General features: G+C 48.3%; 8 protein-coding genes, 1 long non-coding RNA gene and 1 pseudogene across 11 annotated transcripts; 2 read left to right on the top strand and 8 right to left on the bottom strand.

Moving 5' to 3' along the window:
• Window positions 1-3,249: 3,249 nt before the first annotated feature.
• On the bottom strand, window positions 3,250-15,977 carry LOC120654452 (choline/ethanolaminephosphotransferase 1-like). The gene is made up of 18 exons (XM_039931988.1): window positions 15,677-15,977; window positions 14,873-14,882; window positions 14,732-14,782; window positions 14,515-14,592; window positions 13,894-13,969; window positions 13,789-13,811; window positions 13,605-13,705; window positions 13,023-13,117; window positions 12,627-12,695; window positions 12,349-12,418; window positions 11,745-11,808; window positions 11,627-11,667; window positions 11,403-11,487; window positions 4,591-4,653; window positions 4,432-4,490; window positions 4,280-4,332; window positions 3,823-3,895; window positions 3,250-3,736 (listed from the first exon to the last, which is right to left on the bottom strand). Exons 1-18 carry the CDS (start codon window positions 15,811-15,813, stop codon window positions 3,715-3,717), a joined length of 1,170 nt encoding a protein of 389 aa, XP_039787922.1. The 5' UTR covers window positions 15,814-15,977; the 3' UTR covers window positions 3,250-3,714.
• Window positions 15,978-18,672: 2,695 nt separating this feature from the next.
• On the top strand, window positions 18,673-20,347 carry LOC120654451 (pentatricopeptide repeat-containing protein At2g17670-like). The gene is made up of 2 exons (XM_039931987.1): window positions 18,673-19,963; window positions 20,040-20,347. The coding sequence occupies exon 1, from the start codon at window positions 18,765-18,767 to the stop codon at window positions 19,908-19,910; it is 1,146 nt and encodes a 381-aa protein (XP_039787921.1). The 5' UTR covers window positions 18,673-18,764; the 3' UTR covers window positions 19,911-19,963; window positions 20,040-20,347.
• A 19,461-nt stretch (window positions 20,348-39,808) lies between these two features.
• Window positions 39,809-42,836, bottom strand: LOC120654449. The gene is made up of 4 exons (XM_039931986.1): window positions 42,779-42,836; window positions 42,529-42,686; window positions 42,219-42,398; window positions 39,809-40,043 (listed from the first exon to the last, which is right to left on the bottom strand). Exons 2-4 carry the CDS (start codon window positions 42,661-42,663, stop codon window positions 40,014-40,016), a joined length of 345 nt encoding a protein of 114 aa, XP_039787920.1. The 5' UTR covers window positions 42,664-42,686; window positions 42,779-42,836; the 3' UTR covers window positions 39,809-40,013.
• Window positions 42,837-42,845: 9 nt separating this feature from the next.
• Window positions 42,846-49,156, bottom strand: LOC120654450. 2 transcript variants are annotated; one of them, XR_005667062.1, is made up of 4 exons: window positions 49,049-49,156; window positions 48,860-48,923; window positions 48,554-48,750; window positions 42,846-43,031 (listed from the first exon to the last, which is right to left on the bottom strand). It is a non-coding gene; the product is annotated as an uncharacterized LOC120654450 (long non-coding RNA). The 2 variants fall into 2 exon arrangements; XR_005667063.1 differs by having other exon boundaries at window positions 42,846-43,027.
• Window positions 49,157-51,617: 2,461 nt separating this feature from the next.
• Window positions 51,618-52,799, bottom strand: LOC120653894. Its single transcript, XM_039931570.1, has 3 exons — window positions 52,626-52,799; window positions 52,115-52,284; window positions 51,618-52,003 (listed from the first exon to the last, which is right to left on the bottom strand). Exons 1-3 carry the CDS (start codon window positions 52,750-52,752, stop codon window positions 51,650-51,652), a joined length of 651 nt encoding a protein of 216 aa, XP_039787504.1. The 5' UTR covers window positions 52,753-52,799; the 3' UTR covers window positions 51,618-51,649.
• A 1,772-nt stretch (window positions 52,800-54,571) lies between these two features.
• Window positions 54,572-63,825, bottom strand: LOC120654448 (metallocarboxypeptidase A-like protein MCYG_01475). 2 transcript variants are annotated; one of them, XM_039931984.1, is made up of 12 exons: window positions 63,529-63,825; window positions 62,765-62,822; window positions 62,549-62,659; window positions 62,143-62,280; window positions 61,310-61,379; window positions 61,169-61,224; window positions 57,626-57,751; window positions 55,933-56,072; window positions 55,553-55,625; window positions 55,394-55,468; window positions 55,016-55,310; window positions 54,572-54,917 (listed from the first exon to the last, which is right to left on the bottom strand). In XM_039931984.1, the coding sequence occupies exons 1-12, from the start codon at window positions 63,651-63,653 to the stop codon at window positions 54,901-54,903; spliced, it is 1,284 nt and encodes a 427-aa protein (XP_039787918.1). In that variant the 5' UTR covers window positions 63,654-63,825; the 3' UTR covers window positions 54,572-54,900. The 2 variants fall into 2 exon arrangements, with proteins under 2 accessions (XP_039787918.1, XP_039787917.1); XM_039931983.1 differs by having other exon boundaries at window positions 54,572-55,310.
• A 15,104-nt stretch (window positions 63,826-78,929) lies between these two features.
• On the bottom strand, window positions 78,930-81,345 carry LOC120654445 (probable acyl-activating enzyme 1, peroxisomal). The gene is made up of 2 exons (XM_039931981.1): window positions 80,775-81,345; window positions 78,930-80,529 (listed from the first exon to the last, which is right to left on the bottom strand). Exons 1-2 carry the CDS (start codon window positions 80,982-80,984, stop codon window positions 79,054-79,056), a joined length of 1,686 nt encoding a protein of 561 aa, XP_039787915.1. The 5' UTR covers window positions 80,985-81,345; the 3' UTR covers window positions 78,930-79,053.
• Window positions 81,346-82,729: 1,384 nt separating this feature from the next.
• On the top strand, window positions 82,730-86,508 carry LOC120654447 (AUGMIN subunit 4-like). Its single transcript, XM_039931982.1, has 13 exons — window positions 82,730-82,944; window positions 83,017-83,064; window positions 83,149-83,238; window positions 83,470-83,820; window positions 84,015-84,114; window positions 84,268-84,313; window positions 84,535-84,628; window positions 84,746-84,817; window positions 84,931-84,989; window positions 85,134-85,202; window positions 85,337-85,388; window positions 85,983-86,060; window positions 86,133-86,508. The coding sequence occupies exons 1-13, from the start codon at window positions 82,807-82,809 to the stop codon at window positions 86,208-86,210; spliced, it is 1,275 nt and encodes a 424-aa protein (XP_039787916.1). The 5' UTR covers window positions 82,730-82,806; the 3' UTR covers window positions 86,211-86,508.
• Window positions 86,509-113,825: 27,317 nt separating this feature from the next.
• On the bottom strand, window positions 113,826-114,476 carry LOC120654282. The gene has a single exon (XM_039931792.1). It carries the CDS (start codon window positions 114,465-114,467, stop codon window positions 113,826-113,828), a length of 642 nt encoding a protein of 213 aa, XP_039787726.1. The 5' UTR covers window positions 114,468-114,476.
• A 26,434-nt stretch (window positions 114,477-140,910) lies between these two features.
• Window positions 140,911-141,155, bottom strand: part of LOC120654281 — a 3,484-nt pseudogene continuing 3,239 nt past the window's right edge.

Below are 141,155 nucleotides of genomic sequence, written 5' to 3'. Positions count from 1 at the left end.
TTGGCAATTGGTAGTGAACAAGAATAGAATCATAAAAAAGACATTCAACTTTAGATCTAAGAGTTATGATCTTCCCACTGAAATACCCAATCAGATAATGCTTAGCCCGGTTCAAATAACAGCACTTGAGTATATTGGCCTTCATGGAGCTGGTCAGATTTTGTTCACTGAAGAGCAGATTCGTATGCTTAAAATGCTTAAATTCATTATCTACCTCAGGAACAGGAATGTGCATAGGTTGGAGAATTTGGAATGGTGGATCAGACAGGCTTATGCTCAAGAAGAATACTAGTAAAAGAATAAATCAGATGATGAAAACCAATCCGCGACTTTATGAGTATAAACCAATCCACGAACTAACGCACTTGAGATTTTAGACTAACCAGAAAATACTCAGTAACCACATTGTTAGAATAATTAGCTAGCTCTTGTATTTTTATATTAGTCTGAGAAGGGTCTAGAAATGTGTAGAAGAGGGCGGTAGCAAAAGCAAACTTGCAGCCTGCCAGCAGCAGCAAGAGTGCAGCCTGCGTCATTAGTAAGATTAGAAAATAAATAGAAGAGTGTAGAAACTGGTAACAGTAGCAGTAGGGAGTAGAAGTGTGTGGAACAAATGAGTGTCCGGAGTCTTCCTCCTTGTGAGACCATCTAGATGATGCATGTATGTCATATGCGTGCGAAATGATCTACCTGCCTGCTGGGTCAAAAAGCAAATTAAAGCAGCCCTACTGGCTTGTTTGCTTGGCCAGCAACCTGTGTTCTTACTGCCATAATAATGAAAATACCCATCCTTCATGGTTTAGTTTACTTCCGTGTTACAACTCATTTGATTTACCAAATAATTATCGATATATAGCAGGTTTGTGGTTTTTCTTAACATAGTAAAATTCAATGTTCGCTACATGATCACAATTGTTACAGCATAGCAATTGTTATTCCTCTTGTTGCTCATATTGAAGAGGTCCTGAAGCTGGCTACATCATCACAATTGTTACCACATAGCAACTGTTATTCCTTTTGTTGCTCGTACTGAAGATGTCCTGAAGCTGGTATACTCCTGCAACTCACCACTTTGAGAAGGAATCCATAAACTGAATATTTGAAATTACGAGGAGCGTTGCAGATGCAACACGCATCTATCCAGCCCGTGCAACATATATATTCGTTCTGTTCGGCTGGCTGTGACTGGTAGCTGGTGCTGATTTATTGTAAGAGAAAAATATTATTAGTCGGTGGCTGATGCTGATTTGGTGTGAGAGAAAAATACTGCTGACTGACTGGCTGACAACCTAGCTGAACAGAGCGATCATTGTTTTTTTATGTACAACCCGTCAACTGACACTACTACAAAAAAGCATTAACAGAGGCCTTTTTGAAAACCCCTCCGAGGCGGTAGAAAAAATAACCACCTTGGTTGATGCCCAGCATTAACAGAGGCGGTCATTTCTTATTAATCCAGACGGTCAAAAAACCATCTCGCAAAATTGATTAATCGAGACGGTTAAGATTAAGATGACCGCCTCGGTTAATAGTCCTATTTTCAGAGATGGTTATTTGTAAGAACCCCACCTCAGTAAAAAGGCCAAGGCCAAAAAGTCCAACTCGGTCTGATATATACAACACTTAGGATTTTCATTCACTCCTCAGCCGCAATTCCCTCCTCAGCCCCCTTCCACTCACGCGACCCGCGTGGAGGCGCACCGACCCCGGCGGTGGCGGCGCGGATCCGGCTGGCGGCGGCTCGAGCGGCGGCGGCCCTGGCAGCGGCCCCAGCAGCGCGGATCCGACCGACAGCGGCGCGAGCGGCATGCGATAGCGGCCCCTTTTTTTGTTTTTCTACTCAATTAACTAAGACGGGCAGGGACCGCCTCAGAAAATACCACATTTACGATAACCTTTCTTTAGAGACGGTTGAGGTTGACCGCTTCTATTAATGGTTTTTGACCGCCTCAGTAAATGTTTATGGTAGTAGTGTAAATCAATGTCTGTGGACGAATTGGCTTGATGCCAGATTAGAATTTCCTTAATTATTTGTTTGAAAAAAAGAATCTCCTTAATTATATTATTTACTCCCGCTATTGATTTATAGGTTGACTTGTCTCGGTTTGATTTCCTTCCAACAGGCCGGTTGATGTTTTAGATTTTGACCGGTAGGTCAAGTCGTCAACTAATTGTAACTGGGAGGATCAGTCTAATTAATTTGAGTAAGAGCAACTCTAGAAATCTAGCCAAATCTTACTCTCTATACTCCTACTTAGCTATCCATTTAGCCAAAGTTCCTTCTCTATATTTTGGTACATGCAACAGTCTAAGCCAAATCAGACTCTCTATATACGTGACATGTGGAACCTCATGACATGTGGATCCTCTCTTTTGGATTTGTTTTTTCACCTAGCCCTATCTTAAACCCCTTCCTTTCCCTCTCTGTGGGTGGGGCTGGGCTAAGTCAACAAAGCCAACTATCGATTGCCGATCGCCGCCGGTGGGTATAGCCGCGGCTGCCGTCACCACCATGAAGAGGAGAGTGCGAACCAGGTGGGGTCCTCAGCGAGCGCGGGGAGCGGCGTTGATAGGGGCGATTGCCGATCGCCGCCGGTGGGTATAGCCGCGGCTGCCGTCACCACCACGAAGAGGAGAGTGCGAACCAGGTGGGGTCCTCAGCGAGCACGGGTGAGTGGCGTTGGTAGGGGCACCAGGCGTGGCATGGGGAATGGCGGCGCTGACCATGGCCGCTGGCGAGGAGCTGCAGCGACGGCACGGGAGAAGGCAGGACTAGTGATATGGCGAGGCAGATTCCCTCGTGTAAAATGCGAGCGGCAAGGTCCGAATGGCGAGCAGAGGATGATGGCAAGGCTCTTGGATGGAGGTTTTATCCGATTGCTGCTATTTTTATCTAACCCAGCCCGAATGCAGTCTGTTAGAGATGCTCTTAGTACTTTAGCAGGCTAAATTACTTAATAGTGTCGCCTTCTTCCAATTTGGTCCAACCTCCCCACCTCCCGTACGCCATCCCATGCTGTATCGCCACCAAGCTAACCATACCACATCAACTATTATATAAGTAAATTGCACTCCAAATCCCCAAACATATTCTGCAGTTCCACCTAAATCCACAAACTCCCAAATCATCCATTTGGATCTCTAAATTCTATTAATGGTCCATCCGAGCTTCCAAACACGCCACGCGAGCTTTGAACACCACATTCCAACACCAATGTGGCATTCCATGTGATGCCACACAGGCAAATGTTTACAAAAATTCCCTTACAAATTCCTAAATCTTGTTAAGTGGTTCATTTGCTCCTCTTTCTCCAATCTCACTAACATTCAACCCCACGTGTCATCATTATAAATATTGGAATACCCCGCATCAATGTTCGTAGATGCGCATTAATTCCTTTAACAACACTGCCCGAATCTTACAATTGACATTTATCAGGGACAGCATCTACCAATAAATCCCTCAAAATTCTAGCAGAGCATTACGTGGGCACATGCTCAAAGTAATATACAACATAATATTAATAAATGTTTCAAAAATGCACGGTTTTCTCGTTTGTCTGTCTGCAGGTTCGTCATGCTCATGTGAATTTCAGGGATCACCATCCCCGTAATGGCAGATGTAATGGAGATAAATATGATATTTTCTTGTCTGGCAGGCACCACTTGTGATATATTACAGTTCAGGGCAAGACTGATGCTCATGGATGTGAATTATGCCTTTTTCCTAGTGATCCTGTCACAAGACAAAATTTGTTTCAACTGACTGACTGATGAAAACAGGTGGAAAAGAAGATGGTGGTAATGAACTGATGCACAAACCTGAAGCAGTGGATCCCAAGAGCGTTGGTGATCTCATGAATAACAGATGTAGCAAAATGCATGTACAGCGCCACTGCCAAGATTGAACAAAATAGTGAGATTTGACTTCCCAGGCTCGTACAGAATAAGAGAGCTACAAACCTACAGGCAATTTCTAACGATATCCTGTAAGTAGGCAATTTAAATTAATTTAATAGCCTTGGGCTACTGATCTAAAATTTGCAAGCCACCAACCAGCAAAACACCCTTCAATTATGATGGAATTAACAGGCTAAATTATGATGAAATAGTACTTTTGGAGCAAAAACAAAGAGAAAAATTATCAATAGCGCACAACTTTGCCTTGTTTCCGAAATGGAAAAATGGGGCAGGGCGTGTTGCTCGTGTCTTTTTAAAAAACTTTATCACACAACTGTAGCTTGTTACTGAAAAGATAGTTGTGAGAATAATGCAGTACCTGTAAATAAGCAGTACATTAAGAGTACTAGCTGCTCATCAACAAGAGGGTTTCTGAAACAATCAAAGACCAAAAAATCAGTTGAGACAGGAAATTATTAGACAAGAAATTATTACAAACATGATAATAGAAAAACGTAGCTAGACACAAACCCATCATCAAGCCGGGCAGTCAGAGCATTTGCGATTGCAAATGGAAAATATGCAAGGGACTGTAAAAGAATAGCACAATGTTTTAGCACGCTAGCATAGGGCACATATGAGGATGGTGTAAAAGAGAACAAAGAATTATTGGGCTTTCCAAGCAAGTACCATGCACATCCCTGTTTTCAGACCTTTTGGTTCATCACATAAGTGAGCCAGAATCATTCTTCCCTGCGGAACAACAAACAGATATCAGGTAATGCCCATCTATTTACACTGTACTACTGTATTTGAAACAGGGTGGTATACAGCAAAAGAAACAAGAAGACACAATGCTTTTAAGATTTAAACATGAAAATGCCATTTATAAATGAGCAGGTATACAGGGGATGGAACCGCTCGTCTCCCCTCCCCCTCCCCTCCCAGGCGCTCCTTCCCCCACCAGCCTCACGCCGGGATCCACTCCGGACCCGGCGGCCACCCCTTCAGCCGCCACGGCAAAGCCCTCCCCTGCGCCTGAAGCCACCCACTTCAACGTCCGCTCGTCTCCGCTGGCGGGTCGGTCCAAGACGCTTCGCTGGTGTGACGACAGTCCGGACTCTCCGTCTTCCGGCGAGTCGGCAACTGCTGCGCCAGCGAGGCGTTCTTATCGTGACGTTGTCGAGTCTGTTACCCCGGCGGCCTCTCCCGAGTCATCGCCGCCAGTGGCCGTCAAGCCGCCGCCGCGTATTCTCCTTCGGTCGACGGTTCACGTTCCGCCGACCAGGATTGCCAAGGACGCGGACGGTTGGGAGACGGTGGAATCGCGCTCGCAGCGCCGGGAGCGCTCGCGACGCCCTCGCCGTCCCGTCCCGGTCGATCTCCGTGGTCGGTGTTTCAACTGCTTCTCCGACACACACCGGGCCGCGCAGTGCAGGTCTCGCCCGCGGTGCTTCAGGTGTCGCTCCCTTGGTCATCGTTCGGCTAGTTGCCCTACTCGGGTGTCCGGCGCTCCTGTTGGTGGAAGAAGACCGGCGGCACCCATCAATCGGGGCTCTGTTTGGAAACGCATCACACCGGTGATGATGCAGGAACCCTCCCTTGCCGTGGCGGCGGCTGGTTCGCAAGCACCGGCTGGTGTGGCCTCCGACGTGCCCCGTGCGGTGGAGTCTGGCGTGCTGCCGCCGGACTCTGCTCGCGGCGGTCGCCGTCGTCGCAGGCCACGCCACAGACGACGTCGTGGCCCTCTGGGCAACGGTGGGGATGTCTCTCCGGCGCCTACGGCGACGGATGACGGCGTTCCTCCGGCCCAAGGGCCCCCGTGCATCATCGACTGGTCCGATCAACTAGCTCGTGCCGAGGCCAATCTCAGAAGGTCAGTTTTGGTTATGGTGATTGGAAACATTGAGGGGATTTCTATCAACGATCTCAGGGCGATGGTGGCGAACGCTTTTGTTCTGAACCCCGACTCCTTGGAGTTTCGCCGTTCCAGCCATGATCACACCTTCATCATGAGGGTTGAAGATGACGCCATTATCTCAAGGCTTTGCAATGCGGGGCCAACTCCAGGTCCGGGAGGTCTGCAGTTGCATTGCCGACGCTGGACTCGCCATGCGTTCGCGGAAGGCGCTGCTCTTCCGGTGCTGGCCAACGTCGAGCTCCGTGGGATCCCAGAACATGCTTGGGAGATGGCAACAGCCGAGAGCTTGCTGAGCCCGTACGGATGGCCTCATCTCCTGCTGCCAGAAACAAGGAACAGAGAAGACTATTCAACGTTCCGTCTAACTGCATGGTGCTTCAACCCCAGTGAGATACCCAGAGCGCGTGATCTCCATATCGTCGAGCCTTCAGTTGGGGAGATCTTGGTCCCGCCAGGAAAACCTTCTCTGAAGTATGCCGTCACTATCCGTGTCTCTGAGTTGCCGCTCGCAAGTGCTGACAGTACGGTGGGGGCTCCCTCCGCAACGGATGAAGACGACGGCAACAGCGGCCCACAACGGCAGCGGAGAAGGGCAGGTTCATCGGGCTTCCAGGGTGGGGCGGCGGCCGGTGCTGCGACGGGGAGGCCGTCGGTCAGGGACAGGCTGGGACTGGACGCCTCCGGGGCAAGCCACGTGGCGCGCTCTATCGAGGCGGCTGGATCCTCTTCCCAGGCGACGCTTCTCGGTTCTCCACCCACTGTTACTGCGGCCGCCGAAGTTACTGCACCGGCACCCGAGGAGCCAGTGCCAAGTCTCGAGACAGGCGAGGTGGGTATTGATGAGGACTTTGAATTAACGCAGGATGTGGGCCTCGTGGGGGTTTCTCGGGCCACTGTACTGGGCCGGGCTGATTTCCAGCCTGTACCACTTGGAACTAGTAGCTGCTGCTCTCATGAACTTCAAGACCAGGAGCACGACGCTCTTCCCTCCATGGAAACCCCGACCTTGGTTCGTTTTGCGGTGCCTAGCTCGGTACCGGTGGACCAGCGGATTGTCCCGGGACTTCCAGGTCGTGCTCAGCCGATTTCCACGGATCTCGTGGCGACAACTCCTGGGGATGCTCCGTCACCTATCACCTGGCGGCCGGCGGAGGATGTCCTCCCTACTGATCTACCGGTGATGATGAGCCCGGTGTTGGCGCCAGCTACCAAGGAGCAGAACAAAGTATATGCCAGACGGCCTAAAGCAGTGGTGCAGCAGACACCACATGTTCCCCCACCAGGTACTCCACCCAGCACTGCTGCAGCTAGGTCCTTCATTGAGCAGATATCGAAGCCGGTGGACACTGCCCTTTCTATCCCAACAGTGAAACAGCAACGTCAACGCAAAGTCTATGGTGGGACAGAACCTCCAAGGAGGAGCAGACGTGTAGCAAAACTCCCACCTGAAATTCTGCAGAATCCGTCCGCTAACTCAGTCTGCCGTGAATTGGGCTTCACAGATGCAAACTCTAAAGTGACTCCGGCCATGGTGGAGAAGTACAATGTTTTCTTCAAGACGCCGCTCAAGCGGAACGAAGTGAAGGTGATGGCAGCCATGTTGCACAAAGAATTACCTGATGAGCTCCCAGTGCAGGCTGCTGGAGCTATTATGGTGGCATAAATCCCCCGGGGTCTTTGCTATCCCTGCAGTTTTTCTCCTTTCTTTGGTCTTGTTTTTTTTCTCCAAGTTTTCCAATGGATAGTATCAGTTTTCTCATTTGGAACGCACGGGGACTTAATGACCGTGGACGTCGTGATTCTTTAAGGAAAATTGTGGATGCTTGTAAGCCGTCTTTGGTCTGTATTCAAGAGACTAAACTGGCTGTTATCTCTACACGGGATATTATATCTTTGTTGGGTCGAGAGTTTCAGGAGTTTGTCTACCTAGCAGCTCAAGGCACTCGTGGTGGTATTCTGGTTGCTTGGCGGCAGGGAATTATTACCTCGGATCAGCACAGGGTTCATCGCCACTCAGTTTCTATCAGGCTCAAAATCGAGGCTGAGCCGGATTGGTGGTTTACTGGAGTCTACGGGCCACACCAAGATGCAGACAAGGCGGATTTTCTCACTGAACTCAGTGAGGTCAGAAGTCTTTGCATTGGGCCTTGGTTGATTGGGGGGGATTTCAACATGATCTACTCAGCGGAAGACAAGAACAACGAAAATTTAAATCGTGCTATGATGGGTCGGTTCCGACGGTGGGTAAATGATTTTGAATTAAAAGAGATACCGCTGATTGGTAGAAGATATACGTGGTCAAATGAGAGGGAGGCACCCACCTTGGTTAAGCTTGATCGAGTCCTATGTACCTCAGATTGGGAAGACACTTTCCCTGACTGCATTCTTCAAAGTCAGGCGTCCCAAATTTCAGATCATTGTCCGCTGCTCCTAAGCCTTAGAGAGGGGAACCGGGGCAAGCGGAGGTTTCATTTTGAGAGCTTCTGGACAAAACTCCCTGGCTTCCATGAGGTCGTTGCTCAATCATGGGATCAACCGGTCTCTGCTTCCTGTCCCATGGAACAAATAGACAAGAAATTAAAAAGGCTCACGAAGGCCTTACAATCTTGGAGTCACAAACAAGTGGGGCATATTAAAACACAGTTGGGACTATCTCGGGAAATTTTGCATCGACTTGAAATTGCACAAGACAGTCGTGTTCTAACTCCAGAGGAGGAATGGTTAAGAGGAGAAGCAAAGAGATATTGTTTGATTTTATCTTCACTAGAAAGAACTGTGGCTCGCCTAAGATCTCGAATTGGGTTTTTAAAGGATGGGGACGCCAACACTGCCTTATTTCACAGCCAGGCCAGGTTTAGGAAAAGAAAAAATTTCATCCCTAAACTGGTACAGAATGGCGAGGTGGTCACCAACCAGGAGGACAAGCAGGCTGTGTTCTTTGAACATTTTGAGGGATTGATTGGCACTCCACTTCAGCGGGCTTCAACTTTAGATCTTAACTTCTTCCATCGGGCGGGAATTGATCTCTCAGTTTTAGATGAACCTATCACAGAGGATGAGGTGTGGGAAACCATTAAAGATCTTCCGGCAGATAGAGCTCCTGGGCCAGATGGGTATACTGGGCGTTTTTACAAAGCTTGTTGGCAGTTGATCAAGTCGGATATGATGGCTGCAATTCTCACATTGCAACAGGGGGATTCCAGGAAATTATGGCTGTTGAACTCGGCCTATCTCACGTTAATTCCAAAGAAGGAGGAAGCTCTGACGCCGTCAGATTTCAGACCAATCAGCTTAGTTCATAGCTTCGCTAAATTGGTGACCAAGGTGCTGGCAAATCGGTTGGCGCCAATGCTTAAGGAACTGGTGGCTACTAATCAGAGTGCGTTTGTGAAAGGAAGATGTATTCATGACAACTATATGCTCGTACAACAGACCATCAAGATGTTACACAGAAAAAAGGTACCAAGCATCTTTCTGAAACTAGATATCTCAAAGGCTTTCGATTCAGTCTCTTGGTCGTTCTTGATGGAAGTTTTGCAACACTTGGGATTCGGTAATCCTTGGTGTAACTTAATCTCTCGTTTGCTCACAACGGCCTCCACGAGAATTCTGGTTAATGGTGAACCTGGTGAACAAATTAGACATCAGCGTGGTCTTCGGCAAGGTGACCCACTGTCGCCCATGCTATTCATCTTGGTCATGGACGTTCTAAACAGACTATTCACCAAGGCCGGGGAGTTGGGGATGCTACAACCCTTGTCGAGAGGTTTCACTGGACAACGGATTTCCTTATATGCAGACGACGTTGCTCTATTCATTCGCCCACTTGAAGATGAGATGAATCTGACCGCACAAATCTTAGAAGTGTTTGGTGAAGTGTCTGGCCTCCGTACAAATTTTCAAAAGAGCTGTGTTATCCCAATAAGGTGTGAGGAAACTGAAACCATGGCCATTGCCTCGTCTTTGACTTGTTCGGTGTCGAAATTTCCATGCACTTATTTGGGACTTCCAATCTCAGACAAGAAACTGAGGAAAGCAGACCTCCTGTCTTGGGTGGAAAGAATAGGAGACAAATTGCCTGGTTGGAAGGCTAATATGATGAATATGTCGGGTCGTGCAACTTGGGTGCGCTTCGTTCTCTCAGCTCTTCCGATACATGTATTGATTGCGCTTAATGTTCCCAAATGGTTCATTAAGGCAATTAATAAGATTCGAAGAGCTTTCTTGTGGAAAGGAAGAAAAGAGGCACAAGGGGGCTGCTGCTTGGTGGCTTGGGAGAAGGTGCAAAGACCTCTAGAACTTGGTGGTTTGGGAATTCCTAACTTGGAAATCATGGGCTGGGCTTTACAAGTGCGGTGGCTGTGGCTGCGGAAAACAGATTCTAGCAAGCCATGGCTGTCCCTTGATATCCCCATCCACGCCAATGTGTTGGCACTTTTCCAGGTTGGAATGCAGACATCTATTGGGAATGGAACTTCAACTAAATTTTGGAAGGATAAATGGATTAATGGCAGCTCAGTCAGAGACATTGCACCATTAGTGGTGGCTGCAGTCCCGACACGTATCAGAAACATGAGTCTGGTTGCAGAGGCCATGGTTGATAACAGATGGGCGCAAGACATACAAGGAGGTTTATCTATGATTGGGATATATGAGCTGTTCCAACTATCCAACATTCTTTCTGAGTTTGTTCTCACTCAGGAAGAAGATGTTCACACTTGGCGGTTTGAGGCCTCGGGACAATACACAGCTAAATCAGCTTATTTGGCCTTCTTCAATGGTGCAATTAACTTTGAGCCCTGGCGAAGAATTTGGAAATCCTGGGCACCAGCTAAGTGCAAAATTTTTCTATGGTTGGCAGTAAGGAACAGGTGTTGGACAGCAGATCGTTTGGAAAGAAGGAATCTTCCACATACCGATCGTTGTTTGCTGTGTGATCAAGAACCTGAAAATATACAACACATACTCACCACATGTGTCTTTGCAAGAGAGTTTTGGTTTCGAATTCTAGCAAAGTTTGACTGGCAGGTCTGCACTCCATTAAGGGATGAACTCTCCTTCTCAGAATGGTGGAGGACGAGTGTCAAAAAGATTCAGAAAGATAAACGGAAAGGTTTTAATACTTTGGTTATTTTGGGTGCTTGGCTTCTTTGGAAACACCGAAACGCTTGTGTGTTTGAAGGAGACCGCCCAAATTTGGACAGGTTACTGCAGGCGTTCAAGGATGAACACCACTTGTGGTGTCTGGCAGGGGCTCGAAGCCTCAGCTCCTTGAGTGCTGGTCAAGTGTTCGGACTAGGCTAGTTCCTAGTCCTTGTTAGTGGTCTCGGGTCAAGCTTTTGTTTTTTGTTTTTTTCTTAGGCTACAACATCATAGTGTATCACAGCCCCTCACAGCTCGGCTCGGAGTGAGGTGTGCTAGTTTGTAAGGGGCCGGTTTATTCTCTCTATTAATACAAAGATACGCAGCTCTCCTGCGTATTCGAGAAAAAAAGAAAAAAAAATGAGCAGGTACACAAATAAGCACAGAAATGGACAGATAAACAAGGCATTCGTCATAAAAATCAGCAGAAAAGCCTTACCACAAGAAAGCCAAAGGCAAAACCAGTTCCAATAATTAGTAGATGTGGCTGATTTCTCATTATATCTGAAGGAGACAGGTAGGACCTGCATAAGATGCAATCGTTAAGTAATATGCTAGAAGCTTCACCTAGATCGCCAGCTTAGCTTGCTAAGCTCAAATTTCCTGGTCAAGTGTTGCATAACTTCATATATATAAAGCAAGGAAAGGTTTCAACAGCTTTACCAAACAAGAACTCCAGCCAAGAGCAAACCAAAAGGAAAGAGCTGGCACAAATGAAGAATATCAGATGAAGAAAGGAGAATCATAACAGTAGACTAAAACGGGTAAATTTAGAGATTACCATAGCTAGTGCCAGCACCATGCTTCCTTTTCTTGCTTCAACGACTTTGTATACATTGTGAATGCTGTACAGTTACAATATCAACTTAGTCGACTATAATTGCATTTCCAATTTTCAATCAATTCAAAATTATAAATATAATAAGCTAAAACATTAAGTTTATGAGGTATTCATTCAACTCAGATATATTGTGCAGAAACATGAATCAGCTAAAAGAGCATCAATTGCTCCACTTGCAACATTAACTAGATCTAGCACTATACTGTTCCATGTATCAGCCTATCAGGTGGTCGAATTTGAAACTATAACTTCACTATCACTCTCTAGTAGTTTTGCTTCATGGACAAATATCAATTAAAGATGTTTTCCTTTTGTTTATTGAAAAGATGAACTAATTTTCTTACACATGAAGCAATATTATCTACAATTCAAACATGCTTATTATTTCTTTGGGCTTCAGATTGAAAAATAATAGGGCATTGAATGTAATTTTAAAGGCTTTAAAGAGAAGATTACAGGGTCATATAATATACAAAAAAAAGGATACAGAACATCAGACGCCACAAATACCAATAGAAAATAATACATGTAACACGGAACTTACTTAGATCCAATTGTTGGGATTACAGCAAAAGCAATCATAAGGCACAGCACGATGTCATACACAGGGATTTCTGGGGAAAGAAGAAATAAGAAATGAACTTCAGTATAGGGAATGCCATTTTGTTTTTCGACTTCACAATGATGTATTCATTAAGTATTAACAGGAATAAAAATCAGAAATCGGTGATATAGATAGCACTAAAATCGAAGAAATTTGATGTTCATATGAATATATAAAAATAAATATAAAAGAAAACGTAAGCGTGGTAGCATATGTACCAGGAATAAGAGGCACCCAACCCAGTAGGGGCATTGATTTCTGGAAATCCTGTGCCCACCACTCAGCTCCTACAAAAGGAAAGATGAGCTATCAGTACCACCAACCTCTGTTTTCAAGGCGTCGCCTAGGCGACAAGGCGGTGGCGGCTCGCCTTGCTTAAGGTCTCGCCTTAGCCCGCCTTAGCCCGCCTAGGCGTCGCCTAGGCGATAAGGCGGTGGTGAATCGCCTCGCCTCGCCTCGCCTTACCGCTTTAAAAACATAGCCACCAACCATATGACTTTTAAGTAAAGGCCTCATACATATGCACAATGAATTAGCAGAGGAACAAAAAAAAATTGAAAGTTCCACAGAGACCTGGTAAGCCTGAAAATTGATGGTTTAAATAAGTTTAATACCTGTGAAAAAGGTGAAAAAATGGCATAAGTAGATCAGCATAAGGCCTTCAGTTGGTCCATTGACTATAGGAAGAATGAGTGTATTTGTAAAAAAGCTGCACAAAACAATGAAGTGTGCATTACAGGATAAAACAAGAACCAATGCAACAAAAATTAGAAAAGAAGGCATCATGATAAACAACAAAAAGTATGCACTTATGAAACTTGTAAAGTGCAGTGCTTTGCACCTACAGAAACCAAATTGAGCAAATCTCAGTAGGGTAGTGGGTAGGTGCAATATATCCCTGTTTTTAATTACACGAGTGTCTTCACTTTCCGAAAGCATTGAAGCACTTCCCACATTACAACATATATTATGCACAAGACCAAATCATCCATAATGGACTACTAGAAGAAATGTAAGACATCAAATTTTAAGGTCCATACAGGTGAAAGAAAATGTGCTCGGCTTTTGAAAATTAGAAAGCCTCCAGAAGGCTTGCAGTCATGTGGGAGACATTAATCTATGAAATGCCAATTTGGCAAGAATGTAGATTGTAGGATGTAGAACTATAACCACTGGGAAAGAACACAAGAACTCACTGCTCCCAGGTTGCGAAGTAAAATGGGACAGCTGAAATGACCCAAAACCAGAAGGTAGCCTTTCCACACATTGCCGTGCTTCCAAAAGCCAAAGACTCAAACTAATGGGTAAAATAAAATGATCAGTTCACAAAAATTGCAGAATCATTGGACTTGAAAGGAAAAGGTTGGCAGGTGGCCTTACAGCACAGGCAAGCGCATCACATCCTGCACCGTATACAAACTTATCAGCACCATATGGGCTTTCCTAAAACTGAATCCATCAACTTAAGTTTCAAGTGGAGATTACCATGGTCAAAAAGCTCGCCTAGAGGACTTGATGAGTTGGTACGCCTTGCTTGTTTTCCATCCACAGCATCAAAAGTCTGCATCAGTATCATTCCACGCAAACTAAAATAATCAAAAGTTTGACATGATATATTCATAAAAATGCTGAAGCTTTAAATCCCAGGAAAACAGTAAGACCCCATTTGATTTCAGAAAGATACCCAAAATGGTTACAAAAGCTAGATACCATGTGTCAATGGATGCCTTGAATTTTTTTTTTTAAATGCTATAAGTATGATTGAAAATTAGAGTGCTAGCTGAATGACAGACTTATGTTACGCTGCAAATGGGTTATATGGTACTCCACCCTATAGGTTGTCCTAAATATTTTAAACTCCGACCATGAATAACAACAAACTTAATGATTGACAACATAAAAATGATGTTAACAGATTCATCGTAAAATCAACTATAACAACATATAATTTTTTCTATTTAAAATAAATTATTTCTAGAGATATTGTTGGTCAAAAATAGCAATGTTTGACTTAGGACAAACCTAACATAGCGATATTCTAGGACAGAGGGAGTACACAGTAGTGAAGAAATGCATATTTGGGTGAGCATATAAAGTTCGACGAACCTGATAAAGGAATAGAAGCAATCCATGAGCAAGGTGAACCCATCTGGGCGGTGCTGTATCTAGATGAGGTGAATATAACTGCAGGTAAAATGGAAACGGTAATAAGGCTTAAAATGTTACTGTATTATTAGTACTGTAAAAATCAAGAAGGAAGAAATTGCCAGAACAGTACAATATCATATGTATTGACAAACTTTTACTGCCATAGGACACTTACAAAGCCAAGGAATGCCGATGTCAATAGGAACATGAAACCTGTCAGTGTAATCTGGAAAGAAAAAAGACAAGCAAATGTTCTCTCAGGACTTCAACAAAAGCAGCATAGCTTATAGTAACAGCACGTGAATTGAATTCTCACCATGTTTGGTCTGCAAATCATCCCAACATGGATACCCCAAAAGAATAATAACAAAGAAGGTTAGCACTCAATGCACATAACTAAGAAAAAGATGGATGTAATAAGCTGAAGTGCGCGAGCATTAGCATGTAGAGTGATAGACTTTGCAGCCAAATAACAGAAAACAGGATAAAATAAAACACATGATTTGCATTGAGCTCACAGGATAAAATAAAATCAAAGAATCAAAAGACTTTAATTGCTTGCTCCCATACAAATATACTAAAAATGGCCGGTTTAAAGGCACGGATCATAATCTTCATATGCCACATTGAAGGCATATTTCATAAACTAATCAGGAGCCAGGCTACGGAATATATTGAAAACAGTCTTTTTCAGATTTGCAAGAAGGAACCACTAAGGAAAAGTTGCTGCTTTCTCGCTTTATGCAGCTCTTGCATCGCAAGATGCTCATCAAAGCTAAAGATGATTCCTTGTGCTATGCCAACGCTTGGGACTCGGGCACTCCGCATTACGGGACATTAGCATCAGCTAAGCTGAAATTACCCAGATCACAAAAATGCCATGACATGCCACATATGCCGTAACTGAAGATGTCTGTTCAAGCAATCCAGATCGCGCTAGTAACCACTGGGAAACAGAACGGAAAGATGGTCTCTTGGTCCGATGGCAAATTTAGCTTATATTCTAGCAGAGGCAGTCCCTCGCATCGCGCATTGAGCCAGGAGAGAGCTCGTCGTCGACGGAGGCAGAAACGAAGAGAGGAGATGAGAGGAGGGAAGGCGGGTGGCAGTCGGCGCTTACGGGAACCATAGCGGGAAGACGTTGACGAATCGGGACCAGAAGGGCTGGAGGATGTACTTGGCGACGAGCGAGTGGTCGACGCCGCTGTACTTGTAGCGGCGCAGCGTCGCCACGCCGTGGTGGCCAATGTAACCCATCTCCCTGGGCCCCCTCCCCCCTAGGGAGCGCGCAGCAATTCCCAAATCGGAACCCGCAGCCGGAAGGAAGGAGGGAATGAGCGGAGGGAACCGAGCGTGGGATGAGGAATCTATGCCGCGGGCCGCGACGCAATGGGGGGGGGGGGGGGGGGGGGAGGGAGGGAATTTTAATGAGAGGGGCCAGGGCAGGGGATCTAAGCGGGGGTGTGGAGGTGGTGGTGGCCGCCGGCGCCGGGACGGCCAGGGAGGGAAAGGGGAGGAGAAAACGAAGGGTGGGAAGGGAGGGAGTGGGAGGGAGCCGCGCGGTTTTGCGATCCAGCCCCTCAGGTTCCAATGTATTCGTGTCCCAGGCGCCAATCACGTGTGGCCGTGTGGCTTCGATTCCATTCCATTTTATTCCATATTTTTAAAAATTAAAATAATATGAGAAAAGTAGGCAAGTTCTGCATCGTTAACAAAGGTTTTTAAAGGAAATTAGTACAATAATTTCTCACTATAGTAGGTAGGAAACAAGAAGACATGATATACGAAGGCTCTGATTAGTTCTAAAAAATTTGTACAGTATCCGTTAAATCGAATATTCGGACACATGTATGTATGAAATATTAAATATAGTTAAAAAATAACTAATTACACAGTCTAACTGATTAGCACGAACTGAATCTTTTAAATCTAATTAGTCTATAATTAAATAATATTTGTCAAGTAACAACGAAATGTGCTCCAGTACCAAAATCCAAATTTTTTCACCAACTAAACACACTCTAAGAAATAGGGAAAGAGTAGTGTATTAATTAGGCATGTGCCGTGTGATTACGAGGCAGAGTAGAGGAACCATCGTCGTGGACCCCGAGAAGTGAATCGTAGAAAGCGGAGGGGGACGGAAGCGAGGTCACCGGCGCAGGCAGCGCTCAGCTGACTGCGGCCGTGGCCGTGCGCGTCAAGTGGGCCGCCACCGTCAGTGAGCCGGCGGCGATCCCTGCCGTCGCGGGAACGGCGGGCGGCGACGACTTGTCCACGGACGGACAGGGCCAGGCGGCCAGCCAATGGCCCTTGACAGGTCGCAGGAGGACCATCGAGATGACAGCTGAGCTGGGCTGTTTCGTTTTCTATTGGCTCCCACTTGCCTCCTGGCCTGCCCGCCCCCCTCTGGTCGGATTTTCTACCCCACGAGACGAGACGACAGCGAGCGGTCCACAAGTCAGTCAGTCAGGCCATGCCTCCAGCTCCAGCCTTTCATCGATCAGAAAAAAAAAGCTTCAGCCTTTGACCGTCAACGCGTGTTATGCTGGCTTGTTTCTGGCTCTCCTGTTTGGATCAAGTAGATTTTGGTTGTGTTTTGGCAAAAAATTTTGCTCTAGACGGCACATCGGGTGTTTGATCGGATGTCGGAAGAGATTTCCGGATATTAATTAAAAAAACTAATTTCATAACTCGTCCGGAAATCGCAAGACGAATCTTTTGAGACTAATTAATCAGCCATTAGTAAAAACTAGTCTGTCAACCCGTACTCCCGCACGGGCTAATTGAAATTAATATAAAATAAGATCAATAATTATAATTATCCATCTCACGTCCTTTTCATCTATTAAATATTATAACACATACTATAAAATATATATTTTCATTATTTAGTTACAATAGATTTCATTTTGTGCACCTCTATATGTATTCAGTATATGTTTAGTTGAACTATTTGTTTGTAAATTGGTATTCTTATCTCTTCTATCATATATGAATATATGGTGACATATATCGTTGGTAGTATTTTTATATAAATAATAATATAAATACTATATTAATAATGATAGAAATAGTAATTTTAGAATTTCATATTGGTGCACTTTAATATATTATTGTAATTATATAATTTAGATTCAGATTTATGAGTAATTTAACTTGTAATAATAACGACATAATTGGATAATTTATATGCAAATTTAGGGGGTATTTATATTATTTTTATAATGGCATAGATAGGTAATTTACACAAAGATTAGGGGGTTATTTTGGTTTTTTTATAATAGCAGAGGGGGTAATTTAGATATATGTGGGTTACTTTAGTCTATTTTCATAATGGCAGAGGTGGGTAATCTATTAGGAAAAATAACAGATCCGATAGTTATTATAATTAGAGTTGTTGGATTGATGACTGAATGTTTCTAATTTTTTATGAGAATTTATAGGATTTCTCTATTTTTTCAGAGTGTCCACTTATGATCCTAGGTGGTTTCACGTGAAAGCTCTAAAGGATCCTCCAATTAGTAATAGTAAGATGGATTATTGTAGCACTTATGGCTAATCATGTAATAATTAGGCTCAAGAGATTCATCAACATAGATTGCTAAACTTTAGCCAGAGTTATTTGAATCCCTTGCTAAATTCTCATAAGTGACCATCAAAATCATTAATTGCAAGGGTAATATTGACTTTTATCAGTTTTACCAAGTTTTAGCACCTCTTGGCTTGCTAAAGACTAAAGCACTTTTTGAGTTCTAACTAAAGTTTAGCAAAATTTTAGAATCTATTTGGATCCAAATTTGCTAAACTTTAACAAGAAACTGGGGCAGCAGGGATGTTGAGTTGAGTGGTTGGCCAAGCAGTGGGGTTAGTGGTTTGCGCGGAATTTTATCCTGAACAAGTTGTGAAGCACCTCGGTTTCACAGGATCACGGCTTCAGCCAAGAAGTTTCTTCCGGCACGTTGTGGGCCAACAGCCCAAGTGAAGTACCGGCCCAGAATTCTTGTACGGATGACAAGCCTAACAAGCCAGCGATCCCACCCACTTCCCCACTAAAGCCCACAACTCTTTCCGCCTGGGCTCAAACCGGCCTTCCGCATCATCGCTACACGCCCAGCCCACAGCACAAGTCCAGTCTCCGAATCCCTCCCTCCCTCGCCGCCGCCGCCGTGTTCCCCGGGAAGAGAGGAAGGGGAAGGCGAAGCCGGAGGATGGGGAAGGTGCCGCACGCCATGCGCGCCGCCGCCACCAAGCTCCCCGTCGCCCTCGTCCCCAAACCCAAACCCCACGCCGCTTCCCCCTCCGCGCAGCCGCCCGCGCGCCGCGGCACCAACCCCGCTAAACCCCACCGAGGCCCCAAATCCCCGGGAGCACTCTCCCCCGCCTCCACCGACGCCGCGCTCCCGGCCGCGCAGGGGGAGGGCGAGGAGCGGAAGCCCATCAGGACCCCCGCCGACCTCGCCGCCGCCATCCGCGCCGCGGCGGACGCCGACATCGACGCGGCGGTGTCCCTGGCCCTCGGGGCGCCCCCCGCCGTCCCGCTCCCGACCCACTCCCTCGCGCTCCTCCTCCGCCGCCTCGCCGCCCGCCGCTCCGTCGCCGCCGCGCGGGACCTGCTGAGCAAGCTCCACCCGGCCCCGCCCGACCCCGCGTCCTCGACGGCCCCGCGCGGGGCGCTGCTCGCGCTCGCCGACGCCGTCTGCCGCCGCGGCGACCCGCGCGAGATCTCGCGGCTCCTCCCGGTCCTCGCCGGCCACGGCGTCCGCGCCGACGCGCACGTCTACAACGCCCTCATGAAGGCGCACGTCGCGGCCTCCGACCCCGCCGGCGCCCTCGCGGTGCTCCGGCGGATGGAGGGCGACGGCGTCCAGCCAGACCTCGTCACCTACAACACGCTCGTCTACGCGCTCGCGCGCGCGGGGATGGTCGCCAAGGCCAGGACCTTCCTCGACACCATGGCCGCGCAGGGGCACTTCCCGGACGTCATCACCTACACCTCGCTCATGAACGGGATGTGCGTCCAGGGCGATGCGCTCGGGGCGCTTAAATTGCTCGAGGAGATGGAGGCCAAGGGGTGCGAGCCCAATGAGCGCACCTACAACACGCTGCTCATGGGTCTCTGCAAGAACAAGAAGCTGGACAAGGCCGTCGAGGTGTACAAGTCCATGGTAGCGTCTGGGATGAAGATGGAGGCGCCGGCGTATGCCACCTTTGTCAGGGCGTTGTGTCGATCTGGCAGCGTTGCAGACGCTTACGAGGTGTTTGATTATGCCATTGAGGCCAAGAGCATCACAGAGGTGACGGCGTATACTGAGCTTGAGAACTCACTCAAGTGGCTGCGCAAGATGAAGTCATGATGTCTCGGTCACTCAGCTTGCAAGTAGAGTATACGCCAGTTTTTTTGCTGCTGGTACTTTCTTCACCCTTCATTCATTTAGTGAAACATTGTCAGACCCAGTTTGTTGTGATACCGTGAATATCTGCAGATGCATTTGAATTCAGGCTATAAGACTCTGGGAACTCAAAAGTGGCTTCAAATTGCTCAGAAATTCTCAGCTTCATGTTGTTTCTGACACATATGAAATGTAAGAATAGGATGTCCAGAAAAAAATTGCAGCTTGAGCATTTACAGGTAGAAATGGCACAAGCTATTTTACGGCTATGTACCAAGCTTTCCTTGCAATGGTCATGTAGTGCCTTGACCTTGATGTAAACAAACATTTGTTATGTTTATCCTCTGGGAAATGTTTGACGTATGCAGATAAGTTATGTTCTTCCTATGGGAATTGAATCATAGTAGGCTGTACCTAGAATGAAATGGAGCATAGTTTTTGTCATCTACTGATGGAAAAAATTGCTAGAAGGATGTTAGCTGCTGTATGGTGTCCCGATATCATATCTAATGGTATGCCCTTCGGTACAACCATGCAAAGATTACAAGGTTAAGTTGACATTGATGTCTTGATTTTCCGGCACCATCCAGCAACTGTACCCAGAATCAGAGGCGAGTGCCAGTTTCAGTTACCATTCCCTGCCAATAATCTTTTAGTTACTGGAAGTGATCTTCGCCAAGATCTTATTAGGCCCCATCATGTTTTGAATCATTTCTGTGATGACCTTAGCGATTCCCATCCCAGCAACATTTAACCCCATTGGCTAAGGAATACCATGTCTTAAACCCATTGGCAAGGAATACCATGTCTTGAAGGGTTCATAGGGAGATGATGACTAACTTCCTATGAAGTATGAACTGACACGGTATATGCTGTTGAACTGTCACGGTATATATGCAACTCCGAATGCTAGGGTTTTCGCTTTAGTGCTTGACTGCTTCGATTCAGTTAGGTCAGCTTGCTACCCGCCACTTGCACAGATAATGAAGCAGGGGATAAAAGAGCATAGCCTGATGATGATACCCACGACTGTAGCAGATTCGAGCCTTCCTATGATACTGAACTATGAGCACACGCTCTGAATAAGGCCTGAGCTCCCTTAGTTTTTCAATGGTAAGCCCTTTGTTATCTGAGTGAGTCTAAGATCTTTTATGTAGTATATATCTGATATCTCCTATGTAAAAACTCGACTGCTTCCTTTCTTGTTATATGAATGAGCAGCGCTCCCCATATTTCCAAAAAAAAAAAATACCGGCCTTCTGTTGACGGTGCACACGCTCATCTTTGAGAAGCTTTTGGGATCCCCTGTTGGTTCGTCGAGAGATAGAAAAAAAAAGAGGACTACCTGCATGCACTTGCCTTCTTTTTTCCATCTGATATAAAAGCCCTTAGGCAAGCTCTATTGATAAAAAATAGTTACATCATTGGATAATAACTGGACAATGAAACTAGGGGATCATCGTTGACTTTGCATCATCCCCTTCTTGGTCAGAAATGCACTATATGCTAGATAACAACATTAAACGTACATGTGTTTTGTCGTCAAACACCAAAACCCACTTAGGGGCCTAGATATCTTTCACCATGCAAATGTGAACAACAGAACAACTTAACATATATATGATCACTTTCATGGTCATGGATTTCTATACCAAAAAATGCTTTATTCCATATTCTAGAGTAAAAGTGTATAACAAAACTATTGATGAGGATTTCTCTAAATGGGCCATATTCATAGTGATATTTTTCTTTTTAAGTTTATACTATGTTGCAGAATTAACAGGTTTGTTGTTGTTGTTTGTCCCAATGTTTAAAGTTCCTCCTTTTCTTTTACATGAGGGTGTCGCACGTGCACCTTACTAGTTATCTAAAAAGAAAGAGAGGCTAGTAGTGACTGTTAAATAGAAAACTGGTGCCATCCTTCTTTTCCCTCTTAGCAGCAGATGGTGAAAGGCAATGTGGCAGTTCTTCTGGTAAGAGAAGCTTAGTGATGCTGGTGACTTGCCAGGGGATCTGCTGAATCGGTTTCAAGATAGACTTGTGCATGAGCCAACTGATGGAGTTTATTGCCGTGACCCCTGCTGTTGTTCCATCTAATGGAGTTCCAATTCATTATGTGCTTATATTGCAAATGGTTCCACCTGTTTTTTTAGAGGACCTAAGGCAGGCAATGACCGGCCTAAACATATATTACTCATGCAAGAGTTTGCATGCAGGGGATTTGTGAAAGAAAGGGAAGATGAAGAGACGGATGATAGGATCAACCTATTACATGCTCAAATCTATCACACCAGATGCGAAGTGCAGCTTCAGCTTTGCAAGGGGTGTTCGTAGCTTGAAACAGCCAGACTTAGATCATTGATCAAGCCACATAGAACGCCTCGTACTGGTGGGTCCGAAGAATGTATGTAATAATAGTAGATTGGACCTCCTGGGTGATATTTCGAAACACCTGATGGGCCCAAAGATCGGCCACCTGAAGACTCGAAAAGGAGTGCAGCGGCCACAACGCTGACCAGACTTGAGCAGCTGCCGGACAGGAGAAGAAAATATGTTGCTGATCCTCCTGTTGGCCGTAGGGAAGAAGCACAACTGTCAAAGTTGGTGATGTGCCGATGGAAAAGAAGAACATGTGCCGGTACCCTGTGTCGGCACACCAGCCAAAGGAATTGTTTGGCCAAAGGTTTAGCAAAGTTGTTCCAAATAAGGGGAGCAAAGCAGTCAAGTGGTAGCTGGGCCGACCGAGCACGGTAAAGGCCTGTAGTGCTGAAGGAGGTGAGACGCCCAACACTCTGGAGGGCTTGACACAAGTAGTCCAACTACCCTTGAGCGACTACAGAGAGCATGCGTGTGAGGTGCGGATTCCAATCCCTAGCATTGCAAGCCGTAGAGACAGAGATATTTATCCGAGTCGCAAGGGAGAACAGTGCCGGCATGAGCTCAGCCACGGAAGCATCACCAATCCAGGGGTCTTGCCAAAAGGAAATAAACTGCCCATTTCCCACTAGAACAGATGTGTGTTGCCTGAAAGAAGGCAGCAGTGACAATAGCGCCCTCCAAGTTGGGGTATCTAGGTAGTGTTGATCTCCCAGGTCGAGGCTTGAATGCCATCCATAAGTGCACTGGAACCACGTCTACCACGACATAGATGGCGTGGGCAGTGTAGTTTGAAGAGTAGTTTAGAAAGAAGACAATCATTTTGTTGAAACAAATCTCTAACACCAAGGCCACCTTGTTCTTTAGAGAGGCAAACTACTTCCCAGGCAACTTTACACTAACCACCTTTGCAGTTCCCTCCCCCAGTCCAAAGGAAGGCTCGGCATTTACTATCCAAATTTGTAGCATCCCAGGAGGGATCAGCATTCCACCTATTTTTTATTGCTCTAAATCTTTATGCATCTGCATGTTATATAAAAATTAAATATTGTTCAATCCACCCCAAACTTTTTTAACATGTTGTAGACCATGCCTAGGTTTTAAAGGTTTGGTAAATATGGGTGATGATACATATCTCTAATGCCGCATGCATACTGCCCTTATGTTTTTGCAATTGTTATGTTAAACTTCATTCTTTGTGCAGCAGTTATGTATCACCGCAAAGGGCGGGAAGACCGCAGCAGGCATGTGTCACCGCAAGGGTACAAATGCTGCAATGCACAAGGGGAACATATGATGATGTAATAGTTCTTGAATGTCTAATAGAAATGAGGGATAAACAAGCCCAGAATATCGAAGAGGCTTGGAAGGCAAACAGAGACCTCTAAGCATGATGTACCAGAATTAACAATGTTTCCTTTTGAGCATCGCGGAAAAAAGCTTCCAATGAGTCAACACCATTTACTGCCTCATCATCAAAAGATAAATTCCCTAACTACTCTATTTTAGACCTGGATTTTCCATTGACTAAGTTGAAAGATAATTTAAAATCTATAATTGAACATCATCGAATTTTTACATGGGCAAAATCCAAGGTGGAGTGCAAATGGTATGAGGATGATCTCCAACGATATTGGGTTTCCCCATCCCTTGGCACTTACTAGTATTATGTCCGCTACAACAAGAGGATGATGTGACTAGTAGGAGACGGAGCACAGAGCTGGTTCACTGATATAGTGACAGAAAATGATGTGAGTGAGTTCCAGTACTCTCCTAGTGCTGATGCTAAACTGGACACAACCAAAGCAAAAAAAGATAGAAAACTCACATTTCATTTATACTGACCCAAATATGAAGAGATATGATTTCAAAGGACTAACAACTACTCCGATCCCCTTGAAGCAATCATAGATCCACTATGCTTAAAAAGGATTTTGATACCATCTACAAAGAAGATGAATGGTGAGAAGACAAAGGCTTTTAGCATTGTAATAGATTTGTTTATAATCACTTTGTGGGACAGGTAAGCCTATTCGTCTGGATCCGTAATTGCACATCATCAGTTTTTCACTTGAACAAACTCCGAGGTGTCTTAGAAATGATATGGGAATGATCTCCAACAATCTTGGGTTTCCCCACCCCTTGGCACTTATTTATATTATGTCCGCTACAACAAGAGGATCATGTGACTAGTAGGAGATGGAGCACAAAGTTGGTTCACCGGTATTGTGACAGAAAGTGTGGTGGGTGAGTTCCAGTTCTCTCCTGGATCTGATTCTAAGTTGGACACAAGCAAAGGAAAAGAGGAAAAACCACATTTCATTCATACTAATCAAAGTATGAGAAGATATGAGTTCAAAGGACTAGTGAACTACTCTGATCCCCTTGAAGCAATTATAGATCCACCACACTTAAGAAGGCCTTCGATTGCATCTACAAGAAGATGAACGGTGAGAGGACAAAGGTTTTGGATGCAGTGGATCTGTCCATAATCATCTCATAAGTTTTTTTGTAGTCATTTTATGAGATAGTATGCAGAATGATCTGATTAAAGACAGGCTTCAAGAGTTTGAGGAAAGGCTAACAGATGAGCCCATTCGCCTAGATCCAGAACATATGATAATGATGAAAAATTGGTCAAACATGACGAAAAGAGCACTGGAATAGATAGAGGAGTTGAAAGAATTTACACGAACAACAAGGATGCCCACCTTAAGTGATGCTTGGTAAGTGCTAAGAGTTATGAGAGTATTATGCAGGGCGAAAGGTCTGTTTCACACAAAGGATCTTCTAGTCCACCTAGGAAATGGTGATAGGCATTTAGATGCAATGATAATAAAATCTCCATGGGCAACAAAAAAAATACCCATATGATAGGAGAAGAAAAATGGAGAAAGCAACCACTTATGATTGCAAATTTGCGGAAGGTATGGATGTTGCTGCTGATTGTAAAGCTGAAGAACAAACCAAAAATTAGGGTGACTCTTATGATACTAAAATTACAAACCAAAAATTCAGCCTCCCAAACTATCTATCTACTGATATAAGTTTTTTTTTGTTACTTGTTGGAAATTAGGGTGGCTCTAATGCCCAGTAAACTGAGAACCTACACCTATGACGCACCAACTTAGTCTATTGTCAGTCAGCCTCTTTAATTTCTAGTTACTTAGTGTATTGGGTTCTTTTGGTGTTTTTTCACTTCCGGGTGACAAAGACTACCAACAGATGAAGGTGGCTTCCTACGATAAGCCCAGACCTTTTGTGATCCCGGATGACAGAACCAACCTTTGATGGATCGCAATGATAAGCCCAGACCTTTTGTGATCCCGGATGACATAACCAACCTTTGATGGATCGCAACTTATATACTAAGTAACTATATGGCTTAACGGGGAGACTAACATTTACAAGAACAAGACTTTATTACAACACAACAATACTACACAAGAGTATAAACACTCTTTTCTTTAGTGGCTAGCTTAGCACTCACTCCTCTCTCTTGCTCTTTCCTATCTAACACTACCTCCTTTCATCTACCATGCTCATGGATGAATGTCATGGCAGGGGAGGGGAGGGGGTCTCTGTTTATACGCCAAGGAGGACCATGATATTAAGACAAGTGTCTTTTTTCTAGAGAATTTCTAAATATTCCTTTATAGTGCTTCATGGACAATATATCCTTCTTGCATGGTGGAGAATATTCTAGAAGATTGTCTTGTTCTTTTCAACATTACTCATACAACTTAGATACATGTATGTCTTTCTAGTTTATTGCTACAAATATCAAACTAATAGTGTTCCCAATCACTTAGCTCAAAGATTTTTTTTTCAATTTTGCAAGTGTTATACTTAATTTTCTCCTAGTACCTTCACATAAGTTTACATGTTCTGGTAGCTCATCCGATCCTATTGCCATCATAGAGGTAATAGACCATGATCTTCTCAGCCCCGGCCCATTAATATTTTTTATTGTTGGGGAACATAAATGTCTTCTTTTTGTAACACCTGGGCATTGTCATTATTGCATCCTAGCAAATTCTTGTAAGGGCATTAACAATCTAGAGTGCATTGTTTAGGAGGCAGTAATTATTGATTATTGTCAAACCTCAGTTCTAGAATTTATATACTATAAAAGTTGAAACAATTGAAACCTTTTTTCACCAAGATTAGGCCCACAGTACCCCTCACAGAGATCCCATTTGCCAGGCCAAAATGTTTGACGAAAGGGGGTGGAGACCCATTTTTTTATAGAAGAAAAATGTTTCTACCGAAATATTAATACTTTTTACACCAGTAATTTACTATACCCACCTCTTGTTCCCACGTATTACTTTCGGCACACACTTTACTTTCTTTTGTATATACATTCACCCATAATTAGCGTCATTGTTTGGTTTTGAAGGATAATAATTATTTATGGAAGGAAAAAAACATGTATTATTTTTGAAAGGAAAATAAATGACATTGTTGCAAGGAAAATTAAATATGTGCTTATGGCACGTACATCTCAAGTTATCCACTAGTACCTCAAACAACTTCCCATCAGTGTTAGCCTAAACGTTAAACGGTGAATGGTCGGTCAACCATCGTTTAGCAAAAAGTCGGTATATATGGCCGTTTAAACGGTCGAAACTGTTTTGCACGGCTTTACACGGCTAATCGGCCTACACGGCAGCCCATCGAGTAGCGTTTACACGCCGTGTAAATGTTGTAAACGGCCGTGTAGGCGAATAGTGCTTCCAATAGATTTTAGGATTGTACTTTTGGGCTCTCCACTGCCTCTCAACGGCTGTAAATTGTAAATTTCCTTCTCTACCAGCGTAAATAATTCAATGTCAAATCTTGCTGTTTGGCCGAATAATCCTCTGAGTACAAGAGCCTACTGTCTCTCATTGACTTGGAAGTTTGGAGTACTGGGTTCCTGCTTACCTTAAACCAGCGCAGTTTTCGTTGGTGATGCCGGCACCTGTGCCGGGACGAGCTGGGCGGTCCAGAAGAAGGTCCACGCGTGCGCTCCGATGATCCATGGCCGCCGTGCACGACAGGAACACGAGCTGCTTGTGCCGAGCGAGGCAAGGGCTCCAGGAATAATTCGCGCTCGGAAGCGCCGTGGGCGCGCGCAATGTGGCAGGTGCAGTGGAGGTCGGCATGGCGCGGTCCGCGGTTCTCCTCGACGATCCCCGCGGCGATGTTCATCCGCGGGCATGACGTCGTGCTCTGCACCGGCGGCCTTTGTTCCCCATCGCATCTATCGCATCACGAGGAAGAAGAGCGGAGATCGATGCCTCGCTGCCTCCGGCGAGTCCCGCGGTTGCGTTCGTCCGCGCGGTTCCGGCGCCGTCCCACCCGTCTGTACAGGCGAGCAGAGCTACAGAGGTAGCACGCGGGCGATGGCAGGAGCTGACGCCGGCACACGTCTTGCGGGCCTCCGTCATCTCCTCGGCACCCTTCCGCGCGCGCAACACCCTGCACCGGACGCCCGCGACCGTCGCTCCGGCGGCCTAGTCCAAGAGCTCCGTCGCCGTCGCAGAGCTGGAGCGCCCCGCGCCACGCACGCGCATGGACCCGTCCCGTTAATAGGGCAGGGGCTCCGATCCCCGGCGACGCCACTGGCACGCCCTACCACCCTGAAGAGTGCGGAACGGGAACCGGACCGAGGGATGCCGGTGGTTGGTATATGATTTCCCGTTCGCCACCGCTTAGCCTTTTCTGGTCGTTGGATGTACCTCCTGCGGCCAGGATCTACCTGACTAGTGATCCTGGCGCGCGGGGCCGCCGTTCGCCTGGCCAACGCACTGCGCGGAGCTTCGTCCAGGGCGGCTCTGGCTGCGTGCGCCCGCCGCCCAGCAAGGCCGCAGTTGGTCGCCATGATCTTGCGGACGTTGCCGGCGTGGTTCGTCACCGTGAGCACGCGCACAACATTGTCAGGGCGAGCAGAGCGCGAGCTGCTCCCTAGCTCTGCCGGCGCCGGAGGTGGCCGGTGAGCCGCGCGCTCGCGAGGGAACACAGCGCGAACCATCATGCCGCGCCGCGCCACGCGCTCGCTGGCGCTGCATGGCCGGCACTTGCCGCACTAAGCGCGACGACCAACGGCGCCGCTGAGCACGCGGGCGAAGATTGAGACCGCTGTTCGGAACGCAACTGCACAGACAACCTACCGACGTCCCTGTCATGCCTAGAGCGAGGGACCATGCATGCATGGATAACAGAGACGTCATGTCTTGGTCATGAACTGAACTGAAGGACGGCGAGGTTGCTTCACGAGGAGAAAGCAGCTGCTGGTACTTGTTTCAGTTGGGGTGCTGGAAAATGATGAGCATTGAGCAGCCATGGCCCCTTGCCAGCCCCTTCAATTGTCCTTGCGTAGCTAAGGTAGAAGAAAGCTGATCCAAGACTAGTCCTGATCGACCGACGTCATCTGCCATCTGCCATGCATCGTGCATATGTCAAATGAAGAACAAAACTAAACAGAAGGGGAAGAAAAACCATGCTTTTGACAGTGACAGCATACAGAAAGTAGTAACACCGGCAGGCAGGATTCACAAAACAGTCAGATGTCATTGTTCAGGCCGGGAAAATGATGAGCCGAGGAGGCGTAAACTGAGCAGAAAGGATTGTTAGATCGAGATGGAGATCAATGTTGGCGTGATGGGGCAACAGCAACTCAACTGCCGCCCTTTTCTCCCCTCCATCCGTGTCGAAAAGAATTTGGAGGTACACCAAAGACCGATGTGATGTGGTGCCTCCTCTAATATAGGATTAGGCGCCGACAGATACTAACCATTCACATCGTTTTTAATTTCTTGCAAACATACAAGTCTTCTTAACCCCTCAACAGCCAAAGCAGATCTCTGCTTGTTTAGTATGTTTACATACACATGCAAAAATTCGTAAACATTCATATTGCTGACGTATAAATTTTGAACTCATCAGAGCAGAACAATGGCGGTCTCTGCTCCTAACTGAAAAGTTGATGCATGGTGGTCATGCATGTCATCAGCTTGTATGTGCCACTGCACTACCTGTACAAATTTGTACAGAAGAATTTCTCAAGTAGCCGGCCGCGGCGTCCGTGGCGCCCCGGCCGCCCAAGCCCAGGCGGTCGTTGAGGCCGCCGAAGCGGGAGCCCTCCGGGACGACGTAGCCGTCGGCGGGGACGCCGGGGAGGAGGTCGTCGAGGCGGAGCGGCGCGGTCCAGAACCAGAAGCCGTCGACGCGGGTGCGGAGGACGGAGGCGTAGGTGAAGTTGCCACGGGACTCGCGGTCGCGGATGAGGTCCAGGCAACCCTCCACCAGCTGGAAGTGCTGCAGCAGGCCCTGCACGCACGCAGCCAAGAATGACGTCGTCAGGAGACTGCATGCAGACTTCTTTCTTTCTTGTACAAAGATGAGCAGCAGTAGTAACAATTCAGATACATGAAAAGTTGATGTTGCATTGGTGGAACAATTATCTTAGAAATTGAAAACATGCATGCACTGACCAACGAATGAAATACGTACTAGTTGAGTTTGGTATGCTGAAATTTGGTTCTGAATGGATGATGCTTTAATATATTTGTTTCTCCCTCCTTTTTGTTGAGCTTTCCATTCAGCATATATAAAGACAGACGACGTTGAATAAAGTGGTAGGTGGGCACAAAGAGAGGCCTAAATCTAGCAAATGCTTTTGGAGAGACAAGTTAAAGCACCCATGCATTGTGCGTATATAGTACTATAGGTCGTATCGACTAAGTTCCTTGCATAGTTGCATTCGAGAAAAAAAAAAGAGGAATTGGGCAGCCAAGTGTGGGCTCTGCAAAAGCAATCTCGAAATGCTATTACTCCTGAACTATTTTCAGCTTTCACGTGCGCGTGCTTTAATTTGTTCCAACGAGCTCTACTCCGATCAGAAAAGGCAATCTCACAAAATCCTACTGACTGGGATGACCAACTCATTTCTAGTACGAATGAAAATCGTACAGTTGCGTACTAGAGTAATAACGCAAGTAGAGTGCCATGGAAGCCTGGACACGACGGCAATTTTATTTCGACCCTGTCCATGGATCACTTTGTCAGACACGTCGTCTTCTTCAGCTCCGGCCGACGGACGTACCTGCCGCTCCCTTTCAGCTGAGGTCGAACCTCGCCAACCCACAGCCCACAGGTAGAACGCATTGATCAGGGGAAGAGCCCTGCCTCTGCCTCTACCTTTGCCTTTTGCTTGCATTGACTTGATTATTTAGCTGATGCTCATCAACCCCTAATATATGCTCCATCAGGGGAACAAACGTGGTAGGTTCATCCACCAATCAGCAGCTTAGCCTTCTCATGCCAAACACGCGACCCCTTTTAACCAGCTCTTTGCATTCACTAGGTTTTTTTTCTGCCTTTTTTCTTTCCATTGCTAACGACGATCGACCATGTCTAGCTAGCTACTCCTTAAACGAACAAAGCACGCACACAAGCATGCGTCGATCGTGATGCGTCTACCCATATTTTTTTTTCTGAGGTGGTGGATAAGGCTCCACCGACATGACCGCAAATCAAAGGATTGGCTATGATTTGGTTCCAGCATGCACGACGACACCGGCCGTACGTCTCCAAAATATGCAGCCACTTCGATCGACTTCAGTTTTTTTTGTCAGAGTAGTGCAGTATGGCAGAAAGAGATCTACAACCAATGTGTAACTTCTCTCTCTGTTTTTATATATATGCATTGATGAGGAAATCATCTTTCTTTTAAAAAATACGTTTGGAATTCGATCGGGTGGTGCTGACACATGCATCAGTTGTAACCAATTTTTCTTTTTTATTGGCTCAATTCATGAATGTAGTATATATGTACCCTGATGATGACAAAGCACAGGACAGAGACAAGAAAAACTACGGGTGAGGACAGGGCCCACGTAATAAGTGGGCCAGCGGTTAGGCTAATCTGATTCGTGCCAGCGGTTAGTTTATCTTCTACAAGTAAGGGGGGAGAGAGAGATGATTCATCATCTACTACTACTGTAGCAGTAGTAGGATTATTCCACAATGCAAGCTAGCCACCAACCAAATCCTCCTCCTCCAAACATGGATTTGGATTGATTAAACCCATTCAATTCAATTCAATTCAACCTATATCTCCATCAGATTAATTGAGTTGGTATGAATTATTATCATCAAAAAGGTCCATGCATGCATCAATGCCAAAATCAAAGGGATTCTGAATCTAGTTGTCGTCATCACTTATAATAAAGAACTAATAAAGGAGAAATTAAAATAAAGCATGCATGCGGCAACGCCTGAGCACCAGCAAGATGACAGGAGGAGGAAAAGCATAACGATCTCGGCTTGGCCAAGCAAACGATTGCTTAATCTGATCGATCATGGCGATGCGCAGCAGGCACGGCATGGCATGGAAAGCAAGCAAGGCGAGGGACCGGACAACGAACCAACCTGGATGCCGTTGGGCGAGTTGAGCGCGGTGAGCACCTGCGCGCGCTCCGGCGTCTCCTCGACGGGCTCCGGCCGGAAGACGCGCACGGCGGCGGCCCGAGGAGGGAGAGCTTGTAGGCGTCGGCGTCCAGCGGGCAGTGCAGGAACACGTCCACCGATTGGCCGCTGTTGTTGAGGTAGCCGCCGCCCCCCAGCACGTGGCGCGCGATGGAGGGGCCCGTGAGCTCGAACCGCCGCGCGCCGCCGACGAGGCAGACGGCGACGCGGGGCGGGAGGCGGAGCGTGGAGGGGAAGGAGAGCGCGGCGGCGAGGAACCTTCCAAGTACTGTAGCTTGCAGCATAAAAAAACGATTAATCAAATTGGTTGCATGGAACCTTCCAACCCCAGCACTTTTGTCGTAGACTAACGAACAGAGCAGCGGGGCCAGTCAGCTTGCTTGCTTGCATTCCGCGGCAACTACTAGCAGCCGCCGCTGGTTTCAGACACACCATACACGCATTCTCTGATGAACAGGCCGGTCAGCAGCCATAAACTCGTACATGTATGCTCTGAATGATACTGTGACATCTCTGACCAACACTAGTTAAAAGGAGGGATCTTCGGTGAGTTGATTCCAGCACAGTGCTACTCGATCCCCATCATGGTTTCTTTTTTCTTGCTTTTAGTTGCATGTTTGTTGCCTACGACTACAGGCCGAGGTGTGCTAGGGCAGCAGCATCGATCGTTCACCTGCACTCAGTCGCGCAGCCGCAAGTAGTTTTCAGCATTCAGACAGCGCAGCATGCTCTGAATTAGTAGCCATACATCAGTCAATTTGATGCTAGCTTTGCCGGCCAGTTGACACCATTGAGCTGTTACAGTGTTATTTTAAGCGCCAACAAACAGTTGGACGTACGGGTCTCTGGGTGGGAATAACAGTATTATTCTAAGCGCCGGCAAACAGTTGCCTGGCCGCACAAGTTCACATGCGAGACCTTGATGGCCCTTTTCTTGTTTTTCTTTCTTTCCTCCATGGTATGGCTCCATCATTCTCGAAGCTGATCGTCTGCATCTTCTTTACAAGAGCAACATTCTCGAAGCTGGTTTGGTTACCCTTCCTTTGGTCTGAGAAAGCAAGGAGTACATGTTGAGGTGCTGGAATGGGTTGGTGAGACTATACATTTAGAAGAATTGCAGGAAAGTTGAGTTCAGATTAGAGGACTACCACCTAAGTGGTGCAGTTGGAATGCCTTTGCTCAAATCACTTCTGGTATTGGTCTACTTCTCGAAGTTGACTGGCCTTCTGTCTTTAAGAGCTTCTATGAAGTAGTCAGAGTTAAAGTAGCATGCAGAGACCCATCCAAAATCCCTCTTGAGAGGTTGTTTGAAATGAAAAAGAAATTGTATATCATATCCTTTTTGGTGGAAGGGGGACAGCAAGACCAAAAATCTCAGAAACCTGAAAATGATGATCTTGATGACCCTGATGATAATGATGATGAGGCTGATGACTTGGATGATGACACTAGAGATGGAAAAGATATGGACACATAATCTGACAGCCTAAGAATCAGCACCAAATCCCCAAAAGCTGCTCAGACCCAGAATGTGAACAACTCTACAAAATACAGGACTGTGCCTTTGGATAATCAGATGTCAGTTCACACTGAATTGCCACAGCAAAAGGATAGAACAGAGGGACAAGAACTACAGAACACTACTAATCCAAGTGAATCACAAAACCATGAAGATATATCCAGATGGATCAAATTCAAGCAGTTGGCTGCTGATGATTCTCTCAAGGGTAACTGCTCCTCTCTCCTAAGAGAAATGGAACTTGATGATGGTCTTAGTGAAGCTGATTTTGAAATCAATGAAGGCATGGACACAGCTGAAAAAATCCTAATCTACTCATCCACCAAGAGAAATTTATCCTCAGAATTGGAAGAATGTGTTGCTCTTGAGAGTACACAGGTTCAAAACCAAGAGAAGGACCTCAAGTACAAGAAACAGAAGTGGGGGCCTGAGCCTCTATGTGACAGACCAAGAAGAAGCAAGGAAGATGGAAGGACTGTGTTGCAGAAAGCTGCAGATCTAAAAAGATACAAAAATCTGGAAATTCCTGCTCCAAAAGGTAACTCTTTGCTGTTTTAGATAATAACTATTTACTTCATGTAGCTAAATCAACTCACATAACCTTGGGTGCTGACACTCAAGCTATGTCTGATAATATTATGTCTATGAAAGAACAAGAAGTACAAAAATGCCATAACTTTATTGATGAGTTTCTTGAGAGTACTTTGCCTGCAAATTTAGATGGTCTAGTGTGTGTTCAAGTAGATAACGACCAAGTAGTCTCTGGGAACCCTGACCCTAGTCAAGTTCCCACAAGTTTTGATAAGAAATCCTATTTGCAGGCTGCCAAAAGTGCTATGAAGCACTCTCTTATACCTGATATTAATTATGGTAGGAGCTATGTGGAATGCTAGAGGCCTGAATAAATCAGGCAGACTAGATTGTATCAAGGACTTTATTATTAACAATAATCTAGATTTTGTGGGCCTGCAAGAGACAAAGAAAGCTAACTTTCATAGCTCTTTGCTTAGTTATATTGGTAGCAATTTTTCTTGGAACTACCTCCTAGCTACTGGCACAGCTGGAGGCATTCTACTGGGTTTTAAAATCTCTAAGTTTGAAGTCATATCTTGGGATATTAGATAGTTCTCTATTAGTGCTATAGTTAAAAATATGGTTGACAAAATAACTTGGTAGTGTAGTGCTGTTTATGGCTCGGCTTATGACCAAGGTAAACAAGAGTTCATTGATGAATTGCATGCTATCTCTACTAATTGGGAGGGTCCCTTGCTGATAGGTGGTGACTTTAACCTGACCAGAGGGATCTCAGACAAGAACAATGAGAATATTAATTTTCATTGGTCTGATCTTTTCAACAATTGGATTAATTTGCTGGGACTCATAGAATTAAAGAACCCAACCAGGAACTACACCTGGACCAACAACCAAGACAATCCAGTTATGACTGTTTTGGACAGGGTCTTCATTTCTACTGATTTGGATAGTCTGTACTCAAACATCAGTATTGCTAGTGCTGCCCGAGCAGGTAGTGACCATGTTCCCTTAATCATTAATTTTGGTGTTGACACCACTCCTAAGTCTTACCTCTTTCATTTTGAGAAATGGTGGCTGGACCATGAGGATATATATCATGTGATAGAAAAATCCTAGAATTCACCCTGTCATCTGTTCAATCCGATTGAGGTTTGGCAATTTAAATTAAGAAACCTAAGAAGGAAATTAAAAGATTGGGCCCTCAATATCAATGCTGAATTTGATATCTTGGATGTCTTCTCTGAACAAAATCAGTTAGATAAGAATGAAAAAGCTAGAATGCAGGAAATTCAGAAAGAGTTAGAGGCAATCTGGCATATGGAAGAGACAAAGGCAAAGCAAAGATATAGAGATAGACACATTAAAGAGGGAGATAAGAATACTGCTTACTTCCAAGCCATATGCAACCAAAGAAGAAGAAAAAAAATCCATTGCTGCTCTACAAGGTGATAATAGTTTAGTAACTAATAACAAGGATATGCTGAAACTGGCAGTTGAGTTTTACAAGAAGCTCTTTGGGCATGAGGAAAAATTAGATATACACCTTGATGGTTCCTTCTGGGAAGTGGAGGACCTTATAACAGAGGAAGAGAATGATCTCTTGGTAGCTCCCTTCTCTGAGAAAGAAATCAGGGAAGCCATTTTTGGTTCCTATGCTGATAGAGCCCCAGGACCAGATGATTTTCCCTTTCTTTTCTACCAAAAATTCTGGACTATGATTAAAGATGATTTTATGAAGCTAGTTAGGAAGTTTGAGAGTGGAGATCTTGACATCAATAGGCTTAACTATGTGATGTTAACTCTACTGCCTAAAGAACCTAATGCTACAGACCTGAAAAAATTCAGACATATTGCTCTTATTAACTATAGCTTCAAGTTCTTTAGCAAAGCTTTGAATAACAGATTAATTAAGCTTAGTGAGAGGTTGATCTCTCCTAACCAAATTGCTTTTATAAAGGGCAGATATATTCTAGAAAGTGTTGTGGCTGCTCATGAAATTATTCATGAGGTAGCTAGAAGAAAAGAAACTGGAATTTTCTTGAAGTTAGATTATGAGAAAGCTTATGGCAGGGTGAGCTGGAGCTTCTTAGAAGAAGTTCTGAGATCTAGGGGTTTTAATCATAAGTGGATCAGCTGGATCTTAAAACCAGTTAAGGGTGGATCAGTTTGTGTAAGGCTCAATGATGAGAACAGTAGTTATTTCTCTCCTGGCAAGGGCCTTAGACAGGGTGACCCTTTTGTCACCTCTGTTGTTCAACTTAGTGATAGACATCTTTACCAGAATGCTTCTTAAAGCTGCCAATTCAGATATAATCCAGGGCCTTCTACCCAATGTATATCAAGGAGGTATCATCAGCTTACAATATGCTGATGATACTCTTCTCTTCCTTAAACACAACTACCAACAAGCTATCAACTTTAAATGGTTGCTCACATGCTTTGAAAATCTCTCTGGTATGAAAATCAACTACCACAAGAGTGACATGCTGACTCTGGGCCTAGATGAGGATGAAAATAATAGTTTGGCCAGACTGTTCTGTTGCAATATTGGTTCTTTCCCTATTAAGTACTTGGGGATACCTTTGCACTTTTCTAAGGTTAGAAGAGAGCACATTCAACCTGTAGTGGATAAGCTTATCAATAGAATAGCTAGTTGGAGAGGCAAGCTCTTATCCATTGCTGGAAAACTTACTCTCCTAAAGTCCTGTCTAGCCAGTATTCCCATTTATTTGCTCTCAGTGATAAAGTTCCCTAAGTGGGCTATAGAAAATATTAACTCACACATGGGAAATTTCCTTTGGAATGATAGTGAAGGAAAATATAAATATCATCTATCAAATTGGCTAAGTGTAGCTCAAAAAAAGGAGTATGGTGGTTGGGGGATCCCTGACCTGCATACCCTAAACCTCTGCCTCCTTGCTTCCTGGATAAACAGATATCATCTTAATGAGTCTGCCATGTGGAGGAAAATAGTTGACTACAAGTACAATTGTAATAACCCCAACATCTTCTGTAGCCCTGAAATTAATACCTCCCCTTTTTGGAAAGGAATCCTTTGGGCATACAAAGCTGCTCATTTGGGCATAAGTTGGAAGGTGGGAGATGGTAAAACAATAAGCTTCTGGGAAGATACTTGGATGGGGAATTGCTGTCTTGCCACCCAATTCTGGGAACTCTATGTCTTAGCAGATCAAAAGAATGTTAGCCTAGCTTCGGTTTGGGACGGCAGAACCCTAATGATCTCCTTTAGGAGAAGAGTGGATGATAGGCTGATCAGAATGTGGGAAGAACTTGTCTCTCTAGTAGAAACAGTTAGTTTTGAAACTGACTGTGATGCCATCATTTGGACCTTCCAAGGCAATGGCCAGTTCTCTGTACAATCCATGTACAAAACAATTAGTTTCAGAGGTGTTAGACTAGTCTATACCCCGGCTGTTTGGCATCTGAATGTCCCACCTAGAATTCATATTTTCCTTTGGCTGATAGCCAACAACAAAACACTAACCAGATCTAATCTTGCTAAGAGACAGGAAGTGGACAACATTAGCTGTCTATTCTGTGCTGAAAATGAAACTGTGCACCATTTATTCTTTGAATGTTGTGTTTCCGCAGTTATATGGTGTCACCTCTCTAATATCTTTGGTAAAAACCTAGGCTCTGACTTTGAAGCAGTAGCTAGGTGGTGGATTAGCAATAAAAAGAACGCTATCTTGAATACTTGTTGCGCTGCATTGATGTGGTGCATTTGGACAACTTGTAATGATCTTTGTTTTTAGGGAAATTTGTCCACGGGACACTCTGAAAGCATGATTTTGTGTAGAGCACACCGCCAAACTCGAATTTGTTCCCAGCACACCGTGAAAGAGTCATTTAGTCTACCACACACTACATCCAATAAACTACTCATTTTCAACTGAGAGATCAGATAAAAAGACAGTTTTGCCCTTTGCCCTCTTCCTCCTCGCTTCTCCCTCCCGCACCTCTCTCTCTCCATGGCCGCGCCCTCCTGCTTCCTCTGCCGCCCCCTCTCTGCTTCGGCCGGCGGGCCGCCCCGGCCCCTTCCCGCGCGGCGCGGCCGGCGAGCCCGCGGCTGACGGCTTGGCGGGGGCGGCCCGCACCTCTCTCTCTCCATGGCCGCGCCCTCCTGCTCCTCCCGCCCGGCATGGCCGTCGTCCTCCCCCATTCCATGGCCGGCACGTCCCTCATCCTTCCTCCCTCGTCGCGGATTCAGCTCCATCCAACACCCTCCCTTCCATGGCCGGCGCGCCTCCTCTCTCCTCCCTCATGGCCCCAACCCCTCCCTTCCATGGCCGGTGGCACCTCCGTCCCTCCCTCCTCCTCCCTCGCCGACGGGCACGCGGCACGGCGGTGGCGGATCGAGCCGCGCGCACGCCTGCGCGGCGTGGAGGCGGGCCTCGCGGCGACCGGGCTCGGCTTCGGCGACGCGCGCGCAGGCCATGGCCGCCCGCAGTTGGCCTCCCCCCGCCTTGTCCCCGATCAGAGCCGCGGCGGCGGGGCTCGAGCTGAGGTGCGCCGTCGCGGGGCGCTGCCGGCGTAGGCGGAGCGGCTGGCGGCGGAGTTCGGGGAGCGGCGGTGGCGGGACAGCGGCTCGGCTCGCCCCCTCCCCTATTGCTCCCTCCTCTCGCGCCCCCCATGGTGGCGTCGGTGGTAGAGGCCGGCGCAACCTCGACGCGCGAGCGGGATCCGGCGGCGCTCCTGCGTCCTCCCTGGCAGCGGGATCCGACTCGCTTCCTCCTCCTCCCTCCGCCTCCCGCACTCGCGCGGGGCAGGGCCCCTACTCCGGCGGCGGCGGCCGCTGCGCGGGGTCTGGCCCCATACTCCGTCGCGTCGGCCCGAGACGGCCATGGCCGCCGTCTCCGTCGAGCACGGGCCCGGAGCAGAGGGTGGCCGCCGGCAAGGGGAGCAGAGGGAGGCCGCCCGTGCACTTGGGGCGGGGCCGCTCCGCCGCGCTGTGCTCGGGCCGCCGCCGGGGAAGGAGCGGGTCCGCACCTCCATGGGAGAGGGAGGGAGGAGGGCGCGGCGGATCTAGCCGCCGGCGCCATTGACCCGTCATGGCCGCCGCCCCTTGGCTCGGCGGAGGGGGAGGAGCGACGCCGGAGAGGGAGGGAGGAGGATGGCGCCGCTGCGGCCGGCCTCACCGCAGAGCTGTGCGCGGCGAGGGAGGAGGGAGGAGGGGAGAGGAAGAGGATGGCAGGTGGGCCCGGGGGCAAAATGGTCTATTTACATCTTCATTCAGCTGAAAATGATTATTATAATTGCTATGATGTGTTGCAGACCAAATCAAGCATTCACGGTGTGTTAGAAACAATATTGAATTTTGTGGTGTGTTACACACAAAACTACACTTTCATAGTGTCCTGCAGACAAATTTCCCTTGTTTTTAGGGGGTTGCATGGAGAAACGAGAAAGTCATAATGATAAAACTTATCAGAACATTGAAGCGCTGGCGAGTGGTGAAGCGCTGGCGAGTGGTGTGCAAGAATGCAGACTTGCAGGAGTTCGATCGTGTGGTGGAGGACCTTACAACCAGTCTACACCAACCATTACTCATCGCCTGGGGTGGTCCGACTGCAGCTTCCTCAAGCTCCCAGACGGTGCTACAATCAAGTTTGGCACCCTCAACTGGGCAAGTGATTCGGAGTGAAACAACTACACCGGCAACTCCAATTGGGACGTCGTCTGAGCACATACAAGCAACTATTCTACTTAGTTCTGATGCCGCTGCCGATGGCAGTTCCTTTTTCTGTCCAGAACCTGTAATGCTTAATGTTTGAACTTACTGTACGCCTGTGATCCGTACCTTTTGGGCTTTGTTTCTCTGAAATAAAGCGGGAACATCCTTTTCTCTAAAAAAAAAGGTCGATGATCGATGAATCTATTGATTTGGGCCAACAAGTGATTCATGCCGTGCCAGCTGGGATTCTGGGAACAGCCCCCCAAAGCTCATATTGGTCGTACGATTTGATTGCCAAGTTAACACAGCATTACTAGCACGCAAGTGTACATAACTCCCAAGTAAACGGTACTAATTTAAATTAATAAACTACACGACCGACCATACAGTGGGCCTAATGTCCCAGGTAAATGGAACTTCAAATCCAGGGGCCCCAATGCTTCCTTGTTTCATCTAGACTGACTCTCTAGTCATCTGCCATTGCATCATCAAGCATCTGCAGTATAAAGAATAGCATGGATCAATTACGCAAGTTTTACAAACGGCTAACACAGTGGTAAAAATAAGGTGCCATTAACATTCAAATTACAATTAGAACGGTTGGAAAATGCATGCCATGCCATTAAAATGTGACAAACACACTGTTATTTTACAAATATACTAGGAAACAAAATAGCAGAGCCAAGTGTAACGAACATGGCACCATTCATGCCATTTCGAGTGATTTTGGTGATCGTATGACAACGCAATCAATGGGACTAATGGTTTTGTTGAGTGAACATTTCTAGATCCCAGGGATGATGTACAAAGGCCATGCAAAGCAAAACACGAAGAAAGAACTCAAAAAAATGCTAAATTGGACGAGTTCTACTGAAATCAGTAGCACCGGAAGAACCGATGCCTATAGCATCGGTGCATCCGATGGTTGTCGGAACATCCGACGGCCTGGCTTTGGTGCAAGACTAAGCGCCTCTGGAGATCAAGTGAAGAAAGAATGAAGCACCAGTTGAACCGACGGTGTCAAGAGAAGCGTCGGTGCATTCAACGTACTATGTTCCAGAGACGTTGTCAAGTGTGCAGCAGCCAAGCTTTCAGCACCGGTTGAACCGGTGGTGCGTCAGAGCAAGGCATTGGTGCAATGACATCAGCAAGAGCAACAGCTATCTGCGGATCAAGTGTCACCGGAAGAACCGACACCTAAGCATCGGATCAACCGATGGTCCCTAAAGTTGCTGCAGCAGTGTTAGAGAGGCCGACGGCTACTTCAAAGCGCAGAGTGACCGGAAGAACCTGTGCCCTATGCATCGGAAGTTCCGATGCCTACGCAGAAAACTGGCCAACGGCTAGTAACGGCTCTCTTGAGTTGGTGGCCTATATATACGCCTCACCCCGGCTATTTTGAGTTTGCTGGAGTCCCAAGACATCACACACACCCACCCAAGAACACCTCCAAGCCATCCAAGAGCATAGAGTTCAAATCCTTAGTCCTTAGCACAAGCTTTGTAAGTGTTAGTGCAAGGTTAGCTCTTAAGTGAGTGATCAAGGAAGGTTTAGATCCTTGTGCTGTGGTTCTAGAGTGAACCATCCTTGTATCTTGGTGCGCCGACCATCCTTGGAGCTTTGGTGGCTCGCCAGTAAGTCAACGACCCTCCGGCTTGGTGTGGAGCGGCGTCGACGACTTTGTGCGGGGGACGGAGACCTCTCCTTCGTGGGCAATCTCCCTTAGTGAAGATCGGGATCAAGGTGACCGTGATTGTGTTCACGGAAGAGACTTGATTGCCGGAAAGCGATACTCTTAGTGAGTGCTTCAACAACGTGGACGTAGGGGCGCCTTTGTGGCAAACCGAACCACGAGATAAATCCTCATGTCGAGAGTTCGCTTTCTCTCATCCCTCCCTTTAAGCTTCCGTATTTCATATTACAACTTGTGTGCCTTTACTTTCTTAGTGTAGTATCTTGCTAGGATTGGCTATAGGTTGCAAAACTCTTTTGGGATGAGGGTTTCATACTAAGGTGAACCGTAGTTGCACATCTAGATAGCTTGTTTTAGTTTAAGTTTTGTGCAAACTAGTTGGAGGCATAGGTTAAGAATTTTAGAGTGCCTAATTCACCCCTCCCCCTCTTAGGCTAGAGCATCCGATCGCTCTCCCCAGGTAAGAAAAATAGAAAAAAGAAATATATGTTATTCATCCATCTTGACTTTACCCGCCGTCATATTGACTTAATCGAGTGAGGAGACAATGATACATGATCTTTTGGTCCTTGCAAACCAGAACAAGGATGAAGGACAAGTACAACAAACAGGTCAACAACACAAGGCCATAAATGAAGACAAAGACGACAAAAAAAAACATAGAGCACGAAGCACTGTGCTTGTGCTCTGTTGCATGTTTTGATTAATCAGAAAGACCTGCAGTTATGTGCATCTATCACTAAATAGGATTGTCAGCAATGATCGTTATTTAGAAGATGTGCAAAGCTCTAAGTATATATTTCTTTTGAAAAAGGGGTCGCAGTCAGCTAATCCTGATGCTATGTAGAATTTCATAACTAGATCACCTTGATTCCAAAACATGACTAGTACAGAATGCAGCAGCCAAAAGAAATTCTACAGGTTCTTATAAAAAAAAGAAATTCTACAGCTACAAAATTTATCACTCTTTCCACTAACCTTGGAAGAAGGAAAGGAAGATTCTTGCAGTATGCTGATCATAACATCCAAGGTTCTGCCTCGGATGAAGCGGCGGGCCACTTCAAGCTCGGGAGGGGGAGGCTCAGACATGTTGAAGGTGAGATGCTTGTTCTCTCTCTTCATCCAATCACACACGATTTTGGCCTCCTTTGCCATACCCTTGAATCAAAGCCATCCATTATTTTGAAGTTAGGCCCAATGAGTTGGTAATTTACAGACAAGAAATGGATAGATACTTGTTCAGATTCAGCGCATTTTGGCAGGAGGCACGATGCAGGCAAGCACATACCATCATTGCAGCAGCAGCAGCAACAGATTGACATCCCTTCAGGTTTACAAGGCCTAAGGCGCACATGCGGACCACGCTGCTCTGATGGATCATGTCAACAGTAGGCTTAGCACCACGCTTCAGCAGCTCAAGCATCAGTCAGCCTCCTTGGTGATACACTTGAAACCAATGTTTTGCATTAGTCAAAAGAACATAGAAACAATCAAACAAAATACTCTATTTGCTACCCAGAGAATCACTGCTGCTTTACCACGTGTATGTGGCAAGTTGGATAGAAGCAGTCCAAGCTATCCACATGGGCAACATGTGAAACATAAGCACGTAAGAGTACTTGGGTTCATGAATGGACTCTTTATGTCGTGCAATCACTCCTACACTGGACCAGTTGACAAAAGCTCACCGTTCAAGCCTTCAAGGGCAACATTTTCGTAACAAGAAGCAGATCAAGATATGCTGGATTGCTGGTTGACGGACCATTGCTACAAATGCTGCTTGCAAGCTTGCTAAAAGAGTCAGTGTTAATTAGACATCAAATGTGTGAAATAAGCAAGGATTTCAACTATGATAAAACAAAACTGCGAAGCCAAGGCTGGAAACCTTAAAAACATGCGATTTGTTTTACTACATGTCATATAGTGGGCTAGTTGTGACAATTCGCACCACTTTGTGCAGTTGCCAAAATTCAAACATGGCAATTTTTAAGATAATATGAAAGCGATTAGATAAATTGCCCTTTACTTGAGACAATTGAGAATGTCACAATGATAACATGAAAGCCATATATCCTTCCTCTCTCATCTTACCTATTTGTTAACCACACATTCTAGAGGATTACCACTTGCATTCCAGTGGGGCGATAACAGTACCCCCCCCCACCCCCAAAAAAAAAGAAGAAGAAGAAAAAAGAGTTGGGCCAAGCTGAGACATACCACAAAAGCAATGCCAGACGGAACAGAAAATTTGTCGCGTAAGATTTGTTAATATATAGAGAGAGTCTCTCTTTTCTATTTCTGGCCCATATAGGCCTCTTGGCCCATTTGGCCCATACATTGTATATGTATAACCCTAGTCAATGGAATGTAAAGTGTTCTGCTCATTGTTCTCCAACATGGTAACAGAGCCACAGCTTCTCCATGCCACCGCCACACTTCTTGCTCCCCCTGCCGGCGAGCTCGGGGCACTCCCCTGACGCCCCTATCTCTCAAGTCCTCTGCGCCAGGTGGGGCAGCGCTCCTCCCCTTCTCCTGCGCCGCTGCTTGAGGCGGCGCCTCTCCCCCTGACGCCGCCTCTTCCTGTGCTGGCGGCTCGCCGACGCCGCACGTTCCCTCCCCTCCTGCTGCTGCCATGGGATCTTCCCCCTCTCCTTCCAGTATACTTGCGCCAGTCTCTTTTGGTACCCCTGTCATGGATGTGAAGCACAATGGCTCCGATTACAGAGATTGAGCCTTCTCTCTCAGGATGCTGCTGCGATCTGTTGGTCTTTACCCCCATCTCACTGATAATCCACCAGTCCCTACAGCTACTGATGATAAAGAAGCCAAAGCTTGGCTCATTGATGACAGTCGTGTGATGGCAGCTATCTGCATGAATACTGATCTGAGCATTCGCTCCTGTCTTGAGGATCATAATACTGCAAAAGAGATGTGGGACTATCTGAAAGGTCACTATCAACAAAGTAGCTCAGCTCTTCGCTATTCACTTCGCCAAAATCTTCATCATCTCCAGTAGTAGGACATGTCAGTTGAAGAATATTACATTACCTTCACTAAGCTATCACGCCAACTTGACTCCATGGTACCCAAGTGTTCTTCCTCATGCACGACTTGTGCTCCATCTTGGACTGCCAGAGACCAGTATGATCAGCAAAATACTATGTTTGACTTTGTCATGGGACTGTGGTCTGAGTTCGAACATATTTGAGTTCAGCTTTTGGGGAGACCTACACTTCCTACACTGGCCGAGGCATTATCTGCTCTCATGGCCGAGGAGACGCGTTTTAAGATGATGTCTGCCCTTTCACCGATGTCTCAGCTTTCAGTGCTTGCTGCTCCCTCTATGTCTGATCAAGTTGCAGCAGCGGCCACCTCTCAAAAGACTCCTTGCAACCACTGTGGCAGGACCAATCATCCTGATGAGCAGTGTTTCAAGAAGTATCCTCACCTTCTGGTTCAAATGAGAAAGCGTGCTAGCTCCCATCGTGGAATACCTGCATCTTCATCGAGCACACATGTAGCAGCACCATCTCAGCTCCAAGTAGCAGCACCTCAGTTACCACAGGATTATGTGCCACAGCCATCAGCAACTAAGTACCAACTATTCCCACAACACCAACAGCCATCAGCACATCAGTTCCAGCAGCAGTCCAGCAACACAATCTCTGCTCCAGTCAGTGCCTGCATGTCAGCTAGCCCCTTGTCCTCTACATCACAGCCAGGTACTTCTTTTTGGGTGTTGGATTCGGGAGCTTCTTTTCATATGACTTCCAACTCCTCTCATTTGGATTCTTGTCAGCCTCTTTCTCATCATCGTTGTGTTCAGACTGCTGATGGTAACTTTTGCAGCGTTACTCATCAAGGCAATCTTGTCACTTCTAATTTTGATGTTTCTGGTGTCTCTCTTGTTCCTAAACTTTCCATGAATCTGATCTCTGTTGGCCAACTTGCTGATCTGAATTGTGCCATTGGGTTTGATGACACTTCGTGTTTTGTCCAGGATCGGCAAACCCGGGCTCTTCTTGGTACTGGCCACCTCCATAGGAGTTCATCTGGCCTCTACATCCTTGATCATCTTCGGTTGCTGTCTGTCGCGTCGCCATCATCTTCTTCTGCACCGACGTCATCAGCTTTTGTTGCGGCTACCTTTCCTCAATGGCATCATCGTTTAGGCCATCTGTGTGGATCACGTCTATCCACCTTAGTTAAACAGGGTGTTCTTGGTCATGTTCCTATTGACCATTCTTTTGAATGTACTGGTTGTAAACTTGGAAAATAGACTCAGCTTCCATATCCTTCTAGTAGCTCAAAAACTACTCAACCTTTTGCTCTTGTACACTCTGATATATGGGGTCCTGCTCCTTTTGTATCAAAAGGTGGCCACAAATACTATGTTATCTTTATTAATGATTATTCTCTCTATACCTGGATTTATTTCATGAAACATGTTCTCAACTACTATCCATCTATCAATCTTTTGCTCGGATGGTTCAAACTCAATTTTCTTCTTCTATTCGTATTTTTTCGTTCTGACTCAAGTGGGGAGTACCTTTCCATTGCTTTTCGTCAGTTTCTTTCTTCCGAAGGAACTTTGCCTCAGCTATCTTGTCCTGGTGCTCATGCCCAAAATGGCGCAGCTGAGCGTAAGCATCGCCATATTATTGAAACTGCACAAACTCTTCTTATTTCCTCTTTTGTGCCCTCTCATTTTTGGGCTGAAGCTGTCTCTACAGCTGTCTATCTCATTAACCTTCAGCCATCATTTCGTCTTCAGGGTAAGTGTCCTAGGGAAGTTTTACATGGATCCCCACCTGGCTATGCTCACCTTCGTGTGTTTGGTTCCACATGTTATGCTCTTTTACCTTCTCATGAATGCACGAAACTAACAGCTCAATCTGTTGAGTGTGTTTTCCTTGGTTACAGTGTTGAACATAAGGGTTATCGTTGTTATGATCCCTCAGCCCGTCGTATTCGCTTCTCTCGTGATGTCACTTTTCTTGAAAACAAATCATATTTTCACTCTTCCGCTCCTACAAAATTGCCATCTGTTGAGCCTCTTTCTTTCCTCTTTTTGCCACCTATTTCTGTTTCCTCACAAAATTCCTCAACTGACATGGTTCCATCTCTTCCTTCTGATTCCACTGAGATTACACATGTTCCAACAGCACCTCCTATTCAACCACCTCCATCTGTGTTATCCAGTCCGCCACCACAACCATCACCTCCATCTGTTACGCCTTTTCCTTTTCACTATTGCCGTCGTTCCCGTGTTCATTCTCCAATCTCCAGCCCTACCGTAGATGATCCACCACCTTCTTCACCACCTCATAACCTTAGGGATCGTTCTGCTCTTCATGCTCCCGATAGATATGGATTTCCCAATGTTGGGGCTGTTTGTGAGCCTTCTTCTTATCAGGAAGCTGTTAACATCCCAGTTTGGCAAGATGCCATGTCGGCTGAACTCCTTTCTTTACAACGCACGGGTACCTGGGAGGTTGTTCCGTTGCCTCATGGTGTCAATCCCATCACCTGCAAGTGGGTATACAAGGGTAAGACCAAAGCTGATGGCTCTATTGAGAGGTACAAAGCTCGCATAGTTGCTCAGGGTTTCCAACAGTCCTATGGTTGTGATTATGAGGAAACTTTTGCTGCTGTTGCTCATATGACTACGGTTCATACTCTCATTGCTGTGGCTGCCACTCGTTCATGGACCATCTCCCAAATGGATGTCAAGAATGCATTTCTTCATGGTGATTTGCACGAGGATGTTTACATGCATCCTCCACCGGGGGTTGAGCTTCCTTCTGGATATATTTGTCATCTTCGGCATGCTCTTTATGGTCTCAAGCAAGCACCACGCGCTTGGTTTGAGCGGTTCAGTTCAGTTGTCAGTGCTGCTGGTTTTACTCCTAGCGAACATGATCCTGCTCTATTTGTTCATACCTCTCCACATGGCCGCACTTTAATTCTACTTTATGTTGATGATATGTTGATCACTAGAGATGATCAGGAGTATATTACTTTTGTTAAAGAGCGCCTTTGTGACCAATTCATGATGTCTGATTTGGGCTCCCTAAGCTACTTTCTGGGCATTGAGATTGATTCAACTGCTGCTGGTTATTATCTCTCTCAGTCCAAATATATTCAAGACCTACTTTCTCGTTCTGGTCTCACAGATGCTCGGAGTGCCGCCACCCCTATGGAACTTAATCTTCACTTGAAGTCGTCGGATGGCTCTCCTCTTGCTGATCCGACAAGGTACCGCCATCTTGTTGGTAGTCTTGTCTACCTCACTGCTACCAGACCGGATATTGCCTATGCCGTTCACATTCTTGAGTCAATTTGTGAGTGCACCTACCACAATTCACTATGCTCATTTACTTTGGGTTCTGCGGTACCTGCGGGGGACAATATCCCGTCAACTCTTTTATGCCACCTCAAGTCAACCCATGCTTCATGCTTATTCTGATGCTACTTGGGCCAGTGATCATGCTGATCGTCGATCTGTTACTGGTTACTGTATTTTTCTTGGTGGTTCACCAATTGCATGGAAGTCCAAGCGCCAAACTGCAGTTTCTCGGTCTAGTGCTGAAGCTGAACTCAGAGCTCTTGCCACAACAACAGTAGAAATTATTTGGCTTCGTTGGCTGTTGGCTGATTTTGGGGTTAGTTGTGCTGATCCTACCAATCTCCGCTGTGACAACACTAGTGCTATTCAAATTGCCAACAATCCAGCCAAGCATGAGCTCACAAAGCATATTGGTGTTGATGCCTCCTTCGTACGATCTCATTGCCAACAATCAACTGTTGATCTTCAATACACGCCGTCTGAACTTCAGCTTGCTGATATCTTCACCAAGGCTCAGACTAGAGATCAACATCAGTTTCATATACTCAAACTAAGTGTGTCTGATTCACATACTTCTCAGCCACCTTAGTTTGAGGGGGGTGTTAATATATAGAGAGAGTCTCTCTTTTGAGTCTCTCTTTTCTATTTTTGGCCCATATAGGCCTCTTGGCCCATTTGGCTCATACATTGTATATGTATAACCCTAGTCAATGGAATGTAAAGTGTTCTGCTCATTGTTCTCCAACAAGATTGAGAGTGCACGCTCCTTGATATGGCAACTCTGAATGAAAGTGTTGACAGGTAAGATCTTATCCGGACCACTTATTACATGTTTCTCCCACTCGGACACGAGTTTGTCCTCCATCAAAATACACTATTTGAAAACTTGTCATTTGCAGTTGGTGTAAACTGTTTCAGCTAGACAATCGATGGTTTAGTAAAAAGAACCAGGAGGATTACTCACAGATTTGGTAACAGCTGGGTCAGCAGAATCCAGCAACCAATCAGGATTCAGATTGGCAGCCACTTCTGCAACGAACTTAGAAGCATTGCGATTATAATACTCCTCAAGGTAGTGGCTACAATCAGACGACACAACGGAAGTGCGGAGTAGCACCAACCTTTCCCATCCCCATGCTTTCTCCAGAAAATCTCCTGAAACTAAACAATACACAAAAATATATGTATATATATAATCATATTGCATGAGAAATATGAAGTATTAATAGTAACCATAACTGTGGTGATTAGCTCTGTAATCTTTTCTTACTCTTTTTATTAGCATATTTGATCTTTTCTGATCTTGAGAATCCAATACATCTGAAATGCTGCCCCTGCAGATAGTACAGTGCAATGATTTAATATCACAATGCATATCATCGAGAAATATCAAAATAATTCTCTTAGACCATATATAGCTGCATCAATAAAAGAAGAAAAGTGTATGGAACATCAGTACCATGTGATGTTTGCTGCTTCATCAGCAGCAATGCCATTCCCATCACCACTAGGATCATTTCTACTAACAAATTCTTCCTCATCAATCTTGTTCCCAGCAGGGTGAAAGTCATCGGGTGCTCTAGCCTAAGAGGGGGAGAGGGTGAATTAGGCACTAATAAAAACTTTGACATATGGCTCCAACTAGTTTGCACAAAACTTAAACTAAAATATGCTATCTAGATGTGCGACTAGGTTGTTCTAGTGTGAAACCCCTATCCCAAAAGAGTTTAGCAACCTATAACTTTTCCTATCAAGAAACTATTCTATGAAAGTAAAGGCATACAAATTGCTAGTATCAAATGTGGAAGCTTAATGAGCGGGATAGGAGATAGCAAACTCTTGACGCGGGTGTTTATCCCGTGGTTCGGTTAGCCACAAAGGCACACCTACATCCACGTTGTTGTAGTACTCACTAAGAGTATTGCTACTCGGCCACCAAGTCTCTTCCGTGAACACAATCACGGTCACCTTGGCCCCGGGTTCCACTAAGGAGCTTCTCCACAAAGGATGGGGGTCTCCACGTCCCTCGCACAAAGTGTCGTCGCCGCTCCACACCAAGTCGGAGGGTCGATGACGTTGCCGGCGAGCTTCAAAGCTCCAAGGTGCCGGTGCACCAAGCTCTTGTTTTGGTTCACTAGAAAACCACAGCACAAAGGCTCAAGGCCTTGCAATCACACTCACTAAGAGCTAACCTTTACACAACACTCTCAAAGTGTGCTAAGGGCTAAGGATATGATCTTGATGCTTTTGTATGGCTTGGAGATGTGCTTGGGTGTGTGGGATGTCCAGCAACTCCAGCAAACTTCAAATGGCCAGGGTGAGGCGTATAAATAGGCCATCAAGTCTTGTAGCCGTTGCTCCAACGGTCAGCAGAAAATCTGCGTATCATCGGATGAACCGATGCCTTTGGCTGGGGTAGCGTCGGTTCATCCGGTCACTCATAATCCGAAGTAGCCGTTGAACTCCTGATAACTGACACAGTGACCACCGGTTGAACCGATGCTTAGCCGTCAGTTAAACCGGTCACTCACAGCACTCAACTCTTCTACTGACGTCATTACACCGATGGTATGCACCGATGCTTCACCGGTTCAACCGGTGCTGAAGACTTGGCTCTTGCGCGACTTGCGTCGTTTCTAGAACACAGTACGCCCAATGCACCGATGCCCCTTTTTGAATCATCGGTTCATCCGGTGCCTATAAGCTGACTTGGCTTCGATTCCCTTCTGCACCAAAATACCATGGCGTCGGTTCTTCCGACAACCATCGGATGCACCGATGCTCATGCGTCGGTTCTTCCGGTGCTACTGACCGAAGAGCTTTTAGGGCGGAACCCCCGTAGGGGCGGCCCTTCGGGCCTAACTTGGCCTGTCTTCTCTTTGTCATCACTTGAATCTAAAAGCCTGAAAATGATCATCTTTAACAATCATATTAGTTCAAGTGTTGTGTGTGTCATCAATCGCCAAAACAATATATTGAAATATGGCATGAGATGCCATTTTCGCTACACAGGGAAAGAAGACTTTTTCAGCATGTCAATCATGAGATACAAGGTATGGGACCGTATTTTGCGGCTAGTCTCAAGCTCATTAGGTAAGTCATCATCAAAGATGTCAAGGAGCATGTTATTTTCATTCATCCACTTGCACATCATTTCAGCCTCCTTCGAGATACCCTTAAATTGAAGCCACCCATCACTTTGCAGTTAGTCCCCATATTAGTTAGTGATAAAAACAAAAGCAACAGATGGATGCATCAATGATATTAAGTGGGATTTTGTAGGCAGGCACATACCAACATGGCAGCGGAGGCAGCAACAGAATGGGACGAATTGCAGCTCATAAGGCTCAAAGCACACATGCGTATCTCGCTGCTCTGGTTGAGTAAGTAATCATACTCGTAACTAGCACCACGCCTCAGCAACTCACACGTCAGGTCAGCCTCCTTGGCAATACACTTGAAACCATTGTTTGCACTAGGTCAAAGATCGTAAAAAGTATAACAAAATATTCCATATAGCATCCAACTCAACAAGGCAAATTTGGGTGTAAAGGCACCAAGTTTGTCCTACCTTGGCTAGTCCTTTATAAGCTACCAAAAGATTACTCCAACTATTCTAATGAAATGCACCAAGTTGGATTGTAGCAGTCCAAGCTACAAACATGGATAACAAATGAAACAATAAGCACTGAAGACCCAGGCCACATCTACTATCTTTGTAGCTACTCCTACACAGTAGACTATAAACAGAAACTTCAGCGCTGTTCGACTAAAATAAAACCAAATGTCAGACAGATCCAGGCTCCAGGGTTTAAGCTGGAAACCTTAAAGCATACTGTGGTTATTGGTGATTACAATGTGCATCAGGTTGTAATTTGTACATCTTCCCAAATTATTAAGGCCCATTAGTGTTTTCAAGATTGAGATCGGATCACTTGCCACTCTACTTTATCTTATAACTACAAGCAGAACTAGTTTTCCAAAACAATGATAAGCAGACAGATAGATGAAAATGTTCAATTATAGATGAAAATGTTCAATTATAGTTGGGAGAGAGTTTTTAAAAAAGAAAAAAATCCCTCCAAAGATGATTTCCCCCTTTCCAATTCAGAGAGGATTGTCTGTACCAGCAAACGTTAGGTGATTGTAATGCAGAGAGGATTACATAACATGTATTGGTCAAGTACAAGAAGATTTTTTGTGTTGGTTTGTTAGGACCAGGTAAGGAACGTCGTACCAACAAAGCAGCAGAGGAAACATCAGAAAATTTGCAACTCGTTGTGCGGATGACTGAATGTGCACGCTCATGTATCAGGCAACTTAGGATGATTGATCTGCTCGGTAAGATCTGCTCCGTTTTAGATTCCATTCGGATCTTCCATTCAGACGCAAGCTGTTCCTCCTGCTTGAGACACTGCTTGAAACCATCAGACAGTCGGAGCACCGATTCATCACAGTTTTAGTTAGCAAACAAGAAAGCGTGAAAAAATTAAGTAGAAAGCGTGAGTGGCAGGTGGTTACTTACAGTTTCAGCAAGAGCAGCTATGCTGCTGCTACCCGTAGCAGCTGCAGCAGCAGGAACGAGCTCACGAGCATTGCGTCGGTAATAGTCTTCAAGGTACTTGCTGTAGTCAGACCTCGTCACGCCGGTGAACAGTAGCAGCCTGCTCCATCCCCATGCTTCGTCCAGAAGATCTTCCGAAACAAGCAAATTATATTATATTATACCCAAAAAAGAATAAAAAGGAAGAGATGAAGAGACATGCTAGTATGTTTGTCGAACAAACAAATGTATTGGAAAAACAGTAACAAGGCAGGCAGAAGTAAGGGGAAAATGCAACGATAATGGGCCGCACATGAACAGAAATGTGGCCGGGGAGCAATAAGATAAATAATTTAGCACATGATAACATGATGGTGCAAATAAGATTTCAGTAATAACGAAGAAAGGGTGAAGCATTTAAGGATGAATACAGGGATCGATCAGGTAGGTTCTTAATAATATCTACGGAGAGTAGATGAGATTCAGAGCCTACCATAGTACTTGACAATCCGTGTCGGCGGAATCGTCTTTGTACCCTCCTCCTTGTCCTGCTCTATCATCTCTTTGATGTAATCCTCAAAAATCTGCCTCTCTATTTCTCGCCTGCGCTTGGCCAGCATCAGCTTGTCCCCGAGAATATCCAAGCTCCCCGCACAAGGGGCGCTCCGGCACTCTACAGGGATGAAAGGAAGGGGGACGGTGAGGGATTTCGCACGCGGCAGAATCGCGCTTCCGGGTCGTGTGTCAAACTGAACACGAACAACAATTCCTTTTTCTCATGCATGGGCACCATGGTTTTAAATAATGAAGGATTATTTTTTTTTAAAAAAGAAAGAAAGATAAAAATGGTCGGGAAAGATCGACAAAAACATTTCATCACTTCTACTTCTATATTTTTCATCGGAGACGAAAATAACATGATATTATCAAAAACGAAAATGACATCGGTATTACAGTAATTTCGGAAGTGAGAATATATGATCGGGAACCCATCGATAATGATCAAAATCCATCAAAATGATATTTTGAAAAATGATAAATATGCCAAACAACACTCAACGGGAATGAAAAGGAAGGGGAACGGTGAGGGATTTCGCACGCGGAAAAATCACGCTTTCTGGATCGTGTGTCAAATGGAACACTAATTAACAATGCTTTCTTTTTCTAATGCGTGGCGAACGACCCACTAGTCAAGTTGGCTAGCTGAGTTGAGTAGCACCCGCAACGAAAATCACACAATGCCGTGAGTGCAGTCATAGCCGTAGATTGAGTTTTTTCTTCTTCTTCTAATGCATGCATGGCCGCCTTACCTTACGTACAATTTTTATTTTTCAAAGACCCGGACCCTGTCCGGCATATCTATTATATTATTATATTCATTCACGAGCAGAGCATGCGACCCAGCTGAGAAAGGATCGACGACATGGTTGATGGCTGTAGCCTTCACTTGAGAGATTGGTTGCGGTAACTTTGTGGGACATGCATGCTTCATCATCCTGCGTTTCAGGATCCACGCCGCCGTGGCCAGGTCGTCGTCGCCACCTGTGCTTCCTGGGCGGCGCCGGGGCTCACCGGAGGAAAGCTCCGATCCGCGCAGCGCGTGGACTCGTCGTGCAGCCAAGATCAACTACTGTTCAAGTACTGACGCGTGAATGCTGAACTAATTTGAGAGCTAGTCACTGTATCCCTGACAGAGTTCCATCAATGCGATGCAGCAATTAGGATGTTGATCATCTGTCGGGTCGGGTCACTTCAGATTTCGGATAAAAAAAATATTGACCCATGCCCGGCCCATGACAGGGTCGGATCGGATTCAAGTTGAGTTGGGTTGGCTCGTAATTTTGTGTATAATTTTCTAGGGGTGCCAATTGGTATCCATTAGGTGCCCCTCCAACCCTCTCTAGTTCAAAATTTTGTACTAAATCTCCAAAACCATATCTCAATTTAGAAAATTAGTATAAAATTTTGAACTAAAGAGGGTTGGAGGTGCACATAAGGGTCACTCATTTGCACCCCTATAATTTTCAGATTGGATCGGGTTTTTGAGTTTCGGGTCAAATATTTCGGCTCGTACCCGACTCGTCACTTGGTTGGGTCGGGTCGGGTCGGACTCTTTTCAAATGTGTTGGGTCGGATTTATCGGGTCGGTGGCGCCCGTGATCAGGTCTACCAAGAGCCAACGGCAGCAGCAGTGGCAGCACAGCCGTATTCTCTTGTCTGAGTGAGGTCGCGCAGCTATGACTCTGAATTCTGAAACCTGGGCTGATCCCTATTCCCTATACCCTATTTCACTACTGTCCAGTAGGGAATTAATGTTAACAACTAAGCTTTGCTGCGTTACTAACTCGACAGACATGAATTGGATTTCGTAATTTTCTTTCAAGAATTGTATATAGCGTTCATTTAGCACGCAACAAAAAGAAACGAAAACACTTGCAATTCGGAACAGAATTGTATCACAGTTTCGTATCCAACTCATCATAAATCACTCGAGCAGTGAGACGTCAATCAGTTCATCCTTGCCGCGAAATGTAGCCTTCTATCCAGTTTTGGGTGCACCAACTTTCAAAATGTAAAAACCTATGCTTCGGAAAAGCCGATATGGACAATTTTACAACTTAAGGTACAATCTATTAACAATTAACGAAATCATCTGGGGCAGCTACTAAAATCTGAACAGGAACTGCCTGATAACCATTCTGATCCTAGCAGCCTCCTCTCCAACTCCAAATGGCAGGGCACAGAATTGTGTTCCAACATCAAATGTTTCACGCGCTTTGTTCATCTGAGGCAACAGATGGCCATCACTCTTGGAACTGAAACTCATCTGAGCAGCGAGCTCCAATCATCGCTTTCTTGGCATTCAAGGATCAAAGACATTACCTGAGTCTCTGTTTCTGTTCTTTGATATCCTTGTGCAGAACATGAACATCAACAAGAATGTAGATAGCATAAATAGACGAAAGTACGTTCTTAGCTCCTGCATTCCAAGATCAAGACCTTCCAGCTTCCTCCTTTCACGAGCAGTCTTCTGTGCTACATTTCTCTCAACAACGTCTCCTCCAATTGGGACCCAGTTGTCCATTGTGCCTCGTGATACTATCTGCGCATCTCGCAGGTTTCGCAAGCCTTCTTCAAAAAGTATGAGAAATGCCATACACCACTTGTTGATGACTCTCTGTTGACAGAAACAATGGTTATCAGACGGAAATTACACCACTAAAAAAATACTGTAGGTACAGAGATGCTAGATTTCCATACGTCGAATGTTGTCTTGTCAACAGGATTGAACATTTTGAAGCAATCGTCAGTAGATGCTTTCTCATCTCCATATATCTAAATATCAGCAAAAATGAGCTTAGTGCTATTGTGTCCATACAGTTCTCTGCTACTCTAAACAGAGACAATAGATTGTCTGACCTCAAAGGTGAACGGCATTGGCACCTTTACAATATCATACATGTAATCAGTCGTGGTCCCATGTGCAAGATATCTGGAAAGGGAAAGGATAAAATAAACAAATAGTTTAATGTCAATATAATTTCCCTGAATAAGCAATCGCTGTGTTCGCTTGGCTATGGCTGATGGCTGGTGCTGATTTGTTATGAGAGAACAGTACTGCTGACTGGCTGGTAGCTGGTGGCTGGTGCTGATTTAGTATGAGAGAACAGTACTGCTGGCTGGTTGGCTGACAAGCCAAGCGAACACAGCGAATATAATCAAAGAACTTCACAGCGTGACAAACAACAAAGGAATCTAAGTAAAAATAGTAAAACAGGAAACATGTGACAAGTACATACCCAACAGATCCACCGCCAGATCCAACTAGGCAGCTATCTTGGAAATGGCGGTGGTTCAAATTCTCTAAAACAGATCGCATCAAATGTGCAGAAGCTCCATTTGGTGTGGTATTCTTGTGATCATATGGCATAAATAAGGCCTGCAGTTGACAAAATGAAAAAAAAAGACAGGCATGAATTAGCGGCATCAAGATGTACATAAGTAGGGTTATATGCAACTGCAAGGAACATGTTTCTCTTTCCATGCTGGCTTTTCTTGGTTATTATATTCAGATTTTAAGGCCACTATTGAAATGAGATTCTTGCTAAAGCATACTCCTAGTCCATCACCAATCTTTCAGAACTCCAAAACTTTAATGATGGTGGTAGTAGCACTCCATAAATATTAAATAATATAAGCAAACGAGACACCATAGCATTTCATGTAATCATGTTAGACGCATATCATGAGACAGAACTAGATATATAAGTATATATAATCATATGAAAATATTGTTTCCCACATTTATAACTGAAACGGTGTATATGTGTTGCTCAAACATATCATATTTTTTAATTCTAAATGTGTGAGTAGTTTATGACAATCTAGCATGTGACCACATGATGATAAAAAAAAATATTTTGTATGTTGCAGTCTGAGAGTCAAGGAGTAAAAAAAATTAGTAACCAAGATCTATAAGTGCCAAGATGGCAAACATGCTTGTAAGAGCATCTCCAAGAGTTTCCTATATTTTCTTTCCCAAACTTGTTGTTTGCCAACTCCCTAAACAGATATGGGGAAGCAGAATAATATCCATCTCCAATAGTTCTCTAATTTTACTCCAAAATAGAGGAATTATGGCGCGAGAAATGTGTTGGCGCCGCCGCCGCCGGTGTAGCCTACCGTCCGCCGCCCCTCCTTGGGGCCTGCAGCCTGTCTTGTCTGCCGCTGCAGGCTGTGACCTGCCGCCGCCCCTCCTTGAGGCATTTGATTGTCTAATAGTTTGATTATGTATATTTTATCATTGATCACGCACTCATTTGTGATCAGGCTCTTTTTTATTGTATTTGGTAGTGAGCAGCAGCCGGCCAGACCTCCAGCAGGTATTGATGTATTGTCAAAATAGAGCATCATGGCCTACGCCTTCACGGCCTATGCCTACGCCTGCGGCCAGAGCATCACGGCCTATGCCTACGCCTGCGGCAAGAGCATCATGGCCTACGCCTGCGGCCACATCTCGGCTGGAACGCCCGCCGCCGAAAAATCACGGCCTACGCCCGCGGTCAGAGCTTGGCCAGAGCCCAGAGCATCATGGCCTATGCGAAGGAGGACGATGCGGGCGGGGAGAAGATGAGGAGGGCCTGGCCGCGCACGCCGGATGCGACGGATGGGGAGCCATGGATGTGTGCGCATATTTAGGCACGAGGATGGTGGATTTGCCAATTGTTAGCAAATAGGGAATTAGGATGGGGAACTATTGAAGACTGTTTTTTCAACGTTTTCCAAAAAATCAGAAATGGGGAAGAGAGATGGGGAGCTGTTGGAGATGCTCTAAGTAGCTTACTGACTGGGGGGCAACCATGACAGGATGACTTGTCATTATGGGTCGAATTGCCATTTTTCTTTTGGGGATTAGGCACATATAAACACTGATCTAACTTGTTATTATGTGTCACATACAGGATATCAACAGAACAAAAACAGCTGCATTACCTCCATTCCAGAATGCACATTCACCCAAATATGAGGTTTAAATGACCTGGATAGTTCCCTCATGATTTGGGCCTCAGGTTCGCTAAAAGGAGCAATACCAGGATTCTCCTCATATGGGTCATAGTCCTATAATATAAGAAAACACACATAAAAAAGGTTCAATATGTTAATAGTATGCATATTTGTTAAACTCTGACTGGGCCCAACAACCAACAAGGACCATGTAGACAAAATTAATAATGAACCTATCACATATAAAGGTCACTAGCTCAAAGTCCACAAACCAATGGCAGAACTCTGGTCACCACACCCAACAGTGACCAAGGACATGGTAAAGCATGGCAAAAGTCTAAGGACAAGTCTATATAGATATAATCTTCAACTGAAAGTTAGTGATCCTACATGTCAAGCAGACAAGTTTTCAAGGGCCAATCCTACAATAGATTTTTTATAGGAATAATCCTATAGTAGATTTTGTTATAGTATATTAGGGATATCTCTATATTAGGTAGATTAGGATTGTATCCATATCCTACCATATCTGTAGGAGAGGCTTCTTGCCCTCCAAGTCATGTACCCCTATATATTCAGCCCCAAGGCTCAGACTAATACAATCCATCAATTACGCATCTCTATTCTCTCCTACATGGTATCATGAGATTAGGGTTTCAGATCCTGACCTAAACCTTCCGCTGCCTCTCGTCGCGCCCCTGCCTCCTGCGCCGCCGGCCGTCTCCCACGGCGCTCATCCAGGGCGTCCCCTCGACGGCCTCCTAGTGCGCCCCCGGGGAGGTCCTCCATGACCTCCGCCGGGGGCAGCGCCCTCCTCCGCGGCGAACCCATCTAGTCCACCGCCGTACCGCGTCAAGCAGCAGCAGATCGAGCGTACCTCACCATCCGCCACGGAAACTGTCGCCGATGACCCCGTCCCGCACTGCCGTGGTGGCAGTCGCGGTCTCCCCGCGTTCTTCCCTGTACTGCCATGGTGGCAGCGGGGACTCTCGCGTGGTGCTTCGCCCGTCGTCGATGCGCTCCCTAGCGGAACCTCTGCTTCACCCCGTCGACCTCATCGCTCGATCCCGTGTCGTGCAGCCCACCCCGACGGGATTTGTCGCCGGCGGGTTGCGTGGCGGCGCCACAGCTCCGCTCTCCCCTCCATCGCCGCCCGCCCTGGCGGGATCTGCCATTCACCGCCGCCGCCTCTGGGCGGGATCTACCACCGCTCCTCGGATCCAGGCGGGGATCCACCCGATCCGGTAGGATCCGCGGCTGGCAGGGGGATCCGCCTGTGGCAGCCCTCCACCGCCGCAGGTCTGAGCTTGCCGCTCGATCCGGTGGGATCTGCAGCTCCGCCCCCTCCCATCCACGCCGCCGCCGGATTGCTCCCTCGCCCCTCTGTTTTTTTCTCGCTCGTGCTCTGCTGCGGGCTGCGGGCCGAAAGGACAGAGAGATAAGGGTGAGGGCGCCCCTTCCTGCTACAGGCACCCCAGAAGTACTACCAGAGAAGCTGCTGCATCAATTTTTCTTTTGCCCGATCAGAGATCGGGATTGCGTCGCCCATCGCCTGTCGACCTCGCGCCTCTACCTTGACGCCGGCATCGACTTTACCGGCCTCCTCTTCCTCTCCGACCCTACGGCATGGCGAGATGGCCGGCACTCTAGGGGGCGCTCGTTTGCGCCGCCGTCTACATCGCCGCCTCGTCTGCACGTCGATCTTCGCCGCCTCGTCGCCGCCTTCACCGATCGGGACGCCTTCATCGACTTCGCCCACCATCGTCTCGCCTCACGCTACTCGGTCTGATCAGCCGATGTGCGTGATCCACCCAGCTCCCGTGACGTCCGTCCTCGTCGAGCGCGCCTTTTACCGAGCACGGAGGGTTGTCGCTGTGTCGCCTCTTTGGGCAACAGTGGCGTCACCCCGTGGTCTTCTCCGCCGTTGCTTCCTCACCACCGTCGACCACGTCCCTGACCTCATCGTCGACTCGTCGCTGCGCGCTTCACGCATGGTCTTCGTCAAGCTGTACGAGTTCTTCGCCGTCTCCTTCGAGCACCGCCGCCGCGTCATCCAGATCACTCGGCCTTGTGCTGGAAAGTCTGGATTCCCCTCCTCGCTTCGTCTAGCACAACCACGTCGCCAGCATCGCCATCTCGTCCCCGACTATTTCGTCTACTCCAGCAACAGCAGGCGTTGGCACCTTCTACCTCGCCTTCTTCTGCGCCTGCGACCGCCATGGAGGCCTTCTCTGCTGGTCCCCCCGGCGACGGCGTCTGGTTGTGCATCCTCCCTTGCACGTCCGGTATTGGCAACACCGGTGCGTGCCCATCGTCCCCGATGCGTTCCCGAGCCTGGCAAACTCGGGTATGTGTCGCCCGATGGCCTGACTGCATCGACTTCGGCATCGCTCCCTCTACGACTGCCTCGACGCGTCGCCATCTTCGTGTCCCGCGTCTTCTCCATTACGCCACCACCATGGCGCCTCCTCGTGCGCCCGCGGCTTCATGTGCGGCTACCTTGTCTTCGGCAACCTCGACATAGCTACGTCGACCACGGCTACCCTACGCACGGCATCATCGACCATGGCTACTCGTCCTCAGCTCGGCTACCTCGACATCGGCACAAAGGGCTATCATCTGCTTGAGCAACCTTGTGGGTTTCCACTCCAGCCACAGCATCTGCGGTGCACTGACCGTTGTGACTGCGGGGGGATGTCAGTTTACCGACTTCTCTCCAGTCTCACCGTCTACGGCGCTCCCGCTGTGACTGCGGGGGGATGTTATAGTATATTAGGGATATCTCTATATTAGGTAGATTAGGATTGTATCCATATCCTACCATATCTGTAGGAGAGGCTTCTTGCCCTCCAAGTCATGTACCCCTATATATTCAGCCCCAAGGCTCAGACTAATACAATCCATCAATTACGCATCTCTATTCTCTCCTACAGATTTGATTGAACTAGAAAAGTTAATAATGAACCTGTCACATATAAAGGTCACTAGCTCAAAGTCCACAAACCAATGGCAGAACTCTGGTCACCACACCCAACAGTGACCAAGGACATGGTAAAGCATGGCAAAAGTCTAAGGACAAGTCTATATAGATATAATCTTCAACTGAAAGTTAGTGATCCTACATGTCAAGCAGACAAGTTTTCAAGGGCCAATCCTACAATAGATTTTTTATAGGAATAATCCTATAGTAGATTTGATTGAACTAGAAAAGTTGATCTAGTAATTCCACAGTATACAAGACAGTGCATGAGTAAAGTCCATTCAGTCCTTATGCATACATATAACTTTACACTCAAAATAACCATTCAAGTTTTCAAGGGCAATGATCTTATATGTTTGGCATGAAGTACAAAAGCTTGTCAAGAAATTATACAGAATTACAGTAAATCATGGAAATTCACACAAAGAACTAGAGTTAGCAAAGATTCAGTTCAAGATATATTTTAAAAGAGTCAGCATACAACTGACGCCAAGAGGAATTTGATTTTTCCATTGCAGTATTGCACAGTGTGAAACTACCAAGATACTGACCTTTTCTTTCTTTCCCCAGTCCACACTCCAATTTCTATTAAGATCAACTCCTCTTCCTGCCAAATGGGGGAAATATATTTTAAAAATAGTTGGCACAAAAATGGATTTAGATGAATGGATTTGTAGGTAAAGACCAATCACCATTTCTCCTATCGCAAAGCTGCCCTTCTTCAACACGTTTGCGACCATTCAAATTTTCCATTGGTACCACCTAAAGAGAAAGGTACAAGTAAACAATATCAGACTTCCTTACTTAAAGATATGATTCTTTAGTGATATAGAACAGAAGTAATATAATCAAAATAGTTGCAGCAGAAACAAGGGTAAGACAGGAGTAAAGGTGACAATACTAAGGATGCCATCTAATGAAAGTGTTTCTACTTTCAAGGCCAAATACATCCTCTTCAAACTAGAACATCATAATCCTCCTGATTATCCATCAGGAGCATTAAGGACACAGTACCTTTACGGCCAACATACACTATCAGGCCTTCTGTTCTCATTGCAACTTAAATTGAGTAATAGGCTAATAGCAGTTAACAATAAAGTGGCTGTACCCAATGCTGAAAGTTCCAACACAAGGTGGGATCTGGGAACGAGGATTTCTAGACAACCCCAACCTTCAAAATTTTTCAAAATGTCTGGTTTGAACCCAGGACCTCCAGGACACAAGTGGAGAGTCTACCACAGCACCAGTCCCACTCTTCAATAGCATTTAGTGATAGTGCACTAAATTTTAACAGCGTGAGTACAGCAATGCAGATCAAGATCGTAATGCTGGCATAAGGGCAGAGCACCTCAAGAAAAAATATTTTTTACCTAGGTTCCATTTCAAATAAAATATCGCCCTCAAAATTATGCTAATCCAGTGCAGGGCATAGCAGAACAAAGGCACATTTGCAAAATGTGTTCCATTCACAATTTATTAACAGTTAGTTAAAGACTGAATGTAAAATAAGTTCAAAGGAACTTACTTTGATCACAAGGTTCTCCAGCACTTTCTCAAAGGATGAAAGATCCACACCAGCAATCTTACGCTTCTCCGTTAAAATATAGAGAAGGCGTAATGCAACTTCAGAGGTAATAAGTTCTCTGCCATGCTGTCCAAAGCTCTGGAAGACAATGAACCTTTCTGTCAAAACCGCAAGAAATCAATAATTTAATTACATTTCAACACACAAATACTAGTTGGAAAGATGTGCATTAATTAGTTGATGTGCAGCTTCTCTACAGAGGTGAAATTGTGGAGAATATTTGGATGGGACAATCATATTTGATCCTGAGATATTGGTCAATCGTCTGGTGCAACTGATTGAATGAAGCATAGTATTGCATACGATTCAGGGAAAAAGAGTGAAGAAATTTTAGTTGGAAACTTACCAGAAGGATATGAACCTTTGAGCCATTATCCACACTCTCCTTCACATGATTAAATGTAACAACAAACAGGTCTGCAGAATAGCCTTTGTTGCTTGTTGTTATAGTGTCCATCTGCAACACATTATTCAGCACTGAATAGATGGGAATGGGACTATTGGAAACAAAGCAAACTGAAGTGATCTATCACAACTGGAGAAGAATAGGCAAATCACTCACGCTCAATTTGTCTGAGTGCCGGGCGACCAAAGCCTTGATTTCACGCAGGAGAGAATCACTAGCAAGAAAAGAAGGAAGAAGACAGTTACTACTAGGCAACACATATGAACAAAAGGAGTTTCTTTTTCTTGAAGGGTCACAAAAGGAGTTTCTAAAATTGAGAAGCCAATACAAGTATACAACAACAGGAATACAGTATGCTCCTTGAACTCAGATATTGATAGTTACGGAGGCAAGGTTTAAAGAGGGGGCAGCTTTCATGTTTCAATTTCAGCTAGAGTTACCAAACAAAACAGAAGGTTTGAGGATTCTCAAGTCCTAGACGCGAATTATGCACCCCGAGTACAAACAATCAATTCGCCAGTGAACAGCGAGCCAATGAACGCACAGATTGTAGCAGCAGCAACGTCGAACTATGCCATTTCGACACAGCCACAGCTTGCATCAACTATGTAGAAGAAATGTGTCTGGATGCGCTTAGTCTGGTCGAGACCCGCCGCGGATGGCACAAACACGAATTTACAATAGCCAAACCCCAATTCATGAGGCGCAAGCTATAGCAGAATCTCAGTAAAATCGATCACGCACGAGCTGTGACGAACCCACATCCCATGCATCATTTGAATTAGAACTTAGGTGATGTGGATGAGCAGGCAGCTAATGTGGCGGGCCGGACGAATTGGCGCCGGAGAGGGCAAAAATTCAGGTGAACAGGGGTGCGTGAGGATGCCGGGGGGTGGAGCGCTGGTGCGGAGCAGGCTCACCTGGAGTGGTAGATGTCGTGCGAGATCGGGGTGCGGGGGGCCGAGATCTTGCCCGCGGCGGCCACGGTGAGAGCCAGGGCTAGGGTTAGGAGGAGGCGGAGGAGAGGAGGAGGGGAGGCAGCCATCGCCGCTGACAGCTCTCGCTGCTTCCGTTCCCCGGGTACGGTTGGACGGGGAGGCTCGTCGGCGGTGAGCTCCGGCCTGTCGCTGTCAGTTGTGGGCTTGTGGCCTTGTGGGTTGTCAAACCGATGGAGCCGGGAAGTGACCGGTTTGAGGATTGGGTTCCATTTGGGGGAGTTTCACCATCCAATCCCATTTAACGGCCCGTGTATTGATTCATATTTCACCCTTTTTGTATAATTTGTTTTTATTCAAATCACTTGGTGTACTAACCTCTAAAGAGTCTTTTACCTATATATATCATTACGAAAGTTGCTAGTTACCTACATGCCACTAAAAAATTTGAGCACACCTCCATACCATCGCGCGAACTGTACCATTTTGGACGGAATGACTCTAACAGAGCCTAACAGAGATGGATAAAGACGAATCTACCCTTCTGCCTCTTACTAGATGCGGACTTACCCACTCATGTTTCCAGTTCCGATCCTCTTCCTCCGACCAAACGTGTGATTAGCGCGAGGCGGGGCCGGAGCTGGCCGTGTGCGGCGAAATGGAGCGCAGCGCGGCGAGTGGAGCCTGCGGCGCAGGTGAAACACAGCGTAGAGCGAGCGGCGAGGTGAGCAACGGCGCGGCGTGCCCGGTCGCGAGCGAGTGGCGAGTGCGGCGCGAGGGGGAGCGGCATACGGCCGCGAGCGAGTGGCGAGTGCGACGTGCGGCCCACTGCCCCGCAAGCTAAAGCACTCCGCCGCTCATTGTCTTCAAGCTTCAGCTCACGGCGCGGACACGGCCCAGCCCAGGCGTCCGGGTAGCGGCAGCAGCCATGGGGTCCTTCGGCGGCAGGTGCCCGGCCAGCGCTCGCTCGTGGTTGTCCTGCCCGACACGGCGCGTCCAACACTGCCTTCAGCAAGCGCCGTGTGAACCGGGGGTCTGCCGCCACGGCGCGCGGGCGGAGCTCGGCCTTTGCCGCGGACGCGCCGCATGGGGCGGAGTTCGTGGCCGGCGCGGACGGGCGTGTGGCGGAGCTCGGACGCGGTCGCCGCGGAAGCGCGTGGGGTGGGGCTCGGACGCGGCCGTTGGCACGCGCGGCGGCCTCGCCGCGCCTGCCCGGCGGCCCTGGGCTCGCGCGGTTCGCCACGGCCGCCCTCGACGCGGCGTCCCTGGCCGCGCGGCGCCGTGCGGGTGCTCCGCGAGGAAGGGGGCGAGGTCGGGGACGAGCATGCCGGGCTTCGACGGCGGCGTGGGCGGCGGGATGCTCTGGTGGCGGCGGCTCGTGCCTAAGGCGCGTCGGGGCCGGGGGTCGGGAACTACCGTGAGGAGAGGGACCGATGTGGATAGAGTTGGATGGGCAAAATGGTCTAGTGATAAGGGTGGATCCACATGTCAGACCTCTAAAATTGTTAACTACTAACGGAACGTGAAAGGAATGGTACACAGGTAAAAGAAAGTTCACACGATGACATGCACGTGCGCCGAAACTTTTTAGTGGCACACAAGTAACTAGCAACTTTCATAATGACATACATGTAAAAGACTCCATTTTAAAATATATTGTTGGGAGTAAAATGCACCGGCGGCCCCTGAATTTGGCAGGGGGTGTCATTCCGGTCCCCAAACTTCCAAAATGCATATCTAGGTCCCTAAACTTGCTAATTGGTTCACGTGAGGTCCAAATCACTATTCCACTTGTTAAACTGTCAGCGTGTGACGTTGACGAGGACCTGACATGTGGGGCCCACATGTCAGGTCCACCTCCCTCCTCATTCTCATGCCGTCGTCCTCTCTTATCCACTGCTCCTTCTCTTCTTGTGTCGCCGCCGACGCCGACCTCAGCTCATGGAGGAGCTCGACGCCCCCAAATCGAGGGAGGAGAGGGGCGCTGGGGTGCCGAGGGGCAGAGCGCCGCCGCCACTCCGCCTCGCCGCGCGCAGCTCCGCCCGCCCGCTGCCAGCGCGCGGAGGGAGCAGCCGAGCAGGGGCCGCGGCCGGCGCGAGCGGAGCGAGCAGGGGCCACCTGCTCGCCGCCACCGTGGTCTGCCCACCCTGCCGCGCGTGACCGGAGGAGGGGCGCTGCTAGAGGAGGCGCCCGGCCGGAACAGGGGCTGCCGGTGGAGCGGAGCGAAGCAGGGGAGCGAGCAGGATGCGGCAGAGGGGCGTGGGGTGCCGAGGGGCAGAGCGGCGCGGCGCGGCCTCGGAGGGCGCACCGGCGAGAAACGAGGAGGCGCGCCCACCGTGGCCAGCTAGGAAGAGGAGGAGCGGCGGCCAGCGAGGAAAGAGGAGGAGGGGTGCCGCCGCGGCCGGCGAGGAAGGAGGAGGGGATGCCCCCCTGCTTCCTCCACTTGGGCGCCGCCCCTCCTCTGCTCCCTCTGTCGGAGGCCAGCGCAGGGCACACGCTGGCTCGCCGAGGCAGGGGCAGCCACCCACGCCGGTGAACAGCAGAGGGCGGAGCAGAGCGCGAGCAGGGTGGCCACCCCACATGTCAGGTCCACATCAACATCACACGCTGACGGTTTAACAAGTGGAACAGTAATTTGGACCTCACGTGAACCAATTAGCAAGTTTAGGGACTCAGATGTGTATTTTGGAAGTTTGGGGACCGGGATGACACCCCATGCCAAGTTCAGGGGCCGCCGGTGCATTTTACTCTATTGTTGGGGATCACCGTCTCGCAGGTCGAAGGTTGCTCTAAGTTACAAGGCGGAAGAACCAAGTCAGCCGGAGGTAACTTAAAGACAGCCGAAGGTGTCAGGAACCCGAAGGTCGTCTCCGCCACCCGAAGGTCTCGGGAGGCACCCGAAGGTCGTTTCCGCCACCCGAAGGTCTAGGGAGGCACCCGAAGGTCAACCGCGAACCCGAAGGTCCTGCGTTACCTTCGGGGTAGCGTCCCGCCTACGAATCAGATAGGGTAGACAATTTGTACACTCCAACATATAAAATGACCTTCGGCCCGGAATATTCCACGAATATTTCGGGCTAGTAAGGGCATTATAGTCATTATGTAACAAAGGTTAGGGGTATAAATACCCCCCAACCAATCTATACTGGACACGTGCTAATACAAAGGCAACACTCTGCCACTTTGTCCTGTCTAATCTTCGTGTATGCTCATTGATTGGGTTGTAAGGAAGCCAAGAACCCAACAAGGGCGTCCACCGTGTTCTCAGCTCGAAAACCAACCTTCAATGGCACCGCAAAAAAGAAAACCCACAGACCCTCCTGCGGAGGAAAACCAAAATGATTCATGAACCTCCCAGGAACACCCATCCACACAGCTCCCACCTCGTGAAAACCAGCCACCGAATACCACACCCGAAGTCACAGGACCTTCGGGGTCCAACCAAGATGAGCTAACCATCGTGAGCCTCCAACTCCAGGCTTTGGAAAAGCAAAAAGACATCCTCGCCAAATAGCTGGCCACGCAACAAAATACGTTGCAGCGAGCAAACAAGTTGGCCGAGGCCAAGCGCAAGGTAGCAGCCATGCAGGCGGAAATAGACAAAAATGCAACAAGACTGTGCAAGCACTCAGACCAATCATGAACAACCCCCACAACACCCTCCGATAGGGCCTCTCATCAGAATGAGGTTCAGAACATTCGCACTAATTACACCTTGAAGAACACTACGTCGCACCTTCGGCTGGCACATACGACCCAAGCTCGTCACTCTCTGCAGCTTTGCAACACACACCATGGTCGCTGGGCTACAAGCTAACACAGCTCCCCAGGTACAACGGTTCTATGGACCCCACTCAGTTCATCATGGCATACAAAGCCACCATAGCTTCGGCAGGCGGCGATGGCCCCATCATGGCAAAATCCTTCATCATGGCCTGCGAAGGCCCAGTAGCTAACTGGTACTCTTACCTACCCTCGGGCTCCATCTCAAGCTGGCCTTAGCTAAAGGCGAAGCTCAGGCAAGACTTCCAAGGCTTCGGGCGACTCGACCCGAACACCATCGAAAATTTCCAGTGTTTGCAAGGAGACAAAGAGCCACTCTATGATTACTTCCGAAGGTTCGTCCAGAAAAAGGCCCTAATTCCGAACTTCCCAGAGAGAGATGCAATCGCCAAGTGCATCGCCGGCTTACTACCCGGACAGCTAGCTTCGCACCTGTCCAGAGAGCCACCCAGAACACTGAGTGACCTATATGCAGAAGCAGAAAAATATGCCAGGTCAGATGCAGACCACAGGCGGTGGGTCGAACAACGAAGGATAATGAGGCAGGCTGAAAAACACAACTGGAACTATCAGAATAAAAACCCGCAGTTCGTGTTCCCTGTGGAACCTTCGCAAGAAACCAACCCCGAACAAGATCAGGACCCATTCATGACTTCCCCGAACAAGTCCCCCGAAAATCAACGTAACGGCCAAGGCCACAATCATTCAAGACACAGAGGCCGAGGCCGCGGACGTGGTCGCGGACCTTCGCATGGACCGAAAAAGTTTTTCTGTCATTTTCATGGAAATGAGTCGGATCGTACAACCAATTTCTGTCCTGAGAAAAAGAGAACATTAGAACGAATGGAAGAAGAAAAAAAAGGCAAAAATGGTCAGCCACACTGCATGGTCAGGACCTCCGGCACCGCCGTTCCCGCCAGCACCTACACTGTACAATCCAACCTTCCAACCCACGCCCGCTTTCTCCTATAACCCGTATCCAAACAACTGGCCCCCTAAGCCACCAGTTTACCCCAAACCACTCTCCTTACCTCCACCTCCGAGCCAACAGCAGGCTCAAGAAGAACTACCTCCACCTCCTCCAGGCCAACCCCCAAAGCAAGAGCACCAAAGCTCCCAAACTCCCCAAACAGCCGCACTGCCATCCTTCGGTATGATTATGCCTATATCCGGAGGATCTACCCTCGAGTTTCAAAACAAGAGGCAGCGCAAAGATTACTTTAGACAAATCAATAGCATCTTAGTTGATGGCCCGGCAAAAAAAAAACCCTGGTCTCACATGCCAATAACCTTCTCAGAGGAGGACATAAGCCTCAATAGCTACCCCCACACCGATGCAATGGTGATCGAAGCCAACATTCAAGGTTGGACCATCGGAAAAATATTAGTTGATACTGGCAGCTCTGCAGACATCATCTTCTCAAGCACCTTCGACAGAATGAACATCGACAGAAACCTCCTCCAGCCAGCCGAAATCCCCTTAATTGGGTTCGGAGGGAAAAGGGTCGAGGCTCTCGGCAAAATCTCACTCCCAGTTTCCTTCAGTGACACCTCTAACCCAAGAACAGAACATATCACCTTCGATGTTGTCGAATTGAACTACCCCTATCTCGCCATCTTTGGCCGCGGGCTCATCAACAAATTCGAAGCAGTCGTGCACCAACTGTACCTATGCATGAAAATGCCGGCATCAAGGGGCATCATTACTGTACGTGGCAATCAACAGCTTGCCAGAGACATTGAACGAGGAGTAGCTCCAGGGCAAAGAAATGTTCACGCCCTCGAAGCTGAAAAGAGCACAGTCACGGAGAAGCTTAACAAAGAAAAAATAACATTTGAGGAAGGGTGTGAAGTCAAAAGAGTACCCCTAGACAAGCATCTCCCGGATAAGGTTGTAACAATTGGTGCAACGCTCTCTGAGGAAGAAGAAAAAGAACTGCTTGACTTCCTGAACAAGAACAAGGATGTCTTCGCCTGGTCAATAGGTGACCTTCGAGGAGTCAGCAGAGACATAGTTGAACATCGCCTTGACATCAGACCTGGTGCCAAGCCCAAAAAGCAAAGGCCCCGCAAGATGTCCGATGAAAAAGCCGCCGCCGTCAAAGCGGAGGTACAATGCTTGCTGGACGCGAAGGTCATCCGCGAAGTCAAATATCCAAATTGGCTCGCCAACACAGTGCCTGTCAAAAAAAAAGGGCAAATGGAGAATGTGCATAGACTTCACAGACTTGAACAAAGCTTACCCGAAGGATGACTTTCCTCTCCCACGAATTGACAAAATTGTTGATGACGCTGCAAATAGTCAGTTAATGTCACTCCTGGACTGTTTCTCTAGGTATCACCAGATCTAGATGAGAAAGGAAGATGAAGAGAAAACCAGCTTTATAACCCCCTTCGGCACGTACTGTTTTGTAAGGATGTCCAAAGATCTAAAAAATGCCGGCCAGTCATTTTCACGGATGACCTCAAAAGTTTTGGAATCACAGTTAAAAAGAAACATCCTGGCTTATGTCGACGACATTGTCGTCATTAGTGCAGCATGACGAGACCACATCTTAGACCTGGCAGAAACCTTCGCCAACCTCTGGAAGGCCAACCTAAGCCTCAACCCTGAAAAATGTGTCTTCGGAGTACACATGGGGAAAATCCTGGGATGCCTGGTTTCAACAAAAGGTATTGAAGGAAATCCGGACAAAATTGCAGCCCTCTGCAACATGGAGGAGCCACAGTCAATCCGGGATGTGCAAAAGCTCACAGGCAGAATCACTGCTCTAAACAGATTCATCCCACGCTCGGCAGATCGAAGCTTGTCGTTCTTTAAGGTGCTCCGAAGCTCTCGGAAATTTGAATGGGGCGATCAACAAAGAGAAGCTTTCAACTCCTTCAAAGAATACCTCCAGAATATGACCAAACTAACATCTCCAGACCCGAAGGAGACACTCTTGCTATACACATCGGCCTCTCAAAAAGCTGTCAGTGCCGCATTAGTTGTTGAAAGAGAAGCAGATGACACTCACAAACAACTCCCAGTTTACTTTGCATCCGAAGCCCTAACGGGCTCCAAGTTGCATTATTCGGAACTTGAAAAGATAGCTTACGCAGTCATCATGGCTTCCCACAAGCTTCGTCACTACTTCGAAGCTCACAGAATCATAGCCATCTCCAATCAACCTCTGCACGACCTGTTTCACAACAGAGAGGCTTCACCAAAAATAGCCAAATGGGCTTCAGAGATATTAGAGCTGGTAGTTGACTTTGAAAAATGAACAGCAATCAAATCTCAGGTCCTGGCAAATTTCATAGTAGATTGGACATCCCCAGAGCTCCAAGAAGAAGAGCCCTTAGAAACGTGGACAATACACTGTGACGGAGCTTGGCAGAACGAAGGTGTTGGCATTGTAGCAATCCTCGAGTCACCTTCGGGAGTAAAGATAAGATACGCTGCTCGCCTAAACTTCGATCAATCAGCACTATCCACAAACAACACAACTGAATATGAAGCTCTCCTACTAGGGCTTCGTAAAATGAAGGCGCTTGGACACCAAAACTGCGTCATCAAAACAGACTCGAAGGTCATAACTGACCACATAGAGAAAGACTCCGAGGCCAGGAAGCCCGAGCTCATCGAATACTTGGAAACAGTAAGGGCAATGGAAAAGCACTTCAAAGGCTTTACCATCACTCACATTCCACGTGCCCAGAATGACGAAGCCGACAGGCTCGCAAAGGCTGCTGCTAGAAAGCAGCAACTTCCGCCGGATGTTTTCTTCGAGGAAATCTTCACACCTTCGACCAGGGCAAGGAAGGAAAGCAGAATCAATGCAATCTTCAGCGAAGATTGGAGAGCGCTGATAATGGCGTACCTTCGGGGACACTACGAACCAGCCGACGAAGCAGAAGAGAAAAGACTCTCTCAAAGAGCAAGAGGCTATGTAATCTCGCAAGGCGAGCTATACAAATCAGGGGTAGTAACCCCTTGGCTCAAATGCATTCCAGTAGCTCAACGCGTCGAACTCCTTAACGAGATTCACTCCGGCATCTGCGGATCTCACATTGGAATCCCCTCGCAGCAAAAGCATTCAGGCAGGGATTTTTCTGGCCATCAGCATTAAAACATGTAGAAAAAGTTGTCAAGACGTGCGAACCTTGCCAAAAGTTGGGTCCAAAATCCAACAAACCTTCGGAACCCTCGCAGCTGATAGCCCCCGCCTGGCCCCTCCAACGGTGGGGAATGGACTTGGTAGGCCCTCTGCCTACTGCCCAAGGAAACTACAAATATGCAGTGGTTGCTGTGGAGTACTTCACCAAGTGGGCCAAAGCCAAGCCCCTGATAAACATCACCTCCGAAGCAGTCCGAAAATACTTTTGGCAAAACATCATATGCAGGTTCGGGGTACCGAAGGGACTCACAGTTGACAACGGCAAACAATTTGACTCGCAGCCATTCAGAGAATTCTGTCGAAGCATAGGGACCAAACTCATGTTCGCCTCAGTTTATCATCCCCAATCCAACGGGGCCGTAGAGCGCGCCAATGGCGTTATCTTCACAAGCATCAAAAAGTGCCTCTTTGATTAAAAAAAGGGAAAGTGGGCTGATGAACTCCTGAAGGTCGTCTGGTCACACAACACGTCCGAAACTAGGACCATCAAATTCACTACATTCAGGCTGTTGTACGGCGCCGAAGGTATGAGTCCAGAAGAGCTAAAGAACCAAAGCCTAAGAGTAACCTCCGCACCCGAAGGCAATGAACCTTCGGATGAGTCAGATCTGATAGAGCTGGACATCTTACAAGCAGCCTCCAACTTGAGCAAATACCAGAATGAAACCAAAAAGTGGAGGGACAAGAAAATAGTCAGAAAAAATATCTCTGTTGGGGATTGGGTCCTCAAGCGAAGGCCAAATGCAGAAAATATGGGGAAAATGGAGCCAAAATAGGACGGCCCATACCTTGTCGTCTCCAGCAAAAGGCCCGGGTCATACCATCTAGCTGACTCCAAAGGCAACGAGCTGCCGCATTCATAGAATGCTGACAGCCTCAAGAAGTACTATATCTAGCCAAATGTAAAACGGGCTGGACTGCGAACCTATAAGCAGAACCAGACCTATTAGGCACTTTTCGCTTTCTTTTCATCTCTGAACTTTCGGGCCGTACACTTTTTCCCACAAAAGGGGACTCCATTCAGGAGGTGAGGTTTTTAACGAGGCAGACCCTTGTAAATCTCATTACCCTATGAATGAAAATAATTTCCCCCATTCTCGAAGCTCCCGACGGTCGAAGCAGCATTTAAGTCGCAAACTTCAACCGTTGCTCGGCGTAATTCACAAATTTAAGTCAGCTAGGCTCGCATCCCTCACGAGCCCAGCATACTTATTCAAAGGGGTCCAAAATCTCGCTTTAGGCAACATGGGCAAGGTGGAGGGGAGACGCTTTCTCAAAAAATTGCACGCGTCGCTCAAAGCAATCCCACACCTTTGCCCAAAAAATTAAAGTGCAATAAGCACTAAAAAAGCAAAGGGCTATCGACCAAGTGTCGAAGCCAAAACACTTTTGCCCGAAAAATTAAAGTGCAATAAGCACTAAAAAGTCAAGGGGCTGTCGACTAAGTGCCGAAACCAAAACACCTTCGCCCTAAAAATTAAAGTTCAATAAGCACTAAAAGGCAAGGGGCCGTCGACCCAGTGTCGAAGCCAAAAACACCTTCACCCTAAAAAAATAAAGTGCAATAAGCACTAAAAGGCAAGGGACTGTCGACCCAGTGTCAAAGCCAAAACACCTTCGCCCTAAAAATTAAAGTGCAATAAGCAATAAAAGGCAAGGGGTCGTCGACTCAGCGTCGAAGCCAAAAAACCTCTGCCCCAAGATTCTAAAGCGCGATACAAAGTCTCAAAACCTTCACCCAGCTTAAACCAGCATGAGCAAGGTGGGGGAGACGTTTTTTTCTAAAAATAAATATGCCCATGCTGCTTAAAGCATAGGGTCATCTAACAAGACTAAAGTCTCAAAACCTTCGCTCAACTTAAACCAGCATGAGCAAGGTGGGGGGAGACGTTTTTTCTAAAAATAAATATGCCCATGCTGCTTAAAGCATAGGGTTATCTAACAAGACTAAGGTCTCAAAACCTTCGCTCAGCTTAAACCAGCATGAGCAAGGTGGGGGGAGATGTTTTTTTCTAAAAATAAATATGCCCATGCTGCTTAAAGCATAGGGTCATCTAACAAGACTAAAGTTTCGAAACCTTCGCTTGGCTTAAACCAGCATGACCAAGGCAGGGGGAGACATTTTTTCTAAAAATAAATATGCCCATGCTGCTTAAAGCATAGGGTCATCTAACAAGACTAAAGTCTCAAAACCTTCGGTTGCCTTAAACCAGCATGAGCAAGGCGGGGCGGGGCGGGGGGGGGGGGGGGGGGAGACGTTTTTTCTAAAAATAAATATTTACATGCTGCTTAAAGCATAGGGTCATCTAACAAGACTAAAGTCTCAAAACCTTTGCTTGGCTTAAACCAGAATAAACAAGACGGGGGGATGTTTTTTCTAAAAATAAATATGCCCATGCTGCTTAAAGCATAGGGTCATCTAACAAGACTAAAGTCTCAAAACCTTCGCTTGGCTTAAACTAGCCTGAGCAAGGCGGGGGGGGGAAACGTTTTTTCTAAAAATAAATTTGCTCATGCTGCTCAAAGCATAGAATCATCGAACTCCGACCAAAGCACAAAAACCTTCGCCTTGATTCAACAAGCACCGACAAGGTGGGGAGACGTTTTCTCAAGACAAATTTGACCAAGCCGCTCAAAGCATTGGCACACAAAAATAAATGCACAAACCAAAATCCCAAAATAGGTAAAAAAAACAAAAGACGAGCCCAAACCATAGCAACCATTTACATCGAGCAGACGAAAGAAGTAAACCCAAAGGATAGCATACTAACCTCTTCAAGACGCAGGTGAGCGGTATCCCGCACAACTTGCCGGCCAGCAGATAACCAGAACCTTCGCAAGAAAGCCCTTTTCACAGATTGAATCCTGCCAGTGCAAGCTTCCAACTCGGCAGAGTCCGGGAACTGATATCCAGGAGCAGCAATCTTATTCAAGTCTTGGCAACCTTCGTGCTCAAGCAACGCGAAAGCGTTTTCGCACGAAATAACTGCCGAATTGTCTGAAATGTTTGTCAAAATATTTCCCAAGACTGCAAACTCCTTCAGCATCCAATCGAGCAAGCCAGTAACCTCCAGGCCACCGGGCTTCCCCAAGGGCTCGGGCTCAGCATCGAAGGAAGCGAGCGCATCTCTATAAGCTTCGAAGATGGCATCACTTTTCTCCTCAATCTCGTCACTCGCGTCACTAAGTAGCTGCGTATTTTCCTGAGCTTCTTTCTGTAGTTTCTCAATCAGGAGGTCCTTTTTAGAGCATTCGGCAGAAAACTGAACGGCGAGGTTTTCAGCCTTTTTAGTGCTGTCAACGCCCTTAGCAACTTTCTGCCTCAAACCTTCGATGGTCTCCACCTTCGATGTCAACTCCTTCTGCATCTCAGTGATCGCATTGTATTGCCTCTTCACTTTCTCCAGCAAGACTTCATTTTGCTTCTTCCGAGAATCGTCAAGAGTTTGCAGCGCTGCAAGTTCTTTCTTCAAGCTCTCATTCTCCATTACTAGCCGAAGCTTCTCAGCCGAAGCTTCAAGCATACGGTCAGATTCAGCCTTCGCCCTCCGGAGAAGCATACCTCCAGCAACAAGAGCCTGCATCAAAAATCATGTAAGACCCAGAAACAAAGGAAATCTACAAAGTATCCCGATTCAACCCAAACCTTCACATTCATGGCAGCTACCACCCGACCGAGGTCACCGGTACCATAACATTCGAGCTCCTTCTTGAAACCTACCCAGAAAAAACATGGTTCGGTAAAAATAAATCCCTCTGCATACTATGCAAAGCAGACAAAATTACCTTCAACATCAAAGAACTCCTTCTCCAACTCTCGCTCCTTAGCATGCAAAGAATCGCCCCCCGAAGGTGGAGGCACCTTCGTGGCACTAACTTCAATCTCATGGCTCAGCTCCGCCATCATAGTGGCAACATCTACTTCACGCACCCAAGGGAGATAAGGATCAATATCTGGCCCTTGAAAATCAAGAGAACGAGGTAGAAGAACCCCACCTAGCTCCTTGAAGCAATGTTGCCCATCGTCTCGGGTGTTATCACCCATTAAAGCTTCCACCGCCCTCACCGAGTCCTCGCGGACCGCAGTAGCAACGGCCTTGGTCTTCTCACCTTCAATACTCTCAAGCACCTTCGAAGGCTGAATGCCCGAAGTTGCGCCAACCGCACTGGCAACCTTCTCAACAACCTTCGCTGGCGCGGAACTTGGTTTAACAGTGGCCACGGTCACAGGCACAATGGGGTCAATAGTTGCCCCTTCATCCTCGAGGTCTAGCAAGCTAACACTCCGACCGCCTGTGACACTGGACCGATGGAGGCTCACGACCACGTCACCAACACTGTCTGGGCCTGAAAGAAGGGACCCAAACTAATCAAGATAAAGCTCCATAGACTCTCCTCGAAGAGGGGAATAACTTATTGTCTCCTCCAATTGTCGCAAAAAAGATTCGCTACATAGTTCACTATGAGAAACCAACCGAAGGTAACGAGCCAAGCGGTTACCTTTCTTTGCTCAAGGAACCTTCGGTGGCGGGCGAGGTGGCCTCGCCGTAGGAGCCTTCGGGTTAACATTCGAAAACTCGACCGCGGCAGAAGAAATTTTCTTTTTCTTGGCGGCGGGATCTTCGCCCGAAGCCCCCTTGCTTCTCTTTTCGGGCTTCTTAGGCTCTTCCCGATCCGCTTACTTCACCCCCATAACAGCAAAAGACTAGTTGACTCGGATTCCCTCTGAGCAGTAGGTCACAAAGGAATCATACTCCTTAGACAAGTACGGCCCCGCTAGCTCTGACGCCCTCCGCCCTACCTCCGCGACAATAGCCTCGTTCGACTCTCCGAACGGCTTCAACAAAGCAAACTTCGGGAAGGGGAGTGTCTCTTTTAGCCCACGTACCCGAACCTTCCCGAGGGGGCCTGCAAGCCATCCATCTGATAAGGGCCAAACACTTGCACAGACAAACTCCTCAATCAAATCTCTGCCCCCGATCAGGCCAGCCGCCGATATAAAGGCGTCCAAACACTCTCGATATCCAGCACCTGACCTTCGGAAGTCGGCCTAGTTGATATGCTCCACAGGCCGAATCTTCGAAGCCAGAGGATAGGACACCGTCGCAGGGTCCTCGACACTAGGAAAACCAACCTTAGGATAAAACCAAAATTGGGCCCAGTCATCATCCCAGCGGTTCTTCTGGCAGTAGGACATCTCCAAATGCTCAATCTTTTGAGTCCTGTTGAGCCTTCGAGGGACGAAAGTGCAGCATCCGCTCTGAGCACTGAACGCCTCATCCTCATCCTCAAATCGAACTTTCCGGCCTTGCGGATGAAGCTCATACAAGCGACAAAACGCGTCAACAAAAATAGGGCCCCCGAAAGTCTTGACAGCCTAGAAAAATTTCGACAATTGCACAATTGCATTGGGTGTCAACTGATGAATCTTCACCTTGAACCGGGCCAGTATCTATGGAACTGCCGGATCAAGACGGAATCGAAGCCCAGCGACAAAGAAATTGCAAAACACAACACATTCCCCATCTTTGGGGGTTAGGCGTTTCCTCCGCTTGAGGCGGGCCACAGACTCCCACAGGAAAGTACCCTCTCTCAACATACGAATCAAGCAGGGCCGCAGAGATGAGCAAAGGCCCAAACCTTAGGGTTGGCTCAGGCTTGTCCCGCTTCATCAGTTCTGACGGGTCGGCCTCAATGTTCGACAAATCCTCTTCCCCCTCCGAAAGATGATCCCTTTCTTCACCCGAGCCCGCACCTTCGGAAGCGTCCTTTGCAGTCAGATGAATACGAGCCATTCCTGCAAAAACACAAGTGCGGATCGTTAAAAAAAAACTTACAAAAACCGCAAAGACGCGAAGCTCCACAATAGGCCACAGACGCGAAAGCGCTCGAGGCTCTCAGCGAATCGCAGCACTCCACGTGGCAAGCTAAAAAATTGGCAAAGCTTCGCTGTAGGCAGAAGGCGTGAAAGCGGCGCCTCACCCCCCTCCCTATATAGGGGGGTAAAAGTGAACAGTATTTCCAGCGGTAAAACCGAGAAGAATTCCAAGAGTCACCCAACTAAGACTCGGCACGTGTAAAAAAATTCACCTTCGGCTCATCCCAACCTCCGACCGGGAGGGGGGAGACGTTTTTTGGTTGCAGGTGATAGATACTTCGAGGGTTCGGCCCGTCGGAGTCGGCCCTCGCCCGCGAGGGGCTACTGTTGGGGGTCACCGTCTCGCAGGTCGGAGGTTGCTCTAAGTTACAAGGCGGAAGAACCAAGTCAGCCGGAGGTGACTTAAAAACAGCCGAAGGTGTTAGGAACCCGAAGGTCATCTCCGCCACCCGAAGGTCTCGGGAGGCACCCGAAGGTCGTCTCCGCCACCCAAAGGTCTAGGGAGGCACCCGAAGGTCTCCAAAAGCACCTGAAGGTCGACCGCGAACCCGAAGGTCCTGCGGTACCTTCGGGGTAGCGTCCCGCCTACGAATCGGATAGGGTAGACAATTTGTACACTCCAACCTATATGAAATGACCTTCGGCCCGGAATATTTCACGAATATTCCGGGCTGGTAAGGGCATTATAGTCATTATGTAACAAAGGTTAGGGGTATAAATACCCCCAACCAATCTGTACTGGACACGTGCTAATACGAAGACGACACTCTGCCACTTTGTCCTGTCTAATCTTCGTGTATGCTCATTGATTGGGTTGTAAGGAAGCCTAGGACCCAACATATATTATATGTCAAATTTAATCAAGATCAAATCAAATTTTGTTAAATCCGCAACGAAATATGTCTTCCTGGTGCATTTGTTTGATAATTTTAGATGTTAATAAATTTTTCCTACGAATTTGATCGAAGTCAGATAAGTTTAACTCAGCGCGCAAAACTAAAACATTCTACATTTAATAAAGTAAGGAATATGTGATGTTATCAAAACTGTTTTGAAAATTATGATTAATATATTGGTGATCAAAGTCTTGTTAAATGAAATGAAACTACGAAAGGAACATCGCCAGTACGGGTACGCGTTGCAACGCACGCTTTACCAGTTACCACTACGACTCGTGCAGGTCTGGAAATTTAGATATTGATCTCCTGGAGCAGCCTACGGACTGAATTCAAGAGAAACTTCGACATTCTTTTTTTTACATACAATTGATTCTAGTAGGTTGATTTTATGAAAATGATTTTCAGAATCAAATTTAGAGGCTTATAACAGAAAAAAAATAGTTTCCAATTATTCACTTCCCGTTCAAAACCACTTCATATTTCAATGAAAAATCACAACTCTCTGGCTTGTTGGGTTGGGTGGGTCCGTGTCACTAACATGCCAACGCCTTTTTGTCGTTTCTTTGTAGCTTTGTGCACCGCAATTTAATTTGGAATTGTCAAGTGGCGCACTCTGAGTGCAGATCGAGAGAGAGAGAGAGAGAGAGAGAGAGAGAGAGAGAGAGAGAGAGAGAGGGATTTGGAGGAATTTATCTGTAAATTGTTTATTACTGCCATGAATCAGTGCAGAACGCTAGATGATACTACTGTAGTTTACCACAGCTGATTTTATTTACATGAGAGCATGATGCTAGAGCTTGCTCCTGGAGATGCTGCCCATGGCCTTGGCCTTGTCCCGGAGCGCGAACTTCTGCACCTTCCCCGTCGCCGTCTTGGGCAGCTCGTCCACGAACACCACCGTCCGGGGCGCCATGTACCGCGGCAGCCGCGCCCGGCAGAAGGCCATGACCTCCTCGGCGGCCACGCTCCCCTTGTCCTTGAGCCTCACGAACGCGCACGGCGTCTCGCCCCAGTACTCGTCGGGCCGCCCCACCACGGCCGCCTCCGCCACCGCCGGGTGCGCGAACAGCGCCGCCTCCACCTCGATCGTGCTGATGTTCTCCCCGCCCGAGATGATGATGTCCTTGGACCGGTCCAGGATCTTCACGTACCCGTCGCCGTGCCGCACCGCCAGGTCCCCCGACCGCAGCCACCCGCCGGCCATCGCCTCCGCCGTCGCCGCGCCGTCCTTGAGGTACCCGCTCATCACCGTGTTCCCCCGGAACATCATCTCCCCCATGGTGCGCCCGTCCGCCGGCACGCTCCGCATCGTGCCGGGCTCCTTCACGTCCACCTCCAGCCCCAGGTGGTGGAGCCCCTGCCGGGACTTGATCGCCGCGCGCTCCGCCGCCGGCAGCGCGTCCCACTCCGGCTTCCACGTGCACACCGTCGCGGGGCCGTACGTCTCCGTCAGCCCGTACGAGTGGATCACCAGGAACCCGAGCTCCTCCATCCGGAACAGCACCGCCGGCGGCGGCGGCGCGCCGCCGGTCATCACGGTCACCGGCCTCCCCCCGGGCGGCCGCCGCTGGCGCTCCTCCGCCGTGGCGTTCACGATCATGCTCAGCACCGTCGGCGCGCCGCCCATGTGCGTCACCCCGTGCCGCGCCACGGCGTCGAAGATGGCCGCCGGGGTCACCTTGCGCAGGCACACGTTGGTGCCGCCCTGCGCCGCCACGCCCCAGACGAGGCACCAGCCGTTGCAGTGGAACATGGGCACCGTCCACAGGTACACGGGCAGCGCCGTCATGTCGTTGAGGAGCACGGACGCCAGGCTGTTGAGGTACGCGCCGCGGTGGCTGTACACCACGCCCTTGGGCCGCGACGTCGTCCCCGACGTGTAGTTGAGCGCGATCGGCTCGTTCTCGTCGGCCGGCCACCGGATCGCCGTGTCTGCTGCTGAGGCGCTGCTGCTGCTGCTCAGGATCAGGGCCTCGTACTCGTGGTACCGGTGATCAGCCGGGACGGCTGGCTCGTCGAGGACCTCCTCGATCAGCACCACGGTGGGGGCCCTCGCTCCGGCTTCGGACACGAGCCGGAGAGCCTCTCGGGCGGTGCCCAGCAGCGCGGCGTCGACGAACGCCACCTTGGCCTCGGAATGCTGGAGGAGGACGGACGCCATGCCGGCGTCGAGGCGCGAGTTGAGCGCGCAGATCACGGCGCCGGCCATGGGGATGCCGAAGTGGAGCTCGCAGACGGCGGGGATGTTCTGCGCGAACACAGCGACCTGCGCGACAACGAATCAACCAACCGATTGCTGTAGTAGCTTTCTGAAATTTCGGACCGACAAATCGAATCCGGCACCAAGAACAAGTGAGTGCTCTCAATCCACTTGGCGTAACAGAAGGAATGGCTGAATCTACTGCTCCATCCATGGAATGTAACACAAGGAAACAGAGGAAAAGAGGAGGATGGCAAGGGAAGGGAGGGAGGCCAATCGGAGCGACGCGGCTCGAGATCTATCTCACTCACCACGTCGTGGCGCGCGACGCCGAGCCCGGCGAGGGCGGCGGCGAGGCGGAGGCAGCGCGCCCGGGTCTCCCGCCAGGTGCGCGGCGGCGCGGCGGCGGGGCCGGAGGCGACGACGGCGGGGCGGTCCGGGTACACGAGCGCGGCGCGCTCGAGGAAGCTGATGGGCGTGAGCGGCGCGTGGTTGGCGGCGCACAGCACGGTGCCTTCCATCGCCGCGCCTCCTCCGGCGAGGGCCTCACTGTCTGGGGCGGGCGGGACGCGCTAGCTGGAGGTGATAGGTAGAGCGAGCTAGTTGGTGAACAAAGATTTCACTTTTCCTCCCCGAGGGGAGCGAGCCAGGGAGGGGAGGGGGGAATTTATCATATCGAGTGGAGCACACGCGGAGACGACGACGTGTAGTCGCAGGTCACTCCAGCTCAAGCTCAAGCTAAAGCTGAAGCTGCAGCTGATGCCTGATGCTGGTGCTGATTAGAGGCGTCGCGATCCATCCATATCCATCCATCATCAACCGCGAAGCGATCAGACAACCTGCTGCTTTAATCGCGCGTCGTCGTCATCCAGCAGTGGAGGAGTCGTGATTAACAGAAAGAATGGGACACCATCTTCTCTTCCTCAACGGAGCAGAAGTGGTTGACGCACAAGTAAGCTCTCGTCACTCCCGTCTGTCTCTTAGTGACGTGGAGCCGCTAGAAGCCACTTGTCGGGTTCAGAAATCCGATTCTATTCGGGGGGGAAAAAAGAAAATAAAAGCACGACGTCGTGTTTCTCGTCTTGGATGGTACAGTATTGGTGTCACTGTCAAGGCTGTGTCTTCTTCATCAAACAAATTCGTCTGCCTTCTCTTGCTTCCGGTGCAATTTTGATCTGGTGAGGTAGAGATGGATCTATGATTTATTCGGTTTTTTAAATGCACAAAAATACAAAATGTTTTACATAACTTAGTATTCCTTGTCACCAACGCGCAACTTCTAAAAGCGAGGCAAGGGCAATTTTTTTTAATCGAGCCAAAGGCAGAAGCATCCTTGGTGATAGGATAGCTGATAGCACCCTTTAAATTGTGAATGCGATTGTCTTTTTACTCTCATGATAGCACCCTTTTCACTCTGTTCGCTGGGCTGGAGCTGGTGGCTGGACTAGTGTGAGAGAAAAATACTGTTGGTTGGTTGGTGGCTGGATGCTGATGCTGGAGCTAGGTGAGAGAAAAACACTGTTGGGCTAGAGATTACTGGAGCTGCCGAAAAGAGTGTTTGTGTCTGTCTTTAACGCATGAATGCTCATGCTTTTCCAAAAAAAAAACCACTTGTAGAAATCATAATTGCGTCTATGATGATTTCCGTTATGTTCTTTACGCTTGCCCACTTGTTGGATGTTGTCGTCTACCTTATCTTGAATTCTGGACCACCATGACATTGCCTCTTCTGTTTTGAATGCCTTCTGTCACTTGTGGTAAATTGTTGCTTGTTGTAAACCGCCAATATTATTGCGTATCATGATATTCCGTAAGGACATACTATATCGCCAACCCCGCCTTCTTCGTTGCTACTCAATATGTGATTACCCATATTTTCCTTTCCTTTATGATCACTGAGAGTGTCCGCAATGGTAATAGCTATTACTAGCAATGTGGTCAGCTGACGTGGAGGTGGAAGAGAAAAGAAAAGATTATTTTATACTATTGGACCCACACGCTACTCTCACATGTTCTTGGACTACGTAAAATAGATTAGTTATTTGCTCGTCACTAGTGACTACTCTCTTTTATTTTTTTATTGTAACATCAGATCTAGTTAACTAAATAGCTAACCATTGTGGACGCCCTAACCGTGGAAATATGACGTGGACCCATAACCTGCCACCTCAGCATTTACACATTTATCCCTAGGAAAAAATCCATTCCTCAATTATCTCACACGAGCGCCGTCCATTTCCCAATCCAACGGCCACCAACCAACCGCGATCCCACGAGCCCACCCAATTCAAACGCTAACACCTCGCAACCAACCGGCCGCGACCGTCGCCGGCGACGCCCGAGATGTCGAAGGCCGCCGCCGCAGCGTCCCTCCCGCCGCCGCCGCCGGAGGTGGCGCTCCTGGTGGAGCAGCTCCAGCGGCACCACCTCGCCCCCGACGCGTCCCTCCTCTCCAACTGCGCGCACGCCGACCTCCTCCAGGTATCCTCGCTCGCTCCGCTCCCCCGCCTGCCCGCGCTCGCCGCTGCTTATCCGAGCCTGCTGCCGCTGCAGGCGCGCGAGGAGGTCGCCGCGGAGCGCGCGCTCTACCTCGAGGCACTGGTGAGTCACCCCTGCCCGCTCGTCGGATCTGCATTTTAGGGTTTCCTCCGGGGGGTTCTGATCAGATCTGGCGCGATGCGGCAGGCGGTGTACGCGGAGGCGGTGGCCATGTTGGAGGAGTATCATGCGGCAGGCGGTGCTGGCGCCGGCAAGAAGCTCAACTGCTCCCCGCAGGTTCTGCATTCTCTCGTGCTCATCTAGTCCCCATTTTTTCATTGACTGGTGCAAAAAGAGCTTGAAATGTGAGCTGGGTGGGTAGTCTGTGACTAATAGATGGTGGGAGTTCTTCATTGTTGATTCCATTTATTTGGCACGGCAGTCGACAAATTATCTGACAGAAATGCTATTTAGTCACCGAGCTTACTTTTCTGACACAAATTATCTGACAAATTATTCCGAATCCAGGTGTATGAGTCTTTGGAGCACCGTTTGGCTGTCGTGGAGGCAGCACAGAGGTTGAGGCTCCCACTGCTCTCGCAGGATGGGGAGGTCCATGAGGAGATTGAAAAGCTGAGCACCTTGTCCAGGAGCTCATTTGATAGTACCCTGACAAGTGCCACACCCAGCTCAAGCTCAATTTCGACAAGTTACAATAACTATAGCAGCACCGCTAGTGCAGTGACTGTTGGTGCTGTCCATGGTAGTGGCAGTTCGGAGGCAGTTGAACCTGGAGTTGGTGGTGTTCCTGATCGTTTTCTCGGAATCACGTCTGATTATCTCTACCAAGTGCAACAAGAGCAGCCGGCCATGTCTGTGGTGAGACCAGCTAATTTTTTCCTAAGCGGCCAGTTCTTACCTTGTTTGATTTGTTGATTCCAATATGTACCTTGCAAAAATGTGATCACTTATTAGTTATTATCTATGATGAGTCTTATCATTTTTATCAGTGTGAAAAATAGAAAAAATGGTCATCTGAACTTTGAAAGCATCTGCTTTGGTATCAATTGCAGGACATGGTTGATTATCAGAGAACTTTGGCTAGGGAGATTGAAGCCCGGTTAGAAGCCAAGTGTGATGCTTTAGCTGATCTATTTTCTATGGATGAAAGGGGTCAGTGGCAAGATATTATATTTGCATATAAATTGTCACCCTCTCTTCATTATTAAGCAAGATATCTTGGGTAGATCTATTTAAGAAAAAACAAACACTCAGAATTCTTGTTCTGACTATTGTTTTTGTCTCATCTTAACATCTTTGCTGCAGATTCATCATCAATCAGTCAAATCTCAAGTGCCAGGCTTCCAGAAAGGTGAACATTTTTGTCCTACATTTCCATCTGATTGTTTCCAGCAAATTTTTAGTATTAATACCATGTTACCATCCATTCTCTGAGGCAAGCACATCCATTACATAGCTAACTTATCTTCAATTTTCCATCTTGTTCCGAATTGAAACTTACGTGGAGCCTGTGATGGTTGAACATGCATCTGGGATAAGTATTTACCATTATCTTTTCTTCCCATTTGACAGGGTGAAATTAATCATCGAAGAGATAGAGAAGGAAGAGGCACATTTACTGGAGGATCTTGCTTCAATGGATAGAAAATTTGCTGAACACTATAATGTATGTGTGTTTGATTTTCCTAATTGATTAAATTTTGAGCAGTGCACCCATTTTATTTTAGCAAAATTTTTTTCTCTTAGTTTTAATTAATTAATTGCGGTTCTCAAAATGTAAAAGGTCCTGGAGCAAATTCTTGCTGTGCTTATACAGTTTGTTAAAGACAAGAAACTTGAGCATCAGTACCAATATGTAAGCCTTCTCATATTCTTTTCTGCGACTAAATTTCTTTGATAAAACATGCAATCTTTTCATATGGTTAGTATTTCTTGTTTAAGTGCTTAACCTTATTTATTGGCTAACAGGATGATATGAAGAAGACCTGGCTTATCAAAAGGTGTCGAACAATGAATGCTAAATTAAGGTTGGCACCTGCATCTTTGACCATAGTATTGCGGATGTTGCTCTATACGCATGTAGCTGACTCTCCCTTGTGCAACAGTTCTTTGTTATTTCAAATGCTGAAGCATTAAAAGATTAGATTAACATTTTCTATATTTGGTTCCAGCTATCTAGAGCATCATCTGTTGCGTGACACCTACACCAAGGATACTGTACCAGCACTGCACAGGATCAGGTAAGGTTAAGACAACTGTTCTTTAAGTTGGTGTTATAGTTAAGTTGCATCTGTTATTCTCTTGATTGATTTGATTTGTTGAGGCACTGTTGTTTCGATGAAGAAACTTCTTAACATATCAACTGCTTGTGCAGAAAGTATCTTGTAGAGGCCACGAAAGAGGCATCCAATTCCTATAACGAAGCGGTAAGATACAAAAAATTTCCTCTATTTCTTGTTATTTTTCTAATGTTTTATCCTAAATAGCCAAAAGTTCTAAAATGAACACACGCTGATGCACGAATTTTGGTTTCTGCTCACAAAGTGGGCTGTAGAAACCACAACTTCACTAGAGCCAATACCTTGCAGCTGCTTTTGAGCAAAAAAAGAAAAACATCTAAGGAATTCAGTGATACTTTGAGGTTGTATGGAGGAGCTAACATCAGAAGCACTAGTATATTAGTCATGCATGGTTGAACAATGTCCAGCTTAGGAGGCAATTGGTGTACATTTTTTGCTTCTTTCAGGAGTTTATGCAGTTTCATAGCAAGAACCATGCATCTGCTTGTCTGTAGTTACCACTTTTAATTGCATGTTTGGAGAAAGAACTGACGCCATCTTAGTAGCACCCATTACACCTGAAGAAATAATTAGGCATTATGACCCCTGATTCTAGCAGTAGTTATAGCTGTGCTTATTGCTGTATTATTGCTGACATAACCTTCCATGTATTCTACACATGAAATTCAGTATCTTCTGTCCATCATTTAATTGTTTGCTATGATATTTGGTCTGTGTCAGATTTCACGATTACGTGAGTATCAGGGCGTGGATCCACATTTCGATGTGATTGCAAGGCAGTACCATGAGATTGTAAAGGTAACCTGCTCAGTTTTGTTGCCGTGAATTAGCATATGGTTGATGGGTTATTGCTAACCTGCTGAGCTGCAGAAACTGGAGGGCATGCAGTGGACAATTCACCAGGTGGAAATGGATCTGAAACCTCACCATGATCACGCGGGTGTCTGAAAGCCATTTTCCTTGGAGACCATGTTTGATACCTGAATGCTGTGGATGTAATCATGTAAGTTAGTGAATGGCCGTCATGTGATTTGACTTGACGATGTGTTGTTTTGTTGCTCCAGACCGATCAGGCTGGATAGGTCTATGTAAAGTTTCATCTGAACACGCAATGTATACGGAGAATATTTCTGCTTGCGCTATGCATCTTGTTGTTTTATCTTCTAGAATGAAAAACAGCACCACCTCCGTCTGAGCCCTGACATGATGATACAGTTAATTTCGTAAGAAATACGGATATTATTTCTGTTTGTCCTCTGAAAGTGTATTATCATAAGATTAATATTACTCAGGGACTAAGTAATCGTCGATATCACTGATCGAGTGATCGTCGATCCATGACCATGAGAACGTGCCGGTTGTCTCAAAGTTGTGGCAAGCTTAGGGACTTAAGGGACGTACAAAACGTTTCATAGGATGGATCCTGCCCCATCAAAAGGACACCTATTGGTTGCAATTGCAATGCTCTGGTCTGAGTCAGATGGATCGATCGGGCTCACAGCCAGGTCGGCGGCTGCGGCGAGTCTTGAATTTCCTCGATCCAGGTCTGAGTCAGGACGTACTGCTAGGTCCTCTACCTTTTTCCTCCACAAGTATCCTCGATAAGCTGCTACACTGAAGGATCGTCATGTGAGATATCTTAACATCTACCCCGAGCCCCAGCTAGGCAAGGACAATTATTGACGGGGCTGGCGAGGGGCCATGGGGACATGGCTGCTCATCTGCCAGCAGCCCAACTGACAGCAGCAGCCCAGCTCCGGCGCCGGCCGCGGTAGCTAGGGGGCAGCTCGCGCTCTGTCGCTCTGCTCGCCATGGCAATGTGCGCGTGCTCATGGTGACGAACCACACCGGCAACGTGCACAAGCCAGCGGCGGGCGCCCTGGACGGCGCTTTGTGCAGCCGAACGGTGGCCGAGCGCGCGAGGACCGTGGAAACCTTGCGCTGCCTCTGACTGCGACTAGTCACGTCGATCCTGGCCGCAGGAGGCTGATCCAACGACCAGGAGAGGCCAAGTCTCTGGACAGGAAATCGAATACCGACCACCCCCGAGTCTGGCATCCCTCGCTCGCGGAGGCGCCCCAGAGCGCCGGTTCCCGCTCTGCGTGCCCGGCCGGCGGCGTCGCTGATGGGAGTGCCTGGCTCCCTGCCCGCTTAGCAGCGACATGCGTGTGCGTGCCGCGGGGCACTCCGGACACGTTTGGTTGCTGTAAATAATTTCGTGGGACACGTTTTCATCATGCTGCGTTTGAGGACCCACCGGACAACAAATTATTGTTTCAGAGTTTGTTGGTGAGTGTGCGAGTGATCCTGGACAGGCTTGTGGATCAGGAGGCACCAGCAATCAGGGACAGCCGGTGTGCGTGCGTGTTCCGCCTCGACGCCGTCGCGAGCGCGCGGTCCGATCGGCGTCAGCTCCGGCGCCGGAGTGCTCTGCGGCGCTGCTCGCGTATGCAGACGGGTGGGACGGCGCTGAACCGCGCCAACGAACACGAACACAACCGCGAGAGGCGAGACTCGTCGGAGCCAGCGCGGCCTCGATGGCGAGGCCGAGTTCCGCATCGATCTTCACTCTTCTTGGTCGTGATGCGACAAAGGCCGCCGGTGCAGACCACAACGATGAACCTCGTCGAGGCGAATGCCGGCACGCGGCGCAGTGAGCGAGGACCACGAGATTTGACGCTTCCTGCAACTACTCAGGTCGTTAGCGGCGGATCCAGAGATTGAAATTGGGGTAGTTTTTCCAAAATATTTCAAAGCATAATTCGGTATATTTTAATAGCACTTTGTCAACAATACGGTATATAATGATTAAATTTACTAAAGATCCCATATTACGTTCAACTCAACAAATTGGTTCAGAACTCGAATAGTTTACATTATAAATAGTTGCGACATCAATAAGAAATTACAATCATTGATATCCAATTCATCAAGAGGTTCTGTCCTTGTAGCTTTGACAGTTTTGAATTCCTACCATCAGTGGGTGCCTCTGGGGGATTATTACAATCTGGAAATCATTTCTCTTTCATGGGCAGCTAGTTTTTAGCAATGATTTTAAATTAACTGTGGAATTTTCCTCTAAACACAATGATTCCAAATGGATCTTATCTAATATCTATGCACCTTGTACCACTCCTGGTAGACATACTTTTCTACACTGGTTCAAAAATATTCAGATGCCAGCTGAAGTTGATTGGTTGATTGTGGGTGATTTTAATCTCATCAGAAAAATCTGAAAATAGAAATAAGCCTGGTGGGGATTTGACAAATATGTTTCTTTTTAATGAGGCTTTAAGCACTCTAGGTGTGGTGGAGTTACCTCTTTATGGAAGGCAATTCACTTGGACTAACAAACAAGCCTCATCCCTCCTGGAGAGACTTGTTTGGTTCTTTACTTCCCAATCTTGGTCAAACACCTACCCTAGTTCTTCTGTTTCTACTCTGGCCATGGAGACTTCAAACCATGTCCCCTGTCTTATTTCTATCAACACTCCTATTCTTAGGGGCAAAGTCTTCAGGTTCGAAAACTATCTTATGAACATAAACATTTCATGGACATTGTACATCATGGCTGGTCTTTGCCAACCTCCCAGACTGATGCCGCTAAAATCATCACGACCAAATTCAAAAACCAGAGAAGGGTGATTAAGACTTGGTAGGCTCAACTTTCTAGCTTAAAGGCAGCCATATCTAATGTTAAACTCATCCTCACTTTTTTGGGTTTTTTGGAAGAATCAGAGATTTGGCTTTGCATGAATGGAATTTTAAAGTTATTTTGGAGCAGAAGTTGATCTCCCTTTTAAGACAGCAAAAGATTTATTGGAAGCAGAGAGGGACCATTAGGTGGGTAACCAAGGGAGATGCAGGCACAAAATTCTTTCATGCTAATGCTACCATAAAGCATAGAAAGAACCTGATCACCTGTCTTGAGAATTCTGCTGGTACCATGCTCACCTCTCATCAAGATAAAGCCCACACTCTTTGGGAAGCCTATAAAGAGAGATTAGGCAAATATGAAGTTATATCGATGCAGCTGAACCTGGATGAGATTCTCTCTTCACATCCCAATTTGTCTTCCTTGGAAGATCCATTCACATCTGAAGAGATAAATCAAGTGGTGGCATCTTTACCAACAGACAAGTCACCTGGTCCAGATGGCTTCAATACAAATTTTATTAAGAAATGCTGGCCTATCATAAAACAAGATTTTTACAATTTTTGTCAGGAATTTTATCAGGGGAATGTTTGTCTTCAAAGTTTGAATGCTCATATATTACACTCATTCCTAAAGTGGATGGCCCTACCAAGGTTAATGATTTCAGACCAATTTCACTTCTGAATATTTCCATGAAGATCATCACCAAATTATTGGCAAACAGATTACAGAAGCTAATTCAGCAGACTATTCACAAAAATCAATATGGTTTTATTCAGAGTAGAACCATACAGGATTGCCTAGCATGGGCTTTGGAATATCTTCATATGTGCCATCAATCCAGAAAGGAACTTATTATTCTTAAACTGGACTTTGAAAAATCTTTTGACAAAGTAGAGCACCAAGCAATGTTGGCCGTCATGCAGCACAAGGGCTTTGGAAACAGATGGTTATCTTGGATGAAACTTATCTTTGCTTCAGGAACTTCATCTGTCCTCTTAAATGGAGTACCCGGGAAAGTCTTTCATTGTAGAAGAGTAAGACAGGGGGATCATTATCCCCACTCCTATATGTGCTAGCTTCAGATCTTTTACAGAGTATGGTAAATCAAGCCCAATTTCAGAACCTGCACTCTCTACCAATTCCACTGCAATATAGCAATGATTTCCCAATACTACAGTATGCAAATGATACACTGGTGTTTATGGAAGCCTGTCCACAGATTTCTGCCCTAAAAAATATCTTGCACGATTTCTCCTCTTCAACAGGATTGAAAGTAAATTATGGCAAATCTATGATGGTGCCAATTAATGTGGATGAAGCTAGAACAAACATGCTTGCTCAACTCTTTGGATGTGTAGTAGGGTCCTTGCCCTTTACACGCGGCATAGTGAGCGAGGACCACGAGATTTGTCGCTTCCTGCAACTAGTCAGGTCGTCAGCGGCGGATCTAGAGATTGAAACTGGGGTAGTTTTTCCAAAATATTTCAAAGCACAATCCGATATATTCTTATTCTAATAGCACTTTGTCAACAATACGATATAATAATTAAATTTATTAAAGATCCCATATTACATTCAACTCAACAAATTGGTTCAGAACTTGAATAGTTTACATTATAAATAGTTGCGACATCAATAAGAAATTACATAAATAGAAGATTACAATACTAATCTAGTCTAATGCGTTTGATTTACGCATCTTGGTGGCCATGAAAGTGTGAATTATGTCATCCTTATTTACATTAGAGAAAATTTCACGCTCAATAAAAGTGACCAAACAATCATATAATTGCTCATCGCACATGCAATTTCTTGTTTGATTCTTCACTAGACTCAACCTAGAAAATACCCTTTCCACAGTTGCAGTTATCATGGGTAGAATCAATGCCAATTTAAGGATCAAGAACACCGTACCATAAAGATCATGTTTTTGTTTTGCAACAAGTTTAATAGAAATCTTTTTTTGCTTTCGCTTTATGTTTCTGAAAAAGAAGAGCAATGCATCTATTTTTCAAGACTCAAGTGCAATGTTTCTGAAAAAATAGAGCACTATTTCCATTAAATGAGATTGAGATGAAATCATAGAATCACTTCATGTTTCTGATAAAAAGGACTTGTCCGTGACTTAGGCCCTGTTTGGGAGGGCTTCAGCTCCGGCTCCAAGACCGGCTTCTGTTGAAGCCCTCCCAAACGGGTGCCCACAACCGACTCCATCGATGGAGCTTCCGGATCTTCCGCTCTCTGGAGCGATTTGGTGGAGGAGGAGCCACAAAAACGTGGCTCCGCGCGGTTCCTCCATGTCGCCTTCCTTCTTTGTCCCCGACGGCCGCAGCACGGACACCTCCGCCGCCGGTATGTGTCTTGGCCGCAACTCGGGCTTGAGCTCAACCCTGGTGGGCAGCAGATCCATCAGGGAAGGGAAGGAAGAAGCTAGGGAGGGCATAGATCTGGTGCGACCGGCGTCAGCTGCGGAGGTGGACGACGAGGCCGGTGCCGGGCGAGGCGGCCTGCTGTGGGCGTCGGAGGCCAGGAGCTGTCGGCGTCGGCACGCTACCTCGCGCTGGGAGCGGTGCCAGGCTCGGCTGGCAGCGGGGGCCAAAGGCCAAGGTGGGTGGCGAGCAGCGGTTGCAGAGCTTGACTGCCTGATAGGATAAGGACGGTGAATGGGACGGAGGTAAAAAAGAAAAGGAATAGGAAGAAAATAGAAAATATAAGGGTAATATGGGTATTTCATCATTATAGATAATCGGAGGAGTTGTTTTACCAAATGTTTTCTAAAATGGCTCCAGCTCTACCAGAGAAGCCGTTCCACCAGAGGAGCCGGAGCCAAAGCTGTTTTAGAAGTAGCCGGAGCCCTACCAAATAGGCCCCAAACGTTTTCTAAAACGGCTCCAGCTACACTAGAGAAGCCGCTCCGCTAGAGGAACCAGAGCCGAAGCTGTTTTAGAAAGAACCGGAGCCTTATCAAACAGGCCTTAGTAAGGGGATTGCAATTAGACAATGAAGCTGGTCAGCTAGTTGCTGCAACTGGGTGCTGGCTCGAAGGGTCGGGGCGGCGGCTGGTGGCCGGCCGCATGGGTGCACGGAACAGTGGGAGACGCCAGCGCGCCAGGTTTGCCGCTGTTGCGTGCCCGCGCACGGCACCGTTGGGAGGCGCGCACTTGCCAGGCGCGTAGCGTGCACCACCGCACCACCATGGCGCATTTATCCGGCCCACCCATTGGGCCCCTAGCCCAGGTGTTACAATACAAGACATTATGCCCCCCCCAACAATAAGAAACATTAATGGGGCTCAAAAGATTGTGGTCTATTACCTCTAAGATGGTAATAGGATGAGCTACCAGACCACGTAAAATTGTGTGAAAATACTAGGAGAAAAATAAGTATAACACTTGCAGATTTGAAGAAAAAAAGATTCTTTGAGCTAATTGTTGAAAATAGATATTTTGCATAGTTGAATAAGGATGAGGAAAATTCTAGGCATAAATATTTTGCAAAGAATAGTGTTGAAGTTGCACATGGTAATACCACAACACCCATGAGCCTTTTTTTTATGACACTTCAGTTCAGACACATCAACACCCATGAGCACCCATGGAGTAGTTAGGGACTTTATTTTTTGATGAGGTAGCGAATGGTCTTTCTTTGGAAATTTTCTCTACGTTGCTCAAAAGGAAACAATGTTGATTTCGGCACATCATGCTCAGACAGTAGGTCTTTGTTTGCCTTCCAAGCCTCTTTGATATTCTGGGCTTTTATCCCTCATTTCTGTTAGCCATTTAGGAACTATGACAACATCATCTACTGTATTCCCCTTATTCTTTGCGGCATTCGGACCCTTGCGGGACGCATGCCTGCTACACAAAGAAAGAAGTTTAATATAACAATAGTGAAAATGTAAGGGCGGTATCCATGAAACGTCAGAGAGACGTATAATCACTCATATTCACCAAACCTTTAAAAACTAGGCATGTTCTACAACACTATAAAAAAAAGGTTGGAGTGGATTGAACAATGTTTAATTTTGATATAACAGATGCAGTTGCATAAACATTTAGAGCAATAAAAATAGGTGAAATCATTTGCAATATATAATAAGCACATAATGAATTGGAACTCCATTAGATGGAACAACAGCATGCATCATGGCAATAAACTCCATCAGTTGATTCATGCACAAGTCTATCTTGAAACCACCACGGATTAAGTTTTTGTCCGGGTCACATCGGATGTTTGGGTGCTGATTAGGGGACTAAATATGAGCTAACTATAAATTAATTTCATAAATGGAGAGTAATTCACGAGATAAATCTATTAAGCCTAATTAATCCATTATTAGTATATTTACTATAGCCCAACATTGTCTAATTATGGACTAATTAGGCCTAATGGATTCATCTTGCAAATTAGCCTCCATTTATACAATTGGTTTTTTAATTAATCTATATTTAATCGTGCTAATTGGCATCCAAACGTCCGATGTGACGGGGACTAAAATTTAGTCCCCAATCTAAATGGACCGGAGGCTAATTATCAAAAGAACTGCCGCATGCCTTTCACCATATGCTTCTAAGAGGGAAAAGAAGGATGGCACACATTTTCAATTTAACGGTCACTGTTAGCCTCTCCTAGCCTGGAGGGAAAACAATACTAAACAAACTAATTTAGTTAATTAGCAATGGATGCTTGCATGCTCCGATAGTAAATAGTGCTGCTCCAAAATTCCTGGAATGAGTATGCCATGTCTATCAACTCTCCTCCCCTCATGAACATGCCATGACATGATGGTATGAATCATCTCAACTTCCCCAGTTGTTAGTATGCCAGATAAATCACAACATTAACTATTGCAATATGTCCATATTGCAAAGCCACAATGACATGAACACAAGAAATATTGTAACTACATACAAGGACCTGCATAATATACATGACAAATGCCAAATGCACACCTAGAAGAAATCAAGAATGGACTACTCAAAACTACAAATATAAAGAAAATAGTACCAGTAACGATGGTATTGTAGTTTCAACAAAAAATGAATTGGAGCACTTTAATTAAATTGAAGTTGTGAGAATAAAAACAATGCTCTTTTCTCCTTAAACCTTTAAACTCTTGTGGTTGTCCAACTCTCAGCATGCAGGCAAGCAGGTTTTTATATGTTATGAAATACACAAATGTAAATGGATCAGGCAGCTGGAGACGCGCGTTCGGTGCCGGCGTGCATGGGCGCTTCACTACGTACGGTATACTCTGGTCATATTAGGTGTTACTGAGTCCCATCTACGGAGGCAGGTGTGTGTGTTTTTCAAGCCTTTTGTGTATATCCTAGAACCGTAGGTGAATAATCTCATCAGACCCCCTCAAAAAAGAATCTCACAAGCACCAACCTTCAGCAACTACAAGATTTGCAGCATAAGTTTGTCGCAGTGTCACATTGGAATTCGGTTGCATATAAAAGACAGAAAAAAAGGAAAAGCTAACCCTTAAACTATTTTTGGTTCAATTTATCCAAATTTTTTCATCATTCCTATATACAAGTGAAGTTTTAAGTTAATTTTTTGTAGAGTGATAGTGGGCATCATAACCTGTGTTGAGTTTTGTGTGCAGGTTCGTATGTGTGTTGTAAATGGGTTCCTTTTCTCAAAGCTTCAGCGTTCTTTTGAGAGAGAAAAAAAAAGACTAATATTGCAATTCCCCATGCCTTCCTACTGATCGCCGCCAAGCATGTGACGACTCATTTATGTTCAAGCACCTAACACCCCATGAGAATTGTAGCAGCTAGCGTATGCTTCAAAAAGCTCGTGGTTCCTTATCTGCTAACGGTGTTCACTTGAAAAGACAGTTTTATTTGTCTCATGGTTACCTGATCTTGTGAGCATACACAACGAGCTGAAGTTGATCTGATCAAAATTCGTTCGTTTAGAGAAATCAGAATTAATCTAGATTCATTATGCTATCTATACATCTGAACAATCTGCACATTGATCTGACCAATCTACTCTAAACAATGCCAGAGTAGCTCAATCATTCAGGTGCCAGCGCTATACAATTATGGGAGCTTCAGAACAGAGGCAACGAACATAGAATTTCACTAACAAGTGATGGCCAACGGAGCACAGTCGGCGATACTACCAGAGAGATGGAGCAGACAAGTCGATCGCACCGAGCCAGGACAAAGAATCAACCGAAAATGGTAGCTACTCTTCGCATTGGCTTCTCCGTCTTTCGTCGTCGCAATGATAAGCAACAGTCATGCGGCCGCAGTGGTGGAACCCAACCTCCGACAACGCGTCAGCACTTGCTCGAATGGCGAGGCGGCCCATCGCCGTCAGCATGTCGCTTGACGCGGCGTTCTTCAACAAATACGGAGGTGCCACGACCCACAACGGCCCGTCCACAGCCAAGAACAACCATGCCATGGTCGTGGTGGGGTACGGCGCCAATAGGAAGGGGAAAGAGTTATGGGTTGTCAAGGACCCGTCCGACCCGAGTTGGGATGACAACGGATGCAAAGGTGGGGTGAGCACACACGATGGCGGTGTCTATGGAATCTTCGACCATGTGGCTCAGTCCACAAGTAGCTGCTCCGATCAACATGGACCATGCCGCGACTATGAGAAGCTCAACTCCAACAGCAAATCGCATGGCCGCCAACGCTCGACGCAAGGCAGCCCGCATGCTGGTCTGCCTGGGACGGTTGCTCCTCTTTGTTTTGGTCCCCTCCAAAGTCTCACTGCCCTCACACTCTAAGAAGCTACCCTCTCCTTTATCTCCATCTCCACCCTCGATCAATGCAAAAACACTGCGCATCGTCCTATATATGCGTTGAGTTGAGCCATTGCATGCATCAGGGCACGCATGCGCTGCAAATGAATGATCCATCTGCATTGCATTGCAGTTAGGTAGGGGGTGCAACACGTACTGCTTGCACCCAGTCCATTTTCTAGTTGACTCATGCTTCTCATCCTGCCGGTGCATTCATGCGCTACAGATGATCCGCCACAGCACAACGTTCTAGGTTTCGGTCTGAAATGGACGGATTTCGGTGAGGATCAAACTAAACCGAACCACCCAAAATTTTTGGCTCAAGTTGATTTTCCCCCCTACCGTTGCTAAGGTCCATACAAATGCACAAACTTGCTTAGATATAAAAACGTGAACAAACTCTAATTAAGTAATTATATGTCTGCCTTGTACCAAAATTGTCATGACTAACAAACGCGGAACAATGTGCTTCCATCGTTCCTTGGCTTCTCACCGTACCTCCTCAGTTAGCTCATTGATCAAATTTACAACAAAATCTAGCCAGATTTTATTTAAAGATGAATTCTTGACCAGTTAAACAATTGAATCTTATTGCAAAATTGATGAGAGCAGACTGTAAACTTTCAGCCCACTTCTCTTCTCGATCTCTTCCCTTCTCTCCTCTCCAACTCAGCACAAATATGATGTGGTATTCCATTTAACCCGCCTACATCACGCTATAATACTTGCTCTAAATGAAACGACCTGTCAAATGAGCTTTCTCATGACTGGTGACTCCCTTCGACTCTGTGTGTTGCGCTATGCCGTCTCATTATTCCTTGCGATGTAACTACTCGACATTGATTAGCAGCTACATTAGAGATTACACAATCCACATCCACGTGGTCACACTAAGGCTCCACATCTCTAATGTTCTGTGCAAGAATGATGCCGTCGCAACCGCCGCGACTTCACAACTGCGATGTGCCTGGTCTGTGCGTGACTTTCGAACACAGAAAGTCTGGCAATTTTCGAACACTCTTGCCTACACTAGGTTCCAAGTTTCAATTGCTATTTGTTTTTTAATTTTCAAACTTCAAGAAATATAAGTGAGATATTGATTCATACCTTTTTAATGACTTTGCATATATAGAATTGCTAGAAGATATGATTACGATAATATCATATAACACTAATATGTATTAATTTTTTTACATGAATATATTTTGGATACATCTGGTTTATTGGAAAATTTTATTTAATGATTATCGCTATTATTATTTTACTATTTTTTAGAGGACCCCAACTCTAATCTCTCGTCCCAAGCCCCTAAATTCTCGGGACCGGGCCTGCATGCCTGAGACTTAGAGAATGGAGGGCTTGGATCCTAGGCCGGCTTCGTTCCCTCCACTACTACAGATTCAGCCTTTTGTCCCGGTTCCAAACTGTCTTAAAACCGGGACAAGGCTTCCGGGACAAAAGCCTCGAGGCTTTTGTCCCGGGTGGCAGAACCGGGACAAAAGGTGCCTGACGTTAAAATTTTTTTTTGCACACCACGGGATTCGATCCCAAGACCTCTTGCCTAGCGCATGGTTTTCTTGCCAACTCACCTAAGTAGTACACGTGACTCAGTAGAGAATAATTTCCTTTTGAACTATCACGTGGAGGGGCCTTTTGTCCGGGTTGGTGTTACCACCTGGGATAAAAGGGTTGGGCCTTTTGTCCCGGGTGGAGCCACCAACCGGGACAAAAGGGGGGCCTTTTGTCCGGGTTGGTGGCTCCACCCGGGACAAAAAGCCCCTGTCCCCCACGTTGGTCCGGCTAGCCGTTGGACCCGGGACAAAAGCCACCTTTTGTCCCGGGCCCAAAGGTAACCGGGACAAATGGCCTGGAACAAAGATCTATTCTGTAGTAGTGCTCGGATGCTTTTTATGGTTCCTAGGTGGTGCGAAAGGTGGAAAGGGGTGCATGGGTGGAGGTGGACGGGGGGCAAGGATGATAGGAGGAATAAACAATAGAGAGCCAAGTTCAGAACCCGAAACCAGAGCACAATTTGTAAAATATAGAGGATTAGTATGTAATATTCGGATTAATCACGATCAGAAACAGGGACTACATGTAAAGATTAATAGCAGTGATTTAAATTGGAGGGTATTTAAAAACAACTAGGGGGTATTTCTATAATATCTCCGACCGGAGAGGTTACTCGTATGGCTTGTTTTGTCTCTCGACTTCTAGGGTCTTACAAGATCTACTATTGCTACTGTGAAGCAGCATACATAGGATCTACTGGCATAGTTCAGAGAAATCAAAATTTGTTGTGCTATACATATATCAATGCGTACATATCATCTGAACAATCTACGCATTGACCTAACCGATCTACTCTGAACAACGCCAGAGTAGCTCAACCAAGTTCATGTGGCTCGTGGGTATTCAGAACACGCCAGAGTAGCTCAACCAAGTCCATGTGGCTTGTAGGGATTCTGAACAATGTCGCCAGTACGACACTATCACTAATATAAAGCGATGTCATTCAATAATACAATAGCCTCTGGCGGCTGAGCCACACAGCACACAAGTGCATCGAACTGAGCGAGAACAATCAAGCGGAAATGGCGGCTACTGTTGGCGTTGCTTTCTCCCTCATCGTCCTCGCTCTACGCTGTAGCGTGCACCGTGAACGATGCCGTGCTGGCGCAGTAGTGGAATCCGACCGTCGCTGGCGTGGATCATCCCCACAACGACCCCGTCCCTTCCCCTCCACCAACGAGACGCTGTCGATTGGCGGAAGAAAGGGGCGGTCCACTTGAGCAGGCTGTCGATTGGCAGAAGAAAGGGGCAGTCACATGCCCAAGTGAACTGAGAGCGTGTCAGAGGTTGCTCTGATGGCGGCGTTCTTCAAGAAGCACGTGGAGGCGAAGGGGGCACAAGGACTGGGATGGCGGCTGTGTTGGTTGCATTGTCCCTCGAAGCCGGCTTGTTTTGGTACCCTCCAAAATCTCACTGCTCTCACCCTCTCAGCAGCTAGCCTCTCCCTCTCCATCGATCTCCATCCTCATCAGAAGCATGCTCCCATGCATCGATCGTTGATACACGCAGCCATATAATGTGCATCATCGTATATATATACATCGAGCCATCAGGCACGCCTGCGCCACAAATGAATGATCCATTTGCATTGCAATTAGGTAGGGGGCGTGGCACATACTGCCTGTACCCTGAAGGCCTCAAGTTTTTTCTTTCCTTTTTTTTGGAGCTATATTATCTATCGGTTTGGTATTCCACAGACCATTACGACTGATCAGGGTACTATATTCACGTCAGATGAATTTGAGGAATTTGCTACTAGAATGGGGATTAAATTGCCGAATTCTTCTCCATATTATGCCCAAGCTAACGGTCAGACAGAAGCATCTAATAAACGGGTCATCAAATTGATCAAGAGAAAGATTGATGAATATCCTAGAAAGTGGCATACTGTACTTCACGAAGCTTTATGTGCATACAAAATGGCTTGTCATGGTGCTACAAAGGTGTCTCCATATCATTTGGTATACGAACATGAAGCTTATCTCCCTTGGGAGTTGAAACTTGATTCACGGCGTGTCACGTTTCAGAATCAATTGACGGCCAATGAATATTCTGCTCTGATGAAAGATGAATTAGAGGATTTGGCTAGCCATCAGCTGAAGGCTCTCATAAATGTTGAGTCAAATAAAGCCAGAGTTAGCCAATGGTATGATAAAAAAGTAAAAGCCAAAATCTTTGAGCAAGGGGAATTGGTTTGGAAGTTGATATTGCCGATAAGAACAAAGAGTTCAAAATTTGGCAAGTGGTCGCCGACATGGGAAGGACCATTCAGAGTAAACAGATGCGTCTCTGGCAATGCCTATATTTTAGAGACACTCGAAGGGGAAGAGTATTCTAGAGCTCTTAATGGGAAGTATCTGAAGAAATATTACCCAAGCGTTTGGGTAGATGCATAGCCGATTAAGCAAAAAGATCGGTTGAATTCAAGATAGCCAATGCAGAGAGTGTATCACCTTTAGCACGAAAAATAAGAAAAGGCTTATCGTATCGTAATGCGTTCAAGTGTTTTCGTGGCCGATATGACATATATCGCTCTTAGATCAAAAAATCTAATCCAGAGATGCATGGTTTAGGTTTCACTTGGTTTTCTGGTTCGATTGTGATCGCAAGAAGGTATTGGTATATTTGGAGCGATTGCAAGACAGAAATTAATGCAAAATACAGTAAAGACAGAAGACAAGAGCCAACAAGGGGAGCCATTCATTGATTATATTTACAAAATCTAGAATAGGCTGTTACATGCTACAACCTAGTCTGATTCTTCCCCGAAGGGGTTGCTAATGACCCCTTCCGAGCTGACGTCACGGGCGACGGCATCAGCAGGGTAGTAGAGGTCCTCAACAAGCTCTTCGAAGGCATCGCGCCGTGGTCCTGGCTCGGGGAAGACCAGCGTCCATTGCTGGTAGTCCGCCCCGGACATGGTGGAGACGACGGCGATGGCTTTGGCGGCGCCCTCGTGAGCCCCGTACTCAGCGACCTCGGTGACGCGGGCTGGAATGTTCTGGAGGCGCGTGGCGACGGTGTTCCCCCTCGCATTCACCGAGTCAATGGCGACTCGGGCGGCGTTCAGCAGAGACGGGACTTGTGCCTCCAGCTCTAAGAAAGAGGAAGGGATTATAGTGGAAAATCTGAAGGTCATTAAAGAAGACATAGTTCTAAAACTTACTTGCGGCCTTGGTGTCGGCGCTGGTGAGTTGGCCGCGGATGATGACCTGGTCCGTCCGTGCCCGGTCGAGGTCGCTACGGACCTCGTTGAGCTGGCAGAGGAGGTCGCGGATGTACTCCTGGGTGCCTGCGTCCAGGATCCGAAAGTTTTGGGGGAGTTCCATGGCGGCGTATCTACAGAGAAGAGCAGATGGTCAAAAGCAGATCAGAGATGCAACATTGACAGAGAAGAAAACAATGACTTACCCCAGACGGGGACGGAGCGGCGGAGGAGCATCAGAGGAACCCTCACCGATGCACTTGCTGTTGCCCATCTGTCTTGAGGAAGCAGAGGAGGCTAGGGTTTTTTGGGCTGGAAGAAGACGAAGGCAAAGAAAGCTTTGGCCGATGAAGAGAATACAGTGCCGATGGGGTGATTTATTGCCCAAGGCAGGGAAGGTGAATCGGTTGCGTGCCCCAGCATAGCCTTTACTCTTGGATATAATCGAGGGACGCGGGGGTAAAAAGAAGAAAGGTGAATCGGCAGATTCCCATTGTGCGGACGAGAAGATGAAGGGTTGAGGGGAAAGGAGAGATTTGCACTCGCCACCCGCACGGGAAGCGAAGCTGCAGTAAGTGAAAAGACCGTTCGCAAGCATAATCATGACAAAGGTTTAATTTCAAAGTAAAAAAGAACATTTTTACTATGAAATTGGGGGGCATATGTTGACACCGTTTTTTGACACGTGTCAAGGAAGGTAATTTCGGTGAAGGAAATGTGGCCGATTCAAAAGAAACCAAAAGATGCACAGAGTTGGAATCGGCCGATGGGAGTCCGTCCGATGGACCAGGAGAATATTCTGCGAAGATGCTGATTAGTCCGCTCTGGTGCTCGGCCGATGGAGAAGTCAAGGAAGGAGAAGATGATCCGGACTCTACGAAAATCTTGATGATTCGGTTGTAATATTTTAAGTAGTTTATCTTTTAGATAGTCTTTTCTTAGGGTCAAGTAATGTTTGCCGTAATCGGCTAGGACTTGATAGCGCTAGACTATATATACCAGTTGTAAGGGACCGGAAAAACTTGATACACATCCAATACAACAAAATTTACAATTTCTTTGCACTTTTTTCGGCGACTTCGTCTTTTCTCTTCATTTTTCGATGAGTTCTTTCAAGTTGATCAAGGACGCCTCACATTCGAGCGACTTGATTTGCTGGTGAGTTTTTGTTTTACCGAGTATATTTGAGTTTTAGCTACCGGGCGCATCGCTGTCGTCTTGTCTAGATTTATTCACCAATTATCGATATCGGCTAGATTTGTAGGTTTTCCTATGCTTTTTGGCCATTATCACATCTAAAAACATACTAGATCGGCTTTAGGTCTTGGAGTGACACTTTTGTTATCTCAAGAGCCGTTTTAGATCTATTTTTAGCTTTACATCATCTGAGCTAAACATTCGTAGTTTAGATCTTGTCATACATATACGATTGGCTGTTCAAAGCCGGTTTTGTCGTTTAGTGTATCGGCTGATCCTGACGATACGCTCGTTTATTACGCGCTTGCATTTAATATCTTTTCGTCGTCTATAGTATCGCCAAAGCTTGCCGATACGCCCATATGAGAGATATTCGGAATCCCTGCCGATACGCTCTCGAATTTGACTTTGTTTTCTCTCTTATCAATTTCAGGTTAAATTGACTAGCACGCTTGGTTGACTTTTTTGTGCTTGACGAACACTTGCCCTCGGATTTTAGTATGTTGACTTTTGCTCAACAGAACCGACGAACCAATATGCTTCTCACTCCCAACTCTGTAGGGCTTTAGCAGTATTTCAGAACTTATAATCCAGTTCTCGGAAAATATCAACGTTTTGCCATGGGCACGACCACGCCTCCTCGACAGTTTGCAGATACCCATCAAATTGGGGCCAAATATTTTCAAAGTGGAATCTCTTGAAACAAAAGAGTGGAGAAGCGGTGGTCAGACGGAGCGGCGCGTGATCTGAGCATTCAGATGCGAGGGAACAGAGGTAGTGGTTTGGATGCGCAACCATCCAATCCTCTGAAGCAAAAACTCTGTCGAGCCGCTCAAGTGTTGGGTTGTCTCGCTCACTACTCCACGTAAAACGGCGACCATTAAGATGCAACTCCTGTAACTCCATGTCGTCGATAAATCTTCGAAAGCGGCCCATCATTCTACGGTTCAACATGGCATTATTTTTATCTTCTGCTTTATATATGAGATTGAAATCTCCATAAAGTAACCAAGAGCCGATGCAACCTTGTCTTACCGACCGCAATTCCTCCAGGAATTGAATTTTTTCAGCGTCCCTCTGGGGACCATAGACATAGGTCATCCGACCGCAATTCCTCCAGGAATTGAATTTTGGCAGTAAGAGAGAAGTCGTGGAAAATGGGATTAGAGCATTCCCATTTATCTCTGTGCCATGCCAGCAGAATGCCTCCACAGGTGTGTGTAGCGGGCAAATGGAGGAAATCAAAGCCAACACCAAGCATCTCCATCACAAGGGAGTTAGGACAATCGTCTAATTTAGTTTCCTTTAGGGAGACAAGAGAAAATCTTTCCTGCGCGACAAGTTCTCTAACCACCGACCGGCGGGCTCGAGAATTGAGTCCCCGCACATTCCATACAAGTATGTTCTCAGAATTCATGGACAACAGTTGCGCGACAAGGAAAACGGAGGCACACTAATCATCTAGTGGCTCCGACACGATAGCCGCCGCCATTGGTGCGGCGTTAGGCAGCAGCTCATCCATTGCTTCACATTGTGACTCCGAGAGGGTTGCAGAGAAAGTATCCACAAACCGCTGGTAGGATGAAGCATCCAGTGGGGTATTGTTGGGCGCCATTCCAAGCCGCTTCATGAGCACGTTTTGTGCCTGGATTGCCGGCTTGGAAGCTCGGTGCCGGGACTTGCGCGCGAGGCGGGCACGACGTCGAGGCAGTGCAGCAGCAACCACGGGCGGGGATTGCGCCCTTGAAATATCCAAAGCGAAATTAGCCACGACCGCCTTAACCGGGGTGCAGACATCGGCTTCGAAGTGTAAAGGGAGAGATGTGGGTGGTAACATTGCGTCTGGAATCAGGAGAGTCCAAAATGTCGACTGAAGAAGCCACATCATTAAAGCATACCCTCTCTAAGGAAACTTGCGAGCAATCTTGTTCAGTAGGGTGCGCAGCAATGGGGGCGCATTCAAATTGCTGGGCCGAGTACACCAGCGCCACTGTATGGCCCATCATTAGCCGGCTGATCCAGGGCCGGAATCGAGGACGGCGGCGGCTCACTCACCGGAGGCAGAGCGTCGTCGAGCGACGGCAGGCCACGCCCCAGTTCGCTACCCTGTAGTGGAGGCAGGGCGGACTCCAGTCGCATAGGGTCGAACCAAGTGGGCGGCGGGGCGCCGAAAGAGGGTATCAGCGACGGGTCATCGAAATTGGCACCCACAGCCTATTGGGAGCCGACTGCGCTGGCAAGCTCACGCGGGATGGCAGTCTTCCAAACCGCAGGGGTTGAGACAGCGACCAGCCAAGGTGCTCACCCGAACGACAATGGCGCTCAATGCCGGAGGGACGCACCACCCCCCTACGCATCGTTATCGGAAGAAGAAAGAATCCGACTTATGCTCCTGGAGCTGCCGAAACACCGTCTTCTTTGGCCATGTAGGAGATCTTGGTCTGTCACGAAAACCAGGATGTTCATCCTCATCATCAAGTTACTGCACCCGCGGTCCAGATAGTAATCAGGGTCAACAGATTCATCAGACAGATCACGGCAATCCTGAATCTCAAGAATTTCAATCTCCACCCTATATCTCAGCAACCGGAGTTGGCGGTCGGAGATAGAGTTTTTCCCCAATATTTGGATCAATAGGTTCAGGGATGCGTAAGAAGGAGACGTTGGGTATGAGATCAGGATCGGCGCACCACACAACTGCCTGAAACTTTTTGAGATCTCTCCTGGCGACCGTCGCTGGTGTGAGTTGAGGGCACCGACCATGCAGCTTCAACTGAACAAGCGTGAGCTGGGATCCCCCGCAATTCAACCAGAACCCGGAAGTGCATCGTGGGAGAGTAGGAGCATTTAGTACACTTTGAAGCACCGCAACATCACGGAAGATAAGCAGAAAATCTTCTGGATGATGTCTGTGCAAGGAGAAACCATCAGCAGGGACATTGTAGTTGTCTTGAATGAATTGCCGGACCTTCTGGGTAGAGAAATTCGGTCTAGTGCCTACCACCAAGGCAACCAGAGCACGGTTGGCCAACATATTTTCCTCCTCCTGCAGCGCAGCAGATCTCGGCAGTACGCAGTGATAGAAGGCCGGCCTTCGAGAGGGATGCCCACAAGGCTGTCGGACCAGAGTATGGCCGCCCCGTAGATCCGGAGCCAGAGGTGTCCGTCGACGCGGAAGCCGTGGGGCGTGCGGCGCGCACCACATGACGCGTCTTCAGCAGGAACATGACGTCGGAGCGGACGACCGCGACCCTGGGCCGCCGGGGGTTCCGGCCGAGCCCTCCTGCAGTTCTTCGCCGAGTGGCCGACTCCCTCGCAGCGCAGGCAGCGATGCATTGCGCCGGCGCCGGAGTGGTCGCCGGCGGTGAGAGCGGGGGTCCAGCGTGGTGCTGCGTCGGTATACATACAGCTTTAACAATGCTTCAATTTGATCCATCAATCGACGCAGAATAGAGGAGGTGATTTTGAGTGTCAAACTGTGAATGTGTAGTGTTCCAATGGGCCTCGATCGCCAAACAAGTCCAAATGAAAATTTCGGATGGATCCACGTTGCAAACACCGGCCGGGAGCATGCCATGCATGCGTGCCTGATGCATTCAAACGTCTAAATATATAGGACGATGCGCAGTGCGTTTGCATTGATCGATGGTCATGTAGATGGGGATAAGAGAGAGGGTAGCTTATGAGAGTGTGAGGGCAGTGAGACTTTGGAGGGGACCAAAACAAGAAGGAGCAACATTCCAAGGCAGCCCAGCACGCCTCCAGCGTTGGCGGCCGTGCGATTTGCTGTTGGAGTTGACCTCCTCGTCGTCGCGGCACGGTCCATGATGATCGGAGCAGCTACTTGTGGACTGAGCCGGTCGGAGATGCCGCGGAGGCTGAACACGTGTGTGCTCACCCCCGCTCTGCACGGCGACGCATCCGTCGTCGTCCCGACCCGACCCGGGCCGGACGGATCCTTCACAAACCAGTAGTCGTTCACCTGGCTGGTGGCGCCGACGGCCATGACATGATTGTTCTTCGGCCCGCACGGGCCGTTGTAGGCCGTGACGCCTCCGCACTCGTTGAAGGATGCCACGTCAAGTGACATGCTGAGGGCCATGTGAAAGTGATCGGGTACTCTAGTCTAAAAGGGGAGGGCCAACTGGTTTGCACAAAATTTAAACTAAATCAAGCTATCTAGATGTGCAACTACGGTTCACCTTAGTGTGAAACCCTCATCCCAAAATAATTTTGCAACCTATAGCCAATCCTAGCAAGATACTACACTAAGAAAGTAAAAGCACACAAGTTGCAATATGAAATGCGGAAGCTTAAATGAGAGGGATGAGAGGAAGCGAACTCTCGACACGAGGATTTATCCCGTGGTTCGGTTAGCCACAAAGGCGCCCCTCCGTCCACGTTGTTGAAGCACTCACTAAGAGTATCGCTTCCCGGCAATCAAATCTCTTCCGTGAACACAATCACGGTCACCTTGATCCCGATCTTCACTAAGGGAGATTGACCACGAAGGAGGGGTCTCCGTCCCCCGCACAATGTCGTCGACGCCGCTCCACACCAAGCCGGAGGGTCGTTGACTTGCCGGCGAGCCACCAAAGCTCCAAGGAGGCCGGCACACCAAGATACAACTTTGGTTCACTCTAGAACCACAGCACAAGGATCTAAACTTGCTTGATCACTCACTCAAAAGCTAATCTAGCACTCACACTTTACAAAGCTAGTGCTAAAACCTAAGGATATGATCAATGAGCTCTTGTATGGCTTGGAGGTGTTCTTGGGTGTGTATGAGATGTCTTGGGACTCCAGCAAACTCAAAATGGCCGGGGGTGCTCATATCTATAGGCCTCCAAGTCGAACTAACCGTTTGTAGCCGTTAGCAGCTTTCTGCGTAGGCATCGGAACATCCGGTGCATAGTGCATCGGTTCTTCCGGTCACTCTGCGCTCTGAACTAGCCGTTGGCTTCTCTGACACGGCCGCAGCACCTTCAGGGACCATCGGTTGATCCGATGATTAGGCGTCGGTTCTTCCGGTGACACTTGATCCACAGATAGCCATTGCTCTTGCTGACGTCATTGCACCGACGCCTTGCTCCGACGCACCACCGGTTCAACCGGTGCTGAAGGCTTGGCTGCTGCACGCTTGACAACGTCTCTGGAACATAGTACGTTGAATGCACCGACGTTTCTCTTGACACCGTCGGTTCAACCGGTGCTTCATTCTTTCTTCACTTGATCTCCAGAGGCGCTCAGTCTTGCACCAAAGCCAGGGCATCGGATCTTCCGACAACCATCGGATGCACCGATGCTATAGGCATCGGTTCTTCCGGTGCTACTGATTTCAGTAGAACTCGTCCAATTCAGCGTTTCTTTGAGTTCTTTCTTCGTGTTTTGCTTTGCATGGCCTTTTTACTTTATCCCTAGGATCTAGAAATGTTCACTTAATAAAACCATTAGTTTCATTAATTGTGTTGTCATACGATCACCAAAATCACTCGAAAATAGCATAAAAGATGACATGTTCGTTACACCATGGGCTGTTTCGCCATTGTTTGTTGCCTTTGTTCTGGAGCTGGCATAGTGGCATCTCTGCACTTTTAGAACGAATCCACATTAATTTGCGTATTCCCTGATGACTGAGCTTGCGCCTGGTACCTGAACTTGCATTGGTTGAGCTACTATGGCACTGTTCAGACTGTTCAGAGTAGATTGATTGCGTAGATTGTTCAGATGTATAGCACAACAAATTTTGATTTATCTGAACAATACCAGGAGATCATGCGATTCACGTGAATTGGACGGTGAGTCGGTGACTGGTGGACCGGCTGATTAGAGGTGTGCCGAGAGTAGAGCAGGAGCTGGATCTACGCCAGAGCCGAGCTGGCTGTACGGGCGCCCAGGGCGCACAGGGGGCAGATGGTGACCATCTGGCACGCGTGCTGCCGTGCGTACCGTACCCCATTTTTTCCCCTGTGAAGACCCGACAAGTCGAGAGACGAGCAAGCGAGATGAGCGGCGAGCAGTCAATGCCATGCGACGGGCTGCCCGGCACGATCGACCTGCCGCAGGATCGGACGCGCTGAGCTCCCGGGCAAGGGCCGTCAGGCAGTCGTGGTCGTCCGTCGTCGGGGAGGTAGATGTACATGGCGTCGAGTTACCGTTGCCGAGCACGAGCACGAGGCCGCCTCCATGGGCTTTGTCCTTGGAGCTCACCGATCGCGCCTCGGCCTTGTAATGGTAGACGGCGGCGGCCGTGTTGGCGAAGGCGGGGCTGATGTGTAGCGAGGCGTCGCCCCAGACGGCCGTGGCGCACGCCGGACCCGACCGACTCTCGATGCGATGAGCGCGTTGTGCGCCCGCGAGGCCGAGGAAGAAGGCGACGGCCTAGTCGCGCTGCCTCTTGTTAAGTCGATCTCCGCCGCAGAAGGTTGATCCAACGACCACGAGAGGCCAGGGGTGGACGGTATTTCGTTTACCGTCCACCACCCTCGGGCAGATCGGCCGGAAATCAAATACCGTTCTCTCCGTAGTCCGGCATCTGTCGTCGTGCCCACCTCAGCGAAGGCGCCGGAGCGCTGGTTCCATTCTGCGTGCCCGCCGATCGGGCCTGCATGTTGCCGCACTCGCCCGGCCAATACGGCGTGCCGGTGGCGGCGTCGTGATGGGAGTCCCCTGCCCGCTCAACGGGGCCATGCCGCCGGCGCTTGCCTTTGCGTGGCGCGGGACGCTCGAGCTCGGCGATGGCGGAAGCGGAGCTTGGATGCAGAGGGAGGCGCCCTTCGACGAGGGCGCCAGAGAGACGGTAGCGCTTTATTCGGGTGGGCTTGCCAAGCAAATGCATCGAGAGTTTCAGATCTGGATCTGCAGAGTTCATTGGGGGGCAAAAAATTAGAAACAGGCTCCCAGAACACAATACATATGCTGGATGAGCGCCATTGTTGTAGCCGGCGGTGGAAGTCAACATTGCACGTCGTGCAGCGGTAGTACCACGCGCGCCCTGCGCTGCTGCTGCACTCGGCGCAGCAGCCGTCGGCGACGACCAGCGTGAGGTGGTGTGGGTGGTGCGCCGGGGAAGTGAACGTCTGCGGGTGGCCGGCGCAGGACTCGTGGATGCACATGCAAGCCACTTCAGGTCAAGGATGTGAGAACCACCCAATTTGATACTATTTTAAACGAACCGCCGGTCATTATCACCCAGATGAGAGTTAACACGTGCTTGTCGTAGAGCGTGCCACGTGTTATCCCACATCTAGAGACACGAATAACCGACACGTCATTCATTCAAAATAATACCAAATCCGGTAGTCCCGGTATGTGCTCCAACATACGTCCAGAATCAGCATATGCACATACCATATACAATCGAATACATAGCCAACAATCCACAAAGAGCAGTTTTATATTACCAGAGTTCACAGCTTAATATTACAAGTTCAATATAGGTGGGTTTCCAGCTTCACCTTACAAGCCTTGGGCTCACGCGAGTCATATTAAACAGAGATTTAGAGCTTATTGAAAATACATGCTCTCCCGAAGCTCGTTTACGATAAAGACTTACTAGAGTAATGACGCCTTGCTCAAGGACATCATTACGGCCACCACGACCTATTCTTCCCCCGCGTTTGGATCAGCGGGGTAGAAATGGCCGAACACCACTTCGGGTTCACCTGCAACTAGGTTTAGAAAGCAATCTGAGTACAAAAGGTACTCGCAAGACTTACGCGATTACGTATACAAGGATCATGCAATGGCTCAAGTAAAAGCTTTAAGGTTAAGTAATTATTGCATAAGCACTAGCTCTCTACACTATCACCTATCAAATTAATTAATCTTGCCCAACCCAACACTTTTAGTTGGTTAAGAGAGTAACATAATCTATAACTGATCATAGCTGTAACCTGAACCATTCTCAGCATAAACGATATTCTATGAGGAGTTCATGGGTTAAAGAGCGTGCTCATAACCGAGAGCGCGGCAATTCGAATTGATTATAACCTTGCAAGGGTGTACTACTTTACCCACACGGCGCGAGGACCATGCGACTCACCCAACCGATCACGCCGGGCAAGGGGGTACTCACGTCAACCGTTCCCAACAAGGCTCAACCGTTGAGGGTACGCCCAGCTTGCGCGTGGAGATTTAGTTCCACCGGAGACTTCTCTAAACTTTCCTACACATAGTTCCACCCGGGGACACACTAAACCTCCCTGCATAGCCCTTGGCCACGCATCTGGGACCGGGCCTCAATGACCAAGTCAAAGAAGGTAATTGGCTTATCCGTTCCATTATATTGGATATGTGGTAGCACGGAAAGGTGCTCAAAACCAACGTCATCCACTCGGTCCTTAATCGATCCAAGCGGACTATGCCCATGTGACTTCATTCTCTAGGCCCTACCATTCCGCTCGAATCTCGATACTACCAACTTCTACTTGCCCCAGCTCAAGTGCGATCAAGGATAAACAGGTAAGTGTGATACTCCAAACCATTCCTTTCTAGCAAGCAATATAAGTATTCTAAGCAGGGCTAAGCATCTAGTCAGATTAAATAATTAACTATCTAACTAGTGCCAAGAATAGGGATAACAAATCAAGGATGGATTATGCATGAAGATAGGTATCAAAATGCAATACATACATACTACATTTATAGCCCAGCAATACCCAGTGGAATAGCTAAACTAAATTAGATTAGAAAGGTGCAAGAAATATGCTTAGCTGCTTGCCTTTGTTAGCTTCCGACTCGACCACGAACGGGATTCCGGGTTCAGGCTCCACGGACTCGGCGGGTTCCACGGGTTCGTTCTCCGACGGTCCGGTCACTAAAATGCATGAATGCGATGCAAGAATTAAAGAATGAACTAAACAGCAAGCATAAATCATGAAATAATTTGAGCATGCAGAGCAGATAACAAAGAACTCATGAAAATTGGTTTTGCAGCAAAAGCATTTTCCTATAAATAACCATAAATAGATCAATTTTCAGCTACTCTAAGCAAGACAAAACAGAAAAGGCATGCAAACTTAACTAAACAAATCCAAGAAAAATATCATGGAAACTAGGTAGAAACACAAGGCTAACAAAACTGGTTTTACTAATTTCTCACTTTCCAGCAAAAAGTTCTATATTAAACCATATTTTGGACAGCAAGCAGGAAATCGAAATGAAACCCTAACGAACAGCAAGGAATCAAGTGAACAAGCTGCACCACTGAAAACTACACCTCACAAGGAGTCTAACAAAATTTGGTTTGGCATTTTTCTAGTAGTACACAAATAAATAAGCAATAAACTCACTTTTGCAAGATAAAACTATAGATAAATCTACAACAAAGTAACATGCAAAACAATATTTTTCTTGAGTATATCTCAGCTAGAGGAATCCAACAAAATAAGTTTCACAATTTTTGGAGCTATACATGAATTTCTATGAATTTTGGAAGTTTGCAGCACAAATAAACCTAAAGAAACCCTAGCAACAATTGCTAGGTCCACCCGGGGCAGCCACACCCATCAGGCCAGGGGCCGACGGGTGGGTCCCACGGGCAGGCGCCCCACCCAGGCCGGTCAAGGCCAAGACCCGGCGCCTGGGCGCGCCCACGCGCGCGGCGCGCGGGCCACGGCGCGACGCCGGCAGCGGTGGCCGAGGGGGCGAGCGGAGGAGGACTGGCGAGGGCCAGGGAAGGCACGCACGGCGAGAAGAAGGCGGCGGCGAACCTCACCGGCAAGAGCACGGGCGGAGAGCGGCAGCGGGCTAGCGGCGCGGCGGACAGGGGCGGCGGCGGGCGAAGGCGAGCGGCGGTGGCCCTGCAGGGGAGGGGAAGGGGCCGGGTGAGGGGCAAAATCGAAAGATGACGACGCAAGGGAGCTCCCCAAGCGAGAAATCGCGGCGGCGCTCACCGGAGCGGGTGAATCACGGCGGCGACGGAGCTCGGCGGCGGCGGCAATGGTGCTCGGGGCTAGGGTTTGAAGGGGAGCGGGGGCAGGCCGTGTGCGGATAAGGAGAGAGGGCGAGGGGAAGAGGGAAGGGGCGGCACGGTGTGCGAGGATCAACGACACGTGGCGCGGAATGCGAGGATGGACGCCGGCGGGCGACGCGTGCAGCGCGCGGCGCCGAACAGAGCAGGGGAAGGGGAAAAGGGTGGCTGACAGGTGGGGCCCGCGGAATTTTTATTTTCTTTTCTCTTTTTTTTTCTCCTGGGTTGTGACAAAGGATAAAGAAGATGCAAGCGTTTGAATTGGTCAGCAACCTACTTGCTTGCAAGAATCTCTGACTTCATAGGATTATTAGCTTCTTCAGGTCAGAACATGCAAGCCAACTCTCCAAAGACAGCCCATTTCTAGCTAGAGGATGAAGACATGCAAGCCATCCATGTTTATAGTTCTCAAGGATAAAGAAGATGATGAGAAAAAACGGTACAGTCTACAGTATTAGTATTCAAGCATTTGAATTGGTCAGCTACCTACTTATAGGATTAGTTTCAGGTCAACTCAACTCTCCAAACACAACTCATTTCTAGGAGCTGATCAGCATTTTTTTTCGAACGATGTTATTAGTGAATTATACAGTCACAGTAGCCAAAATATTTCCACAGAGAGAGGCAGGAGTGTGAAAATTCCTACTGGTTCACTTGATTTAACAGAAGCTAGCTTTTCCCTTTTTTTTAGGGCAATACGCAGGAGCTTGTATTAATTAATTGCAGGATTACAGTCATTGAGGGGCCTCCACTCACCCAAGTTTTACACTTATTCAGAGGGTCAGCGGCTTTAGCACATAAGTGTGCCTCTACATTCGCCTCCCGATCAGGGTTTTATTTCCCAACCGGTTTCCGGTAACCGCCGGGCTCCGGTTCCGGTTTACCGGACCGGTTTGACCGGTTACCGGTGGAAACCGGTTGAATTCAAATCCAAATTCAAATAAATTCAAATTTTCCCGTGCAACCGGTTCCGACCGGTTTACCGTCCGGTTTGACCGGTTTACCGGCCGGTTTTACCGGTTTACCGGTCGGTTTGACCGGTTTGAAATTCAAAAGCTCCCGTACAACCGGTTTACCGGCCGGTTTTACCGGTTTACCGACCGGTTTGACCGGTTTACCGGCCGGTTTGACCGGTTTGATCGGTGGGCCTTCATGGGCCGGCCCATTTTTTTTCTTTTTCTTTTTTGATTTAACTTTAAATTCCCACAAACTATACTAAATGAATGAATTTTTGAGAAAATTTGACACCATTAGATTCATCACACCTTGAAGTATTTTTAGGAATTTTTTGGGAATTTTTCATTTTTTGAATTCAAATTTAAAATTTGAATTTTGGCCGGTTGGGTACCGGCCGGAACCGGAACCGGACCGGACCGGTTTGACCGGTAACCGGTCAAACCGGACCGGACCGGTTTGACCGGTAACCGGTCAAACCGGACCGGTTCCCACCGGTTAGGTTAACCTTGCTCCCGATACACAAATCTCAAAGAGAAAAAAACTGACGTCCCCAACATGCTCCTTTGGCGCGTCTGGAAGAACCGGAATGACCCAGTCCTCAACCGAGAAAATGACAATGTTCTTCAATGGCTGCGGCTTCTCCTTCTTGATTTTGACATGTGGGGCTACCGTTACAAATCAACCCAACACCTACCTCAACATCTCCTCTCAGCCGCCTCTATTGGCAGCTTGCAACCCTCTATCTCGATCCTCTCCGCCCCTGATGAAGATGCAGAACCAAGTCCAAAGAAATTGGATTGCATTGAGGAGCATTGAAAACACAAAATCTGGTACATGCTATATATAATATAATCTGGTACACACTTTCGATGCACACTCAATGAAGATGCACACTGCGTATGCAATATTCAAATTAATCCATCCGTATTCAAAAAATGAAAACAAACACCCATGTGAAAGTGTGAACTTGAACACACAAAATCTGGTACACGCTATATATAATTTGTGAAGAAATGTTGAAGCACTTTATTCGGGTAGGCTTGCGAAGCATGCGTCGAGAGTCTCAGATCTAGAATTAGTAGTATCTCCGCCGTGACTCTGGATCTACAGAGTTCGTTGGGAAAAAAAAAATTAGAAACAATAAGCTTCCAGAGCACAATACATATGCTAAAATCTCTGAAAGAAGTGCAACGTTTTAGTCAAAATTTTGGACGACGGATGCAAGGGGGGACTTACAGGCTTCTAGCACCCTGCACTCGGATCCTTGCAAGCATCTGCGCATGAAGTATCTGCGTTTGCGCCGCACTTGCCTGATGTATCTGTTCGACAATGGCGTTCGCGCCGTTGTTGTCGCCGACGGCGGCCGCCGCACATGATACGTGCAAGTCAACATTGCACGTTGTGCAGCGGTAGTACCACGCGCGCCCGGCGGCGGCGGCGCACGCGGCGGCGGCGCAGCAGCCGTCGGCGTCGACCAGCGTGAGGTCGTGCTCCGAGTGCCACGCGCTGCACACGACCTGGGGAAGCTGCGTGCAGCGCGGGTGCATGTCGAAATCGCAAGGCGTGCAGCGGTAGAGGAAGCAGGCCGGGGCGCAGCGGCCCGTGCAGACGTCGCACACAAGGCTTGCGTCGCGGCTGGTCGGGACGAGCTCGAGTGGGTGCGTGTGGTGCGCCGGGGAGGTGAGCGTCTGCGGGTGGCCGGCGCAGGCCTCGTGGATGGCGAAGTCGCAGCCGGCGTTGGGGCAGCCGTAGGCGGGGCCAGTCAGATCCTCCCAGCATATGTCGCAGAGGAATGGCCCGCCGGTGTAGTGCCGCTTCACGAGCTGGTGCTCTGGGTGGGCGAAGTGGCTAATGGTGTCTTCCTGCTGCGCCATCTTTCACGATTATGTGCAGTGTGTTGTTTTGAGCATGCAGTACTAGTACTGGCCACTGGGGCTACATACGGGTGCATCCAGCCATCTATGTTTATAGTTCTGAAGGATGAAGAAGATGAGGAAAAAAAGATATTTTCTCTAGAATTTAATTAGCCAACCGATCGCCACATTTTCAACAGCTGTTCAATAAAAAAAACGTCCTAGGTTTGAAAACGCTAGCTGCTAAACGCAGACTGTACTATAGTATAGAGTACGTGCTTGTTAAGCGTTTGAATTGGTCAGCAACCTACTTGCAAGAATCTTTGACTTTACTGTATAGGATTAGCTTCAGGTCAGAACATGCAAGCCAACTCTCCAAAGACTCGTTATTTCTAGAGGCTGATCAGCTTTTTTTCCCGAAAGGGTTATTGTAAGGAACATGGCCCCATTGGGCAATTTTTTGTGATTTTAGTGATTGTATGACAACATAATTAATGGGACTAATGAGTTTATCAAGTGAATATTTATAGATCACAAGGATGAAGCAAAAAAGCCAAGCAAAGCAAAACACGAAGAAAGAACTCAAAGAAATATCGAATTGGACGAGTTCTACACAAAACAGATGCACCGGTTGAACCGATGCAGAGGCACCGCTCTAACCGATGAGCGTCGGATGAACCGACGCATAGGCGTCGGAGCAATGAGGAGCACTGGTGCAGGCCACGTGGAGAAAGCCAAGTGGCACCGGATGAACCGACAGTGCCAAGAAGAAGCGTTGAAGCACCGGAGGATCGTGCAGAGACGATGTCAAGCACGCTGAAGCAAAGCCTTCAGCACCGGATGATTCGACGGGCACCGGTGCAATGCTTCGGAGCAATGACATCAGTAGCAAGCCGAAGATTCCTTCAGCACTGGATGAACCGACGACCCCTGACCGGTTTATCCGGTGACACCTACGTCACTTGTCAAAAGACCCAACGGCTACTTCAGGGCGCAGAGTGACCGGATGAACCGGTGCTCTACCGTCGGATATTCCAACGCCTATGCAGAAAGTTGGGTAACGGCTAGTTCGACTTGGTGGGCTATATATATATATATATATATATATATATATATATATATATATATATATATATATATATATATATATATATATATATATATGCCATCCCCCGGGCATTTCAAGGTTGCTGGAGTTCAGAGACATCACACCTACACCCAAAAACACCTCCAAGCCATCCAAGAGCTTAGTGATCATATCTTTAGTCCTTAGCACACTTTTGAGAGTGTTAGTGCTAGGTTAGCTCTTTAGAGAGTGAGAGAGCAAGGCTTTGAGCCTTTGTGCTGTGGTTCTTTAGTGAACCAACAAGATATCTTGGTGCGCCGGCCCCTTGGAGCTTTGAGGCTCGCCGGCAACGTCAACGACCCTCCGACTCGGTATATAGCGGCGTGGACGATCTTGTGCGGGGGACGTGGAGACCCCCATCCTTTGTGGAGAAGCTCCTTAGTGGAAATTGGGATCAAGGTGACCGTGATTTTGTCCACGGAAGAGACTTGATTGCTGAGAAGCAATACTCTTAGTGAATGCTTCAACAACGTGAATGTAGGTGTGCCTTTATGGCTAACCGAACCACGGGATAAACACCCGCGTTGAGAGTTTGCTTCCTCATATCCCGTTCTTTACGTTTTCGCATTTTATACTAGCTTCCTTGTGTGGCTTTACTTTCATAGAGTAGTATTTTTATAGGAAAGGCTATAGGTTGCTTAACTCTTTTGGGATAGGGGTTCCACACTAGAAAAACTATAGTTGCACATATAGATAACATGTTTTAGCTTAATATTATGCAATTTAGTTGGAGCCATAGGTTAAGAAATTAAGTTGCCTAATTCACCATCTCCCCCTCTTAGACTAGAGCACATGATCCGAACTTTCAGTTATCATTGAAGTCTACACTCACACAGTAGCCAAAAATATTTCCACTGACAGGCCGTACCTAAGTTTTTGAGGCTCATATGCGAAATTCAAAATGGGGCACCTATATTTGGGAAAAAATAACAAAATAATAATATTGACTATTATTTAATTCAAATACTAATTTCTTAAAAATATTAACTTATCATCTACTAAAAAGCAACATCCGTCTTGCATTCTGAGCAATGAAATCTTCAATGATAGCTTCATATACTTAATCTTCTCCAAAACATCATTTTCAATTGCAATTGTAGCCAATCCGTTTAACCTTTCTTGTGTCATAGTGCTGCGTAAGTAAGACTTTAACAATTTCAACTTTGAAAAGCTCCGCTCAGCAGACGCGACTGTCACTGGAATAGTAGTTAACAAAATTCTGTATGCAATAAAAGCATTTGGAAAGCATCCCATCTGTTTCAAAAACTTTAGAATAGCAACAGGTTCCATCATCTCTTCTTGTGGGAGAAAACCTTGAAGGATTTTTAACTCCATAAATAACTCTTTGCCATCAATATCAGAATTTTCACCACTTTTTAGTGCCGCCTCAAGAAGATCACAAGAAGACATCAAATTGTTATCATCTAAAGAACAGAGCTTATTTGAAGTGAATAAGAACCCAAAAGTATTTTCATATCCCGTGTATTGTTCAAAACGTCTTGTAAGTGAGGCAAGAGCTTGATCAACAACTGGTAGAAAGTAGTTCATGGACTCTTGTACAGATTGTGCAATAATAGATGAATCATCATGGCTCTCATAAAATTGTCTTTTCCTTTTAATATTACTCCTGGTTCGAAATTCTGGCTCAATATCCATTTTTCGTGCAATTTCTTTTGCTGATTCGAGTGCATTCAAAAAACCAATTTCTCTATACTTAGTGAAAAATGAAATCAGTCCTTTCACTTTCTCAATTGCAACATCAATAAGCATATCCTTCTCTTGTAATTGCTTGCTGACCAAATTAATAGCATATAATATTTCATACCAGATAACAATTCCCACTATAAATTCATAGTCACCAAGTTCATTGGTCGCTAAGGAATGGGGTTCACTACATATTTTGTCATCATTATCAGTTTCAGATACTTGGAACAAAACTTCTCTTATTTCCTCCATTTGAAATCTTATAGCCTTGACACTATCAACATGACTCTCCCAACGAGTTGATGACAATGACTTCAGAGTCAATCCTGATATGTTATCTTTTAAAATATGCCATCTCTTGGTGGATTTAGCAAATACTGTGTAGATGCGTTGTATGATTCCAAAAAAATTCTTTGCTTTCGCACAAGACTTAGCCATATCACACAATGTTTGATTAAGACTATGACAACCACAAGCTGAGTAAAAGGCCCTAGGATTGATATCCAAAAGTTTCTTTTGTACTCCTTGATTTTTTTCCTTTCATATTTGATCCATTATCATATCCTTGTCCTCTCAAATTATCTATGTCAAGGCCAAGATTCTTTAATTCATTTTGTAAAACATCAAACAATCCTTGTCCAGTTGTATCATTTACATCTAAGAAACCTAAAAAGGATTCCTCAATGCAAACAGAATCTGAAGATGTGTCAACATATCTTAAGATAAAAGACAATTGTTCTTGATGGCTTGCATCAGGGGTACAGTCAAGAATAACAGAGAAATATTTTGATGTGTTTACCCTTTTTATTATTTCAGACCTGATTGCAGCAGCAAGAAGACTAATTATCTCATTTTGGATTCCATGACCAAGATAATGTACATGAGTCTCATCATTTGTGATGCGTCAAATATGTCGGGAAGATGCCGTCTCCCTGGGCTATAAATAGAGGCCTCCACCCCCCACTCTAGTCATCAAACACAGCAGCATTCCACCTTTCTAGTAGTTGTTCGCTTGTACTAGTAGGCCAAGGGCTATAGAGGAAAGGCTAGAATAGCTAGCTCTAGTTCATCGAGTTCATCGGAGGATCGGGTATTGTTCTTACTCGTTCTTCATTCGACTCTTGTATTATTCATGGATTATTCTAATATTATGATTGTCATCCTCGATCCGTATTTCATATGCTATCCATGTTATACATGTTTAGGCGTATGTTTATGCTCCAGCTCTGGTAAATACATGTGTGTTAGACGAATCATGCTTAGAACTGTTTTATGCCACGGTACGAGTTTGGCGTTCCTTATGGATGCTCCTGCTATGGCAAGAATAGTTGGGGTCCTATCGAATGGTATAAGCGTGGTGCTTAGACCCTTCGGTAGTGTCAAATGCGGCTTGTCCCATGGAGTAGCAGTGGTGGTTCGCCACCACATAAGGGGTAGGTGGGAGATGAGTGACAGCTCTCCCATCCTTCGGAATCCCCCACATCCGGCCACGCGCGTAGGGCTCTTGGCGGGAAATGTCTGCTATGTCAGGCCAAAGCCCGTGCTCCTCTGTACCTGGGTGCATCTTACTTTCATCTGAGTGGGATCGCTGTCTACTGTATATGTGTATATTATATAGTCATATTCATTTGTATTGTAGGAGTGTAGCATTCTTGTCCTTAACCTCTGCAATACCATGTGCCCTGCTAGTATAGAGACAACTCATTTATCTGAATACGTGTTTGATCACACTACTCTATTATTATCATTTATCCTTACCCCTGTCTGAGTACTGGTCTTTGACTCTTTATTATCTCTATGAATAATGGTGTAAGTTCCTCACATGACTTCCCATGGGCTAAATATAAATAAGATACCTTGGAATACTTCCGGGTGAAATGCTACAACGGTTGTGTTCGTGCGCTTGTGGATACCACGGGTAAATTATCTTTGGCACCAGTTGCCATTGGTAACTTATCTGTGTTACAATAGCAACCATCAACATCCACAAAAGAACAAAGATAATTAGGGTCACAATTGTGTAAGAAAGGAGGAAAAAATCACACTGCCACAAAATCTCTCATTAGTACCGGGTGGCAACCAGCATTAGTACCGGCTGCCGCAGCCGGTACTAGCTGGGCGGTACTAAATGGATGTCCATTTAGTACCAGCCGCACCGCCCGGTACTAAATGTACCCCCACTTTGAAAAAATGTGCCCGAATAAATGTGTGTACACTGGGTTTCGAACTCGTGACCTGTGGCCTCACGCATAGTCTACTCTACCATCCCACCCACACAACACATGAGTGTAGACAACAGACGCTATCCTTTTAAAGTAACCGGGACGGACCATTTAGTGCCAGGCCATGACCATTTAGTACCGGACCATAACACCACCCGGTACTAAATGCCACCATTTAGTACCGGGTGGTGTTATGGTCCGGTACTAAATGGCTGGGGGCCCCTGGGAGCCATTTAGTAACCGGTACTAAATTGTCGCATTTAGTACTGGGTGGTGTTATGGCCCGGTACTAAATGGCTCCGGAGGGCACTGTGCTATAGGACCGGTACTAAATTGGCATTAGTACCGGGTTTAAAGCAACCAGTACTAACCTAAGGTGGGCGAATGGCTTTTTTTCTAGTAGTGTCAATTTTGGATCTTACCTTTTTTTTATGGACTTTGTAATTTGTAAAACTTAAGCCTCCAGAGCTTCACAAGGCATTCTTTAATCTTCAGATTCTTTCCCCTAATGCAAGAGAGAGATTTTTCAACTGTGAATTGTGTACGGTTCAGAGGATGCAAGAGACAAGAGTCATGGAGAGAATCAGAGAAGACTAGAAGAGAACGTACCGTGCTGCCAGTTAACCATGAAGATCTTTGATCTAGCACTAGCAGGGAGGGAGACAGTTTGGGGACGTCACTATGTAAGAAAGGATCATAGGAGAAGCGGCTAAACACACATAGGAGACGCGGTTTTTTTGCGTCTCAGAATTTGCATCTCCGATGTGAAGTCATAGGAGACGTGTTTCAGCCGTGTCTCCTATAACACACAAGATAAGAGATGTGTGTAGACCGTGTCTCCAAAATGGGTTAACAAGAGTCTCTTATACACTACATTAAAGACGCGTTTAACCGTGTCTCCTATGTTGTCTAGAAAACGTCTAACATGAATAGTATATTAGGATCTTGTTTGTCTATGCTCCCGCTAACCTTAGGTGTGCTTGTTTATTCTTTATTCATGAGAGTTGGTTGTTCTATGTGTGTCACATTACCCTGATTATCCTTTATTATCACTTACCCCTGTATATTCAGCAGTTTACACCTTATCTCATAATGTCATGGTTATGTAACTATTAAACATCTTTACACAACCTCGCCATCCCTCGAGAAAATATAAATAACGATACCCTAAATACTTCCGGGTGAAATGCTACAACAGTATATCCGTGCGCTTGCGGATCTTTCTGTAATCGTTGAGACATGCCAACCCGCATTCCTTGGCGGCGTTGTTGGGAACTAACCCCTCCTAGTAGCAACGTTAAGAAATGCCAACAATGGTCCATCATCATTCCTACAAGTGATTCTACACTTGGTACACATGAACCTACAAGATCATACAAGTGGTATTTCATTCAAATGATATCCAATACATCATATGGTGGGTGGTTCCACAAGTGATCCTCAACTTTAAGTGATCAATTTAAATCAAGAAAGCTACCCTCACCAACAAGAGCTCAAGTAGATCAAGTGGTTTGACATATGCTTTGACATACAGGGGGGAGCCCCACTACAAGGTATCAAGGTCAAGGATCCTACAAGTGACCTACATGTGGCATTTCAAGGTGGTCTTCATGTTTCCACATGTGGTAGTTACATGTGGCGTCAATACCAATCAATTGAGAGTGTCCATCAAAAATGGATATTCAAAACTCAACCATCTACCCAAGTCCAACTCTTTGCATCAAGCCACAAGAGATGTTCATGGTAAAATCTTCAAGTGGTATCCATTGATCTTCACATGGCACAAATTTTATATTGTATCGGACCTTTTATGGCGATTGATGACAAAGGGGGAGAAATTTGGACAAAGATATGAAATGTTTTGGACAAAGAGATATAAGGGAGATGAGAGTGCAAGCATGGACATGGATCAAGAGGGAGCAACATTGAAGAATAGGGAAGGATCAAAATTCTTGGACAAGAGAAGCACACAAGTAGGGGGAGCAAGCTCATGAACTTGATTGATTGCATTTGATTTGTGCATATTCATGTGCTTGCTTGCATTTCCATAAGTTTTTAAAATTCTTTCATATATGCAATACTTGTGTGATGTATGCTATCTTAGAATTTGAATGATGATTTGATATCTAGCATGCATAGGTTGTAGCTAGACATGTTTTTTTTACAAGTGGATCAAGAACCTTGCTAATAATATTGATCTCATGAGGTATCTTGAGTTTTTTTATACATGTCTAGTTACTCATTGATGCTAAGGATGAACTTCAAGGATGCAACTCCAATTGGTGTCACGCTTCAAAAGTTTATCCTGTATACCTTAGCATCCCTTTGTAGTGATAACAATCCCACAAATTTCATATTTATGCATGTGTGTGAGTTTAAAACCAAGTCTTTTGAGCACACATGTAGGGGGAGTAATCACTACCAAGTCGGATTTTTATGGTGCTTATCCAATCTTTCACAAGTGGTCTTAATGGTGCATAAGTAACATAAAATCCAAACCAAGTTAGCAATTTACACATGTGTGAAGTGCTAACTTAGAACATGCTTAATTTCCATATCTTTGTAGAGTTTTCATCAATTACCAAAAAGGGGGTATTGAAAGGCCCTTGCTTGGTTTTGGTAATTGAGTGACAACTTAGGTGGATTAATAAGTGTTCATGTTGAGATACACATGTGACTAGTCCAAACAAAGACACTAGTATGAGCAACATATGCCATGGAGGAGAAATGGCTAAGAGTTGATGCTATGCTCATATAGTGTAATGAAGGAACTCGTTGCACATGAGACATGACATGGAGTCATGTGACCAAGGTGGAGGAGATCAAGACAAGACTTGGCTTGATGGACCGGTTGCAATGGTGAAGGGCAAGTCAAGGCTTCGAAGCGATGGACTGCGAGGCGGTGAAGCTTGGGCAAGAGTTGGCACTAATGGACCGAGGCGACGGTGAAGAGCGAGCAAGGTAAAGATCAATGGACCAAAGAGGTCATATGATGATATGAAGTGGATCATATCATTCTAAGAAGATCAAGCTAAGTGTTGACTCCTGATGATGATCAAAAGGCTTGATGGAGTTTGGTGCTTGTGTGGCATCGGTATTTGAGAAGATGAAATGGAAAGCGCAAGGCAAAGGTATGACTTGTAGGGCATTTCATTTCACCAGTCAAAGGTTGTGTAGAGAAGTGCATGACCATATTTAAGATAGATGGTCGTACTATCAAGAGGGGCAAACTTGTTTGCATATCGGTCATCTAGTGCCACTTGAGCGATCTAACTTTGCGATGTGTTAGGATTGAGTGGCGCCGTGAGAGCAAATGAAAATCCTTTGAAAAATATTTGTGAAAATGCTAACATACATGCACATGGTAGTGTACACTTGGTGGTGTTTTTTTTTAAACGTACACTTGGTGGTGTTGGCACATTTGCAAAGGAGAAGGTGTTGGAGTTGATGTTGATAAACTTTGGGAAGAAAGAAAGGCATTTCGGTATTCTCTGGAATATAGGTTGGCTCTTGGAGTGGAATACTACTTTGATCCATTGTGTTTTGGATCAAGTATTCAGTTGGGTTGTGTAGCCCTTTGAATAAACTTTCCAAAATGTCTAATATCATCGAAATCGGAGTTCGGAGCTAAGAGTTATGGCCGTTTTACTGAAGTTCATTTTTGCTAGAAATGTACCTGCGGAAGGTCCATTTCAGAATGGCGGGCGGTCCGCTATTGTCTTGTTTGAGCTCGAACAAAACCGTTCTTGGCTCTGGGTGGTGGTCCAAATTGTATTGCAGACAGTCCGACCCTTGGGGGCGGACGGTCCGCCTCCTGTTGAAATTTTTGAGACAGAAACCTTGTTGGTTCTGGTGGTTTGCACGAAGTGAAGGGCGGACAGTCCGCCCAAGGGGGGCGGATGGTCCACCCCTCAACTTTCAGTTTGCCTAGAGACACTGTCTCTCTGAGTGTTCAAAGTGTTTGAACAGCGGACGGTCCGCCCCTAGGGCGCGAACAGTCCGCGAAGTGCTCTAACAGTCGACTCTGACATGTAATCATTGTAGTTCTAGCCGTTGGGTTTGAATGGCGGACGATCCGGTCTCTATGAGGCGGACAGTCCCCGAAAGCTCTGTTTCGACGGGTTTTTTGAGGTAACGGCTAGTTTGGAGCCTCCCTCTATAAATAGAAGGTGTGGCCGGCCATTTGAAAGGTTGAGCACCTTGGGGACTTGGTATCCTTGTGTGAGAGTGCTTGAGAGCCCTCTAACTCACTTGTAATTAGAGCAAATCATATCCTCTAAGTGAGAGAGTGATTCTAGTACATTGCATTGAGAGATTTCAAGAGTTTGGCACTAGGTGATCAAGTTGCAAGCTCATGGTGCTTGTTACTCTTGGAGGTTGCCACCTCCTAGACGGCGTGGTGGTTTGTCTCCGTTGTGAAGCCCACAAGAAGATTGTGCGGTGCTCCGGAGAAGTGATTGTGAGGGGTATTGTGCTCACCCCGCGAGAGTCGCAAAGAGCAACTCTAGTTGAGCAAGACGCGAAGAGCAACAAGTGGTCCGGCCGAGTCAAGTGCTAGAGCTCGTGTGAGCACTCCACGTGGGAGAGTGTGACTTGAGAGTCACCACTAGCAAGAGGACCGGTAGCAACCTTGGAGTTTGTCTCAACGGGGACTAGTTTGGTGGCAACCAAGTGAACCTCCGGATAAAATCTTGTGTCTCCCCGCTAGTTTGATTTTCTTTATGCATACTTTATAGTTGTGGTGAAGTTGCTTGATTGTGGTTCTTGTGTTTTGAGTGCAGGAGCTTGGAGATATATTTGAGGAAGTCAATTCAATTATTATCTCCAAAGTTTGGCTTGAGTCGGAGCTCTCTAGCCCCACTCTTCAGTTTGGAAGTTCACTGCCGGGTAAAACCGGTGGCGCCGAATTGCCAAAACCGGTGGCACCGAATTTGCAAAACCAGTGGCACCAGATTTGCAAAACCAGTGGTACCGGATTTTTCTAGACATACACAATATTGTATTTACTTACTCATATTTCGTGCTTATGTAGTTGCTCTTTTAATTGGTTAGCTTGCTAGTTTTCTTCCTTGCTTGTGTAGCATAGAAGTAGCACCCTTGCGTGACTAATTAGCTTGAGTAGCCATGTTAGTCATTTTGCTTTGTTTGTGTAGCTAAGTAATTTGAGCTCTCTAGTTTGGCTTGTGTAGCCTTACTCTTGAGAATTACTAGTCGTGCTTTGTTTTTGTGTGCTTTGCTTACTAGTATATGTAGGAGCTCTCCGGTTGTTTGAGTACTAGTTGCGTAGGCTTGTGTGACCTTACAAACTATAATTGTGTAGGTGAGCTCTACCTAGCTCGACATCTTAGTTGTTCAATTAGGATCTTTTTGTAAGGTGCAAGTTATAGATAGAGGGGTGTAGTCTGGACTAGACCGATTAGTTTAATTTCGCACTTATTTCAGTTAGTCGGCAACGTTTTAAGTTTTAGAAAGGCCTATTCACCCCCTCTAATCAACATGGGTTCATGGTATAATCTATGACTTCCGGACAATAAAGGGTCTGAAAGAAACAGATTGTTTCAAAACAGAGAGGTGTGTCGTAGCTGTTGATTCTATCGGCGATTGATCGTGACGATGAGTCATTCTCTACACATTAATCTTTGATGGAAGTACTTTGTAAAGAGTTGTTTCGAAGTATAAAGTTAAAAGTTTGAAAGGTAAGATCAAGGGGGAGAATGTTAGATTGATCTCCCACCGATCTGGCCCAACGGCCAGTCGGGCCTTGGTCCGCACCCTGATCTCGAGGGTGCTCAGCCCAGAACAGTGGCTAGTGGGTCTCTGTCGCACAGTGCCATATAAAGGAGAGTGGGGAACAGGGCTCAAATAACGAGGCTCACCATAGCCGCCACAATTCCCACTCTCGATACCCTAAACCGATCCAAGGGGACGCTGTAGCGATGGGAAGCTCCACCACGCCGTGTCATTCGTTCACCACCCGAGAGCACCAGCCATAGGACATGTAACGTCCCGCCTCCCCGAGGCCGGGCCCGCTTACATCTGACAGCTTTCTAGGACATAGACTGCCCTCACAGACCAACACATGTCTTTTCTGCACACTTTGTCCTCACTCGTGCGCACCCGGGAATAACTTCCCGGTCGGTCACCCATCCCCAAATTGCTCCAGGCCAAGCACGCTTAACCTCGGAGTTCTTTGGAGACCGGCTTCCGGAAAAAAGTTGCAACTTGTTGGTATGAGTATTCTATTAATCTTATTAAGCCCTGGGCCGGGGTGTCACATGCTCACCCCCTTAAGAGACCGACGTCCTCGTCGGTCAATCCCAAGCCAAGAACGTCATCTCTTGGCCACGTCCCGTACGTCCAGTGCCAGCAGCCCATGTGCCACGTCCGTGCGTCCAGTGCCAACGGTCCCTGTGCCACGTCCGTGTGTCCAGTGCCAACGGTCCCTGTGCCACATCCGTGCGTCCAGTGCCAACGGCGCATCCCAGATGCCCGCGCACTGACCCGCCACGCGCCCGTGCACATGCCGGTGGCATCTGCGCCCCCACGCGCCCGTGCTCATGCCTCCGCACTTACGCCCGTACGTGCCCGCGAAACCACGAGAGTCGGCTCTGATACCATTATGTAATGTCCCGCCTCCCCGAGGCCGGGCCCGCTTACATCTGACAGTTTTTTAGGACATAGACTTCCCTCACAGACCAACACATGTCTTTTCTGCACACTTTGTCCTCACTCGTGCGCACCCGGGAATAACTTCCCGGTCGGTCACCCATTCCCAAATTGCTCCAGGCCAAGCATGCTTAACCTCGGAGTTCTTTGGAGACCGGCTTCCGGAAAAGAAGTTACAACTTGTTGGTATAAGTATCATATTAATCCTATTAAGCCCTGGGCCGGGGTGTCACAGGACACGCCTCTACACCGAGCAGACGCCGAGATCTTCACCAAGCACACGATGGTCTCCAGGTCATCTTCCTCTACACAGGACACAGGTCGGTATCCTATTAATATTCTTACATATATTAAAGCCGTGTCAAATAGGCCTTTAGTAGCTCACTTGCTGTTGCTTTTCTGAGCGAGGTTGTACTGTACCACCCAGTAATACTCACTAGTACTCCTCTTGGCTTAGTTAATTTTTGCTAGTACATGGTACTGTAAAAAAAATTCTCAGGTTCCATGAGAGGGCTAGGACTCAACATGAAACTTCCATGGGATAAAGAATCAGGTTTTGCTTGATTTAACAGAAGCTTCCTTTGTGGTTTGGCTGCTGACCTGCACACCCTTTTTACAGACCCGAGGTAGTGTGTCAGAAGCTCCAACAACAGACCCACAAGGCAAGAGCTTCACCCTTTTATTTGACCTTTAATATTCTTATTTGCCCTTATAGCAAGATTCAAGAATCAATATATGTAAACCTTCTTTTCATTGTAGTCGTACCTTCACTAGCTTTCCCTTTTAAGCAGAACACTTGATTTGTTTCATACTCCCTCCTTCCACATTTTTCTATCGTTTAGGACAGCCTACGTAGTCATCGTCTATATCCCTGTAGGGCCAAGAGGCCAATTTATAGACATGAAGATAGAAAAGACATATAGAAACGTTCAATACGAATCAATATTCATAAACTGGCAGGAATTCGTTCCATTATCTAAAAAATTCATATGCTACACTTTATAGTTTCACATACCGATATATACTCTGTTTTCACGTATGTAGCCTCGAGCAGCTCATTTCAGTGCTAATTTTGTTTACCTCTTCTTAACAAGCAATGGAATCTACTTCAATTGTCAAATGTCAGCTTTTTTCTGCTACCGGCCAAGGCTAGAATAACTCAGTTCATACAAGTTCAGTACATCATATTCATATTAAACCTGTCGGTGTCTTGACCCGGGGGTCCGGATCCCAACTAGTAAATGTTGCGTGTTTCCTCGTCCCAGATGTTGATGCAAGAGGCAACACGGTAACGCACGGGTTTATCCTGGTTCCGGCCGCGGGGCCGTATGTCCAGCAAAGGGGGTGTGCGAGGGCACTGTATTATCTTGCACCCGGAGTGCCTGTAGTAGGGGGTACAAGCGAGGCGAGAGAGGGAGGGAGGCTCCCAAGTCTCTGCTAGAAGAAGAGTTGAGCGTGTCGAGTAGCGATGTTGGGGATAGAAGCAAGTCTGTGCTCTGTGAGCGGTGTAATGCCTTGAGAGCCGACCGACCGACCCCCTTAAGAGAGGCCCGCCTCCTCCTTTTATAGACACAAGGAGGGACGGGTACATGTACAGGGGATCGCGGAAGTCATCGTTTTCCCCCGAATCGCGGGGGTGCAGTGGTCGAACGCGGGGGTGCAGTGGTCGAACACTGTAGGAAGTACACTGTGGGGCATGGCGTCGAGCGTGGCAGTCGTCCTGGATATCGTCCTTGGTCTTGCGGAGATCGCGCCGTCGTCCTGCTAGCCCCAGCAGGCGGCGTGGTCGTCGTTGTAGGGTGTATAGCCTTCCAAACGTGGCGTGGTGACGTTCTGTGGGCCCTGCAGGTCAGGGTCTTGCATATATTCGTGCACCAGCGGTAGCAGGGCGCGTGGCGGTCCCGGACCCCTCTGGACCAAGCGTTGGCGTGCGCACTGAGGAGGTCCGAGGGTCGCGCAGAGGTCCCGGACTCCTCAAGGGGGGAGGTCCGAGTCCTCGGCTGCTAGTGATGGGCATCCCCCTTCGAGGGGGCGCGTGGCGACACCGGACCCCTCCCCGAGCAGGAGGCGGGTCCGGGGCCATATGTGTGATGAGGTGGAGTCCGGACGGGCGGAGTTGGCAGAATAGTAATGGGAACAGTTCCGAGCCCGCTTCGTCCCGCGTCGCAGGTCCACAGTATTGCCACAGCGCCCGGGATGGCGGAGCAGTGACCGGAGTTGGCGGATGGGACTCCGGTCACAGCCACTGTGGGGAATGGCGGCCTGACGCCGTCTGTCCTGGGCACTGTGGAGGAGTGGTTGGCACTTAATGCCTCCGTACGATGGGCGGGTAAGCGGCAGGGCCGTTTGTCCTTTATGCTGAGGGGTGGCCTCGAGCGAGGCGGTGATGAGTTGCCTGCTCGAGGGTAGGTTCGCTACCCTCGAGCGAGGCAGAGATGCGGGGCGCCGTCGAGGGTCTCGGTGGGAGCCCTCGAGCGAGGCAGAGATCGCCCCGCGGGTTCGAGGGGGGTGCGAATGGGCCGCATGCTGGGCTTCTTTGAGTCCTTTGCTTTCTTCCGGATTGGAAGGAGGTCGTGGGCCTTCGTGGGCTCAGTCGCCTAACATGTGTTTGCGTTTATCGGGGTGATCTTAGTATCACGATTAGGGTGTCCCTAATCGTGGTACCCGACAGTAGCCCCAGAGGCTTTGGTCAAGTCAAGGGATTCGGCCAAAGGGTATTTTGGCGATTTTCCCCCTTTGATATGATCGGTCGTTGCTGTACACCCGCCAGGTGCATCTGGGTGCCGGCCCAGCGGATGTGACAACTCGTCGGTCGGGGTAGTGCGCCTGCGGGGAAAGTACTTCAAGGCACGTGCCCCTTTCGTTTTGTTCCGGAGACAAGATGCGCAGCGTGCTGAGCGGGCCAGAGCCACGATGGCACCTGCTGCTCTGCGGCTGGCGCGTTTGCTATGATGTCCCGTACTCAGGGTCTTGGCCCTGCTTCCCCTGGTCGCCCTGCGGTGCGCCGTTCGAGGGCAGTCGGCCAGTGCCGATGCTGCGCCGCTCAGCGTCCAAGGGCTCAGCCTTACTTTGTCGTGTCGCATCTCGGCACGGTGACCGAGGGTATCATTTGCTCGTGGAAGGTCGCGCCGTCACGGGCAGTCCAAGCATTCGCCCTTCGACAGGCTTGAAGCTTGGCACCCGCCGTAGCTATAAATAGGGGTCGTATGACTCCCTTTCCTCTCCATCTCCCCTGCTCCTACTTCTAGCATCACCTAAGTCTCGCAATATTTTCCTTTGCCTTTCGAGACCGGCCCCCAGATGGGGCGGCCTGGCATTTTTAGGCTTCGGTGCTAGAAGAATGCTTGCGAGCGGCGGGGGAAAGCCGGAGAGGGCGTGCGCACCATCCCTTAGCTTCAGTGGGACTAGCAGAAGAGCATCGGGCCCGTGGGGTCCTGCTTCTGCGATGTCCCCTAGCCTGAAGGGGGATGGAGACGCCTGACCATGGTGATGGTGCCAGGTTTGGTGGCTGTTCTTCGCGTCGTCTCCCCGGGCAACAAGGTTGCTCTCGGGGAGACGGTGTGGAGGGTGCTGTCCGCCAGCTCCCCCCCCCTGCATAGTCTTCGGTGGAGGAGATGCTAGAAGAATGCTTGCGAGGAGAGCATCCCGCTGCACCCGTGCGGTCTGTGGGCTGTTCCTCGCATCCCTAGCAGCCTGGCCGTCGCACCAGCCAGGGGCTTGGTGCTTTTCTTCGTCGCTCGATCCTCCCCAAGACAGGGAAAATTGCCACGCAGGTGGCAACGTGTTTGTACTTTTCGACGGCTTCGCGCCGGTAACCCTTTGTAATCTTTATTTGCATCGAGCAATAAAGTCCCTTTCTCCTTCACGGAGAGGATGATCAAGGGTATAGGGGTATACAGAGGGTTTCTGCCCTCGAATATGTGTGAAGTTTCCTCCGTGGGGGCGCGTCAGCGCACCCGTGGGTGTAGCCCTCGAGGCCTTGGAGAAGTGTTTGCATTCGTCCAAGGACTATAAATGTCGCCCGCTGGGTTGCTTCACTGGGGTGGCCGTCCAACATCTTTTTCAGCCTGCATCGGCACTCTTTCAGCCGCCCTCGGCATTATAAGTGCTAGTACATCGACCCGGCGTCCAGCTTAACCATCAGGCGGGCGCGCGTTAATAGTAGGGGATTTGGTTAGACACGCGGAACTTCGCAATCGACAGTTGTCCACTTATTCGAGGGTGCGGCCTAAGCCACGACGTGCGAGGAGCCCCCGAGCCCAGGCCTGCGTGAAGGTGTTCAGGGGAACCCTCGACTTTGATTATGACCCTCGTCGCCCTTCCGCAGGGAGGAAGGGTGAAGCGCACCATGCTACCCATGCCCGGGCCGCGAGCTATGGCTGCTTCAGTGAGCTATTAGTGGGTAGTCCAAGCGGACGTCCGTGCCCCGTTCGATAAGGGTCGGCTCGTGGTCCATGGACACGTCACATAAAGCGCTTGCGAGGGTTCGCTAGGCGGGGCTTAGACCCGTTCGATAGAGTCCGAGGGCTCGATGCTCTCCCTCGATGGGATCCCCCTACTAGGCACCCTCGACTGGCCTTGAACACTGCGTAGGATGTCTCGAACTCCGCGTTTGAGGGTAGCTTGTACGGAACATCCATGCAGTCCCTGACTCTGGTGATCTGGGGCGCCTGTCGAACCCTCGACGGGCTAGGATTTGAACCCCTGATCAGTAAGGCCTCAGAATAAGATTCCCTCGAGGGTGAAGAGCCCCCGAAAGGAATATTCCGTCACGGTTTGCAAGCGGCGCGGAGTCGCTTGGTCATGTGCGCGGGTCTTCCGCTGGTCGTGGGCGACGTGGCCCAGTCCGTGCGGTGCGGTGCGGGCGCGCCTTTTCAGGCGACTGCCTCGGGTAGACGAAGCGGCGTGGGCGGTGGCTGACGAATGGAACAGCGCAACAGTCGCGCCGCGCCCGCCGATTACCGCGCCGTAATTATTGCCGAGTGCGCGCGTGGGAGACTCCGCGGTCATGGGACCCGGCCATCAGTGACGGCTAAATCTACCGCATTGAATGCGGCGGATTCGGGCCGTGACGGCGTATCCGCGCGCCATGGTGAAATAAAAGCGAGAGCGGGGGGTTGTTTTGGGCTCACCTGGCCATTTGCCTTCGCCTCCCCTGCCCTCTTCGCCTCCCCTGCATTCTGAGCACGTAGCCGAGAGCGAGAGGAAGTAGAGGAAGGAAAGCGAGAACACACCTTAGCCACTGCAGAGCTTGCCTCTCCGCGTCCCCCCTTGGTCTGAAGCAATGGCGGATATCCAGGAGCCGTTGCCGTGGGGGAGATCCACCGCCACCGAGGCGGTTTTTGAGTGGCTAGTCGAGGACAGGCTGCTCCCGCTGAACCCCGACTCAGGGGCGCCGGCATGGATCTCCCCGCGGCCGGAGGAGACAGAGCCGAATCCCCCTCGCGGGCTACGTCGTAAGCCTCGTGAGGCTCCACGAGCGGGGATTCGGTGTTCCCGTGGGGCGATTCATGCGGGCGCTATGCGACTATTATGGAGCGGAGCTGCACAACTTCAGCCCCAACTCCATCTCGCAGGCGGCGGTCTTCGTCGCCGTCTGTGAGGGATATTTAGGGATCGAGGCGCACTGGGATCTATGGATCCACCTCTTCCGCGGCGAGCTCTTCGTCGAGCACGTGCGGAACCAAGCAAAGAGGTACACGCGCGCAGGCGGCCTAACGCTCCACTTGCGTCCCAGCCGAAATAATTTGTACATCTCCAACAAGATGACAACAAACAACGACGGGTGGACTCGAGGGTGGTTCTTCCTGTGCAACTTCAGCAGCAAGCTCCCGGCGTTCACCAACAGGGTGCTCTGGGAGAGGCCCGAGAAGTGGGACTGTGGGGTATCGCCCCCAGCGCATCAAGCCAGGCTCAAGGCCCTCACCGACGTGCTGGAGCGCCTGGATCGAAGAGGGTTGACGGCGGCTGCCGTCATCGTGAATTTCCACCGGCAGAGGGTGATCCCTCTCATGGAGAGGGTCCTGCCGATCTTCAAGCTCACCCCCGGGACCCGGGCCTCGGGCTCGAGAACGTCGATCGAGCTGCTCCCCCGGGACTTCGCCGCCCGGAGGGCGAGGAGCGCGGTGGCAGAGTTCCCCAATGACCCCGAAGATCTTTGGAGGATCAAGATGCGCCCCGGGCTAGGGTACATTTCTCTGGTGCTGTTCCTTTCCCCGCCTCCTGACTTTGACTTGGTTGTGTTTTGCAGGGGTTGAAGTGCCACCCCTCGAGGCCTCCAGTCCCGGAAGAACGTCAAATCAACCGCCTGCACGTAGAGGCGGTGAAGAGGCGGAAAGACGCGGCGGAGGCGACGACCGAGAGGAAGAGGAAGAGAAAAGAGAAACATGACAAGGCGTGCAAGATTGCACGCGCGGAGGGGAAACCGCATCCCGCCACGCCCGAATCCATGGACGACGAGGAGGAGGCCTCGGACGCCGAGGCTCACCCCCCGGGCGACGACGAGGCGACGGTGGCGGGCACGAGCTCCCCGCTGGTCTATCAGGGGGATGGCGACAAGGCGCCAGCGACGGTGGAGCGGAGATCGCCCACGCCGGCGGCGGGACGAGGGTCACCCATGTGGCGGTGAGTGGAGGATCGTCTGCGCCCGCGACAGAGCGGAGGTCGCCCCAGCCAGCGACAGGCGAGGGGGTCCCCGCGCCCACGATGTCGACGGGCAGCGATGGGTCCGCGGCGAGCGCGGAGGCGCCCGCACAGACGGCCTCGAGGCCTCAGCCTGCTTCGAGGGTAACACCCTCGGATCAGGCGTCGAGGGGCGTCGGTGTGCCGCGGGCCCGAAGGAGCGGCACGGGCAAGCGCAGCATGAGTGCCCGGTCTGGGTAAGTGTCTCTAGTTTTGTTCTTTTGCATTCGTTTAGTTGATTCCCCGTCCCTGCTAACCTCAATTTTCCTTCCCCGATTTCCAGCCTCGGGACCGTCGCTAAGGATACAGTCCCGCTCGCACCGGTCAAAGCCCTCAAGACCGGGGCACGCGCCATGCCACACATGGCGCCGCAGCCTCTGCCCGTCGTAGATATCATGGCGGAGGCCGCGAAGCTGCGGGCGGCGATGGCTCGAGGGTCTCAAGCGGCACAACAGGCTCTAACTCCGGGGAACGGAAGTGACGCCGGCCAGAGCGGAGCTGAAGCAGCTGCTCCTGCTGGCGCCATGGGGGAGGCCGGCCGGCGCAGCGCAGATGACGCCGCCCGATCGGGGATCGAAACCGAGGTCGGTCGGAGCAGTGCGGATAGCGCCGCCCGGCCAGTCGCAGAGGAAGGATCTGGTAGGGGTGCACAAGAGCGCCCTGCCGGCCAGGCGGAGGTGGAGACCCTCGTCCCCGAGCCCCCGATGGCTGGGGTCGAGGGAGTCGCAGAGGAGTCGGCGCAAAGGGTGCCGATGGTGGAGGAAACCCGCGTCTTGGCGCCCAGAGAGGCCCAGGACGTCGGTGTTGTTGCAGTAATGACGGCGTCGACGGTGACGGCGCAGGCGACGATGGACGTTGTGATCCCGGTGGTGCAGCTGCCAAATAGCAGCGGGGAATACGGGGATTCGAGAGACATCGACCCCGCTGCTGCGGCGAGTGCCGCCGACAAGATCGCCGAGTTCACGTCGGCCTGCGCAGAGGTGCTCGACGAGGGGACATCCGGGGGTCCCAGCATGGGGCAATCATCCAGTCCGCGGCCCCCCCGGAGCTTCTCCGCAATGAGCAAGAGGAGGAGGCCGTCTGGCAGGCGCAGTTCGAGGCAGGTTCTCAGTTTCAGAACCACCTCGAACGCGCCCTGGAGCTTCATCGGACGACGGATTACCAGATCAGCCAGGTAATTGGCTCCTCCCCGAGAATTGTTCGTATTTTTGGCCCTGATTTTGCTTGCTTCACCCATGCCTTTCCTTTCGCAGCGGCTTAAGGATATCTCGCGCAGAATGAGTGCCGAGATGACCCGGCTGCACTCCCAGATAGGCTGGCTCGGGCAGCACAATGCTGAGTTGGTGCTCAAGAACATTGAGGCCAACACCCAGATGACGGATCTTGGGGCGCGTCAGCAGGCGCCGGAGGAGGAGTTGGCGCGGGTTACCGGCGAGCATGACGTCCAGAAGGTCGCAAAGGAGCATAAGGCTCAGGAAGCCGATGAGCAGACTGCCGAGCTGCAACGCCTTAGGACGGCGCTTGAGCAGAAGGAGACCAAGCTTCTCCAGAAAGAGGTGACCATCGTCACGCTCTCCGGGACCCTCCAGGAAAAGGACAAAGCCCTCGAGGAGAAGGAGGTGGCTATCCAGAACGTGGAGGCCGCCCTCAAGGAGTAGGAAAACTCGTTGTCCTCGCTCGAGGAAGCTGCATGAGTCCAGAGGGAGGAGGCGCAGAAGAGCATCGTGGGTAAGTACTCGAAATTTCGCTGTAGTTGGATTTTACTTTTTCGCAGCTGATCTTGATTTCTTTGATCAGAGTTGAGGCAGAGAATGGCGGACGAGACCGCGGTGAAAGAGACAGTAGGCATCGCGCTCACGGCGGCTCAAACGGAGTACGCTGACCTCGAGCGGACCGCCGTGAGCGTGTGCCAGGAGCTCGAGGGGGAGGGCGCTGCATCTGGTAGCTCAGTGATCAGCCTCCTGCGAGCGCTAGGTGGCCGGATCGCTGAGCACGCCAAGAGCACTTTCCGCCTCGGTGTCCTGCGCGCCCTTGCCGTGGCCTCGACACACTACCTCATGGACCTGCAGAGAGTGTCGTAGGGGTACGTGGTTCCAGACGACGTCGATGCGGATGCCGCATCAGCCATCATGGACGACGCCGACGCAGCCGCCGAGGAGTTCGCCATGGTACTTGCCGAGAAGCTCGAAGCCGACATCCCCCCGATAGCTGAATTTGATGCTGTCGCAGATCCACAGAGGGGGATGACAACCTGTAGATAGGCTGGGCCTCGAAGCCCATGTAATAGATTAGCATTCGTTGTAATCGCACTTTGTAACCGTATCTATGAATATAGAAATTCGTTTTCGTTAAACCGACTGTGTGGCCCATCGAGGCCTTGTGCGTTCGAGCTTTCGTTTTCTTTACTCCGCTTCTGTGTTCTCGTACGCGACTTAGATAAACTTCTGTGAGGAATTTCGCGTTCATAAGCAACGTAGGCGTAGGGTGGTGAGGGGGGTGCCGTATCCCGGCCCTGTACCGTAGTTGCTTACGCCTCGCGTCTGTTTTTTCCAAGTGTACGAGAAGCATAGAGACGAAACGGAAGTTTTTGAAAAAAAAACGTTGGTGATTTTTGGGGACGTTCAGGGGTTCGCCCTGTAGTAGCCCCCGAGGGAGGCTTGGCTTTGCCGAGGGTAAAGCCAAGCGTACCTCAGTGTTCATGCGCATCCGAGCCCTCGAGGGTCCGGAAGGTTCCCAAAAATAAACAAGTAAAGCGTACTTCTTTATTATTTCGGGAAATCGAAAATGTGAGTACAAACGATGTACAAATAGCTTAGAACTCTAAGGATAGAAGCGACGTAGCTGCTGTATGTTCCAAGTGTTGGTGAGGACTTCGCCGTCCTCGTTCGCCAGCTTGTACGTGCCGGGCTTAAGCACCTCGGAGATGATGTATGGGCCTTCCCACGGTGGTGAGAGCTTGTGGCGGCCCCTGTTGTCTTGTCGAAGCCTCAGCACCAAGTCCCCTTTGTTGAGGTCTCGGCGCCGGACTCTCTGCGCTTGATATCTCCGTAAAGACTGCTGGTAGCACGCAGAGTGTAGGAGTGCCACGTCTCGAGCCTCATCCACTTGATCCAGCGAGTCCTCGCGGGCTCGCTGGTTCTGCTGCTCTTGGTATGCTTTGAGCCTTGGTGACCTGTACTCCAAGTCCGTAGGGAGTATGGCCTCGGTGCCATAGACGAGGAAGAACGGGGTAAAGCCCGTGGCTCTGCTTGGGGTCGTCCTCAGGCTCCAAATGACCGAGGGTAGCTCCGTGAGCCACCTCCGGCCGAATTTGTTCAACTTGTTGAAGATTCTTGGCTTCAGTCCTTGGAGGATCATGCATGTTGCACTGCTCAAGGGTGTGGTTGACCGAGCTCTTGTGGTAAGGGCACGGTTTCTTCAGCATGTCGTCGAATAGGCCGCCTCCACCTCGAGGGGGGTCTCGAGGTCTTTTGCGGTCTGGGGCAGCAACGAAGGCCTCGTCGGAGTCTTCTGCCTGCCCCGTTCCACGCTGGATTGGTGGGGGCGATGGGCTTGGCGTTGCTGCCCTCCGCGGGCGCATCTTCCTTGCGCTTGTTCGGCTTATCGTCGAAAATGGCACCAACGGCCTCTTCACCGGCGGTGTAGTTGGTGGCGGTGTCGAACAACTCATTGGTGTTGGCGGGTCGGCTTCTCGCAAGCTCGTGCACCAGGTTCCTGCACGTCGTACCCTAGAGGAAGGTGTTGATGACCAAGACGTGGGTGACGCTGGGGAGCTCGGTGCATTGCTTGGAGAAGCGCCGCACGTAGTCGCGAAGGGACTCGTTGGGCTTCTGGCGACAACCTTTGAGGTCCCAGGAGTTCCCAAGGCGCACGTACGTGCCCTGGAAGTTGCCCACAAAGATCTCGACTAAGTCAGCCCAGTTGTGGATCTGGTCCGCGGGCAAGTGCTCGAGCCACGTTCGTGTGGCGTCAGCAAGGCGAAGAGGAAGGTTGCGGATGATGACTGTGTCATCCGTCGCACCGCCCAGCTGGCATGCTAGGCGATAGTCATTGAACCAGAATGCAGGATCGGTCTCGCCCGAGTACTTGACGAGGGTGGTGGGTTGTCGAAAGCGCGGGGAAAAGAAGCAGTTCGAATCTCCCGGCTGAACACCCGGGTGCCCGGAGGCTTTGGTGACTCGCCCCTGTCATGCTCGGGGTCGAAACATCCACCCTGTCGAGGGGTGTATTTCCTGTCGCCGACGATGTAGCAGGTGTCGCCGTCATCGGCGTGCCCGCGCGTGTCATGGAGTCGATCCTTTGCGGGAATCTTTCCGAGGCGGTCGTGCACCGAGGGTGCCTTTGCACCGGGCGCCACGGCTGCCTTGCCCTTCCCTGCTGGTGGAGTGTGCACAGAAGCCTCGCGGTCTTGGCGTGCAGTCCCACCGGGATGCTCCGGGGCTTTCGAGCGCATACGAGACGCAGAGCTCCCGGCTTGCTGCACGGCAGCTTGCTCGATGAGCACCTGTGCCTCGCGGCGCAAGTTGCGGCCTGAAGGCGTCGATGGCTCGGGCATGGCTTGGAGTAGGTAGGCCACAGCGACGAGTTTTTCGCCGGCCGTCTTCAATTCCGGAGGTTTGTCGACGTTGTCGTCGGCCAGGATGCGCTCCCGGGCAACGCGCGCCGCCGCCTGGGCATGTGCACCACGCGCGGTGCGCTGCTGCTCGAGCGTGGTGCGCAGCTCCTGTGTCTGCCGTCGCTGCTGGTTGAGCTTGGCTTGAAGCTCCTTGAGCTGCGCCAGCTGTGCTTGCCGCGCCGCCGAGCTTGACGAAGAAGAAAGGACCGCAGGCGGCACCACCGGTTGGTTCGCCTGTGCGTCCGCCCCGCCGTCCCCGTCGTCGCCCAGGGCGTTGTCGTTTTGCTCATCCGCAAGATCGGCCATGAAGCACTCCCGAGTGAGATTGTACTCCTCCTCACTGGAGTCCTCAGAGCAGGTGAGGCAATAAGCCGTCGCGAGCTGGAACGAGCGGAAAGCGTCAGGGTCGCGGACCCCGGAGTAGTCCTCGGCCTCCTCGGCCGTGAAATTGTTCATGAAGAAGTTGATGTCGTCGGCGATCGAGCTCGCCGTCTCGGGGTAGGATTCGTCAGGAGACGACGCGATGAGGTTGCGGATCGACAGGAGATGATGACCCAGCAGATCCTCATACTCGGTGAAGTTGGTGCTGGATGAAGAAGCATAGGACGCAGCGTTGCGCATCCCGATGGGGAAGGCCTACGCCGCAGTCGCGCCCCCCTGGGAGGCAGTAGGGCTGCAGTTGATGATGGTGCCGGCATAGCCGATGCCGAAGCACGTGATGACGAAGCGGTGACCTCGTTGGCCGCAATGCTGAGTTGCGACATGCCAGCATCAACCCACATGGCGGAGCTGTGGCGTGCCGCACGGCGCCGCTCCGCGCGTGCTTGTCGCAAATGCTGGCCCAAGCGCCTATTGTGCCGGGCTGGTGAAGTCGGAGTGACGGGGTTGCGTTTGGGCGAGAGGAGCTCCATGAGGTAACCATTGCCGATTGCTCTGAACTCGAGACTCCCGAACCAGATCACATATCCCGCTGGGAGCGGATCCGAAACGCCCATGGGGAATGGGTTTGGTCTGCTCGCCATCCCTGGATATCAAGTGGGAACAAAAGAGAAAATGTCACGCAGCGGGCCCCTACCTGGCGCGCCAACTGTCGGTGTCCTGACCCGGGGGGCCGGATCCCAACTAGTAAATGTTGCATGTTTCCTCGTCCCAGATGTTGATGCAAGAGGCAACACAGTAACGCACGGGTTTATCCTGGTTCCGATCGCGGGGTCGTACGTCCAGCAAAGGGGGTGTGCGATGGCACTGTATTATCTTGCACCCGGAGTGCATGTAGTAGGGGGTACAAGCGAGGCGAGAGAGGGAGGGAGGCTCCCAAGTCTCTGCTAGAAGAAGAGTTGAGCGTGTCGAGTAGCGATGTTGGTGATAGAAGCGAGTCTGTGCTCTGTGAGCGGTGTAATGCCTAGAGAGCCGACCGACCGACCCCCTTAAGAGAGGTCCGCCTCCTCCTTTTATAGACACAAGGAGGGACGGGTACATGTACAGGGGATCGCGGAAGTCGTCGTTTTCCCCCCAAATCGCGGGGGTGCAGTGGTCGAACACTGTAGGAAATACACTGTGGGGCATGGCATCGGACGTGGCAGTCGTCCTGGATATCGTCCTTGGTCTTGCGGAGATCGCGTCGGCGTCCTGCCAGCCCCAGCAGGTGTTGTGGTCGTCGCTGTAGGGTGTACAGCCTTCCAAACGTGGCGTAGTGACGTTCTGTGGGCCCTGCAGGTCAGGGTCTTGCATATATTCGTGCACCAGCGGTAGCAGGGCGTGTGGCGGTCCCGGACCCCTCTGGACCAAGCGTTGGCGTGCGCACTGAGGAGGTCCGAGGATCGCGCGGAGGTCCTGGACTCCTCAAGGGGGGAGGTCCGAGTCCTCGGCTGCTAGTGATGGGCATCCCCCTTCGAGGGGGGCGCGTGGCGACACCGGATCCCTCCCCGAGCAGGAGGCGGGTCCGGGGCCATACGTGTGGTGAGGTGGAGTCCGGACGGTCGGAGTTGGCAGAATAGTAATGGGAACAGTGTCGAGCCCGCTTCGTCCCGCGTCGCAGGTCCATAGTATTGCCACAGCGCCCGGGATGGCGGAGCAGTGACCGGAGTTGGCGGATGGGACTCCGGTCACAGCCACTGTGGGGAATGACAGCCTAACGCCGTCTGTCCTGGGCACTGTGGAGGAGTGGTTGGCACTTAATGCCTCCGTACGACGGGCGGGTAAGCCGCAGGGCCGTTTGTCCTTTACGCCGAGGGGTGGCCTCGAGCGAGGCGGTGATGAGTTGCCTGCTCGAGGGTAGGTTCGCTACCCTCGAGCGAGGCGGAGATGTTTCGCCCGCTCGAGGTTAGATTCGCTACCCTCGAGCGAGGCGGAGATGCGGGGCACAGTCGAGGGTCTCGGTGGGAGCCCTCGAGCGAGGCGGAGATCGCCCCGCAGGTCCGAGGGGGTGCGAATGGGCCGCATGCTGGGCTTCTTTGAGTCCTTTGCTTTCTTCCGGATTGGAAGGAGGCCGTGAGCCTTCGTGGGCTCAGTCGCCTAACATGTGTTTGCGTTTATCGGGGTGATCTTAGTATCACGATTAGGGTGTCCCTAATCGTGATACCCGACAAAACCATAGACATGTGAGAAAGTGAAACAAACATACATGTGAAATTGTAAATAAATCTCTAAAAAAAAGTGAATTTGTAAACATAAGCACGCCCCATCTGACACATGCTACAGATTTGTTGAATAGTGGCATCTCTCTACTTTCAGAATGAATCCACATTAATTTGCGTATTCCCTGGTGTCTGAGTTTGCGTCTGGTACCGGAACTTGCATTGGTTGAGCTACTATGGCACTGTTTAGAGTAGATTGGTCAGGTCAATGCATAGATTGTTCAGATGTACGAATATAGCACACAAAAAAATTGATTTATCTGAACTATGGTTCTGCTAGGCGCTAGGCGGATTCTAGGCGTTGACCCTCAGCCTAGCGTCTAGGCGGGATTAATCGCGCCTAGGCGTTGCTAGGCGTTTTGCTAGGCGTTTTGCTAGGCGTTCTATAATCATTTATATTTTACCTATAAAAATCTATTAGAAAAGAAAAAACAGGACACGTGTGGGCCAAATATTACATAAAAGGCCCATAAAGCAGCCCAAGCTCAATTTGTACATCAACCTTATCTCTAAGGGACCTCATCCCAACTCTATCCCTTCCACAGTTCCACCGCACGGTGATTTCCCGACCGCGCGGTCGCGGTCCCCGTCCCAGCCCTCCTCCGCGCCGTCGCCGTCCCTGTTCCCGCCTCCTCCGCACCGATCGCCACCTCCGCCGCCCCCGTCCCTGCCTCCTCCGCGCCGGTCGCCACCTCCGCCGCCCCTATCCCTGCTTCTTTGCGCCGGTCGCCACCTCCTCCCGCCTAGATGGGCGATTACCCCCATAGGCGAGGCGACGGGCTTCGCCCAGCGCGTAGTCGCGCCTAATCGCCGGCTAATCGACGCCTAGCAGAACAGGGATCTGAACAATGCCTGTGGATCCTACCTCACAATTGCAACAGAGCGGCGGGCAGCCGTACTTCGCCGCTCTCCTTTGGACGGAGGACCCTCGCTGTGACTCCCCCGTGCCACCTGTCGCCATCCAAAGCAGTCAATGCCAATTGCCATGTGACGGGCTGCTCCGGCACGACCGACCTGCCCCGCGGGATCGGAGCGCGTCCGAGTTAGCGCTGAGATCCC

Source organism: Panicum virgatum, chromosome 1N (assembly GCF_016808335.1).
Source record: "Panicum virgatum strain AP13 chromosome 1N, P.virgatum_v5, whole genome shotgun sequence".
NCBI classification, from domain to species: domain Eukaryota; kingdom Viridiplantae; phylum Streptophyta; class Magnoliopsida; order Poales; family Poaceae; genus Panicum; species Panicum virgatum.
Note: the sequence above shows the minus strand (reverse complement) of the source record. Positions and strands in the feature narration are given on the sequence as shown.

Bases quoted from the DNA above. Each gene is read 5' to 3' on its own strand.
- LOC120654282 (XM_039931792.1), bottom strand. From the start codon at position 114,467: ATGGCGCAGCAGGAAGACACCATTAGCCACTTCGCCCACCCAGAGCAC.
- LOC120654445 (XM_039931981.1), bottom strand. From the start codon at position 80,984: ATGGAAGGCACCGTGCTGTGCGCCGCCAACCACGCGCCGCTCACGCCC. The intron at 80,530-80,774 runs GTGAGTGAGATA...GTTGTCGCGCAG, and splicing joins GCGTCGCGCGCCACGACGTG to GTCGCTGTGTTCGCGCAGAA.
- LOC120653894 (XM_039931570.1), bottom strand. From the start codon at position 52,752: ATGCTGGCCAAGCGCAGGCGAGAAATAGAGAGGCAGATTTTTGAGGAT. The intron at 52,285-52,625 runs GTAGGCTCTGAA...TTGTTTCGGAAG, and splicing joins ACGGATTGTCAAGTACTATG to ATCTTCTGGACGAAGCATGG. The intron at 52,004-52,114 runs GTAAGTAACCAC...GGTTTCAAGCAG, and splicing joins TAGCTGCTCTTGCTGAAACT to TGTCTCAAGCAGGAGGAACA.
- LOC120654449 (XM_039931986.1), bottom strand. From the start codon at position 42,663: ATGCTTGAGCTGCTGAAGCGTGGTGCTAAGCCTACTGTTGACATGATC. The intron at 42,399-42,528 runs GTATGTGCTTGC...CTTTGATTCAAG, and splicing joins CTGCTGCTGCTGCAATGATG to GGTATGGCAAAGGAGGCCAA. The intron at 40,044-42,218 runs GTTAGTGGAAAG...TTTATACTGCAG, and splicing joins CTTCCTTTCCTTCTTCCAAG to ATGCTTGATGATGCAATGGC.
- LOC120654452 (XM_039931988.1), bottom strand. From the start codon at position 15,813: ATGGGTTACATTGGCCACCACGGCGTGGCGACGCTGCGCCGCTACAAG. The intron at 13,706-13,788 runs GTAAGGCCACCT...TTTACCCATTAG, and splicing joins GTGATGCGCTTGCCTGTGCT to TTTGAGTCTTTGGCTTTTGG. The intron at 4,491-4,590 runs GTACTTGCTTGG...ATTCTTTTACAG, and splicing joins TGAAAACAGGGATGTGCATG to TCCCTTGCATATTTTCCATT.
- LOC120654447 (XM_039931982.1), top strand. From the start codon at position 82,807: ATGTCGAAGGCCGCCGCCGCAGCGTCCCTCCCGCCGCCGCCGCCGGAG. The intron at 84,115-84,267 runs GTCAGTGGCAAG...TCTTTGCTGCAG, and splicing joins ATTTTCTATGGATGAAAGGG to ATTCATCATCAATCAGTCAA. The intron at 84,314-84,534 runs GTGAACATTTTT...CCCATTTGACAG, and splicing joins AGTGCCAGGCTTCCAGAAAG to GGTGAAATTAATCATCGAAG.
- LOC120654448 (XM_039931983.1), bottom strand. From the start codon at position 63,653: ATGGCTGCCTCCCCTCCTCCTCTCCTCCGCCTCCTCCTAACCCTAGCC. The intron at 62,281-62,548 runs GTAAGTTTCCAA...ATTGTCTTCCAG, and splicing joins CAAAGGTTCATATCCTTCTG to AGCTTTGGACAGCATGGCAG. The intron at 55,311-55,393 runs GTATGGAAATCT...TTCTGTCAACAG, and splicing joins TTGACAAGACAACATTCGAC to AGAGTCATCAACAAGTGGTG.
- LOC120654451 (XM_039931987.1), top strand. From the start codon at position 18,765: ATGGGGAAGGTGCCGCACGCCATGCGCGCCGCCGCCACCAAGCTCCCC.